The sequence below is a fragment of the Lithobates pipiens genome, unplaced genomic scaffold (genome assembly GCF_037356315.1).
Source record: "Lithobates pipiens isolate NorthernLeopardFrog02 unplaced genomic scaffold, aLitPip1_a1.2 Scaffold_8, whole genome shotgun sequence".
In the NCBI taxonomy this organism is placed as follows: Eukaryota; Metazoa; Chordata; class Amphibia; order Anura; family Ranidae; genus Lithobates; species Lithobates pipiens.
This window is the reverse complement of record NW_027507903.1, coordinates 557,071,629-557,215,807: the sequence shown is the minus strand read 5'-3', so window position 1 is coordinate 557,215,807 and position 144,179 is coordinate 557,071,629. Positions and strand designations below refer to the sequence as shown.

Here is a 144,179-nt window from a genome sequence, read left to right as displayed (position 1 = left end):
GGCTTGGGTCAAAATCATGTCCCGGTCACGATAGTTTAGGAACCGAACTAAGAAGGGCCGAGGATGAGCACCTGGCGGCCTGCTGCCGGTGGGCACTCTATGTGCTCTTTCAACCACATATGTAGGTGGTACATCCTCCATGGCTAGTAACCGGATGAAAAATTGCTCTGCAAAGTTAGCGGGACGGTCCCCCTCAGCCCCCTCCGGGAGCCCCACTACCCGGATGTTGTTCCGTCTTTGACGGTCCTCGGCATCAATGGCTCTATGTTGTAAGTCCTTGACTTGGTCACGGAGTTCAGCTAGTTTGGCACTATTGAAGATTTTTTTGGGGGAAAAAGACCAAAGGAATTCATACATGGAACATCATAACCATGGTTCGCCTTAAAGTCACCCAATAGAATGATGGACTGTCTTGATACCAAGTTTATATAAAAAATACAAATATTTATTATTACTTATAAAAGAGTTTTGTTACAAAAAGAAGGGAAAATTTATACATACAAAAGTAAATACATATTATGACTATAACATAGACAAAACAAAACAAAATTCAAACAAAAAACAAACACAACAAAATTCGTTCTAGACAAAAAAGGTCTCCTGAAGAAGCGACAGAGTAGTCGCGAAACTAGTAGAGAAACCAAAGACCGTATTGGACACAAAATATTGTCGTAACAAATTTTGTCTATGTTATAGTCATAATATGTATTTACTTTTGTATGTATAAATTTTCCCTTCTTTTTGTAACAAAACTCTTTTATAAGTAATAATAAATAGTTGTATTTTTTATATAAACTTGGTATCAAGACAGTCCATCATTCTATTGGGTGACTTTAAGGCGAACCATGGTTATGATGTTCCATGTATGAATTCCTTTGGTCTTTTTCCCCCCAAAAAATCTTCAATATACAAGGATGAGGATACCATATACCTTTCTTTTATAATTAGGCACAATCTCATAATTATTTGCGTAGGGTGGATAACACACCCAGGACAATTTTCTTTGTCCGATTTTTTGTCCGGTTTTTCCGGCATTTTTTTGGTGCCTCATATGTATGGTTATAGTAATCAATTGGCAATCAATGAGATATAAACTCTCACATATGTTTAAAATTCACCAATACGTGATATCACTTAATAGATATTTCCCTTCTGTCCCCTCCTGTTTTTCTTTTTCCTTTTTCCCTTTCCTTTTTTCCCCTCTTCCCCCTTTTTTTTCCTTTTCTTTCTCTTCTTTTCCTCCCCTTTCTATTTGCTTTCCTTGTGGTGGTGTCAGGGCTGACGGTTCGGTCTTGAGCTCACAGAACCAGCAGAGTGATGGACATGTTAGGGTCTGATTGGTCGGATTTTATGCTGTCCATTAAAACAGGTTGTTTAACAAATTACAAAATTGAGGATGAAACTAAAATATTCTTAGGCCGCGTACACACGCGGGGACTGTTCGCCCAACTTTGTCCGTCAAACAGTTTCGGCAAACAGTCCGCTCAAAATTAGCATGGACGGACATGGCCACACACGACGGACGAACAGTTTGCTGAAACCGTGCGCGATGACGTGAACGGCACGTACGACGGGACGAAAAATACGACGTCCTATACACTGCATTATAACTTTCGGCGTGTAAATCCTTTCTGAGCATGCGCGGAACTTAGTTTGACGAACAAGCCTACACACGAGGGGACTGTTCGCTGAAACAAGGTTTCAGCGGACAGTTTTTCGGAATTTCCGAAAAACCTTGTTCAGCGGACTGTTCGCTGAAACTGTCCGCTGAAAGCCCACACACGAGCGGACTGTCCGCTGAAACTTGGTTTCAGCGGACAGTTTCAGCGAACAGTCCCCGCGTGTGTACGCGGCCTTAGAAAGGATGTTTGGTCTGCTTAAGAAAAAGTCACATCTGCATTGGCATACACAGTATTTCGAACAATATATTAGGGAAGAAATTTGCCCACTAGGCCTTCGGATTCAAATTTTTCCAACTATCAAAGATCCCTCTCTTGAATTTAAAAAGGATTGGGAGAATATATTAACCAAATGTAGTTTGGAATTAATGACTAAATTAACAATACAATACCATGCAGATATGGCCTCTTTAGATGGGGAGATCGAACGTCTTAATGATCAATTTTCTAAAACTATGGAATCTCCCATTTTTAGGGAAAAATGGAAAGAGGTCAGGGAGCGCATAGAAATACTAAACAAAGAAATCATTGTCAAAAAACAAGGCAAATTTGTCCAAGACAAACTTGCCTTTTCTGAAGGCTATGCCTACAAATGGGGTAACAAATTGATAAGAAGAAAATTTCCACGTACACGAGCACCTAAAGAAGCACTTGTTACTACAGACTACACTGAATCTGATTCCTCAATCTCATCCCTTTCTTCACAGGTCACCTATGTGAATTCACGCGCACCGGGTCCCCCCCGTAAAAGATCACTTACTGGTGGAGACCACCCAGCGGAGGACTCCAAAAAAGGCAAGAAAACGGGTAAAACCGCTAAAACCACCTCACCAGCACACTCAGACTCACAAGGTCAAAGCACTAGTACACAAATTTCGACCTTGCACAACATTATCCCGAAAATATTACATGCCAATACACAGGCTCCACTTTCAAATCCCAGTGGTTTTTTTCCACCGGCCACCCCCGATCCACACCGACGAGGGAGTCTAGACGCATTTATGCTAAGGATCCCTCTACCCCATTAGATGCAAATTTTGCTAAGATCAATCCTCAGATGGACAACCTAAACATTGTTAACCTTACTCCCTACCCCCTGACGTATGATGAACAATCAGTTCTTCAATTGGGACTTGGGTTCAGTCCTTCTGAGCCCATAAATGTTTATGAAACAATCAAAGACATATACCTCTTTGCCCGCAATTTAACTTACAAATTTATGTATGATAAAGACAGACGAAATCTAAATCTAGAAAAAGAACTAGCAGAGAGAACTAAGGACTATTCCATGCAAGAATTCAGGGCTCTACGCGACCTCATGCTACTATATGATGAGGGACAGGTTGAAGTTGAGGCAACCCCAGAGGTTCTATCGACCCCGGCACCTGAGCCCCAACCTTCAATGAAAAGCACTCAGCCACAAAAAAATACCTTTAAATTAAGCTTGCGAGCATTCCCTGACCTTATGACATGTCCCACTATTTGGGACTTTTTGACTGTAGTAATTAAATCATTGAAAAAACAGGATTGGCCTAATACCTATGTCAATTTAAACTATAAACAAAAACGGGCACTTTTAAAGCTACAAAAAAATCCTGATATTGTTATCAAAAAATCGGACAAAGGGGGCAACCTAGTCATAATGACTCACCAGCAATACCAACTAATGTGCCAAAAAATTTTAAGGAATCGGGCATGGTATACTCCATTAGATCTCTCAAAAGTAGAAACCTTTACAACAGAGTTTAGATCCCTAGTCATGGGGGCTTACGAAAAAGGGCTGATAGATGGTGAAACCCTGAAATATATAAATACAGCAAAACCTCGGATGCCGACATTTTATGCACTCCCAAAAATACATAAGGACGAAAAAAATCCTCCGGGCGTCCAATAGTCTCGGGAATGGGCTCCTTAACAGAGAACGCAAGTAGGTTAGTTGACTCATATTTGATTCCTCGCGTCACAAGTCTACCCTCATACATAAAAGACACTACTGATCTTCTGCGACATCTTGAGGATGTGCAGGTCCCTCCGGACGCCCTCCTCGTGGCTTTAGATGTTGAGGCTCTGTACTCTAGCATCCCCCACGAGCAGGGCGTCCGGACGGCCAGCACTTTCCTCAAAAAACAAGACCATACAACCTGGCCTCTAAATGACTTCATATTGCAACTTTTAGATTTCATCCTAAGTAAAAACTTCTTTACATTTATGGACCAAATTTATTTACAAACTCAGGGCGTGGCGATGGGGACAGCTTGCGCACCCTCCTATGCAAATCTATATTTGGGGGGTTGGGAGCGATTTGTATTCACCAATGAATCTTTACAGATGTATCTTGATTGCATTCTTCTTTGGTATAGATTCATAGATGACCTTCTGATTGTTTGGACAGGTACTGTCCAGGCTTTAGAAGAATTTGTTAAAATATTAAACGTAAATACGTTCAACCTTAAATTCACATATACATATAATTTAACCCAAATTGCCTTTTTGGATCTCAACATCATTAAAGACCATTCGGGAAAATTAATTACTGATCTTTACCGTAAGCCATCATCTGGAAATACCTTACTACATGCCAAAAGCTCGCATCCCCGCCCCCTAATACGCAGCATACCATACGCCCAATACCTACGCACAAGAAGAAACTGCACCACAGACCAGAAATTTCTGATTCAAGCAAAGAATTTACAGGAGCGCCTCCTTAATAGAGGTTACTCACGATCAAATTTGAGAAAAGCATTCAATAAAGCCTATGGGCGCACGCGAGAATCTCTACTCTACGGCCCCTCCAGACCAGCCCACCCCCCCACAGTTAAGATCATCACAAAATACTCTGCACACCAAAATATCCTTAGAAACATTCTATCACAACATTGGCATCTTCTAACAGACCATCATACTTTAAATAAATATATTAGACAAACTCCTGAATTGGTTTTCAAACGAGCAGCTACCCTTGGTGACAAACTTACCAGAAGCCACTATCAAATTTCTGAATTAAATCGGCAAGGTCCTCGTGGCACTCACCCTTGTGGGAGCTGCCCTCGATGTCCGTGGATATCAGAGGGAACCACCTATAATCTCCCAAATGGAGAAGTTTTTCTTCCATCTTTCTATGCCAGTTGTGACACAAAAGGTGTTGTCTATTTAATGATATGTGTTTGCGGAGCGTTTTACGTAGGTAAAACTATTAGGGAATTTCGCCAACGTATAGGAGACCACCTTTACTACTCATCGGGCGGTAAGCTCACTGCAGTGGGTCGCCACATAGGCATTCATCATCGGTATCAGCCCCAAGTGGTTAAATTCTTTGTCCTCGAAGTAGTTCGCGAAGACACCCGTGGGGGGGACTGGGACAGAGAGATTTTAAAACGAGAAACCCTATGGATAGAACGTTTAGACGCTCTGGTCCCGCCAGGCTTGAACGAAACAAAAACATATAAGTATTTTCTCAAATGAAAAATCTATACTTTTATTTATCAGCTGTTTCTTCTTGTTTACCCCAGTCCCTCAGTCTGTATGGTATCTTGACGGCCTGACCCACTGTTTTTTCCTCTGACACCACCACAAATTTCCGGTGTCTGGTCATCAGGGCACTATGTGGACAAAGGTGTCTATTTTGTTTTGTTTTAATACTTTAATTCAGTCATTTATCTAATTATGATTTCGCATTATCTTTCCACAGACTAAGTTAACGTATTGGTGAGAATTGCATATATAACAATATGTAACAAAATGCTGCCATTGTAATAGTTGTAATGCTTTTTTGTTTACCCCCCTTTTTCCTAATGTCTATTCACAGTGTAAAACGAGGCATGTATTGCTCTAATCATGCTGTTGTAGGACCTAGTATGGAGTATGGGAGGAGACTCCCAGGGGCGGGCATGCGCCTCTCCGGCGGTCCTGATAGGCCCCCACATAGTGGGTGGCAACAGGTCCGCCTCAGCAAGTAGTCACCGATGGTTTCCTAGGTGACTATGGCTGATATGCGTCGCCACGTATTGGCGCATGCGCAGTAGGAGCGGCGGACCCGGCGACGTCATAGCCCGGCGCCCGCGCAGTGTTCGTGACGCCGCCGGGTTGGAGGTTAAAGGCGCACAATTATGGCGCTCCTTTACAGCGTGCGAAACGAAGAACGGGGAGCTTTCAGGCCAAAACCGTCGTTCAGACGAAGGAGGTGCAGGAGAGACGCTGTCGATCGGTATGAATTCCCCTATACATTATGTATCCCAGAATTAAATTTATACACTCGGTTGACTGAACAAAATTTTTACTAGGTCAACACCGCACACCGACGACAGTTTGGGCAAAGATTTGGACTCTCCCTTTGACATAGACACAATGTCCACCGTGCATTAGATCCAATAGATATATCCTTCTGGGCTTTCCTGGCACACCGACAAGTGTACCCGGACTTCAATGTCCATCGGAACTGCCGCACTGCTTCACTTTTACCCATGCTGCTTCTTTCAAAGCTCCTGGCTATATTGGTATGTAATCTTTATACCCAAACTGTGACACAAATGTCCACGCTGAAGCTGTGCAAGTCGTTTACATATATATATCTATTATTTAAAAATTTCCTACTATTGTTTTGTAGCTGATTTTGAACCTCCCGTGTCCGCCCCAAAGGGTGGTCAATTGCCTAACTTGGTAAGGACTACCCGAACTCCAGTTGTCCTCCGATATCTGCATGGTGGTGAGCTACATGCTTCGTATTCATATCTCTTTCCTTCTCTTATTAAACTGACTACAAACAATACATCAAATACTTTGAAATAAATATTGTTGTTTGTTAAGTAATATGTGATAAATTTCGTTCTAGACAAAAAAGGTCTCCTGAAGAAGCGACAGAGTAGTCGCGAAACTAGTAGAGAAACCAAAGACCGTATTGGACACAAAATATTGTCGTAACAAATTTTGTCTATGTTATAGTCATAATATGTATTTACTTTTGTATGTATAAATTTTCCCTTCTTTTTGTAACAAAACTCTTTTATAAGTAATAATAAATAGTTGTATTTTTTATATAAACTTGGTATCAAGACAGTCCATCATTCTATTGGGTGACTTTAAGGCGAACCATGGTTATGATGTTCCATGTATGAATTCCTTTGCTCTTTTTCCCCCAAAAAAATCTTCAATATACAAGGATGAGGATACCATATACCTTTCTTTTATAATTAGGCACAATCTCATAATAGTTTGGCACTATGTTCATGAGACAGGTCTTCCACCTCTGACACACGCGATTCCACTGCAGTCAGGCGGCCCCTGAACTTGTCCAAGTCATGCCTTATTAGATTACACTCAGAGGAGAGGTGATTGATGCGACCCACCAACTCAGCCCTGCTAGCACTGATCGCCTCTAGAATCAGGCGAGTGATAGCCTCTGGGTTCACCCCTGTCGTCTGCTCTGCCACAGGATCCAAGCCCTCAGCCCCTCTCACCTGCTCCATCCCAGCAGCAGCAGCCATGGCGCGCTGTGCAGGCAGTGGGGGAAACAAGATGGCGGAGGCAGAGCCTCGTGGTGTATTTCGGATGGATCGTGTGTTCTTTTTCGCCGAGAATGGCATAAGTGTGTGCAGCGCACCTTCCCCTGTACAGCAGTAGTGGCCGCATGAACGAGTAAAGCTCCAGGTGCTCGGATGCGGGTCAGGAGTAGCGGAGCCGTGGAGAGATGAGTGCCGCCGCGATCACATCCGGCCGGAAGTCCTACTGTTTATATACTTAAAGAATTTCTTGGGGGTTTTTTTTTTGCTCTTCCACACTATATCTTTTGTGCTCTATCTTAGCCGCTCTAATTGCATCCTTACATTTCTTGTTGCATTCTTTGTAAAGTCTGAATGCTGATGATGATCCCTCAGGCTTATATTTTTTGAAGGCCTTCTACTTTGCTTTTATATAAATTTTTACATTGGAATTAAGTCATCCGGGACTTCTGTTTGCTCTTTTAAATTTATTTCCCAATGGGATGCACTGGCTAGTGCACTTATTTAATATGCTCTTAAAGCAAACCCATCTCTCCTCCGTGTTCTTTGTTCCTAAGATTTTATCCCAATTTATATTTTCTAGCAAGGTTCATAGTTTAGGGAAGTTGTCTCTTTTGAAATTCAGTGTCTTTGTATTCCCCTTATGTTTCCTATTTGTGTGATTTATACTGAAGCTAATTGACCTGTGATCGCTGTTTCCTCACAGTATTTACTTTATGCCCAAAATGTGCACTTGTCCAAAGTAAGTTAATTGGCTCCTGTATAAATTACCGCTAGCATGTGTATGTATGAATGTGAGTTAGGGCCCCCTAGATTGGAAGCTCCATGAGGGCAGGGACTGATTTGAATGTGCAATATTTATGTAAAGTACTGCGTAAATTGACAGCTCTATATAAGTACCTGTAATTAATAAGTTAAATAAATAAACCTACATACTTAGAATTTACTATGTGTGGTTTGCTATGTGTATGTTAAGCACTGAATGTAAGCACTGGGTAAGGGGTGGTGTGTCTAAAATACAAATATCATTGTTCTTTATGTCTTTGGATCTATCTGACCACTTTAAGGTGAATATATGTGTGGCAGCACGCAGGTAAAATCACCTGGTTGTATTCAGGATGGGAAATATGTGTGTCCTAGATTCAGGCTTTATGCAGACTTTTACAATTAGAGGGGAAGAGTTAATGAGCCCAGCTGTAGTAAGTGGGCTCATTAAGACCTCTACAAAAAACCCCAGCATGCATAGGGAGATGCTCCATCCTGGAACCAGTTTTGTGTGTGTAGACTGGGGAGTCTGAGATCTGTTCTGTGCGGTGAGTTAACGCCTGTGTGGCAAACCCCTACAATAGAGAAAGGGACTGGGGCAGCACAAGGCTGCACCCAGTTGTTAGACAGGGCGTCTACGTGTGTAGTTAGAGGTCAAGCTGACCAGGATTTATTTTCTTGTTTTATTTTGTTTGGCTGTTATATGTATCACTGCATGTAGCCTAAATAAACCAGATCTTTTGTTTTTTGCACCTACACCGCTGTCTGCTGTGCCTGACTTTGTGTTGTGAACCCATCCAGGGGGTCACACACACCCGCTACCGAGCGAACCCCCTCACAATATGATACAAATTTGTCTTCCTACATCCATGCATACAACTCAAATTATAGTGAAATTATAAATTTTGTTGCATACATAGGTAGGCATTCACAATGTATGCACAATACATACAATGCATGCATGTGTTAGTGTCTACTGATTCTCATCACCTACCTGGCTGGTGATTCACAACCTGTTGATTTACATCTGCACAATATAAGATAAAAATCATGATACAGTTAAAATGTGTCATCTTTTATGTTAGTTTTACTTAAGGAGATTTCTAGACTATATGGAAATCAATATATATATATACACACTATACATATATAACCCCCCCCCCCCCCACAGTAACAAATAAATGACCCAGACTTCATCTTCCTTTTATACAATAACAGGCCTGGTATCACACTGCTGTGTATTTACAGTGCTAACCAAGTGAAACCTAACCAGGAAAAACTATAGTATTGGCATAATAATAAACATTACCAGCAGGTGGCGATGCAGGCAAGGACAAGAAAGGGCAACAAATCCACAAACTTTCCAGAGACATGCAGGACCACTTTAGAAACAGCAGTTGATTTTTTTTGTCCTTTTACTATAAAGTTTTAAAATAAAGTTATTTAATATTTTTCTCATAGCTACGCTGGCCAGCGATACATTTTATACCCCTTTCACACTGAGGCAGAAATGGTGCCTGTAAAGTGCCTGAAAACTGCCTCCCATGCCATCTGAGTGTCAAAGCCAGAGTGCTTTCACACTGGGGTGGTTCCCTTGCGGGACGTTAGAAAAAGTCCTGCAGGCAGGATTTTTGGGGGCAGTTTGGGAGCGATGTAAACATCGCTCCCAAAACGCCCCCGCCCATTGCAATGAATGGGCAGCACTTCTTAAGCGCCAGGAAAGCTCTTCGGAAAGCACCGTACCACGTAACGCCAGCATTTTTAACTCATTCTTTGGGGTTAAAAGCGCCCTGCTAGCATTCGAAAAGCTCAGCTGAAACAGCGGTAAAGCACTGCTAAAACAAGTGCTGCTTTACCCCCAGTTTGAAAGGGCAGCCCAAGTTTGAAATTATAAATGATGTTGCATACATATGTAGACATTCACAATGTATGCACAATACATACAATGCATGCATGTGTTATTGTCTACCGATTTTCATCACCTACCTGGCTGGTGATTCACAACCTGTTGATTTACATCTGCACAATATAAGATAAAAATAATGATACAGTTAAAATGTGTCATCTTTTATGTTAGTTTTACTTAAGGAGATTTCTAGACTATATGGAAATATATATATATATATATATATATATATATACACACTATACATATATAAACCCCCTCCCCCCCTACAGTAACAAATAAATGACCCAGACTTCATCTTCCTTTTGTGAAGGGAATCACCCCGAGTGTGAAAGCCAGAGTGCTTTCACATTGGGGTGGTTCCCTTGCGGGACGTTAGAAAAAGTCCTGCAGGCAGCATTTTTGGGGCGGTTTGGGAGCGATGTAAACAGCGCTCCCAAAATGCCCCCACTCATTGCAATGAATGGGCAGCACGTCTTAAGTGGCAGAAAAGCGATTCGGAAAGCACCGTAACGTGTAACTCATTCTTTGGGGTTAAAAGCGCCCTGCTAGCGCTCAAAAAGCTCCGCTAAAACAGAGGTAAAGCACCGCTAAAACAAGTGCCGCTTTACCGTCAATGCACGGGCAGCCCCAGTTTGAAAGGGGTCTTAATGTTTTTATTGGTAACACTATTGACTATTCACAAACTCTGTGCTGTATAAGGTTAATTTTGATTGGCAATATTGGATATGGATAGCAGCCTATACCTTTAAGGCCCCTTTCACACATGCGGACATTATGTCCGTATTTCTGCCATCCGTTTGTGGAAGAAATAAGGACATACTTGCATTCCTATGGGATAGCGGGTGTCTGCGGATGAACATCCGCTGACACTTGATATCGTCCGCCTCTGCTATTGTCCGATTCTGCAGACGGAGGAAAATCCTATTTTTCTATACGTCTGCAGAGCAGGTCGGATGAACACGGACAGATGGTCCGTGTTTATCCGATCCCCCACAGAGGAGAACGGAGAGCTGACAGGGAGGTCCCTGCACAGTGTGCCAGGACCGCCCTGTTATCCGCTGGCTCAGCGGGGACAACGGAGCAATCCCCGCTGAGCAAGCGGATCATTACTAATCCGTCCCGTGTGAAAGGGGCCTAAGGTGTTCTAAACGTTTCTGACTCTATCCAAAGATAATTAAAAAAAAACCCTGTCTACCAAGGTAAAAGTGACCCGAACAGATCTACATCACATTTACGGGGCTCTAAAGGTGCATCCCCCCACCCTACCAATGGAGTGAAGGGCAGGGGAGACATTGGAGGTCTAATATAGCCCTGATGTCTGGATAAAGAGGACCTGTCACCCGCTAATGCTATTGCATGCGAGGATTGTTATCTCCCTTGTAATAGCATTAAAGTTAATGAAGAAAATGTTAAATATAGAGCTCACCCCCGGAGGGGCCGCTGAGTATATGACCCAGGTATCTCTCGGTAGTACAGAGGCTGCCATCCATAACATATTTCCATGCACATAGACAACACATGCTCAGTCTAGGAGATGTCTTTTTAGAATTTACTGCTAATTACGTTACAACAGAAATCGGGTTCGTGGGTTTTAGGATACTCCAAAATGATCAATAGGAGGACAAACTTCTAGCACAAATCTTTATAATAGCAGCCTCACATAAAAGTCCAAACCAGCTCAAACTCACAATATCCTAGGAGCTGGTTACCACCCAGCTTCCAAAGGTAGATCCTCAGTGAGGAATAATAAATACTTCTCCAGATCCAGGACTTCAGAACAGTACCCTCCAGCAAAAAATCCCTTAGTAGTCTTCTATATGCCCTCTGCCCAGCTCCTGCTGAGGCCCAGACTGCAACTCTTGTTTCTTTCTAGCTGCCTCCCAGAGGCAGCAGCCCCAGGAGAACTGGAATGCAACTAGCAGAGGAAAAACACCCCAAACGGGCCTCCAAAACATTGTGTGTTCCTACTAAGTAGGAACAACGATCTGTCCTCCTCTAGTCAGCCCCACAGTTAGAAACACACATAGGGAACACAATTAACCCCTTGATCGCCCCCTAGTAATCAGTGGCTATTTTTAGCTTTAATCGCTGTATAAATGTCACTGGTCCCAAAAAAGTTTCAAAAGTGTCTGATGTGTCCATCGCAATGTTGCAGATCACCGCCATTACTAGTAAAAAAAAATAATAATAAAAATTCCATAAATCTATCCCCTATTTTGTAGACGCTATAACTTTTGCGCAAACCACTCAATATCAATATACGCTTATTGCAATTTTTTTAACAAAAATATGTAGAAGAATACATAGCCTAAACTGATGAAGAAACTATTTTTATTTATTATTTTGGATATTTATTATAGCAAAAAGTACAAAATGTTGAGTTTTTTTCAAAATAGTCGTTTTTTTTGTTTATAGAGCAAAAAATAAAAACCGCAGAGGTGATCACATACCACCAACACAAAGCTATATTTGTGGGGGAAAAAGGACATACATTTTGTTTGGGTACAGCGTCGCACGACCGCGCAATTGTCAGTTAAAGCAACGCAGTGGCATATCCCAAAAAATGGCCTGGTCAGGAAGGGGGCAAAACCTTCCAGAGCTGAAGTGCTTAATAAAAGCATTTAATTTGAGATAATCTTATTGATTTCAAAATAGCACCATTCATGATCTTGTGAATCTTGTGAATGGTGCTGACATAACTCTTTCTTTTGCCCTGTCTATCTATTCTATGGTTACTAGCCTAAAATTATTTTATATTCTTTTCTATTGATTACATATTTGCACAGTGATGCATCTGAGTGTTGCCAACTGTCAGTATTTTTACTAGAAGCCAGTAAAAAATGGGCACTTTTTCCTGCCGGTAAATGCCAGTGACAGGAAAAGCTTGCCAGCAAAAAATATGTCTGTGACGCTCGGCTTGCGTGGTTCTGGTCCAGAGCCTGCCAAAGAAATATGTATTTTGCCCTAATATCTACCTTAAATAACATTGCTAATCACATATTGTACTTGTTTATAACCTAAATACTGAAATTTTCAATTAATACTGCAATGTCTTAACTTTTGGAAATACCAGTAAAAACTTGGCTGTGCCAGTAAATTTTGGGTGCCGTGTCAATAAATTTCTATTTGGTAGGTTGGCAACACTGATACATCTGTTTATGATGCAATATAGGTATAGAATATAGTGGAGAGTAAATAACATGTGTATTTGTATATATAATTGATTTAATTTTACTGTATAAGTTATATAGTGATTGTCATTCATGTCTGCTGCTTATTATGATATATAAGTTGTTTGCTTTGACTCTCAGTATTGTCCGTGCTAACCTGGGATTTCCTTTTTGCAACCTTCACGTTATGCCTTTTTATATATATTTTTGCACCCCCTTTTCTTCTCGTTCAAAAGTTTTTATTTTATGTTAAAATAAATTACATGTACAGAATATAAGACAAATTATTTGATACCAGAAATAAAAAGTAGACATATTGAAGTACGGATGATACAAAGCAAAGAAGAATTTCAAGATATTCTCGTGGGAATGACAATAAATGGCCTTATATATTTTAGAATTTGAAAACATTCTTATAACTGAGTTTTAAACATTTTAATCCCAAGAAAATATAAATATGTCTAAAAGAAAATATATGATTTTAAAGTTTTGACCATAACTTCTAAACTATGTTTATAGTAAGTATTATATAGTAAGGGAAGAACATAAAAGGTATATAGGAGGGGAAGGGGAGGGAATAATTCTCCGGAGGAGGTTTTATATATCAGCTAATGTTGTAATTCTATAAAAAATCTTAATCACCATAACAATAAAACTCGGTTATCAATATTATCTGATGTATAATATTTAATCCAGGGTTTCCATATGATATCAAACTTTGTCATCTGGTTTTTATCTATAGCGTCAATTTTAGCATGGATGAAAGATTGATTCAGTCTACGTTTGGTTTCTGCAATATTCACCACATCTGTTTTCCACACATTGGCTATAGTCTGCTTTGCGGCTATCAAGAGTGTAAGAACTCATTTGAATTGTTTCTGATTCAGAAAGGCTGGTTTTAAATTAAGGAGAGCTTTAATTGGGTCTGGAAAAATTTTGTAATTATCAAAAAGATCTTTTTCCAAAATGATTGTACAATTGGGCAATGCCACCAGGTATGTATATAGGTACCTTTTTCTGGACAGCCACGAAAGCAGAGGCCAGTGTTGTCTGTTGAGAATTTGGGGATTCTCGCAGGAACCAAATACCAGTGTGTGGGAACTTTATATGATGATTCAGACGCCAATATATTTATAGAGGAAGATTTTGTGAAAGACCATATGTTGGACCAAGACCTCGATCGTACAGTCCAAATCTTTTTCCCACTTGGCCACATATTTAGGTATAACAGTATTAGAATTAGATATCAATTGTGTATACAATGATGTAATACAACCTTTGGCATGTGGTTCCTTGAGACAAAATATTTCAAATTGAGAAATATTATGTAAGTTTACATTTAAATTGACAAGAGGAGTATAAAAAATTTTGATTTGGAGATATCTGAATATTTCTGATTGTGGAAACTTATATAACTCACATAGACCTGTAAAAGATTTTATTGATGTAGTTGAAGTAAAATTATATAGACAAGTGATACCAGCCTTAGACCAGGCTTTAAAGGTTTTGGGATGTTTCCAGGCTGGGCAAAAAGTCGTATTCTTGTGAAAAGATAATAGCGGATTTTGAGGAGATTGCAGACCATGTGAATTTCTATACCTATCCCATATAGATAGAGAGTGCTTAGAAATGGGGTTATTTATAGACTTACGATCCGCAGGTTGTAACCATAATATATTGTTTATAGGAAGAGGATCACAGTCTACAGCTTCAATGAGGACCCATAAAGGAATCTCTGTAGAAGAGTGATATTTTGTTAATTGAGATAATTGAGCTGCCTTATAATATATGTTAAAGTCTGGAAATCCCAAACCACCCAAAGCTTTGTGGAGAACAAGTGTTTTTTTGTGAAGTCTGGGTTTTATTTTCCCCCAAGTAAATTTTGTTACTTTTTGTTGAATCAGCCTAAGAAAATATGCAGGAATATGAATTGGGAGAGTTCTGAATAAATATAAAAATTTTAGAAGAACAGACATTTTTATGATATTGATTTTCCCAAACCATGCTATCGGCATTGATGACCAATTAGATAACGATCTTGTAATATTTTTTAATAGAGCTGGGTAATTAGCTGCAAATAAATCAGAGGGGTTAGGAGTAAACTGCACACCCAGATATGGGAGGCTATGATCTACCCACTTAAAGGGTTGTGAATTTTGTAAAGATTGTTTATCTTTCTCGACAAGTGAAATGTTTAATGCTGAAGATTTTTGAATATTGACCTTAAGGCCCAAAATAAATGAGAATTCTTGTAGTACAACCATAAGATTTGGGGCCGAAACATGTGGAGAAGATAGAAAAAGGAGAATATCGTCTGCGAATAAACAGAGCTTATGATGAAAGCCACCCATTTCAATACCTGTTATAGTGGGTTCCATCCTAATTCTTTGTGCTAAAGGTTCAATGAGTAAAGCAAATAATAATGGCGAAAGTGGACATCCTTGACGAGTCCCCCTCAGTATATTAAACTCGTCCGATTTGTACCCTGCATTTCTGATATAAGCTTTGGGATCTTGATACAAATTAGAGATCCATCGTAAAAAATGAGGGCCGAATCCCCATTTGGAAAGGGTATAGTTCATATATGACCATGATACTGTGTCAAAAGCTTTCATAATATCTAAAGAAAGAAAACAAGTGTAAATACGTCTTTTTTTAGCGGCATGTGACAGGAGTGTTGCACGTCTAATATTATCTCCTGCTTGACGTAATGGAATGAAGCCCACTTGATCACGATGTATAAGATTGCCTATAATAGTATTTAATCTGTTAGCTAGAATTTGGGCTAAAATTTTTATGTCCAAATTTAGTAACGAAATAGGGCGATAATTAGACCATATTGAATCGTCTGTGTGAGGTTTAGGGAGCATACAGATAATTGCAGTCAGGGTTTCTCTTCTAAAAGAATGACCTTCCAAAAGGGAATTAAAAGTGTTTGTCAAGACTGGAGATAGGGTGTCTACAAACGTTTTGTAATACAGCGCAGAAAAACCATCAGGACCTGGCTTTTATTTAGTTTCAGATTTTTGATAACTTCAGATACCTCTATAATTGACACTGGTTCCTCCATCATTTCCATTTGTGTTTTAGATGTGTCGGTAGAGATATATGAGAGAAAAAAATCATTCGCTCTAGAAGGGTCCAACTCATTATTAGAGGATTATTCATTTTTTAATTGTGTGTTTGAATTTTTGTAATATTTTTAAAGGATTATTTGTGTATACCCCCTAGAGATTTTCAGACGTATCGGTTTCGTTGGGTTCTGGCAGGATTTTAATGCCCTGGCTAATAGTGTGTGAGGTTTATTCGCATTGATATAGAAATTGTGTTGTGATCTCTTGATGGTTTTATCAGCTGCTTCAGTAAGGAATAGATCAAATTCCAATTTAGCTTTGTCAAGATTTATTTTAGATAAAGAAGAAGGGTTATTTTGGAATGCTGTGTGACATTTATTGAAATTTGTTTCTAAAGTCTGACAAAGGATTTTCCGCTCTCTGTTGAATATGTTTGCTTGCTGTAGACATATGCCACGGAGAACAGGTTTGTGTGCTTCCCATAATGTAGTCGGAGAGACGTCAGGTGTGGAGTTATATTTTATATAATCTTTGAGCGCAATTTCAATATTATTTTTATGAGCTGGATTTTTGAGTAGGAAATCTCTTAATATCCATTTTTTTTTGGAATTATAGAGGCAACAGTAATGTAAAATGAACTATGGTCGGACCATGGGATGGGAATAATTTTTGTAGATATTATTTCTGGAATTAGCCCTATGGACATAAATATATGGTCTAACCTAGAAAATGAGCGATGAGGGAATGAGTAATGTGTGTATTGTCTCTTGGTTGGATTCAATTCTCTCCAAGTATCTACTAGGTTATGTTTTGTAATTAGTTTTGATAAGAGTTGTTTGTCTGCTGTATGTGACTGTGGGATTGGTGATTTATCCAAAAATGGAAATATGGTCTGATTAGAATCTCCACATAGAATTGTAGTACCTATTTTGTGGTGTTCTATAGTTTGAAATAAATGAGAAAGAAAAGAAATAAGATTTTTGTTAGGAGCGTAGTATGATGTAATGGTGATAGCGGTATCAAGTAGGTGTCCTTTAAGAATCAAGTAACGACCTTCTGGATCCTTGATTTCCTTCATTAGTGAAAATGGTATATTGCAATGGAAAGCTATAAGCACGCCTTGTTTTTTAGAAGAGGCTGAAGCTGTGTATACTTGGGGTTAGTCTTTACTGAAAAATTTGGGAGTGGATTGTGATTGTGCAAAATGAGTCTCTTGGAGGCAAACTATATGTGCTTTCTTGGATGAAAATGTGCGGAAGGCTTTAGTGTGTTTGTGTGGAATGTTTAGTCCCTGAGTATTTAATGATATGATGTTTAATGGGGCCATGGCATTGGTAAAAGTGAATATATGTTGGTGTTTATGTTAGAACGTGTGTCATATAAGAAATTATTTGTCTCCAGAGTATAGGGGTGGAGGAAGGGAGGGGAAAGGAGATAATGACTGAAAAAGAAAATACAATTAATATACAATATTGAAATATATCTTAACATATCTATGTTCTTAATGTGTCCGTTGGGAGGAGAAAAACTCTCCCTCCAAGGGTACATGAGCCACTGTCAACTGGTGTACACCGAGCTGCTGAGGGTAGCAAGAGAGGGTGCAAGGAACTTCCCTGCAGAACACCAAGAGCCAATCATATAATTTCATTTTTCAAGCTAAAAATAAAAATGTAAGATTAAGGCAACCTCAGAGACAAAGAAGAGAAAAGAGAGAAAAAACAGTTATAATAGGGTGCCTAAATTATTAGGAACATTTCTTAAATAAGATTATGATAAAAATATTAATTGGAAGTCAGAGAAAAAACTCGGCAGTAGCCATTCTGTTGAAAAGGCAAGATAGTAGCCTCAGTACAGGTGTTTATCAGTCCATAGTGTCAGCCAGATCTGGAGGTGGAGATTGTATGCGACTTCTTTTCTGTGGATTGTAGTCTTCTTCTCTTCTGGAAGCAGAGGAGGGATTATCAGCATATGAGGATGATTTTTGGCGAGTGTCCACAGCATCTCTTGATGTGTTTATCATCCCTAGTTTCTGTAAAGTAGTTTGCAGGTCCTTAGCTGTTCGGCACATATATTTGCGACTTTGGAAAGTAAAACGCACTGAGAAAGGAAAGCCCTATTGGTAGATTATGTCATTTTGCTGTAATATTTGCATTAGTGGTTTCAGGGTTCTTCTTTTACTGATTGTAATTTGTGAGAGGTCTGTGAATAATTGATATTTAAGACCCTGGAAAATTAGGGGATCTTTATTTCTAGCTGTATTTAGCAGTAGTTCCTTAGTGCGGTAGAAATGCAAATGTCACGGGGAGGACCATCTGTTTTCTTTGGTGCTAGGGCTCTATGAACCCGGTCCATTTCAAGACGCTCTAGTGGGATAGCTGGTTGTAATTCTTGAAAAAGTGCAGTAATAGCACCGTTTAAATCAGTCACAGATTCAGGTATTCCTCTAATACGTATATTGGAGCGTCTTGCACGATTTTCGAAATCCTCCAATTTGGATTGTAATATGTCATTTTAAGAAAATCAATTTCTGAGGCAATGTTAGATGTATAATTTTCCAGATCGTCTGCTCTAATTTCCAGTGCTGATGTACGCTGACCAAGTTCTCTAATTTCTTTAGTAAGGTTTGTGGTGATGCTATCTGCAGTGGATTTTAGTGATTTTTGAAGCAGATTTTCTATTTGTTTTAGCGTTACAGGAGGAGATAAGTCTTTTTGTGTGGAAAGTTCTAAATTCTCCATAACTGACATATTTTTCTCAAGTATTTGGTTAGAGAGACTATGTGCCTTTAATGAGAGAACATCTTTATATAAAGCAGCAGAAGGGGCTGTCTGTTTGTTCTCCTCACTGTGCCTCCCCTCAAAGGGGGAGGGTTTCAGTGCCATACTGCTGTATGTGTGAGGCAGCGCTTTCTTGTTAATTTTCTGCCTCATGTATTTATCTACCGTTTGGTATGATATATGTGCGGAGGGTCCGTCGCTATATGGCTCTGTTGTCCTGCTGAGAATGGCGTTCTAAGCCAGCATTACCTCTCGGCTCTGCTCCGCCTTCTGCCTCGCACCCCCTTTTCTTATGCCTTTGTGAGTTTCCACCCGGCGCACGCAGTTTTGGTTACTGAAGCCCCCCCATTCCCTCGTGAAGACTGAGGAGAAGAATAAATTCAACACCTTCGCCATCTCACCATCCTTTGTAACCAGATTCCTTTCCTCATTCTTTATGGGGCCAATATGGCCTGTCCTCCCTCTTTTACTGTTTATATACTAAAATCATTTCTTGGGGTTTTTTTTTTTTGCTCTAATCCACTATATCTTTTGTGCTCTAACTTAGCCTCTCTAATTGCATCCTTACATTTCTTGTTGCATTCTTTGTAAAGTCTGAATGCTGATGATGATCCCTCAGGCTTGTATTTTTTGAAGGCCTTCTTCTTTGCTTTTATATTCATTTTTACATTGGAATTAAGCCATCCAGGACTTCTGTTCGCTCTTTTAAATTTATTTCCCAATGGGATGCACTGGCTAGTGCACTTATTTAATATGCTCTTAAAGCAAACCCATCTCTCCCCCGTGTTCTTTGTACCTAAGATTTTATCCCAATTTATATTTTCTAGCAAGGTTCATAGTTTAGGGAAGTTGTCTCTTTTGAAATTCAGTGTCTTTGTATTCACCTTATGTTTCCTATTTGTGTGATTTATACTGAAGCTAATTGATCTGTGATCGCTGTTTCCTCACAGTATTTACTTTATGCCCAAAATGTGCACTTGTCCAATGTAAGTTAATTGGCTCCTGTATAAATTAGCGCCAACATGTGTATGTATGAATGTGAGTTAGGGCCCTCTAGATTGGAAGCTCCCTGAGGGCAGGGACTGATTTGAATGTGCAATATTTATGTAAAACGCTGCATAAATTGACAGCTATATATAAGTACCTGTAATAAATAAGTTAAATAAATAAACTTACATACTTTGAATTTACTATGTGTGGTTTCTATGTGTATGTTAAGCACTGAATGTAAGCACTGGGTAAGGGGTGGTGTGTCTAAAATACAAATATCATTTTTCTTTAAGTCTTTGGATCTATCTGACCACTTTAAGGTGAATATATGATACAAATTTGTCTTCCTACATCCATGCATACAATTCAAATCATAGTGAAATTATAAATTATGTTGCATACATACAGTGGTGTGAAAAAGTGTTTGCCCCCTTCCGCATTTCCTGTTCCTTTGCATGTTTGTCACACTTAAGTGTTTCGGAACATCAAACCAATTTAAACAATAGTCAAGGACAACACAAGTAAACACAAAATGCAATTTGTAAATGAAGGTGTTTATTATTAAAGGTGAAAAAAAATCCAAACCATCATGGCCCTGTGTGAAAAAGTGATTGCCCCCTAAACCTAATAACTGGTTGGGCCACCCTTAGCAGCAACAACTGCAACCAAGCGTTTGCGATAACGTGCAATGAGGCTTTTACAGCGTCCTGGAGGAATTTTGGCCCACTCATCTTTGCAGAATTGTCCTAATTCAGTTACATTAGAGGGTTTTCGAGCATGAACGGCCTTTTTAAGGTCATACCACAACATCTCAATAGGATTCAGGTCAGGACTTTGGCTAGGCCACTCCAAAGTCTTCATTTTGTTTTTCTTCAGCCATTCGGTGGTGGACTTGCTGGTGTGTTTAGGATCATTGTCCTGCTGCAGAACCCAAGTTCGTTTCAGCTTGAGTACACGAACAGATGGTCGGACATTCTCCTTCAGGATCTCTTGGTAGACAGCAGAATTCATAGTTGCTTTTATCACGGCAAGTCTTCCAGGTCCTGAAGCAGCAAAACAGCCCCAGACCATCACACTACCATCACCATATTTTACTGTTGGTATAATGTTCTTTTTATGAAATGCAGTGTTCCTTCTACGCCAGATATACTTGGACACACACCTTCCAAAGAGTTCCACTTTTGTCTCATCAGTCCACAGAATGTTGTCCCAAAAGTCTTGGGGATCATCAAGATGTGTTGTGGAGAAATTGAGACGAGCTTTGATGTTCTTTTTGCTCAGCAGTGGTTTTCTCCTTGGAACTCTGCCATGCAGGCCATTTTTGCCCAGTCTTTTCCTGATGGTGGAGGCATGAACGCTGACCTTAACTGAGGCAAGTGAGGCCTGCAGTTCCTTGGACGTTGTTGTGGGGTCTTTTGTGACCTCTTGGATGAGTCGTCGCTGCACTCTTGGGGTAATTTTGGGCGGCCGGCCACTCCTGGGAAGGTTCACCACTGTTCCATGTCTTCGCCATTTGTGGATAATGGCTCTCACTGTGGTTCGCTGGATTTCCAAAGCTTTGGAAATGGCTTTATAACCCTTTCCAGACTGATAGATCTCAATTACTTTCTTTCTCAATTGTTCCTGAATTTCTTTGGGTCTCGGCATGATGTGTAGCTTTTAAGGATCTTCTGGTGGACCTTACTGTGTCAAGCAGCTCCTATTTAAGTGATGCCTTGATTGTGAACAGGTGTGGCAATAATCAGGCCTGGGTGTGGCTAGAGAAATTGAACTCAGGTGTGGACAACCACAGTTATAGTAGGTTTTAACAAGGGGGGCAATCACTTTTTCACACAAGGCCATGATGGTTTGGATTTTTTTTCACCTTTAATAATAAACACCTTCATTTACAAATTGCATTTTGTGTTTACTTGTGTTGTCCTTGACTATTGTTTAAATTGGTTTGATGTTCCGAAACACTTAAGTGTGACAAACATGCAAAGGAACAGGAAATGAGGAAGGGGGCAAACACTTTTTCACACCACTGTATGTAGGCATTCACAATGTATGCACAATACATACAATGCATGCATGTGTTATTGTCTACGGATTCTCATCACCTACCTGGCTGGTGATTCACAACCTGTTGATTTACATCTGCACAATATAAGATAAAAATAACGATACAGTTAAAATGTGTAATTTTTTATGTTAGTTTTACTTAAGGAGATTTCAAGACTATATGGAAATCAATATATATATATATATATATATATATATATATATATATATACACACACACATTATACATATATAAACCCCCCCCACAGTAACAAATAAATGACCCAGACTTCATCTTCCCTTTGTGAAGGGAACCACCCCGAGTGTGAAAGCCAGAGTGTTTTCACACTGGGGCGGTTCCCTTGCGGGACGGTAGAAAAAGTCCTGCAGGCAGAATTTTTGGGGCGGTTTGGGAGCGATGTAAACAGCGCTCCTAAAACGCCCCCGCCCATTGCAATGAATGGGCAGCACTTCTTAAGCGCCAGAAAAGTGATTTGAAAAGTGCCAGAACGCGTAACTCCAGCATTTTTAACTCATTCTTTGGGGTAAAAGCTCCCTGCTAGCGCTCGAAAAGCTTGGCTAAAACAGCGGTAAAGCACCACTAAAACAAGCGCCTCTTTACCGCCAATGCACGGGCAGCCCCAGTTTGAAAGGGGTCTTAATGTTTTTATTGGTAACACTATTGACTATTCACAAACTCTGTGCTGTATAAGGTTAATTTGTGATTGGCAATATTGGATATGGATAGCAGCCTATACCTTTAAGGTGTTCTAAAGGTTTCCCACTCTATCCAAAGATAATAAAAAATGTTCTACTTTAACCCCTTGTCTACCAAGGTAAAAGTGATCCGAACAGATCTACATCACATTTACGGGGCTCTAAAGGTGCACCCCCCACCCCACCAATGAAGTGGAGGGCAGGAGAGACATTGGAGGTCTAATATAGCCCTGATGTCTGGATAAAGAGGACCTGTCACCCACTAATGCTATTACATGCGAGGATTGTTATCTCCCTTGTAATAGCATTAAAGTTAATGAAGAAAATGTTAAATATGGAGCTCACCCCCGGAGGGGCCGCTGAGTATATAACCCAGGTATCTCTTGTTAGTACAGAGGCTGCCATCCATAACATATTTCCATGCACACAGACAACACATGCTCAGTCTAGGAGATGTCTTTTTAGAATTTACTGCTAATTACGTTACAACAGAAATGGGGTTCGTGGGTTTTAGGATACTCCAAAATGATCAATAGGAGCACAAACTTCTAGCACAAATCTTTATAATAGCAGCCTCACATAAAAGTCCAAACCAGCTCAAACTCACAATATCCTAGGAGCTGGTTACCACCCAGCTTCCAAAGGTAGATCCTCAGTGAGGAATAATAGATACTTCTCCAGATCCAGGACTTCAGAACAGTGCCCTCCAGCAAAAAATCCCTTAGTAGTCTTCTATATGCCCTCAGCCCAGCTCCTGCTGAGGCCCAGACTGCAACTCTTGTTTCTTTCTAGCTGCCTCCCAGAGGCAGCAGCCCCAGGAGAACTGGAACCCAACTAGCAGAGGAAAAACACCCTAAACGGGCCTCCAAAACATTGTGTGTTCCTACTAAGTAGGAACAACGATCTGTCTCCTCCTCTAGTCAGCCCCACAGTTAGAAACACACATAGGGAACACAATTAACCCCTTGATTGTTCCCTAGTAATCAGTGGCTATTTTTAGCTTTAATCGCTGTATAAATGTCACTGGTCCCAAAAAAGTGTCAAAAGTGTCTGATGTGTCCGTTGCAATGTTGCAGATCATCGCCATTACTAGTAAAAAAGCTAATAATAAAAATTCCATAAATCTATCCCCTATTTTGTAGACGCTATAACTTTTGCGCAAACCACTCAATATCAATATACGCTTATTGCAATTTTTTTGAACAAAAATATGTAGAATATATAGCCTAAACTGATGAAGAAAATATTTTTTTGGGGATATTTATTATTGCAAAAAGTACAAAATATTGTGTTTTTTTCAAAATAGTGTTTTTTTTTTTTTTTTGCTTATAGTGCAAAAAATAAAAACCGCAGTGGTGATCACCTACCACCAAATCAAAGCTATATTTGTGGGGGAAAAAGGACATACATTTTGTTTGGGTACAGCATCACATGACCGCGCAATTGTCAGTTAAAGCGACGCAGTGCCGTATCCCAAAAAATGGCCTGGTCAGGAAGGGGGCAAATCCTTCCAGAGCTGAAGTGCTTAATAAAAGCATTTCATTTGAGATAATTTTCTTGATTTCAAAATAGCACCATTCATGATCTTGTGAATCTTGTGAATGGCGCTGACATAACTCTTTCTTTTGCCATGTCTATTCTATGGTTACTAACCTAACATTATTTTATATACTTTTCTATTGATTACATATTTACACAGTGATGCATCTGAGTGTTGCCAACTGTCAGTATTTTTACTGGCAGCCAGTGAAAAAATGGGCACTTTTTCCTGCCAGTAAATGTCAGTGACAAGAAAAGCTTGCCAGCAAAAAAAAATGTCTGTGACGCTCGGCTTGCGTGGTTGTGGTCCAGAGCGTGCCAAAGAAATATGTATTTTGCCCTAATATCTACCTTAAATAACATTGCTAATTACATATTGTACTTGTTTATAGCCTAAATACTGAAATTTGCAATTAATACTGCAATGTCTTAACTTTTGGAAATACCAGTAAATTTTGGGTGCCGTGTGAATAAATTTCTATCTGGTAGGTTGGCAACACTAATACATCTGTTTATGATCCAATATAGGTATAGAATATAGTGGAGAGTAAATAACATGTGTATTTGTATATGTAATTGATTTAATTTTACTGTATAAGTTATATAGTGATTGTCATTCATGTCTGCTGCTTATTATGATATATAAGTTGTTTGCTTTGACTCTCAGTATTGTCCATGCTAACCTAGGATTTCCTTTTTGCAACCTTCACGTTATGCCTTTTTATATATATTTTTGCACCCCTTTTTCTTATGCCTTTGTGAGTTTCCACCTGGCGTGCGCAGTTTTGGTTACTGAAGCCCCCCCCCCCATTCCCTTGTGAAGACTGAGGAGAAGAATAAATTCAACACCTTTGCCATCTCACCATCTTTTGTAACCAGATTCCCTTCCTCATTCTTTATGACGCCAATATGGCCTGTCCGCCCTCTTTTACTTTTTATATACTTAAAGAATTTCTTGGGTTTTAATTTTTTGCTCTCCTCCACTATATCTTTCGTGCTCTATCTTAGCCGCTCTAATTGCATCCTTACATTTCTTGTTGCATTCCTTTTAAAGTCTGAATGCTGATGATGATCCCTCAGGCTTGTATTTTTTGAAGGCCTTCTCCTTTGCTTTTATATTAATTTTTAAATTGGAATTAAGTCATCCAGGACTTCTGTTCGCTCTTTTAAATTTATTTCCCAATGGGATGCACTGGCTAGTGCACTTATTTAATATGCTCTTAAAGCAAACCCATCTCTCCTCCGTGTTCTTTGTTCCTAAGATTTTATTTTCACTTGTCCAACGTAAGTTAAGTGGCTCCTGTATAAATTAGCGCTAGCATGTGTATGTATGAATGTGAGTTAGGGCCCCCTAGATTGGAAGCTCCCTGAGGGCAGGGACTGATTTGAATGTGCAATATTTATGTAAAGCACTGCGTAAATTGACAGCTCTATATAAGTACCTGTAATAAATAAGTTGAATAAATAAACTTACATACTTTGAATTTACTATGTGTGGTTTGCTATGTGTATGTTAAGCACTGAATGTAAGCACTGGGTAAGAGGTGGCGTGTCTAAAATACAAATATCATTGTTCTTTATGTCTTTGGATCTATCTGACCACTTTAAGGTGAATATATGATACAAATTTGTCTTCCTACATCCATGCATACGACTCAAATCATAGTGAAATTATAAATGATGTTGCATACATATGTAGACATTCACAATGTATGCACAATACATACAATGCATGCATGTGTTATTGTCTACGGATTCTAATCACCTACCTGGCTGGTGATTCACAACCTGTTGATTTACATCTGCACAACATAAGATGAAAATAATGATACGATACAGTTAAAATGTGTCATCTTTTATGTTAGTTTTACTTAAGGAGATTTCTAGACTATATGGAAATCAATATATATATATATATATATATATATATATATATATATATATATACATATATATATATATATATACACATACACACTATACATATATAAACCCCCACCCCCTCTACAGTAACAAATAAATGCCCCAGACTTCATCTTCCTTTTATACAATAACAGGCCTGGTATCACACTGCTGTGTATTTACAGTGCTAACCAAGTAAAACCTAACCAGGAAAAACTATAGTATTGGCATAATATTAAACATTACCAGCAGGTTGCGATGCAGGCAAGGACAAAAAAGGGAAACAAATCCACAAACATTCCAGAGACATGCAGGACCACTTTAGAAACAGCAATTGATTTTTTTTGTCCTTTTACTATAAAGTTTTAAAATAAAGTTATTTAGTATTTTTCTCATAGCTATGCTGGCCAGTGCTACATTTTATACCCATTTCACACTGAGGCAGAAATGGTGCCTGTAAAGTGCCTTAAAAATGCCTCCCATGCCATCCGAGTGTCAAAGCCAGAGTGCTTTCACACTGGGGTGGTTCCCTTGCGGGAGGTTAGAAAAAGTCCTGCAGGCAGCATTTTTGGGGCGGTTTGGGAGCGATGTAAACAGCGCTCCCAAAACACTTCTTAAGCGCCAGGAAAGCGCTTCGGAAAGCACCGTACCACGTAACTCCAGCATTTTTAACTCATTCTTTGGGGTTAAAAGCGCCCTGCAGCCCAAGTTTGAAATTATAAATGATGTTGCATGCATATGTAGACATTCACAATGTATGCACAATACATACAATGCATGCATGTGTTATTGTCTACGGATTCTCATCACCTACCTGGCTGGTGATTCACAACCTGTTGATTTACATCTGCACAATATAAGATAAAAATAACGATACAGTTAGAATGTGTCATTTTTTATGTTAGTTTTACTTAAGGAGATTTCAAGACTATATGGAAATCAATATATATATATATATATATGTATATATATATATACACACACACACACACATTATACATATATAAACCCCCACCCCCCCCTCCACCCCCCACAGTAACAAATAAATGACCCAGACTTCATCTTCCCTTTGTGAAGGGAACCACCCCGAGTGTGAAAGCCAGAGTGTTTTCACACTGGGGTGGTTCCCTTGCGGGACGGTAGAAAAAGTCCTGCAGGCAGAATTTTTGGGGCGGCTTGGGAGCGATGTAAACAGCGCACCCATAAAGCCCCCGCCCATTGCAATGAATGGGCAGCACTTCTTAAGCGCCAGAAAAGTGATTTGAAAGTGCCAGAACGCGTAACTCCAGCATTTTTAACTCATTCTTTGGGGTTAAAAGCGCCCTGCTAGCGCTCGAAAAGCTTGGCTAAAACAGCGGTAAAGCACCACTAAAACAAGCGCCTCTTTACCGCCAATGCACGGGCAGCCCCAGTTTGAAAGGGGTCTTAATGTTTTTATTGGTAACACTATTGACTATTCACAAACTCTGTGCTGTATAAGGTTAATTTGTGATTGGCAATATTGGATATGGATAGCAGCCTATACCTTTAAGGTGTTCTAAAGGTTTCCCACTCTATCCAAAGATAATAAAAAATGTTCTACTTTAACTCCCTGTCTACCAAGGTAAAAGTGATCCAAACAGATCTACATCACATTTACGGCGCTCTAAAGGTGCATCCCCCCACCCCACCAATGAAGTGGAGGGCAGGGGAGATATTGGAGGTCTAATATAGCCCTGATGTCTGGATAAAGAGGACCTGTCACCCGCTAATGCTATTACATGTGAGGATTGTTATCTCCTTTGTAATAGCATTAAAGTTAATGAAGAAAATGTTAAATATTGAGCTCACCCCCCAAGGGGCCGCTGAGTATATGACCCAGGTATCTCTTGTTAGTACAGAGGCTGCCATCCATAACATATTTCTATGCACACAGACAACACATGATCAGTCTAGGAGATGTCTTTTTAGAATTTACTGCTAATTACGTTACAACAGAAATGGGGTTCGTGGGTTTTAGGATACTCCAAAATGATCAATAGGAACACAAACTTCTAGCACAAATCTTTATAATAGCAGCCTCACATAAAAGTCCAAACCAGCTCTAACTCACAATATCCTAGGAGCTGGTTACCACCCAGCTTCCAAAGGTAGATCCTCAGTGAGGAATAATAGATACTTCTCCAGATCCAGGACTTCAGAACAGTGCCCTCCAGCAAAAAATCCCTTAGTAGGCTTCTATATGCCCTCAGCCCAGCTCCTGCTGAGGCCCAGACTGCAACTCTTGTTTCTTTCTAGCTGCCTCCCAGAGGCAGCAGCCCCAGGAGAACTGGAACCCAACTAGCAGAGGAAAAACACCCTAAACAGGCCTCCAAAACATTTATCATTTCCTCAGCCACCATCTGGATGCCTCCTTCCAGGGATTGATAAATATTCAAACTGGACATTTGACCCTCCCTGCCCTATATTCTGGAGGCAGAAGCAGGTGAAATAAATCAAACAACCAGCTTAAGAAAATCCTGACTGGAGGCGCATGTGTGAAGCTGACTGCGTAGGACATGTCTCCGCACCGACCAGGACCCGACGGCCAGATATTAACAAATTCTATCAGTCCCCAAATCCTCCACAGTGCCTGTCCTACATCTGTGACTCCCGGGCACATTCTGACAGGATGCACAGTGTCAGGAAAACTAAACTGAAACCACAGAAGACTCAGGAATCGCTGACTAAAACCACAGCTAAAATGGCAGCATCAGCATCCCCTCATATTGTACGCTTATGATATTGATATACAGAATTTTAAAAATGGCTTTAACTTATTAAATCAATTTCTCCATATAGCCTTACAGAATAGCTCAGACAATATCACAGACAAACTGACAAGAGAGATTCATGAGGTGGACCGCTGCACCACTATCCTTGAACAAAGGATGGAATTTAGAATCCCTCAAAGATGAATATTCTCTACTTCAAAACCGCATTGAAGACTTTGAGAACAGGACCAGGAGGTCCAACCTAGGGATACGCGGTATCCCTGAGGTAATAGAGCATCTTCATTCAGTTACAACACTTTTTCAGGAACTTGCTCCATTTATTCCCATAGAATGCTTAGAAATGGATAGAATACATAGATCCCTGGTCCCCCGCAAGGATTCTGGACCACCCACAGACATAATAATAAAGTTTTATTATTTCCATACTAAGAAGCAATTATTGGAAACTGATCGCAATAAATAGTCCTTTACATTCCAGGGTCATAAATACCAAATTTTCCAAGATCTGTCTCAACAAACACTCATTAAATGTAAAGCAATGAAACCACATCTACAAGTGCTCCAGCATCACTGCATATGTTATAGATGGGGGTTTCCCTTTGTTGTCCGCTTTTCTTATAAAAGAACTTCATATGCCTGCAAAACAACTGATGACCTAATAAACATCATACAATATTTTCGCCTGTCAACACCTGGAGCACCAATAGAATACCCCAGACGCCGAAAGCCCTATGGTCCTCCTCAGACTTTACAAGACTCCCCTGATCATCAAACCCTCTCCAAGAGAAGTCGCATTGCTTCACCGCCCATTAAAGGAGATCAAATGGATCTGAAATATCGATAAACTGATGAATCCTGTATAGGTGATATATTCTATTAAGGGCTTACCCCTTTCACACCTAATACACTATATCCTTTTTGACAACATCCTCAAGATTCATACATTATACTTTCTCTATTAGGATGTTTAACAATAACTAAAATGACTGATTGGGTTCTCTATATAGTCAGTTTACCTCCTAGTTATTTGGTTCTTTCTGTTGTATAGTTTCCCTCAAACCAAATGTAAGAGGTATATCAAAATTAATTTATAAAACCTCTGACTTATTACTTTTGCTATGACAATCTTACTCTGCATTATAACTTCCTTCCTGAAAGTTATTTAAAATTTTCAAATTGTATTAAGATTTGAGATTCTTCAGACTTCTAATATATGTATAATTTATTTTTTGGCTTATTTGTTCGTAGTCCCGGAGACAGCCACTGCGCCTCCACAGTTTCCCTTGAGTGCCCAACTCAGGTGTTTGGACACACCTTGGACTTTTTTGTATCCTCTGGTTAGTGTTTTTACACTACCCTTTGGATACTTGCTCCACTTAGGAGCTTAAATCCCCCCCCCCTTTTTTTTTCTTTTCTTAAATATATATAAATATATAATTTAGTCCTATTGTTTGCTACCCAATTATCAGATTTTCTGTCCTTACCGCTTTTTGAAATTACTTCCCTAAACCTTTTGACGCTTAATGTTCAGGGTCTCAACTCTCCTCTTAAACGTACCACAGCCTTCTGGTCCTTTTCTAGACTCTCAGCTCATGTTGTCTGCTTACAAGAAACACATTTCACGACACAGTCCTCACCTAAATATTTTGGTTGAAAATACCCACAGGTTTTCACTGCATCAGCGAATACTGCAAGCAAAGGGGAGTATAGATTGCTTTCCATCATACTACTCCATTTACCCTATGGAAAGAACTCAAAGATCCTGAAGGTCGATACCTTATACTCTCTGGCCTCTTGTTAGATGATGAAGTCACTATAGTTTCTTACTATGCTCCCAATAAGAACCCTTTATCTTTCCTCTCACATTTGTTATCAGTAGTAGAAACACATAAACGTGGCACACTCATTCTTGGTGGTGATTCAAATCTATTATTATACCCATTTCTGGACAAATCCCCAATCCCAACTACGACCCCTCGACTCGCTTATCAAAGACTCCTTAACCAATACTCTCTCTTAGCCACATGGAGAGGACATAATCCAGTCAGAAGACAATATACATATTATTCCCATCCCCACAAACAGTTTTCCAGAATAGACCACCTTTTGGTGATTATTAGTACTTCAGCGCTTATTCTGAACTCAATTAGTATGCCTTGTACCTGGTCAGATCATAATGCAGTTATAACAACTCTTTCTTCTTTGGTTCCCCCGATCCAACCTCCACACTTGGTATATAAACAATAGTTTATAGACAGAACTCATATATCACAAATACATTACAAATAGAAACAGCCATACAAGATTATCTTATGAATAACAGTACTACTGATACAGACCCTCTAACCCGCTGCAAAGCCCTCAAACCATATATTAGAGGGGTCTGCTTTAGCCAAGTCTCTCACCACCGTAAGCCAAAATGTCAACTCCATAAACAATTAAACAAGGCTTTCTAAAAAGCTTATGAGAATTTCCAAACAACACCCTCTCCATCAAATTAAACTATGACAAAGCATGTTTAGAACTAGATCTTTTATTGACAAAATCAGCAGAAAATATTCTTTGTAAATCCAAACATTCCTTTTATATGAAGGCAAACAAACCAGACACATTTTTAGCCCTAGCACTCAGAAAATTTGATCATACTCCGAAACTTATTCGATTAAAACAAACTAACAAAAGATGACTATACCAGCAATCCACTCAAAATTTTGAGCAAATTTCATAGAAAACTTATCACGCTATACAAAAGTACAAATACATTTGATCAATCTCATTTGACCATGCTGTTATCACATGGTGACTGTGGTTGACTGTGTAGAGGTCAAATGGATTTGCTGTAAAATTAATGCCTGGATAAGAAATATGTGAAGTCGACCAGACAAATAGGAGAGAATCATGAAATTGAGTTTGGAGAGTAGGTGATAAAGAAATGTTTAGGGCTGTGGATTTGTGGAAAGTTATTGTTAGCCCTGATAATTGTCTGAATTTGGAAAGAATGTCCATGAGAGGTGGTGCTGATAACAGGGGCGAAGTAAGAAATATCAGGATATCATCTGCAAACAGGCATAATCTGTAGTAATGGCCCCCGAGTTCCAGTCCTTTGATGTTCGGGTTAGATCGAATGAGTTGTGCTAGGGATTCAAAGGCTAGGGCAAAGAGGAAAGGGGATAATGGGCATCCCTGTCTGGTACCTTTCTCAATATGGGGTCGGAACGCTGTCCTCAGTAAGATATATATATATATATATATATATATATATATATATATATATATATATATAAAGCAAATATGAGACATATTAAAGTATATGTAAACCCTCACCTAGTAAAACAACCCATTCAGTTTAAAATATAAATGAAAGGTAAAACTTTGTGTATAGATATACAAAACATTATAAATACCCCCCCCCCCTTTTTTTGTTTTTATAAATGATCATGTTCCCTCTTTTCTCAGCTATATAAAGAGCTCAGGGAGGAGAGACGGCAGCACACTGATTGGAGGGGCGTGTCAGGACAAGTCTGATCATTGGAGGAGAGCATACAGAGTTCCCATCTCAGCTAGAGAAATGACCACACTGTGCTTTCATACCTAGTATGGTCAGTTTTTAATAGGAAACCAGAGGGACTGGCAGGAACACCAGAGATTTAACACAAAGGAAGCAATACAAAGATAACAGGATACTTTCTCATACAAGTACATGGTACACCAGGCACATATCAGGAATAGAGAAACTTTGGTTTACATATTCTTTAATGTGAGGTTTGCACAGCTATGAAACATTGACACATTGATCAGGGTAGGGTAATGGAGTATTTTACCTGAAGTATCGGGAGAGGTCTCCATCAGCTGTACTTTTTGCTCTATATGTTCTTGTTAAGTTCTTATTAGAATCTGCAAATCTGCTGTGTACTCTGATCACAATTCTCCCAACTTTTCCTGCTTAACCTTAATTTTCTAGTAGATATTGTCAATTAAATGAACAAGATATTCTTCTTTTTTTAAATACATCTAGAAACAGGGTCAGTGGAGATTCTGCCTTTTTAACCTGCAAATGTAAACATAAATACAAAAGTGATAAAACACAAATGAAGTTGAACATTGTACATAGACAAGCCATAAAGAATTAGTATGACTGAGTGTACATTTGCTATATTTGCTATATCTTCTTCCAATTAAGTGTGATGATGATGAATTGCACTTTGCATCTCATATTATCATTCATATTTTAGGCATGTATTATTTTAATAAATTACACTGATCAAACATACCAATATGGCCACTAACAGGTAAAGTGAATAACAATGATTATCTTAAAAGACTGACATCTAAACGTGGATGTGATATATCAGGCAGATGTATTGAAGCAGAAACAAAATGTAAGCATAAAGATTTGCGTGACTTTGACAGTTGTAATGGTTAGATGACTGGGTTAGAGTTAATGCTGGTTCCAATATTAAATTGTCAGAACACACAGTTCCAGGAAAGATGTAGCCGGCAACTCCAGATTCCATAAAAATAAAAATTATTGCTACTTATGAGTCAAGATTAAACACAGCTGACGCATTTTGGCATACAGCCTTGTTTACAGTCCAATCACAAGGTAAAAGACAGAATATATATATATATATGTGTTTGCCGACAAGGGTTTGATCACCAAGAGTCATGGTTTGCTTGGGGAACAAATACTTATTTTACTCACTGAATTGAAATTCAATTTATAACATTTGTATCATGTGTTTTTTCTGGATTTACGGTTGGTATTCTGTCACTATCATTTAAAATACACCTATGATGAAATTATACACCCTACATTTCTTTGTAAGTGGGCACACTTACAAAATCTCAAAATCTGCAGGGGATCAAATCATTATTTTCTTTACTATATGTGTATATGTGTGTGTGTGTATATATATATATATATATATATATATATACATATATACATAGAGTAAAGAAAATAATGATTTGATCCCCTGAAGATATATATATATATATATATATATATATATATATATATATATAAAATCCCTTTTCCATAAATGCCCCCTCCCCCAGCATACTAAAAAGGTGCTGTGTATACTTGTTGGTGGAGTAAGCTCCCTATTTAAACAATCACTTAACAAATGCCCATGAGCTCTAAAAAAAAAAGTGATCCCAAAACAGTAGCCATATACCCTAAAAACAAAAAAGATTATTTATTTTTTTAAATGCCATTCCAGAATATTTATAATAATTAATAATAATATTATTAATAATAATACTCACCAATAGCTCTAATTCTCCTTGTCTTGCCTTTACGTGACAGTCACATTTAAACTGAGATCACAGGAAAATTGTATATTGTATAGCTTGAAATCTGATGCTGCAGAGTGCATAGGAAAGACTGATTCTTGCTAAAGGCTTGTGTTTACATTATTTCTATACTTTTTACTGACGCTATTGTCTGCACTCATTGTCATGTGTTCTTCTTTTCTGTATTGTCTATCCACCTTTATTATCAGGCCTTATACGGACCCTTTTAAAACAGTGTCATAGCTCACTGAGACAGAGGCGGCTCTAGGCTTTGTGAGGCCTTAGGAAAAACTTGGAAATGAGGCCCCACTCACACCCATAATGGGAAAAATAATTCAAGCGATAAAATATAACGGTGTGCCCCCCCACAAGGCTGCTGACTTCCCTCCTCTGCTCTCCCGCTGACTTCTGTGGTATTCAGGATGGAGGCGGGAAAAGGGGCTGGTAAATTACATTTACCAGCCCCTATCTTTACTAAAAGAACACAGTGAGTTATCAGTACTGATCACTTACTATGTTCATTCATAACTGAAGTAAACTGTGCGTTAGTTTATGAATTAACAGAAGCCTCTATCTCCTGTTCATTCATCTGCAGTGCAGCTGAGGTTACATTGAAAGGAACTGGGGAATGTGTTTCCTCAGTCCCTTTCTCTGTCTCAATAGTGAGACTTCAGGGGTCCGTTTAGACCCCTGATATCTCACTAATGAAACCAAAAGGGGTGCGGAGTGTATGGAGGTGGGTGGTATGTACAAGAGAGGGGTGTGGAGTTTATGGAGGTGAGTGGTATGTACATGAGAGGGGTGCGGAGTGTATGGAGGTGGGTGGCATGTACAAGAGAGGGGTGCGGAGCGTATTAGACATGTGCACACTGAAATATTGGAATTTAATTTTCGTCTGAAAAATAAATTGATTTAGTTACTCCTGGAATTCGTTTTTATTTATTTTGTTTCGTTAAAAAATGCATTTGTCCGAAAATCCAAAATAATTAAGGTTAAATCTGTCATTGAAGGCTTATGGTGTCTATCGTAGTTCTAAGAAGATTCGACGGAGCAGCTAAACTGTACGACGCCGCAATCGTACATTTCCGGTCGAATGTTCCGCCTACAAGCTATAGTAGAATTCTAATATTGTATGACACTAGTAATAATTATATTTATTAATTATTAGTACTAGTCAACCAACATTAGAATTCTTCTACAGCCTATGGGCGGAGCACTTGACCATGAATGTCCGCTTGCGGTGACTGCTTTGGCGAATCTTCATGTTGAATCTTTTCTCTCTATGTAGAATAATCTTTAATTAATAGAGCTAAGGTTAGGCATATTTGACCGCAGGTTAGATGGACACAGATCGCTATTGTCAGCGTCATGTTGAATCTCCTATCTATATTGAACTGTTGCAACAAAAATGAAAATAAAACATTTGTTTATGTCAGATCTTTCGGTTTTCGGATTCTGCATGAAAATACCCAAAATTCGGACGAAAATGCATTTGGACAAAACCGAATGCACATGTCTAGAGCGTATGGAGGTGGGTGGTATGTACATGAGAGGGGTGCGGAGCATATGGAGGTGGGTGGTATGTACATGAGAGGGGTGCGGAGTGTATGGAGGTAGGTGGTATGTACATGAGAGGGGTGCAGAGCTTATGGAGGTGGGTGGTATGTACATGAGAGGGGTGCGGAGTGTATGGAGGTGAGTGGTATGTACATGAGAGGGGTGCGGAGTGTATGGGAGGTGAGCAGTATCAAATACAGCACTGGTCACTGATGCATTAGTGACCAGTGGCAGTTAATTAACCCCTTTGTGGTGCATTAGTGACATCAGTATCAGTGTTTATGAACCCTTTCATGCTGCACCAAATAGGGGTTAATTAACACTGACACTGGTGTCACTAATGCAGCACAGAGGGGTTAATTAACTGCCACTAGTCACTAATGCATCAGTGACCGGTGGCAGTACATTAACCCCCCTCCACGATACATATTAAAAATGCCATTGTAAATTAACCCCCCCCCCCCAAAGAGTTACTCACTTCAGGCAGTTAACACAGCAAAGCCACTGTAACAACACTGCCTTACATTAGCCTCTGAAAACGTACTTGCACTTTTGCGCGGCGCTTCATTGGCTCCTCACAGGTCTTTGCAGCAGCACTCTCCCGCCTCCCGGTCTGTGAATTACATCACTCTGGGCGAGATCACTCCGCCTGACAGGGAAGACATTGAATGCATCGGTTCGGTTGGACTCATGTCATATCAGTAAGCATACTTGCACGGTCGCACCACTATGAGTCTACTGCAAATATAACCCAGACAGTGTAGCGGTGGCCAGCGGGTGTCACTGCTGTCTGCTGCGGTATGAAGTAAGCGCATTTTTACAAGGCCTCCCCTGCCCCCCAGGCCAAGTCCGCCCCTACCTCCTGGCGGGTTCAGCAGCGGCCGGTGTTGTGTCAAATACTGTCCCCCATCGGATAGTGTCCACCCTGTAGTGCGCTTGCATCTTCAGAGACTTTTGGAGTTTCCTTGTCCTCTGTAATGCGCAAGCGCTGCACCTGCGCAGTACGGGGTGGACACTATCTGATGAGTGGACAGTTTTTGGCAGAACACCGGCAGCTCTGTTTCCACCTGCTTGGTGATCCTTTACCAGTCCGGCCCGCTCACCCTGCCAGCTTGGGAACACTGACTGGGGACATCCCCTTCCATTCTCCCACGCACAAATCAGGCAATTTAGGTGACCGCGAGACCCTTGGGAGTGAGAGGCCTTAGGCGACCGCCTTCTTTGCCTAATTAGAGAGCCGTCTCTGCACTGAGGTGCTTTCTGGGTTCTTCAGAGGTGCCTTGGCAAAATGCCTAAAAATTGCCCCAAATTGACAAAGAATTGACAACATGCCAGCGGATTGGATCGAGCTCGCCTTTTTTCTGTTACACAAAGTCACACGTTTTTCTTTGTGCAGCATTACAACCTTGAGCACCATACAGGTCAGCTGCTAGCATCCTGACAACTGATGGTGTCAAAAGTTGATAAGGAGGATTTCAGGTACCTGAAAACATCCTCCCCCCCCACATCAGCACTGGGGTCCTCGTTAGCTAAATGAGCAGGGCCGTCTTTAGTATCAATTGGACCCTGGGCAAAAATTTTCTCCCCCCCCCTCAAGGTTACAGTGTATCATTATCGCTCCCTGACTGGCTGCTAGAGGTCACAGCACACATTACAGCTCACTGATTAGTTGTTAGAGGTTATAGCACACATTACGGCGCACCGATTAGTTGTTAGAGATTACAGCACATGATTTCTGCTTGTTGATTGGTTGCTAGAGATTACTGTACATCCATCAATACTGCTCATTGATTGGTTATTTCCTGACACCACAGAAACGTGCTACCCTTTAGCAGATACACAGCAGTGCCATTAATTATTCACGGAGCAGCCCGTTGAAATGAATAGGCTACCCTACATGTGACCTACATCTTTATCCACCCTATCAGTACACCTCTGCACCCCAAACTCCCCCATCCTCTCCACTCCAACTTGCCTGCTCATCTTTGCACCCACCTTCCTTACCGCCATATGTGCAGGCGGTGTCAGCCCAACTTCCTACTTTTTTTATTCCCTTTTTTTTGCCATATTAGTGAATGTTATTCACTTTTTTTCTAGCTCTATTATACTTTTCCAACACTAGATGGCAAGGTCTCTTCCATATGCTTCCTGGCTTCCCCTATTTTTTCTGTTTATATTGATAGCCAGTAGTTAATATGGCGGCACTGCCCTGGCTTTATCATTATACTAGCCTGGCGTCCAGTAGTTAAGATGGCGCCGCCAGGCAATATAGTCCACATCCGTGATGACACACACACCTGGCCAATCCCCAGACAACGTCCGATAGTGACAAAACGATTAGGGTGGAGCCTAAAACGGTGACATCATCACATTTTTTCAAGATTTTGATGTACGAAAGAAATAGGAAGTGAACGGAAGCCTGAGGAGATGCCGCGGACCTCACTAATGAGACACGTGGTTGTTCTGTCTCTGATACATCTTATATCTTGTAAGTGCAACCCACTTATTTTATTAAACTGCATTTTTAAATGTACTGCACTATGGAAGCACTTTCTTTTATATTTTCTGAGTAACATCGTCCTAGCTGTTGGTTCCAGACTTTGTCTTGGGGAGACCGATTTCCCTGTGCTGGTTGAGACTGCTTTTTAGCAGTCACAGATAGCTGGTAAGCAGGCTACTTACTCACTTGGGTGTGGCTTTGGATGCACATTCTTTGTAGGATTTTTCACGATTTCTTGCAATTTGTCACTGATATTTCACATGGATTGATGTTTGCTCTTTTTTTCTTTATTTATGGACTGATTTTTGCACGGGGACTCTGCCTCAGTTTTCCCTTTTACATTTTTTTTCACCTGCAGATGGCTTGTAGTTCTCAATGAACTGCAAGGGTGCTGTTGATGAGCACTCTCGTAGCTCATTGATCTTCCTGGGCTTTAGTAACTGTCTGCCCGTAAAGGAGGTATGGCAGTCTGCAGTCATGTGTGCAATGCTCTGCAATCTCCTAAGGAAAAAATAAATAAAAGTAAATATTTTTACCTGCAAAAAATTTGCAATTATTATTTATTATAAAAGGGAACTTATCTTTAATTTATATTTGGTGATTAGTGTGTGGCTCTGCAGTTATATCCAAATCTATTTTTATTTCATTGAGATTTGCGAAGATGCCTTGTTTTAGCTTTGTTCCCACCAACATTCTGTCACTTCCTCAGAATCTTTTTCAATGCGTACAGGCCATTGACCAAGTTCCCAAATCAGAACTCCTTATGATAAAAAAGAGAGCTAGAGGCCTGTAGTCAATTTGAAAGCTTTGAACAAATTCATATGTTTGTATGAGATATAGCAAATTTTGACTGCCCAGTCAATATAGAAAAAAAACAACTGACACCGTCACAAGGTCTATATCTGAGAACTCACCTAAATACAGTGCAAAGCATGATTTCCCATCTGCACAAGAAGATTCCATTAGTCAAAGCCCACATTCTTTCAGCCGTGGGCACGTCCTCCCTCACAACTTTGCAGTGCAACTTAGCAATGGTTGCCACCATATTATCAGTCTCCCCAATGGTTAAATGGGTGCAACAGAGAAAGTGTCTTTTTCAGAGAGGCTTTTTAGATCAGTGGTTAGCAGAGAATCTCCAACAGAAGATTATCGTCTTTCCCTTGATGAAAAAAAGTTGTCATTTGTTATTTCACATGGCAGGTTGGAGAGCCTACTGCCAAGCAGCCTTTTCTCATCTACTGTTGGGTAGGAGGGTGATGCTAAAGATGGCTACCACCACTGCAGCGGCATATGTAAAAAGACAATGGGTGACACATAGTCACACCTTGTGACAGGAAATCTCTCCTTTGTTAACGTAAGCTCAATGCAACTTGCAGAATATATTGATAGTTTATTTGTTAGATGCGCTCACTTCTCAAGCAGACTATCTTTGAGACATTCTCTGAGGGAAACTAATCTGAGAACTTCACCAAGTTCCCCAGTTTTCTGGGAGGTAAGGTCAAATGCCTTGACATGTCAATGGAACATTCGGAGGGAATATGCTTTCCAGCCAGTCCACTTCCGACACCAGTTTCTGAGAAGGTTGACAGAGTAAAGAAAGATGGTGAAAAAGCTCACTCACTTTAATGTATCTATGGAGAAGCAGCAAACTCCAGAACAGAACCCTTTCTTTTCTTCCACATAAAATGGATGAGAGGGGTTCTGTAGGCCACAGAGATGGCTATGAACAATGTGTACCACCCTCTAGTGTGCTACTGATATTGGAAAAATATAAGTTATGGCTCATGGTAAGTTATGTGAGTCAGAAATTGGGTCAGGTTATTGCAGGTCAGGCTGAATGGTTCTACAGAGGCAGGTCTCTGGTACACCCCAATAGATATAGAAGCTGGTAGAAGCTTCTGGAAGTTAGTGGGCAGAGGACAGAAGGTTCTGATATGCATTGAGGGAACTTGACCAATCCCCAGGCAGAATGTCCTGGCAGGGTGTCTAGTTCAGCCCTTAAATATGGTGGAGCCATGCCAGCAGGGGAGTCGGGTGGATGATGGAGTGCTGAGGAGGCTGTCGGTGGCCTAGGAGGTGACCCTTGGGTGTGCGGGGGGCTGGGCTCTGCTTCCAGGATGAACAGCATATTTGGGGGGCACACCCTAAATAATGCATAGAGATGGTGCTGCCATAAGACCATACAACAGAACAAAAATATTACAGCGCACACATGCAAAATTAACATTTACCTCCAGCAAGGCTTTTTAAAACCACCTAGACATTTTCAAAAAACATTATCAAAAAATATGGGGATTTAGTCACACCATATTGCTATATGGTGCTTAAGCCCACATACTGTGACAAAGCGCCCGGGTTACAAACAAGATAGGGACTGTAGGTTTGTTGTTAAGTTGAATCTGTTTGTAATTTGGAACAGGTACTAATGTAGCTCCAGCCCAAAAATCTATTTTTAAGCTTTTTGGATAATATAGGGCAGGGTTATAACCCATGTAATATTTTTTTTGCTGTCTGTGCTCCTATTCAGAAGATTTCTCCTCACTTTCTGTCCCAATGACAAATGGATTTTGAAAATTTGGGGTTATTAGGGAAACGTGGGTTGGTGATAAAGCATCAGTAGAGACACCTTTTTCCCATATTAACTCTTACAGGAGAGAATTTCCCTTCTTAGGGGTAGATTTTCTCTCACTTTCTGTTGTATCCATCCATTTGTAAGTAGGAGTCGTTTGCAAGTCGGATGTTTGAAAATGGGGGACCACCTGTATATACTATACGGCCTGCCCTATACACTCTGGGGAAAATTGGACCTTAGGTGTTGGTGGTACCCAGAACACTATAAGCCCTCACAGTTACTCTTAGTGGAACGGCTCTGCTGTGAAATATTATATTAAGAATTGTAATTGCATGCTCCTGTTAAACATGGGCAGAAATATTGGGCCTTAGGTGGTAGTGGTGGTGGCACAACACTGTAAAGCCTCACAGATACTCTTGTTGAGCGCAGCAATGGGCCCTGCTGTGAAAAATTAGATCAAAAATTTTAATTACGTGCCCCTGTTAAACAGGGTCAGAAATATTGGGCCTTAGCCGGTGGTGGTGGCACAACACTGTAACCCCTCACAGATACTCTTGTTGGGCGCAGGAACAGGCCCTGCTGTGAAATATTAGATCAAAAATTTTAATTACAATATAGTGTAGCCGTAGTGCAGTTGCTACTACTTTTCTGGTGGTGTACACAGTACACAATACAGTGTAGTGCCGTGTTGCAAAACAAAATATACATCATGTCCAAAAGGCCACCAAGGAGATGCAGACGCTCACAGGCCACTTGTCCACTGGCTCCTTGTCCACAGTCATTCCTTCCATAGCCCAACCATCATGCACGGAGGAGTCCCCCGAACTATTCAACCACAGTGTCGGGTACATGCTGCTGGAGGATGCGCAGTGATTTGAAGGTTTTGATGTTGGTTCCCAAGATGAGGAAGGGAGTAACGTGAGCTTAGAGAGAGAGGGTGCCCAAGAAGGACAAGAAACTGGCAATCATCTTCCCCCAGCTGCAGCATAGTGCCAAGTTAGGGGGGTGATGATGAGGTCACTGACTCTACTTGGGTGGCCTGATAGAATAGAGGAGGAGGCACAGCTCCAATGAGGCAGGATGTCCTCTAGGGGGCAGCTTAAAGGTAGCCACTCTATTGCATTACACAGCAGAGCTCCGCAGGTGCAGGGCGCTGCTGACTCCCCACTGATTTTGAAAAGTTCCTTGGTGTGGGACTCTTTGGAAACGTGTGCAGAAGATCGCACCATTGCTGTTTGCAACCTATGTCTGAAGCGGATCAAGCGTGGCCACAACAGCAGCCGCTTGGGCACCACATGCTTGACCAGACATATGAGGACATCCCATGCAGTCATTTTCCCATATACTATATTTGATATTTAATATCGCTCAGATATGATTTGGGTTAAATGAGAGTTCTTTCTATCTAATACACAACCATCTATCTATAGTCTACACCAAGGAAGAAAATATTAGGTTAAAATACGAGAATTACATGAAGGAATACAGAGTATATTCCTGAAAACATTAATCTGCAAACATATTTAGTTACAAGTAAAATGCAGACCTTTCCCATAATTACCCTTTGCACCAAGGTTCCATTTTGATGGTTGCTCTCCCATAAAAGTATGTGTTTCCCTCCCATCTAGTGTATATCATTACATGCTGGTGAGCTTCCCTATTCCTGGTTAAGGATTAGCTACATCTCCAATCCCTATACTTTGCATAAGTCAGCCCCTTTAATGCAAATCCTTGTGACTATTCTGAGCAGGAGCCTAACTTGAATTTTCCCGGGAAGTTAAGTATTGATTACGGGTTGGCCTCTCTTCATTGCATATGCATTGGATCCTTTGAAGTGAGTATGTGTAAAACAATGAGGTTTGGATCCCATTGTTTGTATACACTAGCCTAGGCACTGACTTGTCTGGTCTAACAGAGATTTCTGTAATATGTTCCGCCCCCTAAATAGATAAAAGCTAAATTAAATATATTCATTAACTATAAATAAATTAAATATATTAATAAATTACAATATCTGTTGGCAACAGCACCTGGGCAGGGAGGTTACCTTTCCTTCACGGCCCACTGGGTAACTCTGCTGGCAGCTGGGAAGGATGGAGGGCAGGGTTCAGTATTGTTGGAACTTGTTCCACCACCACACCTCCAAAATGCTAGCGGTGATCCGGCCACAGCTCTCTCCTCCTCCCCCTCCTCCTATTCTTCTTCCTCTATGGCCTCTTCTGCAGATTTGTTCTCCGAACCAGCCATGCTCCGTTCAAGGGTCTACACAAGCACTCAGGCAAAAAGATGCCATGTGGTTACATAGTTACATAGTAGGTGAGGTTGAAAAAAAACACAAGTCCATCAAGTCCAACCTATTTGTGTGATTATATGTCAGTATTACATTGTCCCATGTTCCGCACACATCCTGAATTTGGTGGTGCAGTGGTTCTTGAGCAGGTACCCAGGCTTAGGATCTCCTGAGGCAGGCCTGAAAAGTCTGCAGTCATTTCCAACGGTCATACAATGCCAGTGCTGGGCTTGCTGACATTGAAAGGGAATGCAATCTACCCACCAACCGCCTCATTTGTGACATGTCCACCAGGTGGAAGTCAATGCTGCAGCGGCTGTACATGCAGCAGAGGGCCATCAATGAGTACCTGTGCGAGTATGGCACCAGGACAGGGTCAGGGCAGCTTGGCTTCTTTTCGCCATGCCAGTGGCTACTGATCAAGGATGCATGCACTGTCCAGTCACCATTTGATGAGGCCACGTGGAACACCAATACGGATCCAACAGGGGCTAGAGCATAAGATTCCCCAGGGAGCGGAGTCTAAGAGCCAGCAGGTGTTCACCAGAGCCTCTAGTGGTGAGGATGGACTGGGCTGCAACTGGTTCCAGGTCATGACCACCAGGGTCTCCCAGTTCACGCCCACAGTAGGCTACAGGAGGACAGAGATAGTAAGGGAATAAGCCAAAAGGTCGGGATGACTAGCAGACAAGGATAAACATAGAACACGCCAAAGGTCAGGGTCACAACCAGGCAGGGATAGTCGAGAACAAGCCAAAATCGGTAACTGGAATCAGACGTAGAAGATACAGCAAGATGCACACGGAAGCTAAACACACAAAGGTTGATCAGCAAGGCAGGCTTGCAGTGCACAGGTTAATATAAAGATCCCTGATAGGGGCTGGGGTGGAGCCATGCTTTGAGGAGAGATTATTTAAGTAGCCAGGTGAGAGTGGCTGGCCTCTAAAGGTGAACACATGGAGGAGAGGTAAGCTGACAAAGATTACTGCATAACCATGACAGCTTTGTTCAGTCAGAGGAAGAGCAGTGGAGAAGAAGTCCTCAGCACCAAGTTCTGATCGGTCCAGCAACCATTGCCAGCATCTACATGATGCAGGAATATCTAGGGGAAAGAGCAGAATTGGAGACCTTTCCAACAGAGCATCCACTGGGTTACTGGGTCTTGAGGATGGACAGCTGGCCAGAACTAGCTCAATATGCACTTGATTTACTGGCCTGTACTGCATCGAACGTTCTTTCTGAACGCACAGTCAGTGCTGCTGGAGGGTTTGTAACGGATCATAGAGTGCGCCTGTCCACGGACTCCCTTGATTGATTTATTTTTTATGAATGTAAACCTGTCTTGGATCAGCAGCTATCAAGCACCAGATGCTGATGTAACTGATTGATTTTTCTATGAATGTGGGATCCCTGGAAGACTGCCTATGCTGAGTGACTATCCTATTCCTCCTCAATCTTAATGATGCTAGCTTCCAACAATAGTTTTGGTTTAGGGCACCACCACCACTGCCTAAGGCCCAATTTTTCTGTCCCTGTTTAACAGGGGCATGTAATTACAATTTCTGATCTAATATTTCACAGCAGGGCCCGTTCCTGCGCCCAACAAGAGTATCTGTGAGGGGTTACAGTGTTGTGGCACCACCACCACCAAAGGCCCAATTTTTATGCCCCTGTCCCAGCAGCAGAAAAAAAGGACAAGCGTGCCCCACGGCCACCTGCAGAAGATGCACCATGTCCATGACTAGCACTGTGGACTGTAGACACAGAGCCTGCTTGCCTCTTTTAGTGGCCTGTGAGTGTCTGCCTCTCCTTGGTGGCCTTGCGAACATGATGGGGACTTTGTTTTGCAGCATCACACTACACTGTATTGTGTACTGTGTGCACCACCAGAAGAGTAGTAGCAACTGCACTATGGGTGCACGGTATTGTGTACACCAGCAGAAGTCTAATAGCAACTATGGGTGCACTGTATGTATTGTGTACTGTGTACATCACCAGAAAAGTAGCAGCATCTGCACTAGGGTTGCACGGTACTGTGTACAGTATATACCGCCTGAAGTATATTAGAAACAGTACACCAGGAACGGCCTGCATGGAGATATAGCTAAACTGTATGTAGTGGATGTATTACATATACACACATACACACATACACACGATGATCTGTGTATATATATTTTAAATACACTGCAGCTAACTGAATCACCTGCCTGCAGTATAGTAGAAACAGTACACCAGGAATGGCCTGCAATGAGATATAGCTAAACTGTATGCAGTGGATATATATGTGTATATATATATATATTTATATTAATATTAAATACACTGCAGCTAACTGAATCACCTGCCTGCCGGAAATATAGTAGAAACACCAGGAATGGAATGCAGTCAGATCTAGCTAAACTGGATACAGTGGATATACCTATATACAAGACTATCTATCTATATATATCAATATATATATCAATATATATATATATATATATATATATATATATATATATATATATATATATATATATATATATATATATATATATGTCTCTCTCTCTCTCTCTTTCTCTCTCTCTCTCTCTCTCTCTCTCTCTCTCTCTATGTATATATATATATATATATATATATATGGAAAAAAGGAAGGAAATCTGCGCTACAGTGAAAAAACAACAAATAAATGTGATGCAGCAATTCTAATATATACCAAAAATGCTATATACGTGTAAATTGGAAAAAGAAAAAAGAAAAAAGAGAACTGCGCAATCCCTAATATTTCCTATTAGGATATAAATAACCCAACAGTGAAGTTCAAAAGTGCTCAATATAACTTAAAAGTCAAAATAAATTACATTGACTACATACAGAATATAAAGGAACATGCAATGTCACCCATTAGTGTAAACATAAACATATTAGCATATAACACTGAAGCTCAGTGATTCTAGATTGTAAGCTCTAACGAGCAGGGCCCTCTGATCCCTCCTGTATCGATTCGTATTGTAAGTGTACTGTCTGCCCTCATATTGTAAAGCGCTGCGCAAACTGTTGGCGCTATATAAATCCTGAATAATAATAATAATAATAATAATACCAGTACTCAAAAAAGGACCAAAATTTATCAAAGGAAAAAAATTACATAAAAAATTTGTGTAATAATAATGTAGAGTCCTTATGAAATAAACTGGAAAAACACCACGTGTCCAAAGTAATTGTCCAAATTCAAAACCTATGTTGACGTGAAGCAAATTGAGGTGCACCACCACCATACGAATAACAATGGCTCCTTACCAGATGCCCCAGTAAGGAGCGCTTTATCTTAAAATCAGGTCAGGAAATGCGTCAATCTTGAATCCTCCGAGACAGAAAAACCCTTTGGAGCAGGACTCAAGTGTATTCCAATGGAAAAGCAAAAGGTCCACCATAGGAAGGAAGAATACTCCAAATAGTGTAAAATCATTTATTAAAAATAAACATAAAAAGAAATGCACTTACAAGAGTAAAAGGACACAGGGCATATCATCAAATGGACAAGCGTCGGCTGATCGCGAACTCCAAGCGATATCCCGTTCTATAGCAATTCTGTTGAGGCATAAAGACGTGTCACGCCACGCCCAGAATTGCTATAGAACGGGATATCGCTTGGAGTTCGCGATCGGCCGACGCTTGTCCATTTGATGATATGCCCTGTGTCCTTTTACTCTTGTAAGTGCATTTCTTTTTATGTTTATTTTTAATAAATGATTTTACACTATTTGGAGTATTCTTCCTTCCTATGGTGGACCTTTTGCTTTTCCATTGGAATACACTTGAGTCCTGCTCCAAAGGGTTTTTCTGTCTCAGAGGATTCAAGATTGACGCATTTCCTGACCTGATTTTAAGATAAAGCGCTCCTTACTGGGGCATCTGGTAAGGAGCCATTGTTATTCGTATGGTGGTGGTGCACCTCAATTTGCTTCACGTCAACATAGGTTTTGAATTTGGACAATTACTTTGGACACGTGGTGTTTTTCCAGTTTATTTCATAAGGACTCTACATTATTATTACACTAATTTTTTATGTAATTTTTTTCCTTTGATAAATTTTGGTCCTTTTTTGAGTACCGGTATCACTGAGCTTCAGTGTTATATGCTAATATGTTTATGTTTACACTAATGGGTGACATTGCATGTTCCTTTATATTCTGTATGTAGTCAATGTAATTTATTTTGACTTTTAAGTTATATTGAGCATATATATATATATATATATATATATATATATATATATATATATATGAATGAATGAATGAAATACTTGTATAGCGCACAATGCGAACTGAATCGCCTCTAGGCGCTGTGGAGAGCTTTGATCATCTGCTAAAAGAGGAAGGTCTTGAGTTTTTTCCTAAAAGCCAGGTGATTTTCTTCCAGGCGGATGTTGATTGGTAGAGCATTCCATACCAGAGGCCCTTGGACAGCGAATCTCCGATCCCCCTTGGATTTATACCGGGCTTTGGGCACGAGGAGGAGGTTTTTGTTGGCTGATCGAAGACTGCGGTTTGGTGTGTAATGATTTATTTTCTCCATTAGGTATTGCGGAGCTTCTCTATGCACGCATTTGTGGGTGAGGCAAAGGGTCTTGAACGTGATCCGATTTTTTACGGTTAGCCAATGTAAGCTCCTCAGCGAAGGAGAGATGGATTCCCAGGGTTTTTTTCCTGTTATCAGCCTTGCCGCCGTGTTTTGGATCAGTTGTAATCGCGCAAGTTGATATTGTGGTAATCCTATGTAAAGCGAGTTTGCGTAGTCCAGTCGTGAATTAATGATTGTTCCAACTACCACTGCTTTGTTATTCTTTGGAATAAAAGGGATGAGTCTGCGAAGCATGCGCAGCAGATGGTGAGATCAACTGACTACAGATCCTATTTGCGCATCCATTGACATTTGTGCGTCTAAAATAACCCCGAGACTCTTCGCTTTGGTCTTTGGGGAGATAGTCTGCCCAAAGACGGTTGGTGGAGACCAGGAGGTTTTGGTTGCGGGCTTATGATTTGGGTGTAAGATAAGAAGCTCTGTCTTTGATTCGTTCAGCTGGAGGGAGTTAGTGGTCATCCAGTCCTCTATTGATTTGAGGCAGTTTTCAAGTTGTTGTTGGTGATCTTTTTTTCCATTGATCCGGAAATAAAGTTGCGTGTCATCAGCGTAAGAGTGGAAGCAGAGATCTGAGCATCTGATAATTTGAAGGAGTTGGCGAATGTAAATGTTGAAGAGAACGGGTGATAAAGGAGAGCCTTGAGGGACTCCGCAGGTGACTGCCCGAGTTTCGGAGAGGAATTTTCCTAGTTTCACTGTCTGTGACCGATTTCCTAGGAAGGACGTGAACCATTAGAGATCTATGTCTTGGACTCCGGCTACTTCTGTGAGTCGGACGAGTAGAGTATTGTGATCTACTGTATCAAACGCTGCACTTAGGTCTAGCAGTACGAGGAGACACGGCTCTCCGTCATCTTCTGCTTCGAGGGCGTCATCCCAAATCTTGAGGAGAGCTGTTTCTGTTCCATGACCCGGGCGGAAGCCTGATTGCAGCGGGTCCAGGAGTTTGTGAGTATCCAGGTGAAGTTGTAGCTGATGTACTACAGCTTTCTCCATGATCTTAGAAATGGTGTTGAGGCTTGTAATCGGCCTACGATATATTATATATATATATATATATATATATATATATATATATATATATATTTTTTTTTTTTATTATTCATTTTTTTTTTTTTTTAAATACACTGCAGCTGAGTAATCTGCCTGCCTGCTCAATCTAAATGAGACTCTCTCTGTCCACGCCAACACATTACACAAGGCCGACGTGCAGGTGGCCTTATATAGTGTGGGGCGTGGACTTAGTCCCCCTGAGCCATGATTGGCGAAAGGCACCCTGCAATTATGGGCAATTATGGCTCTCTTAGCTGAGGGCACTGTTATTGGCCAAAGCATGTAGATCATGGTGCATGCTCTGGCCAATCATCAATGCACCGCGCTCCTGCAGAGCATTATGGGCCGTTACGTGCCGCTTGAACGGCCCATAATGTTCGGTTTTTGACAAACGGGTGAACAGCCAATGTTCGAGTCAAACTCATGTTCGGACCGAAGAGAAAGCTAATCCCTAGTCAATACTAGCAGGATCAACAGGTATTTTTTGCACTTTCTGAAGAAATACAATAAAACCCTTTCAATGGTATTTTTAAAAGACCAAAAGAGCACAAATGAGAGAAATTCATTGTTAGGATGTAAATACCCTTTAATGTTCTCAAGGATCATGAAGTAGTCGTAACTCATTCAAGTTTATATAAAGCAGACATATCACTTAGCAGTGTTGGGAGGTGGTGACGGTGATGACACCATTATTGTCTATCAATATACCAAGAACAAAACATAAACAGATATATACAAGACCATCACCAACACATTATCTTCAGAGGAAAATTGGATGACTTAAATTTAGACATCAGAGAAACAAAGATCAACAATCGGAATACAGGAACTGGGAAAACTTCCACTAAGAAGAACAATACATTAGGCAAGCAATGAACACTACCATCTAGTGGCAGAACTAGTAATCACATTGGAGAATTTATTTTGCACCTATCACCAATATTTCAGCAACTCCCAGATTCCCTTTCTCACGGCAAAGTAAGGGGCCCTATAAGGTCCCAAAATATTTAGGGGTTTTGTTTGCTGTCTGATGAAGACATAATATTTTCACGTAAGGCTGTAGAATTTAAATAAATACAAATAAAATAGACTGTATATTTGGAGAGACATACTATAAAAATGGTAGTGATTTCCGGCAGAGAATCTCATCCTTATTATTTGGATTCCAAATTTGGAGGCAGAGTCAGCTTTTCTCATCCAGAAATTGTAAAAAAAAAAAAAACTATTTTTGTGCACACCGATTATAGAAATTGTTCATATTTTAAAATAATATCATCCATTGTGAATAAAAATTTGGAAGCAGAGAGTCAGCTTTTTCAGACAGAAAAATAGGACTCTGGGGGCTGATGCCAGGCTTCCCCGACTGCCAAACGCAGAAACTTTTGATGCTGAAGGCATATGGGTATGTGCAGGTAAGCGTCCTGGATGTTCAAGGATGCCAGGGAGTCCCCTTGATGGAGTGCAGTGACTACTGAGCGAACTGATTCCATTATGAACCTCTGCACTTTTACAAAGTGATTGAAGGCTTTTAAGTCCAAGATCGGACGTACCCCTTCCTTCTTGGAAACCACAAACAGATTTGAGTAGAGTCCCTGGAAGTGTTCCCATTCCAAAACTGGTATCATCACCCCTCGATTCAGCAAGTCCCTTACTGCCCCCAACAGGGCCTGCCGGCGAACCGGGGACACGGGTATGCTGGAGGGGAAGAATCTGTTTGGCGGCCAAGAGAGTAGCCTGTGGAAATCAGATTGCAGACCCATTGGTCGGATAACCAGGAGGACCACCGGGCTGCAAACTCCTGAAAGGCGACCCCCCCACCCAAGACATGGGTGGGGGCAAACCTTCATGTGGTAGCACTTTTGTTCGCAGGCTTGTTAGGCTTGCGGTTCCAGGGACGATTTTTTCTGTCCGTGGGTGTCCTGTCGGGCTGGGGACGTTTTGTCGAAGCACCGGGTGGACGAAAAAGCCGCTTGTGAGCTGAAAAAGAGGGCCCTTGCCTGCGTCATGGCTCCTTAGCCTTCCTGGCTTGTGGGAGTAGAGTACTCTTACCACCAGTGGCATTTTTAATAATGTCATCTAACGAGGCTCCAAAGAGCCGGTCACCAAGGAAGGGAAGATCCGTCAGGGCTTTCTTGGATGCCTGGTCAGCAGACCAGCATTTTAACCAAATCAGGCGCCTCAGCACCACAGCTGACACTGAAGCCCTGGATAACAGAAGGAGAGTATCCAGGGCCGCGTCACAAACGTACTTAAGGCCTAGCACTAGTTGGTCTGCTAGTTCCACGCAGACAGAGGAGGCCTGTTACTCTCCCAATTCGCAGTGCAAAACTTTTGCCCACTCAGTCAGTGTCTGCTACACCAGTGCGGATGCCAGTACAGGACGCACGGCTGATGCCACAACTGTAAACAAGGAACTAGCCACCATCTCGGCCTTCCTATCCGTGGGATCCCTGAATGCAGGAGTCCCCTCAACCAGGATCGTGGTTACTTTATTTAACCTGGATACTGGGGGGTCCATGACCAGAGGAGCCAACCATTTCTTGAGAAGGCTTTCCTCAAAGGGGTAATGCACCGCCATGTATTTGGGGACTGAAAAGGTCAAAATAAGTCAGATACGGGAACACCTTAGATGAACGTGCTGGCTTGCGGGACCCAAAAGGGAGCGGTACATCAGCAAAGGGATCCGCTGGCTCCTGAATCTTCAGGATATCATGCACAGCTGTGGTAAGTGTTCCAAATAGCGCTTTGTCGCGCACGGACCCAGACGGGGACTCATCCTCACTGTCCGAACGGTCCTGGTCAGCGTCATCTGACAAGACAGAGCAGGGGTCACCAGCCTCAGCAGGACCCGCGTCTGCCTCAGAGCTCTCCCCAGAGGACAGGGGGGCAGGGGCCGCTTTTTAGCACCTTTCTTCCCATGTACCGCCTCTATCTTGGCAACAAACGAATTGAGGGCCGCCGTAAGAGTGTCCATAGGGACCGCGCAGTCCGCAGGTGACCCGGTTGCAATTGCCTGGATTTCGGGGGAAGAAACACCAGTTTCTGAAGCCATGCTGTCCCTACCCTGTCTTCCACCCGAAGGGGACTTAGGACAGTGACAGTCCCACCCTCCTGCTGCCGCTGGCTGAGGGGCTCCAACCCACTGGACTCACCACCCTGGGTCGTATTACCACAATGCCTGATGATCCCCAGCGCTCCCAGGTGCAGAGATAGCAAAAAACTGTGTCGGTGGCTGGACGGTCGCACGAACGGTGAACGATCTGTGGGCGATCAAACACACATGTTCAGAACACAGGATAACCTCCCCAGCGCTCTGGGATCACCAAACAGGAAACAGAGGGCACAGGGGCAGCTGCTAGAGCACAAAAATGTGGTGCGGATACAAGAAAATGGCCGCCGGTGTTCTCAATAGAGATTCACCAGGAAAATGGCCGCCTGAAGCCAATCTGACCCTTGCCCAGACTTAAAATGGCCACCGAACAGCGCTATGGGGGACTAGAGAGAACAGGTGGCAGGCACAGCGCTGCACCCACACAGGGGCATGACTACACAGGCATCCAGCGGGATAAGCGGCAGGACCCAGGCACCCAGCTCAGCTAAAAAAAAACAGGTGAAAGCCCAGGCACACACACCGCTCAGCACATGTACACATGGAGGGAGTCAGGGACAGGGGAGACAGGGACAGGGGAGAGAAGAGAGGGGGTGAGGGGGGCCCCCGAATCGACCTCCCAGGGAATGCCTGCTCCACCCTGAGAGGCAGGGAGAGCTGTACTTACCAGTCCTGAATCTGGGAGACATTCCACAGTAGTCAGCTCCTGATCAGTACAGGGAAGACTACTGGCCTCGGCATACTGTGACACAGACATCAGTAGCCCGGGCATACGTACGCCCCGGAGCATAAAGCTCACCAACCCCCTCTGTAGCCAAGGTATGTCGTGGCCTGCCGAGCCGTAGCTGCGACCTGCACACGCTCGATGGCCGGACTGGGGAGACTACAAGGATAAGTGAACCAGCCTGTCACCCAGCCGGCTGTTGATAGAAGATCACAGATTCATTCATCTTGCGTAAAAAGCCAAGCTTCTGCATCCAAAAAACACGGACATATGGGCCCGCAGGGTTCCTAGGTCTTATCTCCTCACTAGGCAAGAAAAAGCTGCTTCTAGAGCAGGCTGTGGGGTTGTAGCCTAGGGCCCGCCCCCTGGGCGGAAATAAAAGTTCTGAAGTGTTGTATTACAACTTGCCTAGTTATTTCCAGTGATAGGGCTGACAACCCATTTTATTACAGAGAGGAGCTGTGTCGGTCGGTGAATATAAGAGAAATAATACATGTATCAAAGCTGAAAAATTTCACAATTGAGTAGCATAAAATGTTGTCCATTTTTAATGACAACGTGCTGCAATTTAAAACAAACATTAATGGCCAATATAGTATTTCCTCAGCCAAAACAATGACCAATGTTTAACTGTAACCACTTGCTGGCCACAATATGTAAGTATACGTTGCAGCTTGGAAGTCGCTTACCGGTTTTATGGCTGAGGCTAATTTTTTTCAGCAGACGATTCTGTTTCTCAATAAAGCGATACGAGCAGCTGACTAGCTGTTGGATCGCTTTTAGAAGCAATTTACAAGGGATCAAAAATAAGGAAAGTAAATTTTGGGACTTTAATTGAGGCAAGCACCAAAGGGATGCTCGCCTCCATTCCTATCATTGGTTTAAAAAGGAGAAGAGAAATAAGTGGGACTTTAAATGAAGCACACAGCAGTAAAGGAGTAAGTCAACTGACTAAAAAGTAATGTTCCTTTATTTTGTATAATCCATGATGTTATAAGGGATACTCGCCTCCATCCCTATCATTGGTTTAAAAAGGAGAAGAGAAATAAGTGGGACTTTAAATGAAGCACACAGCAGTAAAGGAGTAAGTCAAGTGACTAAAAAGTAATTGTGTAATCCATGATGTTATAAAACATTGTGGGCATCAAGCCTCTTCCCAATTTTTTTTAAATTTGGTGTGGAGTTCCCCTTAAAATCCATACCAGACCTGAAGGGCCTGGTAATTGAATTTGGGGGAACCCCACGCTTTTTTTTTATCAATGACTGTTCTCTGTATTATGGGGAGCGGACAATTCATTATAGCTGCAAGTGATTTTAAATGACTTTTTTTCCTGCAGAAATTACACTTTGTGCAGGGGCAGTTCTAAGCATGGGAAACATGCGCCCCTTCACAAGCATACTATAGACACCCCCCAGGTATGAAATTTAAAGGAATATTACACTTTTATTGTTTCACTTTAAGCATTGTTAAAATCACTGCTCCCGAAAAAACAGCTGTTTTTAAAACTTTTTTTTGCATTGATACATGTCCCCTGGGGCAGGACCCAGGTCCCCAAACACTTTTTAGGACAATAACTTGCATATTAGCCTTTAAAATTAGCACTTTGGATTTCTCCCATACACTTGTACAGGGAGTTCCGTGGCTTTTCGAATTTGCTGCGAACACCCCAAATTGTTCACTGTTCGCCGAACAGGCAATGTTCGAGTCGAACATGAGTTTGACTCGAACTCGAAGCTCATCCCTAGTGACAAACTATCCCTCGCACACAGTGACTTAAGGAAGGATTTTGAACTTTTAGCAACTATTCCCATCTTCAAGCCCAAGTTGAAGATTTGGACAACAGAAATCGCAGGAACAATTTAAGACTCCATGGAATTCCAGAGTCATTCAGAGAATTAATGCCTGCTGCTTCCAAGCTGTTTCAATCTCTCCTTCCTGATACCCCTCCATCTTCTTTCATGTGTGACAGGATACATAGAGCCCTTCGCCCCAAACCCCCTCCTGATAAATCACCAAGAGACATCATATTATGTATGAAAGATTTCATTACAAAGGAAAATATCCTGAGAGCCTCAAAAAACTCACACAATATAAAGTTAAATGGCACAAAGATTTAGATATTTCCCGATATCTCCCAAGCCACACTAGAGAGAAGACGCAAGATGAAAGAAATCACATCTATCCTGCAATCTGCCCATATAAGATACAGATGGGGATTTACGTTTAAACTAACAGTGCCTCATAATCTAATCACATATACAGTCCTAAATATCACCCAAGGCAAAGATCTGCTGGTCAAATTGGGGTTACTTGACCCAGAACTAAATCCAAGACCACCTTCCACACCACACTCATCACCCATCTGGGCCACCCCATCTTCAAGACCAAAGAAGAGTAAGGCCGCGTACACACGCGCGGACTGTTCGCCCAACTTTGTCCGTCCAACAGTTTCGGCAAACAGTCCGCTCAAACTTAGCATGGACGGACATGGCCACACACGACGGACGAACAGTTTGCTGAAACTGTGCGTGATGACGTGAACGGCACGTACGACGGGACGAAAAATACGACGTCCTATACACTGCATTATAGCTTTCGGCGTGAAAATCCTTTCTGAGCATGCGCGCAACTTTGTTTGACGAACAAGCCTACACACGGGCGGACTGTTCGCTCAAACAAGGTTTCAGCGGACAGTTTTTCGGAATTTCCGAAAAACCTTGTCCGTCCAACTGTCCGCTGAAACTGTCCGCTGAAAGCCCACACACGAGCGGACTGTCCGCCCAAACACTGTTCAGCGGACAAAGTTGGGCGAACAGTCCGCCCGTGTGTACGCGGCCTAAGACCATCCTTAAAAAATGCATTCCCATAGAAGGTACTGCAAGCAAAAATTAAGACACTATCTTTTTTTTTCTTACAACTTCAACAATGAAAAATTGAGAATTTGAAGAAAATAAACTTTTTCCATTGTTATTTTCAAGTCACCAACAATGACTATAATTATAAGTTCATGAAAAGAACACCACAGAATTACCTCATTGGAACTTGAACCCCCCCCCCCTCTTTTTTTATTGCCCCCAAATTTTTATTTATTTTTTTAAATCACTTTACGTCTTTCTCGTGCTAATTCTCTCAATCTTTCAACTTGTAGGTTCTCCTATATGCTTTAAAGTTAAGGTTTAAGGGACATTTAACATAATAGCATGCACGCTTTTTCAATCAGATAAAATAAGAAAAGGAGATATGTTGGGACTCTCTGCCTCCGTTTGATGGTCCCCCAGCTCACACATGGAAGTCCCCACATGGTTTGGATGACACCGATTTTAGTGCTTTCGTACTTTTTTGGGTCCACCACGATTGGACTCCCCGTGTGAGTTTTGGATATTTTAGTCCAAGTTTATTTGTTTTTAGGCCAAACTGCTTTTTTCAGTTTGCCCTCCAGTTAATGAGTTATACAATTCTAAATATAAATAGAAAATGTTTTTACAAGTTATCTTATACAAGAAGGTCAACCATAGCAAACCTACAGTTAAGATTGATAGATATAATGATGCTATATACAAGTGCCAAAATATACTATATCATAGAGAAAAACAGATTGATCTTTCACAGGTAATATAAAAATCCTAATGATGACATTGATGATGAAAATAATATTTTTACATCTTTTTGCATGTGTGCTGTGCCCTGGGCCTCGTGAGCTTTTTCTATCACCCTATAACTATCACTGTTACCCATCACATAATCAATGGGACTTAGGGTGATATCTCACTATGGCCAGGGCATTAATTCACCTCATAAAAGCAAAAAACTTTCCGTCACTACAAGAGATTGGGGGCTGACATTATTCTGTTGCAGGAAACTCACTTTGCAACAAACACCCTACATTTTTTGACAAGTGTTGCAGTCAATTCTATTGCACAATGTATAATACCAAATCCAGGGGCGTGGCAATCTTTGTAAGGAACTCAGTGGTATTTGCAACCCAAAGTGCCTTTAAAGACCCGGACAGTCGATATTTAATCCTAAAAGGTTCAATAAAAGGACGCTGGTTCACTATTGCTTCAGTATATGCCCCCAATGATGCTCAAACAAACTTTTTTTTTCGAAATTCTTTGATACTACAGATAAATTCCACTCCACACATATAATAGTAGAAGGTGATTTCAATCTAGCTGCACATTCAGCACTAGATAGAAGCAGAGTAGTCCCATCCTCTAAAGCATTTCCCAAATGATTAAATCGATCACTATACAATCACCAACTAGTAGATACACAGAGAGCTCACAATGTAGGCATCAAAGCTTACACATTCTCACATTCTACTCTCACCCACATGATAGCTTCGCACGGCTGGATTATAATTTTTGTACCCCAATCCTATTAGCCAATTCCTCAAAAGCGGAGATCCACCCATGTCCCTGGTCAGACCAACATATAGTCTCCTTCAATACCTCACATATAGGACCAACAACCACAACACACAAATGGTGAATAAATGATTCCCTGCTAACTGACCCAACAGCCACTCAACAAATTTCATCTCACCTGGAACAATACTTTACACTTAACATAGCCCCAGACATGCCACTTACAACTATATGGATGGCTCACAAGGCAGTTATGAGAAGCCATTTGATAAATACCGCCTCAACCAAAAACAAATCCAAACTTGTTGATATAAGATCTCTTACAAAAGAATTAGAACGCGTGTATCAAAGAAACAACCAAAACCCCATCCAGCAATCTTTTTAAACAAATTCAAGAAAAAGGCACAGCCTTAGCGCTTGTACACACGGTCGGAGATTCCGACAACCAAGTCCGTCGGAGTAATTCCGACGGATTCATTCCGGAAGAGGTCCGGAAGTGATGTTACATACACACAGTCGGACTAAGTTGTCGGAAAATCCGATTGTACATAACGTGATGACGTTATTTCGTTACGACGGGACTACGTTCAGGCTAGTAGCCAATAGCTTTGGTCTAGGAATTTGATCTGGGAATGCCTGGCACTTTGTCAGTCGGAGTAGGCTACACATGATCGGAATATGTCCGATCGGAGCATTTTGTCTGAAAATTTTACCGGGAAGTTGGAAAAGTTGGTCCGTCGGATATTCCGACGGAAACAGTCCGATGCAGACCACACACAGTCGGAATATCCGACAAAACGGTCCGATAGGACACATTCCGTCAGAATCTCCGACCGTGTGTACAAGGGCTTAGACTTACATCAGACGCCGAAAAAGCCCTTAGATGGTCTAAAGATAGATTTTTACTTAAATAGCAATTCATACTCTACTATGTTTGCCAGAAAACTAAATCAAACTGCAAAACCTCCTCACACCTATAAATTAAGGAATACAGCAGGCAATTTGGTATCCCATCCCAAAGGAGCTATGAACATATTTTCAGACTTCTATAAAAAAAACTTCTTTCCACTCCTCACTCATCACCTAAACAGTCCTCCCTTAACCGCTTGAGATCCGCGCTATAGCCGAATGACGGCTACAGCGTGGACCTCCTTTGCCTATGAGACTCGCCTGATCACGGATTCGAGCAAGGGGTAGATCCCGACCCCTTACCACGTGATCAGCTGTCAGCCAATGACAGCTGATCATGTGATCACAACAGCCGGTAATCGCCTATTTTTCCTCCTCGCGCTGTCAGCGCGAGGAGAAAAAAAAAAAGCCAATCACTGGCGGCCGTGAGAGGGACTTCAGTCCCTCTCACGGCCAAGTCATCAGTGCCCACCTGCCCCCTGCCAGTGCCACCTAAATAAAGTAAAAGTGCCACCCATCAGTACCACCCCTTAGTGCCCATAGTGCCACCCATTAGTGCCCATAGTGCCACCCATCAGTGCCCACAATCTGCCTCAACAACAGTGCTGCACCTCATATGCCACATATCCGTGCCCATCAGTGTCATCTACCAGTGCCCATCAGTGCCCAGCAGTGCCACCTATCAGAGCCACCTATCAGTGCCCATCAGTCCCATCTATCAGTGGTACTTATCCGTGCCACCCATCCGTGCCATCTTATCTGTGCCCATCTTTGCCCATCAGTGCTGCCTTATCTGTGCCCATCAGTGCTGCCTTATCTGTGCCTATCGGTGCCACCTTAACCCTGCCTATCATTGCCCACCAGTGCAGCCTGTCAGTGCCCACCAGTGCCGCCTCATCAGCGCATTTCAATGAAGGAGAAAAATGACCTGTTTGCAAAATTTTATAACAAACTATTAAACATGATTTTACTTTTTTTTTTATTTTGCATCTTTTTTTGTTTGTTTAGCAAAAAATAAAACTGCCAGCTGTAATTAAATATCACCAAAAGAAAGCTCTATTTGTGGGAAAAAAATGATAAAAATGTCATTTGGGTACGGTGTTGTATTACCGCGCAATTGTCATTCAAAGTGCATCAGCACTGAAAGCTGAAAATTGGTCTGGGCAGGAGGGGGGTTTAAGTGCCCAGTAAGCAAGTGGTTAATTAGCTTAATGATATTACACTACCTAGCCTTTCTAACCAACAGATAGAAACCCTTAATGCTCCATGCTCAGACATAGAAATTAATAGAATTATAAGCTTGTTAAAAACCTCTACAGCCCCAGGCCCTAATGGTTTCTCCACATCCTATTATAAAAAAAGTTGTGTTCACATTAACCCTACACCTTACAAAATGATATAATCATATCCTACAAGGAAATCAATTCCCATCAGAAATGCTCTTAGCCAACATGTCCCTTCTTCCCAAACCAAATAAAGATCATTCCCGTCCACAAAACTATCGCCCAATTTCAGTCATGGGTAATGATCTTAAAATATTTGGCCGTATACTAGCCGACAGATTAGCTGCAGTTATTTCCCCATTAATAGATCTAGACTAAACAGGATTCATCCCAAATAGATAAATAACATAAGACAAACTACAAACATCATCCAAGACTCTAACCTACACTCCTACTCAGTCTTGATATCCACAAAGCCTCGACAGCATTAGATGGTCATATCTAGATACACTACTCCCTAGATACGGCATAAACAGTGAATTCCTACATGGTTTAAAAGCCCTTTATCATAACCCCCAAACACGCATCAAACTCCCCGGCAATAATTCTGACTTTTTCCCTTTAAGCAAGGGTACCAGGCAATGCCCACTTTCCCCACTCCTCTTTGCCCTGGCAATAGAGCCCCTTGAGCGCCGTCAGATTACATAAACTGAGAATCTCCTGTTTACTTGGCGCCCTCTGTAATAGGAAGTCCCGTCTCCTGGGCCGCCATTGGACCACTGTTCTGTCTATCATAGGAGATTCTCACTGTATGTAATCTATTGGTGCTCATCCTGCCCCCCTCCCTTTCCCCTCTAGGTTGCAGATGGGCATCGATCAGGCTCCACTGATGGCAATGGTAGAGCTGTTGCATTGATGGTAATGGCGAGGCTGCTGCATTGATGGCAATGGCGAGGCTACATTGATGTGGACTGATAAGGCTGCACTGATGGCAATTGGGAGGCTGCAGATGGGCACTGACCCTTATTTTGCTTCAAAGTTCCTTATTTAAAAGTTTATTTTTTTCCTGAATCTTCCCTCTTAAAATGAATGTGCGTGTTATACACCTGCATGTGCTATACGCCGATAAATACGGTAGCAGAATATAACCCATGGTCTAAAAATACAAATAATTTGTCCTGTACTGTATTATTAAGAAAACACTTTACTAATTTGCAATAACTCTCATTTAAATATACTATAGCAAAATGCTGGACGCTTTGAACTGGCATAGTTTTGGCACTTCCCATCCTTTTCACACACATTTCTGCTGGCCAAGGTGGCCACCCACTATAGTAAGCCAATAAAGATATGTAGAGATGGGGGTAAGTGGGTTTTTCCCATTCAGCCTGGCCTTCTGCCATAGTGGTTGCGAATGAGGGGTGCAGCAGATACGTGCAAGCTTGTCTGGGTGCCTTCATTTTCTTGCAGCTAATTCTTTTTTCTTTAAAGGGACTCCTTTAAAAGGATGTGAAAAAATACAGGAAGACAGGAAAACAGAGAAAGCAAAGCATTCTTAGCCCTTGTACACACGGTCGGAGAATCTGTCGCAATGAGTCTTATCGGACCGTGTCGTCAGATAATCCGACTGTGTGTGGTATGCATCGGACTGATTCCGTCCGAATCTCCGTCCGACCCAATTTTCCAACATATTGGAAATATTTCCCGACCAACTGGGCCAGACGGACCTAATCCGATCATGTGTAGAGAATTTTGATCGGACCAAGTGCCACGCATGCTCAGATCAAATTCCTACATCAAAGCTATTGGCTACTGGCCTGAATGTAGTCCCATCGTAACGAAATTACGTCATCACGTTCTGAAAGATCGGATTTTTCGCCAACTTGGCCCGACCGTGTGTATGCAACAGTTTCGGACACAATCCGTCGGACTAAATCCGACGGATTTGGTTGGCAAAATCTCCGACCGTGTGTACAAGGGCTTAGGGTCCATTTTACAGGATTTTAAATGATGAACCAAAATAGAAATTAGCCTTAGGAAAGAGCCGGCAGATGTGAATGTTTCCTTGTTAACACAAATTAAAAAAAAACCAATATGGTGATTTATCATTTTGATCTAAACAGTTTTACTACAGCATCTGTGCAGATTATCTTTGCACAAAAATGCATATTCCTTGACAGCTATTTTCTTAGTGTTTTGCAATCTAATTTAGGTCTCACACCAAAATCTCACCGTTAAGCTTTCACGTACTTGGTTTCTACAGATTGATCCCTTCTACTTTGAGTAGTTCATTCATTAAAGTTGGTCATACAATTGTTCATACAAAAATCTTCCATGACATGTCGAAAATTGTTCAAAAGTATTTCACAAATTGTCCAAGAAAGATGTAGCCAGCAACTCCAGAATCCCATTGAAAATCTTTATTTGCTACACACTGCTTATCCTCATGTGAGGTATATAGTACATATGTTCTGTCATTCATTTTGTGACTATGCTGTGAAGAAGGCTATGTGCCGAAACCCATCAGATGCTTTTAATCTTGACCTTCATGTAGCAAACATTTTCAATAGGATTCTGGAGTTGCTGGATACATCTTTCTTGGAGCGGTTTATTCAATGGCCTGAGGCCATTTGAGCCATAGCACCCAGTGAGGGACTCCACCCTTTATCCACGATGTGTGTTCCATGTTGTGAGCGCTGCCTTTAACATTCAAGTTTGGGGTGAATGGACTTTCCCCAAAGAAAACCACATTCACTGTTAGAAATTAACTTGCCAAGAAAAAAAAATGTCAAAAATCCTACAAGTGTATGGCCAGCTTAAAGTGTTTCTAGAGACTGAAGTTTTTTATACGTTAATGTAATCTCTGCATTAAGGTAAAAACCTACAGAGAGAAGTTCCCCTGCCTGGGGGGCACCTTATACTTACCTGATCCCAATCTTGATCCAGTGCTGTGCACAAGAGCAGCAGCTCTCTCCCTCCGCATAGGCTCAGAGACAGTAGTGGGAGCCATTGGCTCCTGCCGCTGTCAATCACAACCAGTGAGGGAAGGAGCGGGGGTGAGGCCCAAGCCATGCTGTGTCTATGAACCCACAGATCCGGCTTGGGAGTGAGCCTGCATGAGCGCCCCCCCCCCCCCCCCCATACAACCTATTATGGTGGGCACTCGGCAGGGGAGGGGGAGCCAGGAGTTCCAGCAGGGAACTCAAGAAGAGGAGGATTGGGGCTGCTCTGTGCAAAACCACTGCACAGAGCAGATACAGTGCCTCGAAAAAGTATTCACACCCCTTGACATTTTCCACATTTTGTCACGTTACAACCAAAAAGGTAAATGTAATTTATTGGGATTTTATGCGATAGACCAACACAAAGTGGCACATAATTGTGAAGTGGAAGGAAAATGATAAATGTTTTTTTTTCACAAATAAAAATATCTGAAAAGTGTGGCGTGCATTTGTATTCAACCCCCTTTGCTTCAATACCCCTAACTAAAATCTAGTGGAAACAATTGCATTCAGAAGTCACCTAATTAGTAAAAGGAGTCCACCTGTGTATAATTTAATCTGAGTATAAATACAGCGGTTCTATGAAGCCCTCAGAGGTTGATTAGAGAACCTTAGAGAACAAACAGCATCATGAAGGCCAAAGGAACACACCAGACAGGTCAGAGATAATGTTGTGGAGAAGTTTAAAGCAAGTTTAAAAAAAAATCCCAGGCTTTGAACATCTCACACAGCACTGTTCATGCCATCATCCGAAAATGGAAAGAGTATGGCACAACTGCAATATGTGCCACTTTGTGTTGGTCTATCACATAAAATCCCAATAAAAAACGTTTATGTTTTTGGTTAGTAACATGAAAAAATGTGTAAAATTTTAAAAGGGATATAAATACTGTTTCAAGGCACTGTAAGTATGACATGTTTGTTATAATTTAAAAAAAGGGTTTACAATCACTTTAAGGTGAAGGTGTTAAAGCTCACAGCAGAAAGCTAAGACAGACAGCTCTTGAAAATTGAATACAAGAAATACAAGTCATTTCTATATGGCTTTATTTATGAAACAAGTTTTATTTTATACATTAATATTATATATATATATATATATATATATATATATATATATATATATATATATATATATATATATATATATATATATATATATATAGTTACACGGTATTCCTCTCAGTGCAAATACAAAACCTGTTATTCCCAAGACAGCTGCATGTGTTTGAGTTTCAGGTCCTTACTGTTGCTATGGTGATACACAGAACATTCATCCTCTTCATTAAGGGTATTTCAAGAAAATTATCTTCAGTTTTGTAAATAATGTTTTTTTTTTTTTTTTCCTATTCACAAATCCTTTAATTGGACAGTCACTTTTCCTGAGATAAGGTTTTTTAAATTATCATCCTGGTAAGATAATCATACCCCTTCTGTATCAATAATTACGATTGTCTGCAGTTTTCCCCGAGACTATGACAAAGACTGATTTATCCCAAAAATAAAAAAAAACAAGATTTGACATGGGTAGAATTAGGTCTTCCAACAGGTTATTAAAGCGGTAGTAAACATTGCATGGTCATCTGTACCTACAGGTAAGCTTATAATATAAAGCTTACCTGTAGGTACAATGAATATTTCTTACACGTGCACAGCTTAGGAGATATGCTATATTTCTGGTAAGGTCACCGGCGCATGCGCGCAGTGCTCTGAATTGAAGGCATACTGAGTATGCTGTCAAACCAGAGCACTGTGCTGCGACCGACTCCCGCATGTGACATCATCGCGGCTTGGCCATTCAAGAGGCCAGAGTCCACGAACCCAGAAGGCCCGGGTGAAAATGCCCTGTCAGCATGCCACTGGAGGGCTTCATTTTAAGGTAAGTTTTCCATAAGTGCTAAAATGCGATACATACTAGCACTTATTACTGTTATTACCTTGCGGGGGGGGGGGTTTCATTTATTTTTTGGTAGAGTTAACTACCGCTTTAAATAACAATAGGAGCTCTGAACAAATGAAAAAGATTTTGTGTACAAAAATCAGATGTGTTTTTAGGATGTGTTTTTAAGTACAAGTCACCTTTCGCAAAATGCACGCCAAGATTATCTGATAGCAATGATCATGCGACAAAGTCAAATCTTACCAGCAGGTGAAATTTTATGTTGTAGATTCAAGCAGATCTAAATTTGGCAAAGCTGGAAAAAAACTGGGCAATCCCTACTTAAAGCAGGATTTTACTCTCTCGAACAACATTGACTATTTTTAATCAATGTGCTGCTAGCATTAGTAAATAGATAGGAAGGTATATCATAGTTAAAAAAAATAAAAACTTCTAATATTTCTTCTTTTACTTCCCGTTTTCTTGCCTAAGCAAATGATGTAATACATCAGGAGTCTTTGGGGGGCGGAGGAGGGTTTTTTCTCAGCTAAGCCCACCCTCCTGCCTACATGCCTGTGCTAAGGGCAGATGAATTTTAGGAAGTAAATTCTACATGAATCATCTGCCCTTACTCAAGATGGCCACAACGAGAAATGCTAGGGCAGTGATGGCAAAACTTGGCACCCCAGATGTTTTGGAATTACATTTCCCATGATGCTCATGCACTCTGCAGAGTAGTTGAGCATCGAGGGAAATGTAGTTCCAAAACATCTGGGGAGCCATGTTTTGCCATCCTTACGCAAGGGGATGTTTTTCAGCACAATAAAGCATGGAGACTTGGATGGGTGTGTTTGTTTAAATATTAACAAACTAATTAAAAGCAGTTATTGGTTTGTGGTGCTTAGATGCAGTGTAGTTCCGCTTATATACTATAAAACAGCCAAAAGCAAGCACATTTTGCCCTGTGATCCCCCTTTAAAGTTTTTAAATGTAAAACTCAAATCTGATCAGATTGGGATGGCACATTCCATCTATTTAAATGAGAATTTTATGCTACAATCAGGATGCTCACGATGCACAGGTTCTGACAACAAAATGGAGGTTTTCTAAAACTTAAAGGCATTAGAATGTGGTATGTTTTCTGACATTTGAACAGGAAACTCACAAAAGACTTGGATTAATAAAGCAACTTTAGCTATCTTTAAAACAAGAAATGAAGGCCCCCTGCAAAGCAAACTATTAATACCGGTCCTGCTGCCCATGCCACCGAACTCCACAGGGTTGAAGAGATGATCTCACTAAAAGATATTCAGCATTAGTTGGATGTCTGGTCCCCCACTACATATTATGGCTGCTTCTGCCACCCTCTATCCTATAGTGATGTAGAGTCTAGTGGAGGAAACCACAGAGCTCAGCTGGGGACAACAGCATTCAACATCCCATGAAGTGCTAAATGCAGAAGATCTTTGAGCAAGTACTCTCTTAAACCAAGCAGAGGTCAGCAGCATAGGCAGCAGGACAGCGAAGTATTAACTGCTTGCTTTGCAGGGAGACTTTTTCATCTCCATTACGAAGTCCTGGGAGCAGGGTGAAACGCATCAGCGGCATGGCTTAGACAGAGTCTGCCGAAGCTGCTATTACTCTCACGATAGATGGCTTTGCACATTGGGGGGATACTTTTTCTGCCATCTGCCCCGTACACACGGTCGGACTATGACGGAAAATGTGTGATGGTACTGTGTTGTCGGAAATTCTGATCGTGTGTGGGCTCCATCTGACTTTTTCCGTTAGGATTTCCAACACACAAAAGTTTGAGATCTGGATCTAAAATTTTCCGACAACAAAATACGATTGTTTAAATTCCAATGCCCAAAAGTGCCACACACGCTCAGAATAAATTACGAAATGAAAGCTATTGGCTACTGGCCTCTTTATAGTCCCGTCGTACCTGGTTTATATCACCTCATTCTGAATGATCGGATTTTCTGACAACTTTGTGCGGCCGTGTGTATGCAAGACAAGTTTGGGCCAAAATCCATTGGAAAAATCAGACGGATTTTGTCAACGGAATGTCCAACCCTGTGTACAGGGCATTACAGTTTGTACAGTCAGGGCAGATTCTTATCGAGCCTGCACCCACAGAGGGATCCACCGAACAGGGCTGTGCAAGCTTGAGCAGAGACCCTACGCTCTATCCAGGTTTACAGGGACATTTTCATGTTTTAAAAAGCAACAGGAAAATCATGATACAGAGGATATAATAATAAAAAAAATGATTATATATATATATATATATATATATATATATATATATATATATATATATATAGAAAGCTTATTTGACAAAGATTATGATGTAAAGTGGAAAGCATCAAGGGTTCAAATGTGAATTGGAAAATTATAAAGGCAGGAAAATTCATATGAATGTGTGCAACCGGCTTATGAATGGCAACCTTTACAAGGGCTCTGGCATTTGAATAGGACTTTCCTCAGGCTGAAACATAATTTGAACGATCCTGTGTCTGTATTGGGGCACCAGGCGAATCACTGGATCCACCTAATTTCACCCAAATCTAATTTTTTTATTTTTTTGGCGATAGTCCTTAAATGGGAGGTACCCACACTGGCCTTTTTTTTTATTATTTATTTTTCTTTCCTTTTTTTTTTTTATTGTACAGTCCCCCAAATAAAATGAGACATTAAATCATTTACATGTGACTCTCACATCTCCAAACTTTAAAGTATGGATGTATTGCACATCCAAAAATATGCAGAGAACACAAACACTTGTCATGCTAGGTAGCCACAGTCGTAGAACGGTTTTTAATGGCAAATAAAGTCTTGTGGTTTTGGTAATGACTGCAGTCAGTGGCAAAGTTTTATCTTCGAATGGCTTTAAGTAGTTAAAACCTGTGAACTCCAAAATGGCTTTATTCTACCTAGAAAAAAAATAGTTTCCAGAAAAACACAGCGTTTTTCCTAAAATATTTAGTTCTTCATGAAAACATCTAGAACTACAACGAATTTCCATTGCAAATATTCTTCAAGGTGACTCAGTGATGGTCCATGGGTGCTGGAAGTCCAATTATTCCAGCAGGGCATCCAACAGGATGTCTTATTTATTTATTTATTTTTAAATAGGTGGCTTACCCCTTTCATCATATTTTTGGCATGTTAGGAACCCGAAAGACCATGCCATTTTGCACGTCGGCTGGCCAGAAACCTCTTGGAATCCAAATAAACCTTTATAATGAAGAATCCTTTACTTCTGCCGCATGAAATCACAAACCCTTCCGCTCTAGCCTCTCCAGAATCAATTGTAGCTTCCTCACAGCTTCTTTCCGTGCCTGACGAACACCGTCCTGACCACCAGTTTCTACAGAATCTAATTCTAATAACTGCTTTGTTAATAGCTCTTCTAAACATCGATAACTCATGTCAGTCTTTCTCCCAACAAACTCATCCACCTCCTTCTCCAGTTCCACCACCTTTTCCAAGACTTCGCTGATCTTCACAATGCCAGGATGGGCGTTTGAAGAATCAGCTGGAGAAGCATTAGCTTCTTTGGCTCTAGGACTGGTTTCTTGGTTTGAAGGATCTTTCCGGTTGTACATTTGAGGAGAAGCGCTGTAATGAGGGTTGGGTGGGGCTATTGAGGCAGGTGGGTTAGGCTTGGGTTCCGGTGTTGGCCCTGGTTGAGAGATATTTGAGGGGTAGCCAGGGTAGGGCCTTTGATGGTTGTAGTTGGATGGCAGAGATGGATCCTGAAATAAAAATGTAAGATGAAAAAAAAAAAAAAAAAAGAATTATACCAAGAATAACACAAGCTTTCTAATTATTGTTGCACATTCATCATCAGAAATAAAACTAGCCCTGGACAGAAGATAAAACCAAGACATCACAGACCAACAACAAAACGCTTTACCCTTCCATAAGTAAAAAAAATAAAAAATATATATACACCAATGCCTACGTGCATAGGTGACAATTCTGGTAATGACATTTAAGGTTGTGAGAAAAAGGTTGGGAACTCCCTAGTAATTATCTAAATTTCTCTGGGAATGGTTCATAAAATGTTATTTAATGTTATTCTGAGTAATAAGAACAGTCATAAAGACTTTCTTATTTAAACAAAGCCTACTTGCAAGGTGCTCTTAAACCATTTCCCGTGGCAATGGAAAACATACCCTTATTTAAAGTGATACTAAAGTCACTTTTTTTTTTTTTTGCTAAAGAGGAAGTAAACCCGGATGGGTTCTACTTCCGGTGCCGCAGACTCCGGCTTTGTGATTGGCTGGAGCTGCGTGATGTCACTCCTGCACATGCGTGCGGGAGCAGTCAGTCACGGCCCACGCTGGGGAAGAAACGGCACGGTGGTCCGTTTCTAGACAGCACATGCGCTGATGATGACACTGTCGCACTACAAGTGAAATATCTCTTAAACAGCGTACGTTTAGAAGATATTTCCACTACCTATAGGCAAGCCTTATTTTAAGCTTACCCATGGATAAAAGTAAGACAAAAAGGGTTTACAATCACTTTAAAAATAATAAACATGTTATACTTACCTGCCCTGTGCAGTTGTTTTGCACAGAGCAGCCTAGATCCTCCCCTTCTTAGGTTCCTCTCTGGTGCTCCTGGTTCCTCCCCCGTTGAGTGCCCCCAACAAGAAGCTTGCTACTGGGGCACCTGAGCCACTGCTCTGTGTGTCTATTCAGACAGAGAGCCGTGGTCCCACCCCCTCTCTATCCTCATTGACAGCAGCGGGAGCCAATGGCGCTTCCCTGCTGTCTCAGCCAATGAGGAGGAAGAGTCTCGGATAGCCGAGTCTTTCGTGCAACATCCCTGAATCGAGATGGGGCTCAGGTAAGCATTAGGGAGGCTGCTGCACATAGAAGGCTTTTTATCTTAAGGCATAGAATGGCAAGTAGCTTCCCATTCCTCTGTCCAGTAAACTGCATTGTGCATGGAAAGTGTTAATAAGAGCCAGGAACCGGTGTACACATACACGTCTTATCAATAACACTGGGCCTGTTAGAGGCTGAGGCTTCACCCGTCACTGTGGGCATACCCTGAAAGGAGCTTCAGAGTCCTGAACTACATACGTTGCACTGCATGCCTAGGTGACACCTAACACCACATTCAGTGCCTGAAGTAAACATTACAGGCCATGCCAACAGAGTGGGGTCCAAGTACAGTCCCCAAGGAACTTATTTGGAAGCTGCTAGATAGCCCTGGGGCAGTATGGTGTGCTCTGTGGGTGACCATAACAAGTTTAGTTTGACAGTGAACACATGACAGTAGCTACATATAAACCATGGTCTATGAATACAAGTGCTCTGTCATATACTGTTAGATTAATATAAAATCAATAAAAATGTATTTGGGTATAGTGTTCTATGACGACAATTGTCAAACTATCACAGCACGGAAAAGCTAAATACAGTGCCTTGCGAAAGTATTCGGCCCCCTTGAACTTTTCAACCTTTTGCCACATTTCAGGCTTCAAACATAGATATAAAATTTTAATTTTTTGTGAAGAATCAACAACAAGTGGGACACAATTGTGAAGTGGAAAACTTTTTTAGCAAATAAAAAACTGAAAAGTGGTGCGTGCAAAATTATTTGGCCCCTTTACTTTCAGTGCAGCAAACTCACTCCAGAAGTTCAGCGAGGATCTCTGAATGATCCAATGTTGTCCTAAATGACTGATGGTGAAAAACAGAATCCACCTGTGTGTAATCAAGTCTCTGTATAAATGCACCTGCTCTGTGATAGTCTCAGGGTTCTGTTGAAAGCGCAGAGAGCATCATGAAGACCAAGGAACACACCAGGCAGGTCCGTAATACTGTTGTGGAGAAGTTTAAAGCCGGATTTGGATACAAAAAGATTTCCCAAGCTTTAAACATCCCAAGGAGCACTGTGCAAGTGATCATTTTGAAATGGAAGGAGTATCAGACCACTGCAAATCTACCAAGACCTGGCCGTCCCTCTAAACTTTCAGCTCAGACAAGGAGAAGACTGATCAGAGATGCAGCCAAGAGGCCCATGATCACTCTGGATGAACTGCAGAGAACTACAGCTGAGGTAGGAGAGTCTGTCCATAGGACAACAATCAGTCGTACACTGCACAAATCTGGCCTTTATGGAAGAGTGGCAAGAAGAAAGCCATTTCTCAAAGATATCCATAAAAAGTCTTGTCTAAAGTTTGCCACAAGCCACCTGGGAGACACACCAAACATGTGGAAGAAGGTGCTCTGGTCAGATAAAACCAAAATCGAACTTTTTGCCCACAATGCAAAACGATATGTTTGGCGTAAAAGCAACACAGCTCATCACTCTCAACACACCATCCCCACTGTCAAACATGGTGGTGGCAGCATCATGGTTTGGGCCTGCTTTTCTTCAGCAGGGACAGGGAAGATGGTTAAAATTGAGGGGAAGATGGATACAGCCAAATACAGGACCATTCTGAATGAAAACCTGTTGGAGTCTGCAAAAGACCTGAAACTGGGACGGAGATTTATCTTCCAACAAGACAATGATCCCAAACATACAGCAAAATCTACAAAGGAATGGTTCACAAATAAAACGTATCCAGGTGTTAGAATGGCCAAGTCAAAGTCCAGACCTGAATCCAATGGAGAATCTGTGGAAAGAGCTGAAAACTGCTGTTCACAAACGCTCTCCATCCAACCTCACTGAGCTCGAGCTGTTTTGCAAGGAAGAATGGGCAAGAATTTCAGTCTCTCAATGTGCACAACTGATAGAGACATACCCCAAGCGACTTGCAGCTGTAATCGCAGCAAAAGGTGGCTCTACAAAGTATTAATGCAAGGAGGCCGAATAATTTTGCACGCCCCACTTTTCATTTTTTTTATTAGTTAAAAAAAGTTTCAAAAATCCAATAGATTTCGTTCCACTTCACAATTGTGTCCCACTTGTTGGTGATTCTTCACAAAAAATAAAAATGTTATATCTTTATGTTTGAAGCCTAAAATGTGGCAAAAGGTTGAAAAGTTCAAGGGGGCCGAATACTTTCGCAAGGCACTGTATGGCCTGGTAATGAAGGGGTATTACAGGATGTTACTCAATTGGTTGAGCTTTCCTGAGATGTGTGTAATTAGCCAAATTATCTGTAGTTGCAGTATATTGTCATGAATGGTGTCTTAGTCTGTAGGGTTCAATATTGAGTTGGCCCACCCTCTGCAGCTATAACAGCTTCACCTCTTCTGGGAAGACTGTCCACAAGGTTTAGGAGTGTGTCTATGGGGAAGTTTCACCATTCTTCCAGAAGCACATTTGTGCGGTCAGGCACTGATGTAGACGAAAAAGCCTGGCTCGCAGTCCAGTGTTAATTTTAGTCTCAGGGCTAAAATGGCATTTTAGTTTTAGTTCCATTTTAGTCTTCTGCAATTGTTTTAGCCGTATTTAGACGACTAAATCTCCAGTACGTTTTAGTCTACTAAAATCTCGAGTAGATTTCAGTAAAATAGTTATTTACCGATACAGAGTGGGCATCACCCGGTCTGGTTAAAGAATATTCCTAAAGGTCAAGTGACCAGAATCAGAAGGAACTGCTCCAATGATAATGATTTCTTCTCCCAGGCGAATAGGATTAAAGAAAAATTCCTAGAAAAGGGCTATAGTGATAAACAACTGGACAAAGTGATTGAAGGAGTAGCATCCACATCAAGAGATAATCTCTTGAGTAATAATAATAAGGGCAATCACACTTCCAACAGTCACGAATGGAATTTTATATCAGGGTACCACTCACAATATAGGGAGGTGGAGAATATCTTTTTATCACACTGGCACATCCTTTTGATGGACAAAACATTACAACCAGTGCTACCTGCAAAACCCGGGTTTATATATAGAAGAGCCCCTAACTATGCTGATAAGATAGTTAAAAAAGTGATTGACCCACCTACTCATCCTCCCACTTTGTGGGAAAAAGAAGGGTTTTTTGCTTGTAGACGTTGCAGGGCGTGTAAAGAAGTAAACACACCAATAAGAGCAATGGAACGCTTTTTAGCAACAGAGAATAATAAAGAATTTACAATCAAAGGGTTTATTACCTGCAATACATCGTATGTTGTGTATGCTTTACAATGCCCATGTGGGTTGATCTATATAGGCCGGACTAAAAGACTTCTAAGGATAAGAATAGCGGAACATGTGGCTAATATTAAACTGGGTTTTAAGGATCATAATGTATCCCTACACTTTAAGCTTTACCATAATCAGGATCCTTCTGGACTCAGATTTTGGGGTGTAGAACATATGAAACCCCCCTGGAGAGGGGTAAATATGGTACGAGAGTTATCCAAACGTGAAACGGAATGGATATATTTGATTGACACTTTAACACCAAAGGGGTTAAATGTTGACCTAGATATTAATTGTTTCATTAGTGATTATTAAATTGTCTGGTTTACGATCCCTTCCTCTTAATATTTAAACATTTTAATGTTTTAAGTAGTAATCCTTTAAGTAGTATCTAGGTAGATGCTTATGTAGGTGATATAGTGTATGGAGTAATGAAGACATTCACGGTACGGTCTTTGATGTTTGCATCATTGCATATCTGTACCAATTTTATATATAAATACTATAGACATATAGAGGTTTGGTAATTATAATCACTCTATGGTTGATACACTACTAATGATTAAATTTTTGACATGAGTTGACTAATACTATTATAAAGGCTATTATAGAATGATCATGTTTAAATATGTGCTGACTCACAATATTTACGTTATTTTGAATATTTTTAATATTTTTTATATATTTTAAATAATTTTAGGTTTTTGCGTCGGTTCTCGCCTGTGTTTTTATTTTAGTAAGAAGCTCCCTTCAACCGAAATGACACCTCATAGAGATAAAAATCTCGGAGGTGGTGGATATATGACATATATTCACAACTCTTTGCTCATTGCCACTATAACTTCAGCGTTATATGGGGTGCATTTAGTGTATGCATTAGCGATATATACATGTATAAGTATATGTATATTTTGGATGATGCACATGACATACACACTAGCTTTTTCTAAATAGGATGTATCTCTTAGGGAGACAGCTTATGGACCTTGTATGTGTATATAGGTCCTTGCTCACATATTACACAAACATACATGGATCATGTGAGGATCTAATGGGTAGTTCACTATCTTCATGTACTATGTAATTTTGTATTTATATTTTTATTTATGTGTATATTAAGGGTAATTTTAATTAGGAGGTCTATGTTTCTTTCTTTCATGTATTGTTTTTGTTGTAATGTTCATTTTGCCTGTTCTGCTAAGGAGGTCGCCAGTAGTTCGGCGATCGTTTGTGTTCATTCAATTATCTCTCCCCTGTATTGAGAACCGAGCTGGCCGCGTCCGGTTACCATGACGTTGTGCAGCGTCATGTGGGCTGGATAGTGCAGGGCTACGTGATTGGTTGACAGGGTGTGAGACTGTTGAATATATATTGGCCGTCGGCGTCGTGTAGCCACGCCCTCTGGTGAAGTCGGAAGTGACGAAACGCGTCAGGGCGTGGCCTACACGACGCTACCGGAAGTGAGGTGTGCGCTCCACCGCTGACCACAGACCAGGAAGTGATGCACAGTGTACACAGAGGAACACTTGTGGATGGCTCGGGGATCTGAATAATCGGTGAAGTACACAATTTTGAAATGCTGATGATGTTTTAAACAATGTACGCAGATATTTAAATGGGTGATTTTATTATTTTGTGCGAACCTTTTAAAAAATAAAACAGTATTATGCTATGTGCACACTTTGTTTTATTTTTATGACAAACTTGGAGGACTGTTTGGAACTGCAACGCTAAGGTGATATATTACCATACTCAAGGAAGTGACTACTCCTTAAGGCTTGTGTTTTCAGCAGTGTCTGGTGAGTTTAACCCCCTAGGGGGTACGCATCGCATGTGGTGACGCACTCCCGGTTTATGGTGGAAGAAAGGTCGACAGCACTTTGATCACCGTGCAATGCTGATTAGATCACTATAGACACCTTATCTGCACATTAAGAACTTTTTAGTGATTGCTCGTACATTGCTATTTCTGTAAAGGACTTTCTACAGAGCGCTGTTTTAATGCGGATATTCTCAGATTTATCTTGATGAATTGTTTGTATTACTTTTTTATAGATTTCAGTAATTGCTATTTAGTTATAGTCATAGTCTTTTGACTAAAATGCCATTTTAGTTTTATTTTAGTTATCTCAATAGTTTTAGTCGTATTTTAGTCGACTAAAATAGTATTCATTTAGTTGACTCAATTAACACTGTTGCAGTCTCCACTCTAATTCATCCCAAAGGTGTTCTATTGGGTTGAGGTCAGGGCTCTGTGCAGGCCAGTCAAGTTCCTCTACCGCAAACTCGATCATCCCTGTGTTAATGGACCTTGCTTTGTGCACTGGTGCGCAGTCATGTTGGAAGAGGAAGGGACCATCCCCAAACTGTTCCCACAAAGTTGTGAAATTGTCCAAAATGTCTTGGTATGCTGATGCCTTAAGAGTTTCCTTTCACTGGAACTAAGGGGCCAAGCCCAAGCCCTGGAAAACAACCCCACACCAAAATCCCCCCGTCTACCAAATGATTTGGATCATTGCACAAAGCAAGTTCCCTAAAGACACGGATAAGCAAGTTTGGGGTGGAGGAACTTGACTTGCCTGACCTCAACCCAATAGAACACCTTTGGGATAAATTAGAGTGGAGACTGCTCATCCAACATCAGTGCCTGACCTCACAAATGCGCTAGAATGGTCAAACATTCCCATAGACACACTCCTAAACCTTGTGGACAGCCTTCCCAGAAGAGTTGAAGCTGTTATAGCTGCAAAGGTTGGGCCATCTCAATAGTAAACCCTACAGACTAAGACTGGGAAGCCATTAAAGTTCATATGCGTGTCAAGGCATGTGTCCCAATACTTTTGACAATATAGTGTATGTGAAGACCAGGAATGAGATGGGAGGAGGCTGAATTCTCTCATGCAATAGTGCGATCCACCCTTTTTTGTAGAATCCTGATGCTTCAGATCATAAAGAGTGTACTGTATCCATCGCCAGATAAATATCCCAGCAAAACACTGACGTCAGCAATACACATAAACAAAGATGAGTCATTGAGTAATATCATCACGCACTTTGTGAAGTTCTGAAAACAGGAGGGAGCAATTCTAGGAGGGGCGGTTACGTCATTCCCATGAGAAGTCTTTGTTCAGACAGTCAGACAGATACTTAGGACAGCTAAGCAAATAAACATGACATTCTGCACAAGGATTGTCCACTGTTTAAGGGTGGCTACACATCTCCTGCTATATGACACCAACCTAGCTGATAGGAATGTTTACAACAATATGGTTGTGTAGGTGTTAAAAGAGGAGGTCTGTCCACCACTGCAAAAATTAAAAGCCAGCAGCTACACATACTGCAGCTGCTGACTTTTAATAACAGGACACTTACCTTCCCTGGAGGGAAGCAATGTCAGCACCACAGCTGATCCTTCCCCATTTATTATCAGCATGCTGAAACAGGGCTGAGGAAGGAGGAGTCCTTGTTCTCCCAGCATGCATTGGCTTGATTACTTTTTGCTACTCTCAAATCACACATTTCATTCGTTTTGAACACAAATTGAAAAAAAAAAAATATATATATATATAATTTTAAAAAATAGCATGGGGAGTCCCCCCAACCCATACCAGGCTCTGTAATGGATTCTGAGGGGAACCCTATGCCAAAATGAAAATAAAAAGAAATGAAACAAAATCCATACCAGATCCTCATTCGAGCATGCAGCCTGCCAGGCCAGAAAGGAGTGCTTTAGGGTAGGGAGTGCTCCCCCTTTCCCCAAAGAACCTTGTCCCCGTTATCATGGGGACAAGGGTCTCTTCCCCACAACCGTTGGCCAAATCTCAAAGCCTCCTTTAACAGATCCTGCCCCTCCCCTATGTGAACTAGTATGGGATACATGGTAAAATATGTGTCAAAAAAAAATAAAAAACAGACAGTTTGACAATTCCTTTATTAAAAAAAACAAAAAAACAAAAAAAAAACAAACACACACACACACACAACAAAAACGTCCCTCCGAAGTAAATCCAATTTCAATCACAGTGAACGCCACCGCCGACCCGAAAAAAAGCCCCATTAAAAAAAAAAAAAAAAAAAAAAAAAAAAAAAAACAAACACACACACACACACAGGTCTGAACCTGATGTCAGCTCTCGCCATCTGACAGCTGCACTGCCTCCCGCTGCAAAATAAATGAAAGGGTGGTGCCACCCAGTGACATCACAGTGTGGGTCCCCTCCGCCTTGTGACACCATGGACAAGGGGCATGCTGAGTTGATGACATCAGGAGAAGGTGGGGGACATCCAGTGACGCCCCTTGGTTTATTGCTTCCCCCCCTTTCTTGGCCTGCCAGCCTACATACTCAGATAAGGGTCTGGAGTCAAATCGGGGGGGGGGGGGGGGGGGGGTTAAGTTCCCATAAAAAAACCATACCAGACCTGAGCCCCATGCTTTTTTTTTTACATTTTGCATGGGGTTCCCCTTAAAATCCATACTAGACCCGAAGGGCCTGGTATGGATTAGGGGGGGGGGGGGTAAACCTACAGTTTTTTTTCCTCAAATTTTATTGCTGGCGATTCTTTGGTTTACATTCAGCTGTCAGTGGGAAGCCACAGACAGCTGATTAGTCATCGGTTGTTAAGGACGCATCGACCAGCTTGCCAGCCTGCTCCTCAACATCCAGCTATTGTCAAGATTGCAAGCGGTCGCCTGCTCCTAAAATTCTTATCAGAACCGTATCTAAATCGCAGCTGAACAGCTACTTTGGCAATTCAGAGTGAAAACGGACCTAAAATTTGCACCGCAAATGTGTGAACTTGGCCTTAAACTATGGCCGCATCTGTTTAGATGCAGCCACTGTTGAGCTGACAATTTTCTATCTGTCTTTCCTCCATCTAAGGGCTTTTTGTGTTAGAGGTGTACATTCACAGCTAAGATTGTAACAGCTACTTCACAGACATTGAGTATTTTATTATAAATGTACAATAAAAATGCAAATAGCAAAAAATGATACATACAATTACATGAAAAGGTTTGTAACAAATATACTTAGGTAAACATTAGTATGCGACTCAGCTCAGTATATTTGTTACAAACCTTTTCACGATATTGTATATATCTCTTTTTTGCTATTTGCAATTTTATTGTACATTAACAGTGCAAAAGTATTCACCCCCCCACCCCCCCTTGGCATTTTTCATGTTTTGTTGCCTCACAACCTGAAATTAACATGGATTGTTTGAAGATGTGCATCATTTAATTTACAGAACATGCCCACAACCCTGAAGAAGCTTTTTTTTTTTTTTGAAAAAGTAAATGTGCATAACTATTCACCCCCCTAAAGTCAATACTTTGTAGAGCCACCTTTTGCGGCTATCACAGCTCCAAGTCGCTTTGGATAAGTCTCTATGAGCTTGCCACATCTGACCACTGGGATTTTTGCCCATTCCTCCTTGCAAAACTGCTCCAGTTCCTTCAAGTTGGATGGTTTGTGCTTGTGAACAGCGATCTTTAAGTCTGACTGCAGATTTTCTATTGGATTGAGGTCTGGGCTTTGACTAGGCCATTCCAACACATTTACATGTTTCCCCTTGAACCACTCAAGTGTTGCTTTAGCAGTGTGTTTGGGGTCATTGTCTGCTGGAAGGTGAACCTCCTCCGTCCTAGCCTCAAATCACACACAGAGTAGTAGAGGTTTTATTTAAGAATATTCCTGTATTTAGCACCATCCATCTTTCCCTCAACTCTGACCAGTTTCCCAGTCCCGACTGATGAAAACTTCCCCACAGCATGATGCTGGTGTTCTTTGGGTGATGTGATATGTTGGGTTTGCGCCAGAGTTTTCTTTGATGGCCAAAAAGTTCAATTTTAGTCTCATCAGACAAGAGCACCTTCCTCCATACATTTTGGGAGTCTCCCACATGCCTTTTCACAAACTCAAAACATGCCATTTTCTTTTTGCTGAAAGTAATGGCTTTCTTCTGGCCACTGTGCCATTAAGCCCAACTTTATGGAGCGTACGGCTTATTGTTGTTCTATGTATAGTTACTCCAGTCTCTGCTGTGGAACTCTGCAGCTCCTCCAGGGTTAACGTAGGTCCCTGTGCTGACTCTCTGATTAATGCCCTCCTTGCCCGATCCGTGAGTTTTGGTGTGCGCCCATCTCTTGGCAGGTTTGCTGTTGTGCCATGTTCTTTCCATTTGGTTATGACAGATTTGATGGTGCTCCTAGGGATTAAAGATTTGGATATTTTTGTATAACCCAACACCGACTTGTACTTCTCAAGTACATTGTCCCTTACTTGTTTGGAGAGTTCCTTGGTCTTCATGGCAGTGTTTGGTTAGTGGTGCCTCTTATTTAGGTGTTGCATCCTCTGGGGCCTTTCAAAAAGGTGTGTATATGTAATGACAGATCATGTGACTTTTAGATTGCACACATGTGGACATCACTTGATGATAGATTTGATGGTGCTCCTAGGGATCATCAACGATTTGGATATTTTTTTTTATAACCTAAGCCTGACTTGTACTTCTCAACAACATTGTCCCTTACTTGTTTGGAGAGTTTGTGGTCTTCATGGCAGTGTTTGGTTAGTGGTGCCTCTTATTTAGGTGTTGCATCCTCTGGGGCCTTTCAAAAAGGTGTGTATGTGTAATGACAGATCATGTGACACTTAGATTGCACACAGGTGGACATCATTTCACCAATTATGTGACTTCTGAAGGTAATTGGTTGCACCAGAGCTTTTTATGGAATTTTTCTAATTTTACTTCACCTACTTAGACCATTGTGTTCTGATCCATCACATATAATTCAGATAAAAAAAACATTGAACTACAGGCTGTAATGTAACAAAATAGGTAAAAAGCCAAGGGGGGGTGAATACTTTTGAAAGGAAAAGTATAATAAAATACTTTTTTTACTATATTACATGGTCTGCCTATAAAATCCAGAGAGGTATTACCGTGCCTTACCAGCACTAGGTTCTTCATTTTTCTTGTTTTTAAACATCGATATGAGAAGATCCCTGGCTTACTGGTAGGACATAATGAGACGTGTAGTTCTTCTACAATTGCAGATAAACATCTAAAGCTTTCTGAACATGGCTGCTTACCTTCATATCATACACTCCTGGTGGTACGTCTCCTCCTGTCCATGGTGGTCTGCCACCAGCCATATAATGGCCGCTGTTTGGGTTGTGTGGAGGAGGGGGTGCTGGGGGCCACTGGTATGGGTTGTGGGCTCCATACATGTTCCAGTTTTCATTTTGTGGGCTCTGTTGAGGCATTCCCTGGAAAACAAGATATCGTGCTATCTTTTACCAGTGCAATATAAAAAGAGGCATTTTTATTACAGCTTCATGTTGATTACAATCAAGTACAAGATAAGTTCTGCCCAGTCTTAAGCTGGCCATACATTATACAATTTTCTTATTCAATTGACTTTAGATTTACCTTCCACTATGTAGCGCAAGGGCCTGCCTGATTGCATAAAAATTTTTAATTTAGGTTTGACCTCATATTATATGGTTTTGGCAAACTAAAGGAAAATTGTACAAGAAGATTGTATAATGTATGGCCAGCAATACATGCATTTTCACGGGCAAAGTCATTAGGAGTAGTCATTAGCACTTATGTTCATTCAAGGACCTGCCAGAAAGAGAGCTGCTAATTAGGTCAATGCCTGTTCAAATCAGACTGGAACTAGAGGGAAAATAAAAAAATGACATGTGCTGCAGTCTGTCAGCATTAACCATTTGCCGACCGTATAACTTACCTATATGGCTGCAAGGTGGCTTTGCTGCGCCAGACACGTACCTAGTATGTGATCTGACACTTCTGCGTAGGTGGCACACATGCTTATCTGCGGGTAACGCAGACTCTATGTCCGCTGGCACCCACTGATCATTCGGTATAAAGGCAGAACGGCGGTCTACCTATGTAAACAAGGCAGATCGCTGTTCTGTCAGTAGGGAAGGCATGTATCCTGCGTTCCTGCAAAGCAGGGACAAGGATCCATGTCTTCCCCTAGTAAAAGGGCCTCCCACACAGTACAAAAGCACAGGCTAGGCACAGTTAACCCCTTGATTGCGCCCGATGTCAACTCCTCCTCAGCAAGTGTCCTTAGTACAGCGACAGTGCATATATTTAGCACTAATCACTGTATAAGCTTCACTGGTTCCCAGAAAAGTGTTAGTGTACGATTTGTCTACCGCAATATCGCAGTCCCGGTAATCGCTGCCATCACTAGTAAAAATAAATAATCCATAAATATATTCCATAGTTTGAAGACACTATAACGTTTGCGCAAACCAATCAATAAACGCTTATTGGGATATTTGTTTACCACAGATATGTAGCAGAAAAAGATTGGCCTAAATTTATAAAGAAATGCGTTTTTTTTTAATTGGATATGTTTTATAGCAGAATGTAAAAAAGTATGTTTAATCAAAATTTGTGGGAGGGACAAAAAAAAAAAAAAAAAAGAGCGGGGGGGGAGAAGAGAGAGAGAGAGAGAGAGAGAGAGAGAGAGAGAGAGAGAGAGAGAGAGAGAGAGAGAGAGAGAGAGAGAGAGAGAGAGAGAGAGAGAGAGAGAGAGAGAGAGAGAGAGAGAGAGAGAGAGAGAGAGAGAGAGAGAGAGAGAGAGAGAGAGAGAGAGAGAGAGAGAGAGAGAGAGAGAGAGAGAGAGAGAGAGAGAGAGAGAGAGAGAGAGAGAGAGAGAGAGAGAGAGAGAGAGAGAGAGAGAGAGAGAGAGAGAGACCGGTGTCACGGCTCCATGTCTGATGCTGTGGCTCGGGTGCCCCCATAGCAAGCTGCTTGCTGTCGGGGCACTCAACAGGAGGAAGGGGTCAGGATCGCAGAAGAGGCGGATCTGGGCTGCTCTGTGCAAAACCACTGCAAAAGAGCAGGTAGGTATAACATGTTTGTTATTTTTATAGGCGCGGAAAAAAAAAACGGAACTTTACAATCACTTTAATTAGTCTTGGGGGTCCGTTCTTCTTTCACTTGTATAAATTAATGAATATCATGACCATGTGGGACAAGGTATCTTATGGAGTTGGCCTTGTAAAAATGACTTTAATACCCTTGAGTACATAATATTTTTTCCTTATAGATATTCAGGTGTGGTCTGTGTACAAAGGTCATGCCTGTTGCCATTTTCAGTTTTACAATAGGCATGTGTTAAAGGTTTCACTTTATAACTGGCACAGCAGAGCTCAAACTAGAGGGAGGAAAGAGGCAACACAAGAAGCCAGCCAGTTGTGCTGCAATGCTCCAGTACCAACAAGGGTCATAAGGATAGGAAGTGAGAGAGGATTGCTAAGATGAGCCCAGCAGTCTGTGCTTCTACTTTTACTGTCTAACACACAGGCTGGGGGAAAGACAAGACCAGTAATGCCACGTACACACGATCGGACTATCCGCCAGAGTCCGGACAATTCACCTGTGTATGGGCTCCGGCTGACTTTTTCTTCTCAAAAGTCCGGTGGACTTTGAAAGAAGTCTCGACTCAAAATTGTCCGCCGGACTGCCATCTGCCTGTCTGTGTACCATCCGCCAGACTTTTGAAACGAGCGGACTTGCCCACACACGGAGTAAAGCCCGTTCATTTTGGACATGGCTCCAGGTAGACGGAATTAGCGAAGGAAGTCAATGTCGCCACCTCCATCGGCGAGATTGACACCTTGCTAGCTCCGTTACCTGGAATGGATTTAAAGGGGAACCCCTACGCTGAAAAAAATAGCATGAGGTCCCCCCAAAGTCCATACCAGACCCTTATCCGAGCACACAGCCCGGCCAGTCAGGAAAGGGGGTGGGGACGAGCGAGCTCCCCCCCATCCTGAGCCATACCAGGCCGCGTGCCCACAACATGGCCCTGCAGGCCCCCCACCCCAAAGCATCTTGTCCCCATGTTGATGAGGACAAGGGCCTCTTCCCGACAACCCTGGCCATTGGTTCCGCTTCCTCCCCACCTCCGATGCCACATTTGGCACCTTTCAGTGGGGAGAACGGATACCTATTTTTGACAGGTACCCTTCCCTATTTCCGGAAGACAGCACCTCAGCTCCGTCCCCCTCTTTCTTGGTCCACCGTCGGGCCAGCAAGGAAGCGCTGCAAGCTTTGCGGATGCGCAGTAGGGAACCGGCTGTGAAGCTGAAAGGCTTCACTGCTGGTTACCCTTACCACGAATGGCAGCGGCAGAACCTGATAGCCTGGCTGGCGTATAAACAGAAAAGATATTCCCCTGCGCTGGTGCATGGGGCCTTAATAAGGCTGGTAGTATTTCTTAGTGGTGTATATGTAAAGAGATCATGTATGCCCCGTTGCCTATGCTGACTAGGGGAAGGCCAAAATACTATGTAAATAAGGAAAAGGAAGTACGTTGCGTGATGCGTGAATCATTAAAACAAGGAGTTTATTATAAACAAAATTAATGTGTACAAGGAAATACTAAGTTTTCCTACATATGAAGGTGTTGGCGAATCAATCGAGTATCCCTCGTGTGGATAACGCATTTCTAGGGTTTTCCTCTTCATCAGAGCCTTAGAGAGACAAATCTAATCTGCGTTTTAAAAATGTATAACAATAGATAGAGGAGGCAGGATGGGTAGTGTTACTACATAGGTGGTATCATTTTGCGGGTGGTTTCTTGTTCGCTGTAGGGGTTATCCTTCACAACACTCTCAGCACCGTAGGAACGGTGTGTACATATAGGGTTTGTTGTTGGTCTTGGAGACCCGGTGGTTGATTCTGGTATTGCAGCCAAGGATCTGTGAGTGGATAGCCATGTTGCTGTTGGGCTATTCCGGGTGATTCGCCTGTGCTGTGGCTGTACAGTGTCTCCCACTAAACTGCATCTGTATTGTGGTCCGCAGCAAAGAGTACTTTCTGTATCCGGGTCACACAGCTGCAATGCGCAGCCGCTCACTTCTACTCTACCAAGCATCCACACTATGAGCACTATAACCCCTACAGTAAAACAGAATATGACCGCAAAACTATACCACCTATGTAGTAACACTACCCATCCAGCCAGTGGCGTAACTAGAACCTTCAGTGCCCCCGATGCAAGAATCCATGAAGGGCCCCCCTGAACCCCAGCCAGGGCCCTTCCCTCCGAGTCCGGTGGTGGAACTCCAGGGCGTGGTCACAGGTATGACCTTTTTGAGCCCTGTAGTTCCACCACTGGTATCAGTAGTTTTTTTTTAATCATTTATTTTTTTATTTTTAGGTGCCCCATTGGGGGACTGTCCCTAGGCAGGATGAAGTACCTGTCCCCAGAAGAGATGAGGTCCTTTTCTCCAGGGCAGATGAGGTTACTGCCCCCAGGTGAGAAGGGGTCCCTGTCCCCATGTGAGAAGGGGTCCCTGTCCCCACTTGAGAAGGGGTCCCTGTCCCCAGGGGGAGATGAAGGGGGTATGTAATGGTGTGTGGGGGATGGGGTCCTCTCACTCACCATGACCAAGCTGTAGGCCGCTCACTCATCCATGTTGGCCTGGGCCCCATCCAGTGTGCTGGACGGGTGATCAGCATATCTCCCAGAAAGACCCTTCATCATCTAAGTATGACGGTGGAGGAGGGGGGCTGGCAGACAAGCCTGCAGTGTCCTCCGGGGAGCTGGCTCTCATAGGGCTGAACTGCATCTGTGTGCTTAAAGTGGGGTACCCCCTAAAAAAAAAAAAATTAAAAGTCAGCAGCTACAAATACTGCAGCTGCTGGCTTTTAATAATCGGACACTTACCTGCCCCAGGGTCCAGCGATGCGGGGGAACGAAGCCCCCCCCTCGCTCCCCGCTCCGCTCGCGGCGCCGTCATGCATACTGTGGGCACCCGGCTGTGGCTTCACAGCCGGGCACCCACTGCGCATGCGCGAGCGGCGCAGGGCGCCGTGATACGCCGTACAGTCACCTGGGACACGTGACAGGTCCCAGGTGAATGTGCGGCGCGAGGGGAAGTGATGTCACCAGCCCGGGCAATGAAGAAGGCAGACTACGAGGGACCCCCTAGCAACCGGTATTTAGAGGTGAGTAAAATTTTTTTTTTTTGCCAATTATTTTTTTTGCATTTTTTTTAAGAATTTTAAGTAGTTTTATTTTTTGGGGGGCAACACCACTTTAAAGTTTTTTTACCCGGGAGAAGTATGCAGTGCAGTGTGGTCCGGACTGGGGGGGGGGGGGGGCGTGCTACTCTGGCTGGGGAGAACAGACATCGGACTGAGCGGCAATGCATGGAGCAGGAGAGGGGTACTCTGAGGAGCCGGCTGAGGACACAGGTCATGCTGGGAATGCACAACTAAAGAGCAGCCAGTGCGATAGTCGAGCATGGAGCTCTGCTAGTCACCCTCCACCTCCAGCCACCCGTGTGCATGGTGCACTGGTACCCCTAGCTGCCTATGCTGCTGCCGGCCATATGTAAAGGGGGCTGCATGGGCCCCGTTGCGGTCGCGACTGCTGCACCCCCTATAGTTACGCCCCTGCATCCAGCATCCTCTATTTTAAAACACAGATTAGATTTGGCTCTCTAAGGCTCCGATGAAGAGGAAAAGCCTTGAAATGCGTTAGGCAATCATTCGAATATCCCTCGCGTGGATAACACCTCATATCAATCTACCAAGTGTTTAGCATTGCTTTTTATTCACATGTAGGCATACGTAATATTTCCTTGTATAGATTAATTTTGTTTATAATAAACTTGTTTTAATGATTCATACATCAGGCCACGTGCCTTCCTTTTCCTTCTTTACAGCCTGGCTGGGGTGCTGATATTGCGAGATCCCCGGACAGGCAAGTGTCCATATATTAAAAGTTTGTGGCTGCTGACTTAATCCCTCCCATCCCCAGGCAGAACACCGCTTTAACTGTGGCAACCCAATTGACAGCTTGCAGCTTCACATCCGGCTGCCCACTGTGCATGCCACACCTTGTGAATGGTCCTGCAATCTTCTGGGACCTCTGACCTGTCCCAGAAGACTGGGGAGAACTGTCAAACCAGGTACCCCCCCCCATCTTTCAGGCAGGGCTGTGCTGTGTGACAGAGCTGTGTAAACCTTAGGACTGGATGGAAGGAAATACAAATCCTTTAGCAGGTAAAACCATTTCAATATATGAGTGTTATGTGTATTAGTTGACTTTATATCAGCCTCTTGTAATCCATAGTACAGCTGCACTCAGATTGGGAGAATGAGGGGGTGCCACTAGGTGTGCTGCATGCAAATATGATAAGGAACAAGGTGACAGGAGGAGGGGCAAATGGAAAGTGAAGGAGAACCAGTCCATCTCCTGCTGCTCCTTCACTGTCCAATCAGCAGGCCGTATTACCAAATGCACTAGAGACAGTGGTACAACCCACCCGGTTGTGAAGGTGAAAAAGCTCTCTAATAATGTGTACAATTCAGCTGTATGTAGTTGTTTGCCTTGAGTTTATCTTTAATTACTTTTTGGATGGACAAATCTTTAGAATTCAGAAAGCAGCTGGTTCATGCAAAAGATATTTCCAAAAAAACAAAGAGATAAATTAGTTTTTAATGACGATAATAGAAAAAGGAACAAAAACATTTTAGATGCATTAGACAACTTCTTTGCTGGACTGATCCAGTCCACTCATAATGACTTACACATACAAATATTTCATTTACAAAAGAAAGCACCTATGACAAACGTATCAATGTCAGTCTAGAAAAGGCAGTCGTTACTCACCGGAGGAGCGGGGTATTGTTGATATTGGGGAGGCTGTTGAGGATAACCCCAATGTGAAGGGGCTTGCGGTGCACCACCTTGTTGTTTATAAGGATCCACAGTATAATGAGGCTGTGTGGGAGGAGGAGGTGGAGGTGGTTGATAATAGGGATTGGGCGGGTGAATGCCAGGATAAGAAGGGTTCATTGCAGACTGACTATAGGCTGGTCCATAGGAGCCATTGGCATAGTGCTCCATACCCTGTGAAAATAAATATATTAAGTTAATTAAATCTAATTTTTTTTTTTTTATATATATATATATATATATATATATATATATATATATATATATATATATATATATATAGCCACTACATATATTTTGTCTTCTGTAAGCAAACCACGATAAAGGGGATCTTCACCCCATGTTCTGTATAAAGGATCCTCCGTTAACATATACATTTACCCTTCTATCTGGACAAGCTTACTATTTCACAGAAATTAAGACAATAGGACAAGTCTCCAATATGGAGCAGAAGAGGTTGGCCATATTGTGCTACTACAAGTAACAGGCAAGTACATACCTGTCCTCCAACTGTGTAATTGGGGGGATAAGGAGGTCTGGGTTGACCTGCACAAGACCAGCCACTTGGATCGTACCCTGAATATGATGTGTTCTAAAAAAAAAAAAAAAAAAAAAAGGAAGAAGAGGAGACATGTCTTTAGGGCTGAGCTTTATTACTGCATTTGAAAATATAAAATACAATAGAAATACAAGCACAGCAAATATGATGCAACAATTCAGAAAAAGATGGACAAAGCTTAGTGTACTATACACACACACACACACACACACACACACCTCTGTGTGTGTGTAGAAGCACAATAAGGCCTCATGCACTGTACACTGCCTGTCTAAAGACATTTACTGGTTGATCTGCTGCTGCATACAGCTAGCCATTCAGATGCAGTAGAAGAGGCAACTGTATGCAGTTGTGCGCTGCATAAATCACCTGCCAGGTCACTTGCGTATACTCCTAATGCACACCATTTGCATCTGGAGCATACACCACAAAGCTAATTTCATTAGGCTCTGTAAAATGTACTGCATCAAAACCGCATGGAAAGTTCATAGAATGGGTCCCAAAGGCATAGTTCACACCAGTGCAGTGCGTTCCAGTGCTTTTCAATTCCAGAGGAAAAAAAAGTAATACACGCCGCTTTTTTCCTGCACAGAACTGTGCTGGAACGAGTTAAAAAGCATCTGGAAACGCATCAAAAATGTGCATGCAGAAATGCATCCGAAGGACATTTATGTGGTTTGAATGGGCACTAATAACTTTCACTCTACTACATGTACAAAACTTTTTTTTTTTACAAATAAACATTTAACAGGCGACAAAGGATTCCCAAAGCTCTACTGGTTAGCTAAAGAGACAGCACAGCAGGGCTGCCTGCTCATGGGCACAATCTGTCCATAAGGGAAGGAGTCACCATTGACACCAAGGTGCCAGGTAGAATTTATGTAGAACTCCAGGTTCTCCCATGTGCTGAAAAAAAATGGACATCAAAATGCAAAATCTTAATCTGAATAAAGTGATCAATAAATTTCAGCCAGTGCTTATGAATGATTTCTGACTTGTAATAGCCATATTGCCTAGTACACACACACACACACACACACACACACACACACACACACACACACACACACACACACACTTCTCTTATATCCTCATTTGTCAGGAACTTGCAAATACTTGCTTATTGGAGATATTCAAATCTGGCATTAAACTGAACCCATCACATAATCGAACACTATTAGCAAAGTAGAAGCTTGGTGGCTATGACAAAAAGTGATAGCGAAGGCAACAATTTATTCCTTAAGCAGGAGGGAAGGAGAAATCTCTCAATGGGGACACTTGTTTGGGTGACAACAATGGGAATCTCCCCTTTTTGGAGACATTACCACTCCCTGTTGCAATTTCAGGGCAGGAAGGGAAGTCTCCCTTATGGGGGCACAGACAGCAAGGAAACATAAACCTGACCTAAAAGCAAAAACCCTAACCTACCCAAAACCCACCCTAGACATTTTAGAGCAACCCAACGTTAAATGTTATTTTCATCTCAAAAGCAGACCATAAACAATTCAATGAAAATAACAGAAGACGTGACTATCTTATCTTGTTGAATACACAGGGAACGACAGGCTTGTGACCTTACCTTGAGGTGACTTACAGGGAAGTGTCTTATTCAAATTTTTTTGCACAATTTAAAGCGTGAGTCACCGAGTGACGACACCGCGCACGTGGTCAAAGCTGTGTTAACGGGCTACGCCACCGGAGGAGGAGTGCTTGTATCATCATGCAAGTGTATACATAGAGACCTGGACAGAGACCAGGATCAACTAAGGATGACGGCATGCAAGGTTGTGCAATGCCCTGACGCACATCTATAGGAACATTTCTGAAAACAAGCTGCTACTGTATATAGATCATTTCACGAGACACTGTGACCTTGAACATTCAAGGAAAAGCAAGGCAGAATCTTTGTAAAGCCCCCATCGCCCAATACTCGCCCTGGCAGCACTTCTTCGATGCTCCATGGTAGCCAGAACCTAAATCCTCAGTGTCAGGTGCTATGGGGAGCAATGATGTCGCTCCCTTGGTCAACGCATGCCTTGTTATCACTATCGTTATTTTCATTTTTTGGCAACTACACCCGAACCATTGGTTGCTCTCTGCCATTGCCCCAGTGCTTAGAAGGGTGAGGGTCTGTGGACTTCATTTCCCCTTGTCTGGTGAATAAGTGGAATGCCATCGATTTGATTTTAAAAACATTTATTCAGCGGCTGTATTTGTATATTTTCTATGCATTTATAGGTCAGTGCTCAGAGTGATTCACGATAGTATTGTTTATGTTATGCATTGATTTGATTGAGGACTATTGCTATACTAATATTGCACTTTCTATATATATTTTGCTCCATAAACCTGCCTGAGGCACTTCCGAAGAAGAAGGTGGTTTCGAAACATGTCAGATGCCTTTGTGCTACTGTAAAACCAGCTTAGAGTTAACTATTTGTGCCAACTATTATACTGAAGCTCCGCTTGTTTTTACTTTCCGTGTACAATTAAGAAATTATTTTAATGTGAACTGGTATTATGTATTATTTTGTAGCCCTTAAAAGCAGAGTTCCAGTCTTTTTTCAGTTTATTAAAAGTCAGAAGCTACAAAAAAAGTGTAGCTGCTGACTTTTAATAAACAGACACTCCCCTATCCCACGGTCCAGCGATGTGGGTGCCCGAAGCCTCACTCCTCTCCGCCCACCCGGCTGTGACAGATTGTGGCTTCGCAGCCGGGCGCGAGCCGCGTTACACTCTCCTAGTTGCCAGGCAATCTTCTGGGACCTGTGACAAGTCCCAGAAGATTGCAGAGAGAGAGGGACCACCGATGGGGAGAGGAGTCGCTGCCTAGGTGGCCATGCAAAGGAAGGAGGAAGTGGGACAGGAGATACCTGTCAAACCAGGTACCCACTCCCCCCTCCCCAAAAAAAATTACATGCCAAATGTGGCATGTATTGGGGCAAGGAGCGCTTAAAGCGGAAGTTCCACTTTTGGTTGGAACTCCGCTTTAAAGTCCCCTTATATTTAATTAGAGGGTATTCATTGTACAGGCCTAGCAATAGGCTTCTAGATCTGAGCACTGTCACAGGGGAGATCACATTAGGGTTGCCACCTGTTCGGGATTCACACAGACAGTCCGGGTTTTGAATCATGTGTTTGGGTTTCAGACAGTTTAAAACTCAGACACATTATTCAGACCAGGCTGCGGCTCCCCAAGTAACCAAGACAGTCCCACACAAATCTGTTTCCATCCAGGAGCTGCGGGCAGCTGTCTGGGGGCAGGATTGGCATCACTGGAAGGGCAGGACGATGATGTCAGCAAGAGCAATGTGGCCACACCCACTGTTCGCTGCAGGATGGTATGCTCACCGCATTACCACTCTTCTTGGGGCACCCAAAAGTCTGCCAGGCAGCTAAAAAGTGTTCAAGTTTGGCTTGAAGAAAATCTGGCAACCCTAGATCACATGCTCCCTAGTCATGAAAACACTGGGTACTACCACTGGCTGCAATGGGGACACTTGAGCGGTGCCAAAAGGTGAGCATCAGGGTTTTGGGGGGGCTTTTACATACACACTGTCACTTTGCAAAGTGATAGCGTCTCTTTAAAGTGTATCTGAGCACCACAAAACTGAAAACCCTGTTTAATCGTTTTTAATATTCAAGGTAAAATCACAAACCATCCTTGTCTCCATGCTTTACAAATCACTTTGGAAAATACTCCGCAGTCAGTAAGGGCAGATAAGTCATGCAACGTTTACTTCCCGTAATCCATCTGCCCTTAGCTCAGGCATGCAGGTAGGAAGGTGTGCTTAGTTGAGAAATCCCCTCCTCTCCTCCACCAAATAAAGAAAAAAAATGCCCATGGAGACTCCTGGTGTCAGCATCTAAATCACCTGCTGGTGGCACTGTTCTTCTCAAAGCAGGAGATGGCAGCTCCAGTGTCCAGCGGGTGTCTCCCAGCCGCCAGTTTCCAGTAATCAGTCTCCACCCGATTCTGGCTGCTGGGAAAATATTTATAAGTCCTCCCCCTTTGGTGCCCCTTGCTTTAGTGTTTTGCTGCTGCCAGGCCTTGTTTCCAGTAATCCTGATTTTGTTCCTGCCTTGTACCACTGTATCCCACCGCCTTGTACCCAGGGTGGATTTGATTTAAAACAAGTCCATTTAAAATCACTAGTAAAAAGGCTTTTAAAATCAACTTGATCTAAAACATACATTTTTAAAGAGCAACTGCCATCTCTGTCTTGCAGTGGCTCCTCCTCTGACCCGCTGTTGACTCGACAGTCCTATTCACTTTAATGGGACAGCTGGTGATGCGACAGTGACACAACAAGGGGAGGGACGTGGCGGCAGCAGGTGAGTGGATGCCCACTAACAGGCGCTGCCATGATGGATCTATAAATGACAGGTGTTCTTTAAATGCAAGGACTTGTTCTTGCTGGTAGTTAGAATCTTTAATATTTGCAAACAAAAATGAAGGTTTCCCATTTAGAATAATAAGCTGTCATGTTAGTAGAACAGCGATATCAGAACCGATTCAATCATACAGTTTGTAGTGTACATAGATTTGCAAAACAATGGGATAAAGGAATATTCCTGAACTTTGTTTTATCTCATGGTTACTGTGAAATTGTGTGAATGCATCAATGCAGTGCATGTTATCTCAGCTTGCAGAGCTTGGATTCTTTGAATGAGTTTACCAAAAAAAATAAAAAATCCAAATATTGCAGAATATACAGCATCATGCAACATAACGAAGCTCAATTTCATGCTGAATAAAACAAATTATTGATGTATCTTAAATAGAAAACTAGATTTATATTTTTACTCCAAAAGCATTTTATTAAAATAACATTTAAAAAAATAATAATAAAAAATTCATTGATTTTTATCCATCCTGCTTGTACCTGCTCTTCCTTGTTTCTGACCCCAGTTTTGGTTCCCCCTTCCCCTCTGTTCCCAGCATCTCTAGGTTACCTTATTTATTAATTAATGTTTTACATATTGTATATAGTATCCTGCTTGTTAGGGTTATTAGTCAGGCATTCTGTCAGTGGGGTTTTTGTTAACGTTACGTTTATGTTTGCTGTGTGCTGTTGCTTGGATAGTTTTTGTTTCGTTGTAAATAAATTCACTTAAAGCATACACAGTCTGGTTCCAGTTTCTAAGTGTAGCCACACAGATCTGGCCATCTCAGCTGTTGAATCCTGACACCTGGGATGTTTGATGTCATTTTGGCCTAGGCCAGAAACCAGGAAGTAACTGAAGAAATGTAGGAAAAAAATAATAATAAAAAGTTGAAAACAAGTAAATATAATTATACTTCAATTTATGAATATTAGCAGCAAAAGGATTAAAAATACTGTATTTATTGGTGTATAACACTCACCTTTGTGTTATACGGCAATACAAAAATTTTAGTTTTTTCCTGAAACTTCCCTCTTAAAATGAATGGGCGTGTTATACGCCGATAAATGCGGTAGTTCATGCTGATTGAGCGTTTAAGAAGAAACCCCCCCCCCTCCCAAAAAAAATTGAAAAATATGTAAAAATAAAAACCTGCATCGAAAACTGCTGTTTTACATCATATCAATGCGACCATAATACCATAAATATACAAGCATTTTCCCAGACAGCCGTACTTTTGCGCAGATATTTTGAATTTCATCTACCATGGGGCAAAGCTTTCCTCAGTATATAACAGGAAAGGAAATCTCAAAGCCATATTGCTATACCCCCCCCTCCCAAGAGCAAGCGTCCTCTCTATAAACACTCACCGATGCCATCAATACGAGATTACGTTACAACACAGAAGGTTGCAGGGAGCGATGAGGAGAGAAACTTCTCACAAGGAGTGGGGGAGTCAAGGTGTCAGGAAGATGACATACAAGGTCCCACCAATACCTCAAGGTTACTAAGGGCAAAGGCAAACAGAAGAAAATGAAGAAGGATGAGGAAGAGGAATGAGCCCTGGTTCACCCCAGTGCGGCTTTGAAGTTATGCTACTATTTTACATGCAGCTTGCTGACATCTGAGTGACTTCATTTAACAGATGTCAATGCAAGTTGTGCTGAAATTGCAAAGAAATAGTGCAGGAACCTTTTGTAAAGTCACTGCAACTTGGATCGCGATTTAAATGCTTACATTGCCGCAAATGGGGTGCGACTTGTCATGTGACTTTGAACTGTCAAACCACATGACAGGTCACACTGGTGTAAACCAGTGCTAACTTCTAATTGGACGTTCCCTATCATCACGCAAGGTGAGAACTATCTAACATGATAGATTGCAGATCTGCATGCCCCAAAGAAAGAGAGCAACCTAAAGGTTGCAATGTTCCCACCTCTTGGATCTTTGTCATTTAGAGATGCTGGGAGAGCTTTGGGAAAGTCTGTAGAGCCCTCACCTAACTAAAGAATGTTTGGGTGAGAGGGACAGGCAAATCCCGAGACACATTAAGAAGAAGGAAAAAAAAAAAAGCAATGAAAAAACGGTGGGTAAAGAAACCTTTGCCAGCAAATGTAAGGCGTCTTGATATAAAATGGCAAGTTTTTGAGAAGGTGTGAGTAGAAATGGCTTCACAAAAAACAAAAACAAAAAAAAACAAAAAAAAAAACAGGCATCTTGTTAATCCACAACCCCAATATAAGGAAAGAAAGATTTATCAGAGCTTGGAGCAATGCCTGAGGGTGGTATGCCAGGAAGATACGTATATGTTATGGCAATGAGGTTTAAAGCTCTAGGTAGAGAAGCTAATCCCAACATGTAATGAGGGGAAGAATCCTAGTGTTCCTGAGTGGAGAAAAAAAAAAAAATCCAAGGGCTCTCGAAAAGGTCCACCAGCAGAACCTGACAGACATTCTCATGAAAGTAGCAACTGAGGGGTGCTAATAAGAGTAAGTTCCTGAACACAGGATCAGACAGACAACATGTTGTGATGAAGGGAGAATGTGAATAAGAATGATATCAGGATATAGACTCCAGCTGATACAAAGTCTGAGAAGGATGTGGAATTAATCGAGGGGGAGAACGTCAGCATTTTGGCAAATGGTTGAAGTAATAGGCCTCAGGAGCCTTGTAGTAAAAGGTCTCATGGACACCTTGGGATGTGAATGATCAGGGTACAAATGAGAGTAATAACATAGCACCATATAGTGTACAATGCAAGGACTACAGCAGTGCTCCCCAACTCCTGTCCTCAGGGCCCACTAACAGGCCAGGTTTGCAAGATACCTGAAATACATCACAGGTGATATCATTTGCTGCTCAGTGATTGTAACATTCTAGTCTGCATCTCCCCAAGGCAATACTTAAAGTGGTTGTAAACTCTCCCCCACAACTTTGTCCCATGTAAATCAGCATAAAAAACCCTAATGAACACTGCTTGTAGATATCTCCTTACTTGCTTAGTATTGTTGTAATCCTTGTTGTTCTGTAGAATGAAGTCACTGAGCATGCCCAGATCTCCCCTGATTTACGGCACACTCTATGTCTTATCTATCTGTTATCAGGACTTCCTACTGCACAACACTGAACTCTGCTAATCACTCAGAGCTTCCTCCTACACACCACGTGACCATGTGACATGACAGACAGTCTAAACTTAGCCAATACCTCAGTCTTATCAGCTGAAGCTGATAAGTCTGACAAAGGGAAACATTAGACATTGACACAAGTAAATACTATAAAATAAACAAGTAAGCTATGAACAGAGAAGCAGGGTTGCCATAGAAACGTTGGATTGAGAAGGAGGCTTGGTTAACAGTACAGGAAGTGCTCAATGTAAGGACGGAATACACTCCAATGAGGACTCCGAAAACAATACTTAAAGTGGTTGTATACCCTTTTTTGTAACTTTTACCTACAGGAAAGCCTATAATAAGGCTTACCTGTAGGTAAAAAAAATATCTCCTAAACCTGTACGGTTTAGGAGATATTTCCCTCGGTATGCGCCGCTGACTGCAGCAGCGCATGCGCACGAGGGGATTCTCGGCCTGAAAATCCGGCAGTGGCCGGCGGGCGGAAAAAAATCTCCCACGCGAATGCGCGGGAGTGACGATATCGCGGCTCCGGCCACTCACAGCGCCGGAGCCGCGATACCCAGAAGAAGCGCCGAGGGAGCATGTCAGCTAACTCGGCGTGGATCGTGCCAGATGTTGGGGCCTCGTTCTAAGGAAAGTATTTCATAATGAGCTAGTATGCGGTGCATACTAGCTCATTATGCCTTTTGCTTTGCAGGTGTTAAAAAAATAAATAAAAAATAAAATAAAAAATAGCGGGTTTACTACCGCTTTAAGATGATGCTGCCTAACCCCTGGAAACAAGTTTTTTTAAAGTTTCTTTAAACAGTAAGTAATATGCGATTTGGGCTGGATTACAGTGGCTATAGTCTGATAATTACTTATTATAATGGACTAAATGAAAAGAAGCATCAGAGTGGGAGAGTTTACTTCCTCTTTAAAATCTGGCCTATTAGTGGGTCCTGAGAACAAGAGTTGAGAACCACTTGACTACACTGAGGTATGAACTAATAGAGAGTATAAGGCCTCACGCACACTGTAAATTATAAGAACGTTATAACGGCAGTAGCTTTGCAGTGAGTTTTTAATCAATTTTGCAATAGTGTTTTTTTTGCGTTTTTTGTGTAAATTAAAAAGGGTCAAAAACAATAAAAAAATGCTGGTGAGCTGCGTTTTTGAGCGCCTATCTGCGTTTGACACTAGACCGTTTTTACAGCTGAAAAACTCTTCTCAGAATGCACTAGTTTTGGGTTTTTTAACAGCCCAAAAACGCCCCTGCCAAAAACAGTTGATAATATGATGGGGAGTTTATGGACTGTAGAAAAAAAAAACATCTGATGCCAAAAACTTCAGTTGTAAAAATGTCCAGTGTGCATGAGGCCTAACATGTCACAATGGATTTACTATAAATATTAGAAGAAAACCTGCATATGACAGACATTGGGGTTGATTTATTAAGCCTGGATTCACAAGGTAGCGCAGCGGGAACCAGCGTGATTTCAGCATCGTATCTCCCTCACAGGCAGCTCACACTGCCCTCTGCGAACTGCTGCGGGTGTCAATACATTGTTGGCGAGTGTTGTAGCACTAATACATGTACACATATATATTTTAATTAAACCGTGCAAAACGTCAGATGTTCAAGTGACAAGTATAAAAAGGACAAATATGAAGAGTCCAATAAATGAACTAAATCTGTTGTAGATGGCCTATATATCATCATCTGCAAAGAGATGGTGGAACAGGGACGTGTTGTGCTGACACTGTCCAGCCAGAGACATCAAAATGGTACTTCATCAATAGAAGGAAGACGTATATATACTCTTAGCGGAACTGGTGGACTCAAGTGTCAGCGACAAAGAGTCATATAGGCATGGGTGCCGGAATGGGCACTCATACGGAAATCCAAGGGATCCAAAGCCTCCACGACGTTAGGGATGGCCACCAGACTGGATCCGAAAGGTCAGAGAGTCAACTAGACAGCAGGGCAATCTCTTATCCAGGCGGTATGAAAAATAAATAAATAAGGGAATGCTTCCAATAGTGTAGATCAAAAAAATATGGTTTGTTTTTTTTATTTATAAAAACCGGCATACAGAAATAAAAAATTGTGCTCACAAGTTAAAAGTTTTGGGCAATGTGAGGAGAGATAAGCCTGGCCTGGATGAGAGATTTCCTTGCTGTCCAGTTGGGTCTCTGACCCGTCAATCCAGTCTTGGTGTCCTTCCCCATCGGAGGTTCATTTGGTGGCCATCCCCAACGTCGGTGGAGGCTTTGGATCCCTTGGAGTTCCGTATGAGCGCTAACTTCAAGTGGAATAAAAAGAAGTCGCTACAAAAAATGTGACAAACATATAAAGCATAAATGGTGAGTGTTACATAGTTACATAGTTAGTAAGGTTGAATAAAGACACCAGTCCATCCAGTTCAACCTGAGTGTCTACAATTGTCCCCATCACTTTACATTGCACACTCACATCAGTCCCTACCCTACCCCACAATCCAAGGTCCCCATTTATATACTAGGGCCAATTTTGGACAGAAGCCAATTAACATACCTGCATGTCTTTGGAGGGTGGGAGGAAACTGGAGTACCCAGAGGAAACCCACGCAGGCACAGGGAGAACATGCAAACTCCAGGCAGGTAGTGTTGTGGTTGGGCGGCTTCTTTTTATTCCACTTGAAGTTAGCGCAGTCACTCTTACAGTCAATACATTGTTAATGACACCCCAGAACGGCTCACAGATCGCAGTGCGATCAATGATTTAACGTCGGTGGAGGCTTTGGATCCCTTGGAGTTCTGTATGAGCGCCGATTCCGGCACCCATGCCCATATGGCTCTTTGCCGCTGACACTTGAGTTCACCAGTTCCGGTAAGAGTACAGATACACCTCTTCCTTCTATTACTGAAGTACCATCTTGATGTCTCTCTGGTTGGACAGTCAGCACAACACGTCCCTGTTCCACCATCTCTTTGCAGATGATATATAGGCCATCTACAACAGATTTCGGTTATTTATTGGACTCTTTTCATATTTGTCCTTTTATACTTGTCATGTGAACATTTGACCTACATGGTTTGATTTGAATATAAAGCATAAATGGTGAGTGTTGTAGCGCTAATAAATGTACAGGTAGATATTCAAATCAAACCATGCAGGTCAAATGTTCACGTGACAAGTATAAAAGGACAAATATGAAGAGTCCAATAAATAAACGAAATCTGTTGTAGATGGCCTATATATCATCTGCAAAGAGATGGTGGAACGGGGACGTGTTGTGCTGACTGTCCAACCAGAGAGACATCAAGATGGTACTTCAGTAATAGAAGGAAGAGGTGTATCTAGAGGTCGACCGATATGGGTTTTTCTCTGGCCGATGCCGATATTTAGAAATCATGGCGGCCGATAGCCGATATATGATGCCGATTTTTTTGGGCCGATATGTTAGGCCGATTTTATTTTATTTATTTATTTTTAATCCCCCTTGATCTAACACACCTTTCCCACTGGGGCATTTTTCAGGCGCTTTTGGGCTAAAAATAGCGCCTGTAAAGTGCCTGCAAAATGGCTCCCCTGCAGTCTGTGTGAAAGACAGAGCGCTTTCACACTGAGGCGATGCGCTGGCAGGATCTTAAAAAAAAAAGTCCTGCAAGCAGCACGTTTGGAGTGGTGTATACCGCTCCTCCACCACTCCTGCCCATTGATATGAATGGGCACCACTGCCGAAGCGCATGCAATGCGATTTGGCAGCGGTGCTTCATGGGCGCATTTAACCTCTTCCTTGGCCGCTAGCTGGGTTATATGTGCCCCACTAGCAGCCAAATAGCACCGCTAAAATGATGGTAAAGAGCCGCTAAAACTTGCGTTTTACCATCAACGTCTGCCCGCTCCAGTGTGAAAGCAGTCTTCATAAGTGATACAGAAAATTTCTTACACTTAAAGCGGAGGTCCACCCTAAAATGGACCTTCCGCTCATCGGAACCCTCCCCCCCTCCGGCGCCACAATTGGCACCTTTCAGGGGGGAGCAGTTACCTGGATAATCCAGGTAACTGCACCCACTTCCGGGCTAGCTCTCTGCGGAAAGGGGCGTACATTACGCCCCTTTCCGCAAGTGCCCCGCTGCCTGCTGGGAAACACACAGATCCCAGAGGCAGCGGGGACCGTCCTCATTGCGCAGCGCGGCTCGCGCATGCGCAGTAGGGAACCGGGAAATTAAGCCGAAAGGCTCCATTTCCTGATTCCCATACCCAAGATGGCGGCGGCGGCAGCACTCGAGTGTCGATCTAGAGATCGGCTTCGGGTGCCGACATCGCGGGCGCGCTGGACAGGTAAGTGTCACTATTTTAAAAGTCAGCAGCTGCAGTATTTGTAGCTGCTGGCTTTTTAAAAAAAAAAAAAAAAAAAAAAAAAAACGCGGAGTCCCGGCGGACTCCCGCTTTAAACATTTATTAAACAAAACAAACCTCCAATCAGTTTACTTGTATGTGTGATCTAGATTAAAAAAAAAATAAAAAAAAAAAAACCTATATATTAAATAAAAACAGGTAGTCAAAACTTTTGGACAAAAAAAAAAAAAAAAAAAATGGGCTAACTTTACTGTTTTTATTTTATTTTTATTTTTTAAATGGTGTATTTTTTTCCCAAAAAAATGCATTTGAAAGACCTCTGTGCAAATGCTGTCTGACATAAAATATTGCAACAACCGATATTTTATTCCCTAGGATCTCTGCTAAAAAAATATATATAATTTTTGGGGGGTCTAAGTGATTTTCTGGCAGAAAATACAGGATTTTTACTTGTAAGCAACAAGTGTCAGAAAAGATTTAGTCTTTAAATGGTTAAACTGAGATCTTCTACACAGAGATGACTTCATTCATTCAGAAGTGTAAACATTATATCATTTAGTTCTTTTCTTGGCAGTCTGCCCAGAGTGGAGGAAAGTGTTGCTATGACGACTCAGGCAACTCACACTGACTTCTTACAGAAGTCATTTCAAAGTCCCGCTGTCGGCTTTTTATCAACACAATCGGCCGATGCCGATTATTTAAAAAACGGCAAATATCGGCCGATATATCGGTCGACCTCTAGGTGTATCTGTACTCTTACCGGAACTGGTGAACTCAAGTGTCAGCGACAAAGAGCCATATGGGCATGGGTGCCGGAATCGGCGCTCATACAGAACTCCAAGGGATCCAAAGCCTCCACCGACGTTAAATCATTGATCGCACTGCGATCTGTGAGCCGTTCTGGGGTGTCATTAACAATGTATTGACTGTAAGAGTGACTGCGCTAACTTCAAGTGGAATAAAAAGAAGCCGCCCAACCACAACACTACCTGCCTGGAGTTTGCATGTTCTCCCTGTGCCTGCGTGGGTTTCCTCTGGGTACTCCAGTTTCCTCCCACCCTCCAAAGACATGCAGGTATGTTAATTGGCTTCTGTCCAAAATTGGCCCTAGTATATAAATGGGGACCTTGGATTGTGGGGTAGGGTAGGGACTGATGTGAGTGTGCAATGTAAAGTGATGGGGACAATTGTAGACACTCAGGTTGAACTGGATGGACTGGTGTCTTTATTCAACCTTACTAACTATGTAACTATGTAACACTCACCATTTATGCTTTATATGTTTGTCACATTTTTTGTAGCGACTTCTTTTTATTCCACTTGAAGTTAGCGCAGTCACTCCTACAGTCAATACATTGTTAATGACACCCCAGAACAGCTCACAGATCGCAGTGCGATCAATGATTTAAAAAAATAAATAAATAAAAACCACCACCAAATAAAATGCTTTTGGAGTAAAACTCCATTTAAAGATAGTTTTCTAATTAAGATGCATTAGTAATTTCGTTTATTCAGCATGAAATGGAGCTTAGTTATGTAGCATGAGGCTGTATATTCGCCAATATTTACATACTGAGAACATGCACTGCATTGATGCATTCACACAATTTCACAGTAACCATGAGATGAAACAAAGTTCAGGAATATTCCTTTATCCCATTGTTTTGTAAATCTATGTACACTACAAACTGTATGATTGAATCAGTTCTGATAGCGCTATTGGACTAACCTGACAGCTTATTATTCTAAATAGGAAACCTTTGTTTTGTTTGCAAATATTAAAGATTCTAACTACCAGCAAGAATGAGTCCTTACATTTAAAGAGCACCTGTCATTTCAGGTCCATCATGGCAGCACCTGTTAGCGGGCATCCACTCACCTGCTGCGGCCACGTCCCTCACCTTGTTGGGTCACTGCCGCATCACCAGCCGTCCTATTAAAGTGAATGGGACTGTCTGTGAGCCAACAGCGGGTCAGAGGAAGAGCCACTGCGGGACAGAGATGACAGTTGGGCTTTAAAAATTAGAGCTTTAAACAAAGTCTTTTTACTAGTGATTTAAAATAGACTTGATTTAAATCAAATCCACCCTGCTATAAATGTTCTAGAACACATGTACAGCCATATCTGTTACCCACTACAGGTTCAAGCAGGTAGCAGCAGCTACAGGAGTCGCTCATCCCACACACAGACTGATTGCCAGCTTACTATTTTTAAAATATGGCCTTATATGCACCAATAATTGCCTTATATATTGACACAATCATTCAGAAGAATTATGCCATTGCACTGCCAAAAACATTACTCACACAGAATTTAAATATTAGGATAAGGAGTGGCTTTAAGCAAAAATACAAGACAACAATTCATAAGAATGACATTTGATCCAGTTCCATTTGCCATATCCAGTGCATCCGGAAAATTTTCAGATCTCTCCAGAGATGTTCAATCGGGATCAAGTCTGGGCTCTGGCTGGGCCACTCAAGGACATTCACAGAATTGTCTTGTAGCCACTCCTTTGTTATCTTGGTTGTGTGCTTAGGGTTGTTGTCCTGTTGGAAGATGAATCTTCACCCCAAGTCCAGAGAGCTCTGAAACAGGGTTTTATCAAAGATGTCTCTGTATATTGCTACATTCATCTTTCCCTCGATCTTGACTATTCTCCGAGTTTTGGTTCCTGAAAAACATCCCCACAGCACAATGCTACCACCACCATGCTTCACTGTAGGGATGGTATTGGCCAGGTGATGAGCGGTGCCTGGTGTCCTCCAGACGTGAAACTTGCCATTCAGGTCAAAGAGTTCAATCTTTGTTTCATCAGACCAGAGAATTTTGTTTCTCATGGTCTCAGAGTCCTTCAGGTGTCTTTTGGCAAATTCCAGGTGGGCTGTCATGTGTCTTTTACGGAGGATTGGCTTCCATCTGGACACCATACAAGCCTGATTGGTGGAGTGCTGCAGAGATGGTTGTTCTTCTGGAAGGTTCTCCTCTCTTCACAGAGAAATGCTGGAGCTCTGTCAGAGTGACCGTCGGGTTCTTGCTCACCTCCCTAAGGCCCTTCTCCCCTGATCCCTCAGTTTGGCCGGGCGGCCCGCTCTAGGAAGAGTCCTGGTGGTTCCAAACTTCTTCCATTTACGGATGATGGAGGCCACTGTACTGATTAGGACCTTAAATGCTGCAGACATTTTTCTGCCCCCTTCCAGCTATGTCTTCATACAATCCTGTCTCGGAGGTCTACAGACAAGATCTTGGACTTCATGGCTTGGTTTGTGCTCTGACATGCACTGTTAACTGTGGGACCTTCTATACAGTTGTGCTCATAAGTTTACATACCCTGGCAGAATTTATGATTTCTCTGCCATTTTTCAGAGAATATGAATGTTAACACAAACATTTCTTTCACTCATGGTTAGTGTTTGGCTGAAGCCATTTATTATCAATCAACTGTGTTTACTATGTTTAAATCATAATGGCAGCAGAAACTACCCAAATGACCCCGATCAAAAGTTTATATTTATATTATGATGTAAAAAAGAATAAACAGTTGATTGATAATAAATGGCTTCAGTCAAACACTAACCATGAGTGAGGCTCGGTTCACACAGTAGGCGGCACGACTTGCAGTGCCGCGACCTCAGCGGCGACTTGCAAAACGACTTTTGTATAGAAGTCAATGCAAGTCGCCCGAAGTCGCCGCAAAAGTAGTACAGGAACCTTTTTTCTAAGTCGGAGCGACTTGAGTCGCTCCTATTAGAACGGTTCCGTAGTACAGAACGGAGCGCGACTTGTCAGGCGGCGAAGTCGCCTGGACAAGTCGCCCCTGTGTGAACCGAGCCTGAAAGGAAATGTTTTTGTGTTATCATTCAAGTTCTCTCAAGTTCCTAAATTCTGCCAGGGTATGTAAACTTATGAGCACAAGTGTAGACAGGTGTGTGCCTTTCCAAATCATGTCCAATCAACTGAATTTACCACAAGTGGACTCCAATCAAGTCGTAGAAGCATGTCAAGGATGATCAGTGGAAACAGGATGTACCTGAGCTCAATTTTGCGTGCCATGGCAAAGGCTGTGAATACTTCTGCACATGTGATTTTTATTTTTAAAGCCTCATGCACACGAGACGCAGTTAAACGCGCGTTCAGATGCAGTTGGACAGTTTTTTCAACTGCACCTGAACTCATTCAATGTTATCCTATGTGTCCATGCACACAGTCTCGTTTTTTTCTGTTTATATGCAGTTGCGTTTAATCTCGTTTTTCCAGAAGCAAAAAAATGCGTTCAGAAACAAAAATTTCTGCGTTTCAGACGCAAAACGCGGCAAAACGCGGTAAAACGCGGCAAAACGCCGCTACCGCGTTTAGCCGCGTTTGCGTTTATATGCGTTTTTAAAGGTGACCTTTTTTTTTACATTAAAAATCTCAAAAATGATTGCAAATGATGAAAAACCATTAGAAAAATATTTTAAACAATTGCAATTGCAAGTGGACAATCCACAACTTGTGGCAAGTGACGTGGCAAGTGGACAATCCACAACTTGTGGCAAGTGACATGGCAGGTGGCAAGTGATGTGGCAAGTGGACAATCCACAACTTGTGGCAAGTGACGTGGCAGGTGAAGTGGCAAGTGACGTGGAAAGTGGACAATAGACAACTTGTGGCAGGTGACGTGGCAAGTGACCTGGCAGGTGACGCGGCAAGTGACTTGGCAGGTGACGTGGCAAGTGGAAAATCAACAACTTGTGGCAGGTGACTGGCATGTGACGTGGCAAGTGGACAATAGACAACTTGTGGCAGGTGACGTGGCAAGTGACCTGGCAGGTGACGCGGCAAGTGACTTGGCAGGTGACGTGGCAAGTGGAAAATCAACAACTTGTGGCAGGTGACTGGCATGTGACGTGGCAAGTGGACAATCCATAACTTGTGGCAGGTGACGTGGCAAGTGACGTGGCAAGTGGACAATCCACTTGTGGCAGGGGACGTGGCAAGTGACGTGGCGAGTGGACAATCCACAACTTGTGTCAGGTGACGTGGCAAGTGGACAATCCACAACTTGTGGCAGGTGATGGGGCAAGTGATGTGGCAAGTGGACAATCCACTTGTGGCAGGGGATGTGGCAAGTGACGTGGCGAGTGGACAATCCACAACTTGTGGCAGGTGATGTGGCAAGTGATGTGGCAAGTGGACAATCCACTTGTGGCAGGTGACGTGGCAGGGGACGTGGCAAGGGACGTGGCAAGTGGACAATCCACAACTTGTGGCAGGTGATGTGGCTGGTGACGTGGCAAGTGGACAATCCACATCTTGTGGCAGGTGACGTGGCAGGTGACGTGGAAAGTGGTGTGGCAAGTGGACAATCCACAACTTGTGGCAGGTGATGTGGCTGGTGACGTGGTAAGTGGACAATCCACAACTTGTGGCAGATGGCATGGCAGGTGACGTGGAAAGTGGACAATCCACATCTTGTGGCAAGTGACGTGGCAGGTGATGTGGCAAGTGACGTGGCAAGTGGACAATCCACAACTTGTGGCAGGTGATGTGGCAAGTGATGTGGCAGGTGATGTGACAAGTGGACAATCCACATCTTGTGGCAAGTGACGTGGCAGCTGACGTGGCAAGTGACGTGGCAGGTGACGTGGCAAGTGACATGGCAAGTGACATGGCAAGTGGACAATCCACATCTCGTGGCAAGTGACGTGGCAGGTGATGTGGCAAGTGACGTGGCAAGTGGACAATCCACAACTTGTGGCAGGTGACGTGGCAGGTGATGTGGCAAGTGACGTGGCAGCTGACGTGGCAAGTGGACAATCCAAAACTTGTGGCAGGTGACGTGGCAAGTGACGTGGCAGGTGACGTGGCAAGTGATGTGGCAAGTGGACAATCCACAGCTTGTGGCAAGTGGACAATCCACAACTTGTGGCAGGTGACGTGGCAGGTGACGTGGCAGGTGAAGTGGCAAGTGACGCGGCAAGTAGACAATCCACAACTTGTGGCAGGTGATGTGGCAAGTGACGTGGCAGGTGATGTGGCAAGTCACGTGGCAAGTGGACAATCCACAACTTGTGGCAGGTGATGTGGCTGGTGACGTGTCAAGTGGACAATCCACAGCTTGTGGCAGGTGGCATGGCAGATGGCGTGGAAAGTGGACAATCCACATCTCGTGGCAAGTGACGTGGCAAGTGGACAATCCAAAACTTGTGGCAGGTGACGTGGCAGGTGACGTGGCAAGTGACGTGGCAGGTGACGTGGCAAGTGATGTGGCAAGTGGACAATCCACAGCTTGTGGCAAGTGACGTGGCAAGTGGACAATCCACAACTTGTGGCAGGTGACGTGGCAGGTGACGTGGCAAGTGAACAATCCACAACTTGTGGCAGGTGACGTGGCAAGTGACATGGCAGGTGATGTGGCAAGTGACGCGGCAAGTAGACAATCCACAACTTGTGGCAGGTGACGTGGCAGGTGACGTGGCAAGTGAACAATCCACAACTTGTGGCAGGTGACGTGGCAAGTGACGTGGCAGGTGATGTGGCAAGTGACGCGGCAAGTAGACAATCCACAACTTGTGGCAGGTGATGTGGCTGGTGACGTGGCAAGTGGACAATCCACAGCTTGTGGCAGGTGGCATGGCAGATGACGTGGAAAGTGGACAATCCACATCTCGTGGCAGGTGATGTGGCAAGTGACGTGGCAAGTGGACAATCCACAATTTGTGGCAGGTGACGTGGCAGGTGATGTGGCAAGTGGACAATCCACAACTTGTGGCAGGTGATGTGGCAAGTGATGTGGCAGGTGATGTGACAAGTGGACAATCCACATCTTGTGGCAAGTGACGTGGCAGCTGACGTGGCAAGTGACGTGGCAGGTGACGTGGCAAGTGACGTGGCAAGTGACGTGGCAAGTGACATGGCAAGTGGACAATCCACATCTCGTGGCAAGTGACGTGGCAGGTGATGTGGCAAGTGACGTGGCAAGTGGACAATCCACAACTTGTGGCAGGTGACGTGGCAGGTGATGTGGCAAGTGACGTGGCAGCTGACGTGGCAAGTGGACAATCCAAAACTTGTGGCAGGTGACGTGGCAAGTGACGTGGCAGGTGACGTGGCAAGTGATGTGGCAAGTGGACAATCCACAGCATGTGGCAAGTGACGTGGCAAGTGGACAATCCACAACTTGTGGCAGGTGGCGTGGCAGGTGACGTGGCAAGTGAACAATCCACAACTTGTGGCAGGTGACGTGGCAAGTGACGTGGCAGGTGAAGTTGCAAGTGACGCGGCAAGTAGACAATCCACAACTTGTGGCAGGTGATGTGGCAAGTGACGTGGCAGGTGATGTGGCAAGTCACGTGGCAAGTGGACAATCCACAACTTGTGGCAGGTGATGTGGCTGGTGACGTGTCAAGTGGACAATCCACAGCTTGTGGCAGGTGGCATGGCAGATGACGTGGAAAGTGGACAATCCACATCTCGTGGCAAGTGACGTGGCAACTGACGTGGCAAGTGACGTGGCAAGTGGACAATCCAAAACTTGTGGCAGGTGACGTGGCAAGTGATGTGGCAGGTGACGTGGCAAGTGATGTGGCAAGTGGACAATCCACAGCTTGTGGCAAGTGACGTGGCAAGTGGACAATCCACAACTTGTGGCAGGTGACGTGGCAAGTGAACAATCCACAACTTGTGGCAGGTGACGTGGCAAGTGACGTGGCAGGTGATGTGGCAAGTGACGCGGCAAGTAGACAATCCACAACTTGTGGCAGGTGATGTGGCTGGTGACGTGGCAAGTGGACAATCCACAGCTTGTGGCAGGTGGCATGGCAGATGACGTGGAAAGTGGACAATCCACATCTCGTGGCAAGTGACGTGGCAGGTGATGTGGCAAGTGACGTGGCAAGTGGACAATCCACAATTTGTGGCAGGTGACGTGGCAGGTGATGTGGCAAGTGGACAATCCCCAACTTGTGGCAAGTGACGTGGCAAGTGGACAATCCACAACTTGTGGCAGGTGGCATGGCAGATGACGTGGAAAGTGGACAATCCACATCTCGTGGCAAGTGACGTGGCAGGTGATGTGGCAAGTGACGTGGCAAGTGGACAATCCACAATTTGTGGCAGGTGACGTGGCAGGTGATGTGGCAAGTGGACAATCCCCAACTTGTGGCAAGTGACGTGGCAAGTGGACAATCCACAACTTGTGGCAGGTGGCATGGCAGATGACGTGGAAAGTGGACAATCCACATCTCGTGGCAAGTGACGTGGCAGGTGATGTGGCAAGTGACGTGGCAAGTGGACAATCCACAATTTGTGGCAGGTGACGTGGCAGGTGATGTGGCAAGTGGACAATCCCCAACTTGTGGCAAGTGACGTGGCAAGTGGACAATCCACAACTTGTGGCAGGTGCCGTGGCAAGTGACACGGCAAATGCAAGTGTACAACTGCTCTCTATGCTGCTGCTGCTCACTCTGATCAAAATAGCAGAAATAGTTAAAAAAAATGCTTTGAGAGCTTGGGGAGGGTCTACATGATGTTATCTTTATAAACGCGTCTAAACGCAAACACGTCTAAACGCGTCTAAACGCGACATGCAAACGCGGCAAAACGCGCGTTTCTAAACGCGCGTTTCAGCTTTTTTTTAACAGAGGTTTCATCTGCGTCTCGTGTGCATGAGGCCTAATATGTTTGTAAAGATTTCAAGCAAACTTCTTTCAAGTTGTCATTATGGGATATTGTTTGTAGAGTTTTGAGGAAAATAATGAATTTAATACATTTTGGAATAAGACTGTAACCAGGGTGGATTTGATTTAAATCACTAGTAAAAAGCCTTGATTTAAAGCAACTCAATTTAAATCATAATTTTTAAAGAGCAATTGTCATCTCTGTCCCACAGCAGCTCCTCCTCTGTCCTGTTGGCTCACAGACAGTCCCATTCACTTTAATGGGACAGCTGGTGATGCAGCAGTGACACAACAAGGTGAAGGACGTGGCGGCAGCAGGTAAGTGGATGCCCGCTAACAGGCGCTGCTATAATGGATCTGAAATGACAGGTGCTCTTTGAATGTAAAGACTCATTCTTGCTGGTAGTTAGAATCTTTAATATTTGCAAACAGAATGACGTTTTCCTATTTAGAATAATAAGCGGTCAGATTAGTAAAACTGCGATATTAGAACCAATTCAAATCATACAGTTTGTAGTGTACATAGATTTGTAAAACAATGGGATAAAATTAATATTCCTGAACTTTGTTTTATCTCATGGCTACTGTGAAATTGTGTGAATGCATGAATGCAGTGCAGTGCATGTTATCTCAGCTTGCAGAGCTTGGATTCATTGAACGAGTTTACCAAAAATGTAAATATTGCCAAATATACAGCCTCTTGCTACATAACTAAGCTCCATTTCATGCTGAATAAACTAAATTGCTAATGCATCTTAAAGCGGAGGTCCACCCTAAAATGGACCTCCGCTCATCGGAATCCCCCCCCCCCCCTCCGGCGCCACAATCGGCACCTTTCAGGGGGGAGGGGGGTGCAGTTACCTGGATAATCCAGGTAACTGCACCCACTTCCGGGCTAGCTCTCTGGGGAAAGGGACGTAACGTTACGCCCCTTTCCGCAAGCGCCCGCCCCCTTCAGCAAGTGCCCCGCTGCCTGCTGGGAAACACAAAGCTCGAAGAGGCAGCGGGGACCGTCCGGATTGCGCCGCGCGGCTCGCGCATGCACAGTAGGGAACCGGGAAATTAAGCCGAAAGGCTCCTTTTCCTGATTCCCATACCCAAGATGGCGGCGGCACGAGCGAGCGATCGGCTTCGGGTGCCGACATCGCGGGCGCGCTGGACAGGTAAGTGTCACTATTTAAAAGTCAGCAGCTGCAGTATTTGTAGCTGCTGGCTTTAAAAAAAAAAAAAAAAACGCGGAGTCCCGGTGGACTCCCGCTTTAATTAGAAAACTATCTTTAAATAGAGTTTTACTCCAAAAGCATTTTAGTAAAATAAATTTAATAAAAATAAAAGCAGAAGTTTTTGTGTGGAACTCCACTTCAATTATCACAACTGTATCTAAACAAAAACTGATAAATCTAATATAGTGCAGCATAACCAGTGCTAAGATGTGGTGGCTGCATTTGTTTTCATTGTTTCTGAACTTTTCCCTTTATTTTGACCTGGTGATCCTGCCAGAGACACACTTCCTGTCCTAGGCTGATAAAACTTAATGTTATAAACCCTCATATATATATACCCAGTGAAGTAACAGACCTCAGGTAATACACAGAGATTAAAAGGGGTTGTAAACTCTTGTTTCTCTTTTTAAATATCAAAATGTCATACTTACCTCCGCTGTGCAGTTCGTTTTGCACAGAGTGGCCCTGAATCTGCTCTTCTGGGGTCCCCCAACAGCACTTGCGGCTCCTCCCCACATCGGTAAACACCCTAGGAGAAGCACTTGCCCTGGGGGGGTCCATAGACACAGAATCTCGGACTCGGCCCCGCCCCCAGCGCCCACATCATTGGATATGCTTGACAGCAGCGGGAGCCAATGGCTGCGCTGTTAGCAATCTATCCAATCAAGAGCTGAGAACCCGGCCAGAGAGGTAGAGCGTGGCTCCGCCATGGGAACGAACGGCTCAGGTGAGTAAAAAGGGGAAAAATACAACGGTGTACAACCCCTTTAAACAAATCCTCCTACATAAGTTGTACCGTTTATCTAGACTAAGGGCTCATTTACATTAGCAGTTTGGGGGGGTGGGGGTGGTAAAACCCCATAGTTAAAACGTTTTTTTATCACCCCTGCCCCAACCACACCCCCTTTAGCTGCAGTGGCCAGAGGAGTACACATGTCACAGCCGCAGTAGGAGTTATACGCCCAGTCATGGTTGGTGGGTGTAGCACCTGCCAAGTATGATCCATTCAATGAATGAGGCCACTCTGCACATGTAAAGAAAATAAGGGGTTAAAGCAGGCATTGTTGTGTTGCTTCCTCACCACCTGCTTTAACTCCTTGGACCCCACAGAAGTATACAGTTGTGGGAGCGCCTGCAGAGTGGCCCCATTTAAATGAATGGGTCCCGATTGGCAAGTGGCAGCACCCACCAAAAGCAACAGGAGGTTTAATTCTTGCCACGGCATGTGTACACCTCTGGCTGCTGCCTAGGTTGCTCCCATGATTTGGACTACAAACACCTCCCCCTCTCCATTATTATATGTATGCAGAATTTATATAGCGCTGAGCTTTACAATACAAAAAGGGAGACAATACAGTTACATTACAAGAGGAGGGCCCTGCTCACAATCTAATAGGAAGGGGCTGGTGGAACAAAAGATAATCAATGTGAGGGATGAGCTGATAGGAGAAATAAAAGATCCAGTTATTAGCTGAAGGCAGTATAGATTTTTTATGAAGAGATGAGTTTTCAGGAATCACCTAAGAGAAGAGGGGAAAGCCAGGCAGATTGGGGTAGAGAGATCCAGAGGATGGGGGAGGCTCAGGAAAAGTCCTGGAGATGAGCAAGATTTATATTGTCTTTCGAATAAAATGCCGTTTTAGTTGTAGTCATATTTTAGTCATTTGAATTTTTTTAGTTGTATTTTAGTCTACTAAAATCCCCAGTGCATTTTAGTTGACTAAAATGTTAGTAATGAGAGAGCATTTTTGCTACAATTGAACTAAACCCGTTAGATTTTAGTCAACCTAAAATATTAGTGGTTAAAGCGGAGCACCGCCAATTCGTTTTTTTTTTTTTTTTAAGTTAGCAGCTACAAATACTGTAGCTGCTGACTTTTAAAATATAGACCCTTACCTGTTCAGGGCGCCCGCGATGTCGGCACCCGAAGCCGAACTGTCCCTTGGCTCTCGGGTGGAGGCACCGCCATCTTCAGTAAGGGAATCAGGAAGTGAAGCCTTGCGGCTTCACAGCCTGGTTCCCTACTGAGCATGCGCGAGCCGCGGGGCTTGTTCTCACTGGTCCCTACTGTCTTCTGGGACCTGTGTCTCCCAGAAGACAACGGGGGGAACGGAGGAGGCGCCAGACATGGCGTAGATATCCGCTGATACTGCAATGGTCTATGCCCAGAAGTAGGAGCAAATACCTGGATTAGACAGGTATATGCTTCCCCCTTGAAAGGTGCCAAATGTGACACCGGAGGGGGGAGGGGGATTCCGAAAAGCGAAAATTCAATTTTTGGGTGGAACTCCGCTTTAAGTTAATCAGGCTGCTGGGTTCCATTACATAAAAGATCACTGGAGAATGAGAACATTGCTTGAGATTTCAGCTCAGTGTACATGAAGTTCCAAGGATACGGGATTTCCATCAGGATCACAGGGACCTTTTCTGTACTTCTACCTAACAAATAACAAAAAAAAACAAAAAAGGGGAGAACTAATGTACCCACCACATCCGTGGGCTGGTGTTGTCCTTGAATTTAGATATCCTTTAACCACTTTCCTGCTGGGCACTTTTAACCCCTTCCTGCCCAGGCCAATTTTCAGCTTTCAGTGTTATCGCACTTTGAATGACAAGTACACGGTCATGCAACACTGTACCCACATGAAATTAAAAAAAAACACCTTTCAATAACCTCAAAAATCAGAGCCGCCTAGCAATGCCTCCTCATCTGTGCCCATCGGTGCAACCTATCAGTGCCACCTATTACTGCCACTTCATCTGTGCCCACCAGTGCCACCTATCAATAACTTCTCATCTGTGCCCATCAGTGCAGCCTATCAGTGTCGCCTATCAATGCCCCCCTCATCTGTGCCCATCAGGGCAGCCTGAAAGTGCAAATAAGAGCTGCCAATCAGTTCCGCCTCATCTGTGCCCGAGTGCGCAAATCAGTGCCACCTATCAATGCTACTTAATCTGTGCCCAGTGCTGCCTATCAACTTCTCATCTGTGCCCATCAGTGCAGCCTATCAGTGAAAAATCAGGGCTGCCAATCAGTGCAGCCTATCAATGCCTCCTCACCTGTGCACAACAGTGCATCCTATCAATGCAAATCAGTGCTGTCTATCAATGCCGCCTCATTAGCAATCATCAGTGAAGGAGAATATGTTGATTTGCCCAATCAGGGAGCAGAATGCACTGTGCAGGGTGTTCGTCGGGGAGGAGGGGGGCGACGACACTGCACCCGGATGTTTGGGGACCGGCTGAACAGGAAAACGTTCAGCCCGAACTCATGCTTGGGCCAAATCATTCACCCATCTCTAATTACTCGTATATAAAATAAATATAAATTCCAGTATATATCCCATAGTTTGTAGACAATATAACTTTCACACAAACCAATCAGTATAGACTTATTGGGATTTGGTTTATCAAAGACATGTAGTATTATACATATTGGCCTAAATTTATGAAGAAATGTTATTTTTTATTGGATGTGTGTTATAGCAGAAAGTAGAAAATTTTGTTTCGGGTTTTTTTTCCCCCCTTTTTGGTCTTTTTTCATTTATAATCACAAAAAAAAAATCTTATGGTGAAATCGGATGAGGGACCAGCATGACACATTCGAGACAACACAACCCTACACATGGTACAGAGGAGACATTACACCCTCCTACCTCACAGGAGTACTGAGCAGAGGACAGACATGACACATATCAGAGGTGATGAGAAGAACATTAGGGACATGACAGATATGAGGGATGGACATGACATATGAGAAGATAAATGGCATAACAGATATGAGAAGGAGTGATGAGGAGGATAGAAGAGATAATGACCGATATAAGAAGAAATCTACATGAGGAGATGACAGATATACATAACAAGGGTACAGAGAGGATAGACAACAAATATAAGCAGTGAAGATGAGGATGGGGTTGACATATTTCAGACCTGAAAATGAGAATGGAGATTACAGGTAGTTAAGAAAAGGATGGAGATGACAAAGAGCAATGAAGAGGAGGACGGAGATGACAACCACTGAAGATAAAATGGAATGGACATATTTTACACCTGAAAATTAGAATGAAAATGACAAATATAAGCAGTGAAGCAGAGGATGAAGATGATAGATATTAGCAACGAGAATGAGAACGGAGATGACAGATCTCAGAAGTGACAATGAATAGCATGGACGTAACAAATATAAGCAGTAAAGGTGAGGATGAAGACAACAGTACTAAAGGTGAGGATGGCGTTGGCATATCAGTAGTGAACATGAGGATGAAGATAACAAATATCAGCAGAGTGGAAGAGGATGAAGATAACAAATATCAGCAGAGTGGAAGAGGATGGAGATGACAGATATCTGCAGTGAAGTTGAGGATGGAGACGACAGATATCATTAAAGATGACAGATAGTGAAGAGGAGGATAGAGATTATAGATCAGCAGTGAAGATAAAGATGGAGATGACAGACGGTGAAGGGGGGACGGAGATGAGCGGTGAAGAGGGGGGGGGACGGAGATGAGCGGTGAAGAGGGGGGGGGACGGAGATGAGCGGTGAAGAGGGGGGGGGACGGAGATGAGCGGTGAAGAGGGGGGGGGACGGAGATGAGCGGTGAAGAGGGGGGGGGGACGGAGATGAGCGGTGAAGAGGGGGGGGGACGGAGATGAGCGGTGAAGAGGGGGGGGACGGAGATGAGCGGTGAAGAGGGGGGGGGACGGAGATGAGCGGTGAAGAGGGGGGGGGACGGAGATGAGCGGTGAAGAGGGGGGGGGGACGGAGATGAGCGGTGAAGAGGGGGGGGGGCGGAGATGAGCGGTGAAGAGGGGGGGGGCGGAGATGAGCGGTGAAGAGGGGGGGGGGGGACGGAGATGAGCGGTGAAGAGGGGGGGACGGAGATGAGCGGTGAAGAGGGGGGGGACGGAGATGAGCGGTGAAGAGGGGGGGGGACGGAGATGAGCGGTGAAGAGGGGGGGGGGGAGATGAGCGGTGAAGAGGGGGGGGGAGATGAGCGGTAAAGAGGAGGGGGGGACGGAGATGAGCGGTGAAGAGGGGGGGGACGGAGATGAGTGGTGAAGAGGGGGGGGGGACGGAGATGAGCGGTGAAGAGGGGGGGACGGAGATGAGCGGTGAAGAGGGGGGGGGACGGAGATGAGCGGTGAAGAGGGGGGGGACGGAGATGAGCGGTGAAGAGGGGGGGGACGGAGATGAGCGGTGAAGAGGGGGGGGACGGAGATGAGCGGTGAAGAGGGGGGGACGGAGATGAGCGGTGAAGAGGGGGGGGACGGAGATGAGCGGTGAAGAGGGGGGGGACGGAGATGAGCGGTGAAGAGGGGGGGGACGGAGATGAGCGGTGAAGAGGGGGGGTGGAGATGATCGGTGAAGAGGGGGACAGAGATGAGGACGGTGGGGTGAAGTAGGATGCGGTGTTGCACACAGCGCCCCCCTCAGTCAGTGGCCGAGTTGGGTGATCACACCCCCTCCTGCCCGCAGCCCTCTCCTCCCCTTACCTGAGCTCCGCCGGCTCCTCCCATCTCCCCGCCTCCCGGCCAGCTTCTTCCAGTCTCCGGAGAATAATAGCCGGTTCCCCAGCCCGCCGGAGCCTCCTCCTGCCTCTGCCGGCCCAGCACCTCCCCTCCCGGGTAATATCCGCCACCATCCCCGGCTCTGTGCGCGGCAGACATGGAACTAACTGTAGACACAGCCGCGCAAACACGCTCCTACTGCGCAGTCGCGGAGCCCAAGACGGCAACCGGGTGACAGCCAATCACGGGGCCGGAGCTGCTAAAACAGCTAATAGGACAAAAGCGCGTGAAAATTACCACGCCCACTAGAGGTTTGTACAGCCAATGAGAAGTGAGGAGAATTAGCTGTCATTTTTCCGAAGTTCCCGCCCTCATTTGTCCTTATAATGATCCTGTCCAATCATGAGTAAAACTTTACCGTTGCGTCAACAATCATTTTTTCCAATGTCCAAAGACCACGGTCTGCGCATGCCTGCTTATCCCTGCTGTAGCACCTGGCCAGCCCCAGCATCTCCCCTCCGCCAATCAGGAAACACGAACGCACTGGTAACGCCCACTTCAAAAGTCACTCACCAACGCCAAGCTACTATGGGGTGTTCCGTCCAATCAGTGTGTGACATACTCTGGCCGCGCCTCCCACTGCTGCGCGAGGTCACTCCTGCGAAACCCACGCCTCTAAAAGACTGCCGTGCCGCCGGAAGTGGAAAGTGAAGGATGGTGGAACTTCCGGTGGCCGGTGTTGAGAGGCGTCCCGTGTGAAGAGAAGCCCCGTTCGGGGGGGCGGGAGGCAGAATGAATTATATGCCGGGCACAGCCAGCCTCATAGAGGACATAGACAGTCAGTATTCCTCCCCTCGTGTGTGTTCTGTGTGTGTCTGGGACTTGTAGTTCTCAGGAGATGGAGACATGTCTGTAAGGTGAGGGCAGGCTAGGGACCCCTGACTGCTCCTGGACACAGGAAGGCCGCTTCTGGTGTGCCCAGAGAGCACAAATACAGTACAACTACAGGCAGAACTTTTTTTTTTTGGATACAGTAAGGGAGGTTTATAACCCCTGTCAGATTCCTCCCATCTATGTCCCATTGCAGAGCTTTCACTTCCTGTCCCATGACCTCACAGGAAGTGAGAGGAAATCCCTGAAAATTAAGAGAATTCATTGAGGACCCCCCAGGTCACCAGAGCTAGTGTCTCCACTGGAAGGTTTGCCCTTTTATTACCTTTCTGAGGACAATTGTGTTTTTATATGATAAACGGAGAGGGGGAGGGGATCACCTAACAGAGGCGGAGACAGTGATAAAAACTGACAGGTGTCCTAATTCCTTCTGCCTCTCAACTCTATCCAAAACGAAAAATAAAGTTTTGCGCCCCACCCCAAAGAAGCCTTTAGTTATACTTTAACTACTTCAATACTGGGCACTTACTCGCCTTCTTGCCCAGGCCAATTTTTAGCTTTCATCGCTGTCACAATTTAAATGACAATTGCGCGGTCGTAATACACTCTAACCAAACTAATTTGTTTATCATTTTGTTCCCACAAATAGAGGTTTCTTTCGGTAGTATTTGGGGGGGAATTTTTCTTTATCTTAAAATTATTCTTTTTTTTTTTTTTTTGTAAATAAGTACATTTCTTCTTCAATGATTGACACTGATAGGTGGCATGGATGGGCACTGATAGGAGTACACAGGTGGGTGGCATTTCTGGGCATCACTTATTTTTTTATTTTATTTCTGTAATGGTGCAAGTCAGTGCCCATTTGTGGGAATTGATTGGCAGGGCTTTTTTTTTTTTTTTTTTGTGTGTGTATGGCCACGGAGTGCATACCTGGCCGTTCACCTCCCCCCCTCCCCGTCAGGAGAGCCACTGATCAGCTCTCCTCTACTTGCGTCTGTCGAGTGAGGAAAAGCAAATCAACAATTCTTCCTGTTTACATCACAATCAGCCCTGATTGGACATGGCTGATCATGTATTGCAAAGCCTCCTTCGGCTCTTACCAAGATTGGTGTAGCCTAGAGCTGGGCGATATTTTTTTTTGGGGGGAAAAAAAATAAAATAACTCAAAACACAATTCGAATCGGGTGGTGTGTTTTTATTTTTTGGACACCGTGTGCTGGTCCCGAGGAGCTGCGGGCAGGAGTTTAGGTGAGGCTTCAGCCTAGTCCGCGGCATGCAGCCTCATGGACTAGGCCACGGCCTCGCCTAAAAACTCTTGCTCTCAGGACCGGCACAGTGTCAGCGCCAGTCCTGGTGGAATAAAAAAAAAAATCAATTTGCTGAAATTTGGAATCTCAACTCGATTTAAATCACCTGAACCGATTCTTCACAGATGGTTTCCTACTGCGAATGCATGAATCGCATTGCGCTTTTGTGAATGGGCTTCAGGGGAGGGGGTGAACTTTCAGCTCACTTCATGAACTGAGGTGGGAGTGGGTACCTGACAAAACCAGGTAACTGCAATCTATGTGTCCATGGACTCATAGGCTTTTTAGGAGCTGTAAGTGGTATAGGTGTTTTCAAGCTACAAAAAAATAAAAATAAAAGCAAGCCATGGCGTTATGGAGAAGCAGCATTAACCACTTAAGCCCCGCACCATTTTGCTTGCCAAAGACCAGAACACTTTTTGCAATTCGGCACTGCATCACTTTAACTGACAATTGCACTGTCGTGCGATGTGGCTCCCAAACAAATTGCTCCCCCCACAAATAGAGCTTTCTTTTGTTGGTATTTGATCACCTCTGAATTTTTTTGCGCTATAAACAAAAAAAACATAAATTTTGAAGAAAAAACGAGGTGGCACGGCCACAAATTCAAAAGGATGTACAGATGCGCCCATTTGCGCAGCTGTGCCATTCTGCCAACGTTAATCGGTGTGCGCCAGTCGGGAAACTGTTACGGTAAGCTGTAAAAACACCTAACGTGGCTAAATGCTGTATACAGCATTAAAGCACATCACTCATTTTTTAAGCTGTAGTAATTGGATTTGGGAGTGGTAAATGGAAGCGGGCAGAGAAATGCTGCTAAATGTCCTTTAACACCAATGCAAAATACTTCTAAAAGCGTGTTTTACAGTTGCTTTTTCCTGATGTTGGTACTGGCTTTTCACCCCCACTCCCCCCCCTTTTTTTTTTTTTTCCTGTGTGCATGAGGCCTTAGGCTGCATTCACACCTGAGTGTATCGGTTTCAGGAGCAAAGTCGCATAATTTTGTACAGGTCACCAATATAAAAAGCAGGAAAAAACGCATGTAATCTGCCCAAAAAGAAGCTCATGTACTTTTTGAGCTTCAGGCTACAGAATGCTTGGACGTGAATAGGAGCCATTTAAATGAATGGGATTTTGCTTGTTGGAGCGTTTTTGAACTTTTAAGATGATCGCTTTCAGCTCATAAAATGCTCAGGTGTGAATGCAGCCTTTAAAACTCAAAACAAACGCTCCTGGATAGAAATCTGACAGGAATATGGAGGGGTGATTGCACCTGCCTTGGCACCCAGATTATATAGATGATTTGGCTCCTAATGCAGGTGCAGTCACTAATCGTCTTCATCCAGAAGCTTTTGTTTTGAGTCTGATGGATACTTTTGTTACATTGATTAAAGTTTTTCTCCATGTTTCCTGTCCCTTTAAGCCAATTTTCACACTACTGCGATGAGATGTACTGTGAATTTCATAATTCTTTTTATTTTTTGGTGAATTTTGCCTTGTGTATTTGAGGTGGGCAGGTGTGAATTTATCATGAATTTCAGGAGGCAGGCCGTGAACAATTCGCAGAGATATGGTCAGTGTGCTGCGAATTTACTGCAAGTTCAGTTGAAGCCTATGAAGATAAAATTAGCACTGCACCATAGGAATTTGCGTCACACTTAACACGCACAGGACTTCTCTTTTTTTTTTAACAAAAAGGTTGGTCTTTATTAGAGATAGAACAAATAATTGACAAGAAGTACACAGTAACAGTACATATCACAGATGCAGAGCACATCACATATTAGAATGAAAAGCCAGAGATTCAACCATCTTACTAATACCGGAGTCACCTACCCCAGATGGAGGACATGAGAAAAGGGGGGGGGGGGAGACATAGGGGATGTAGGAGAAGGAAAAAGAGGGGGGCAGCAGTAGGGGAGAAGAAAAGGTGGGGGAAGAAAAGAGGGAGGGGAGAGGTGGGCTAGGAAGACAGGTACCCAGCGCACCCCACCCATCCAGGAGTTAGGAGAATGAGGAACAAAATCTGTTACTCCATTGAGCCCACCCACGGTTGCCACACCCGTGTAAATTTCTGGGGGCAGCCCCTGCTAGCATAAGTCAATTTTATACATTGGCAGCACATCAACAGCCTTTTCCCAGGCTCTCCTAGTAGGCGGGAGAGGCGAGATCCATTTAATAAGAATTTTCTTTTTGGCATAAAAGAGCAATAGCGAAATCAATGTTTTGGTGTGTCTGGGCCTCTGCACGTCATCATGTATAGCCAAGAGTGCCAGCTCAGCTGTCAATGGGACACTCAACTGAAGCCGTTCATTAATACAGTCCATCACCGCAGACCAGTACTGCGATATGCGCGGGCATGTCCAGAACATATACAAGAAGGAGCCCACAGAGGAGCGACATCTGGGGCAGAGTGGGATCTGTCTGGAAAGACTCTGTGTAGCCTCTGAGGCGTGAAGTGTATCCTGTGTAAAATCTTTGTTTGTATCAACCTATCTTTAGAAGATATTAGCAGTCTGATACTCCCCTCTAAGCAGCCCTCCCAGTCTTCTCTATCTAAAGTTGGAATGTCTCCTCTTCTTTTTTTTTTTTTTTTTTTTTTTTTTTTTTTTTTTTCTACTCGCACCACATTTGGAACACATAGATGTGAACCAAAGCCATGGAATACTATACTTTTTACATTACCTGCAAATCTGTGTTCCTAAACGCATAAAACCCGCTGTAAATTCACATCAGTGTGAACCCAGACTCAAGGATAATACTTGTATATGTATATAATGTGTGTGTATATATAATAATTTTTTTTTGGGGTAAAAAAAAAGTTTTTTATTAACCACTTGCTCACCAGGCCATAGTCGAAAGACTGCTGCAGCGTGGTTGGCTTTTTCTGGGAGGGCGTCCATGGGGGGGAAAATAAACCCCCGATACAAATGTCATAAATTGAGGTTCAGTTAGTAAAATAAGTATTTGATCCCCAAGCAAAACATTACTTGGAGAAACCTTTGTTGGCAAACGCAGAGGTAAGATAATTCTTGTAGCTGGTGACCAGGTTTGCACACATCTCAGGAGGGATTTTGGACCACTCTTTACAGATCTTCTCTAAATCCTTAAGATTTCTTGGCTGCCGCTTGGCAACTCAGTTTCAGCTCCTCCATAAATGTTTTATGGGATTAAAGTCTGAAGACTGGTTAGGCCACTCCATGACTGTAATGTGCTTCTTGAGCCACTCTTTTGTTGCCTTGGTGGTATGTTTTCTTCGTTGTCATGCTAGAAGACCCATCCTCAGTGTTCTAGCTGAAGTTAGAAGGTTCTTACTCAAGATTTTAGAATACATGGCCCAGTCCATTGGCCCCTCAATGCAGCAAAGTGGGTCTGTACCTTTTTAGCAGAGAAACTGCCCCAAAGCATAATGTTCCCACCTCTGTGGCTGACTGCAGGGATTGTGTTCTTAGGGTCATAGTCAACATTTTTCTTCCTCCAAACATGCCGAGTCCTCCTCCTCAGGAAGGCAAATGCACAGTCATGGCAATGAACGTCTAAATGATTCAGAGACGGAGAGGGTGCTGTGGTCAGATGAGACCAAAATTGAGCTCTTTGGCATTAACTCGACTCGCAGTGTTTGAAGAAAAATGCTGACTGTGACCCTAAGAACACAATTTCTACAGTCAAGCATGGAGGTTGAAAAATTATGCTTTGAGGCTGTTTCTCCACTAAAGGTTCAGACCCAGTTTGCTGCATTGAGGGGCCAATGTACTGGGCCATGTATTGTAAAATCTTGGATGACAACCACCTTCCTTCAGCCAGAACACTGAAGATGGGTCATACTGCCAAGGCAACAAAGGAGCCGCTCAAGAGGCGGCACATTAAGGTCAGAGTGGCTTAGCCAGTGTCCAGACCTTAATCCTATAGAAAATGTATGGAGTGAGTTCAAGTTGCCAAGCAACCTTAAGGATTTAGAGAAGATCTGTAAAGTGGTCCCAAATCTCTCCTGAGATGTTTGCAAACCTGGTAACCAACTACAAGAAATGTCTTACCACTGTGTTTGCCAACAAAGTACCACCCCCCTGTTTTGCAGATCAAATGCTTCTCTTACTCACTGAACTGCAACTTGATGTAGTGTGTGTGGGTGTTTTTTTTTTTTTTTTTCCCCCCCACCCTCTCCTGGATTTTTGGTTGATAAACTGTCTATCATTTTATAGTGCATGTATGATAAAAAAATGATTGTCCCATAATTTCTTTGTAAGTGGGCAAACTTGCAAAATCTGCAGGGGATCAAATTTCCTCCAGTTATTGTAGGCATCAGTGTTAAATGGTTTGTTTCAACCCGATATCTGCTAAATGGAAGCCTAGACCAGCAGCTGGCTTGGCCCCTCGGCGACCTGCTGAGAGCCCGAGCCGGCCACTCCCATTCCCTCCATCCATAGCCCAGCGTGCCAGTGAGCGCTGGAGGGGTGGATAAAAACAAGTGACCAATAGTCCCCAGCTCTTAGATCTAATCAATGTTTCATCCACCTGGGTGACTATAAAAAAAAAAAACGCAGGCATATATTTTGGCTGCCCAGGGGCTAAGCAATAATTGGACATTTTAAAAGGAAAGAAAAATCGGCAAAGTAGCTCATCTGAATGGACATTGAATCGTAGGCATACTTCTCTTTTAAACTTGCTGCCTACCAACTACCCTGTAATGAAAAGACGTGTATACTTTCCTATTCTGAGGGTGCTCAGTTCTACTCGCATGATCAGCTCCTAGTGCAGCTTTAGTGTAGTAGGGGAAGAGCTGACGATCCATGCCCTATAAGCCTATGGGTGATGTCACTGCAAAGACATTGCCGCTATCTCCTCTTCTATGAAGCTAGCTGCTGGTGAGATCATGTGACTGGACCAAGAGCGCCTTCAGTATAGGCAGTATCGGTAAGTATAGACCTCCACCTTTCTTTTACAGGGTAGTTAGTATAGGACTTAAAATGGGGATGGGAGCAGGTTTAAGCCCTGGTTCACATAAGTGTGATTTGATATGTCAAATCGGCGGAAATTGCTGGCATTGGCACCATCCTAATCGGTGCGTATTTGTTAGGGCTCCTGCGCTATAAGAAGAGGTTGATTCTAATTACTGGGTGCAGCAAGCACTTGCACAAGACACGCTGTCATGTAAAAGGTATAAATAGTAAAAAATTTGTGCTGCGCTACCAGAGTGAAAAACAGGGGAAAAAAAATCGGAGAAAAGCTGATATAAAACCTTTACCCCTTATGGTACATATAGATATACTCTGGGTTAGCCAAAAAGACTCATCTCTCTATCTCATCTCTCTATCTCTAAGCCCCACTAAAGTGCTCAAGTGTATATAAGAAAACACACATAGCCGATGTGTATATATGCAAACAGTTAACGAACTATCATCCGTGATAAAATATAAAAGTGATCAAACACATTAAGTGCATATAATAAACAAAATGGAAAAAAATAGACACACACGCGCACACGCACACACGTCCGTCCAACTGAGTGAATATTGTAGTGAAGGTTCAAATGCAGAGATAAAGTGACTTAGTGCTTGCAACGTGCAAAAAAAAGGATGCTTTCTCCACTTCAGTGATTCACTGTTTGTTTAGGCACACCAGGTAATTACCTCACTGCTGTAAGGTATACAGCATATCTATAGCCTTTTCACACACAGGAAATCAGGAGGGGAACTTCAGATACTCGTATTGTTATCACCATCCATAAAATTGCTCCATAGGTGGATTCAGATGTTGCTCAAGGAATAGATCTAAGGACGACCATAGTGTAGTAAAGTTAAACTTTAACATTTTAATTGATCAATTAAAATCTACTCACAAAACAGCAAGGTGAGTCACACATTAACAGCGGACTACGAGCGGACCGCTCAAGTGTAGGCGTCACTTCCGGTCTCCGTATCCTACGCGTTACGTCACTTCCTGTGACTTCAACTGGGATGGGAGAATGAAAATCAGAAGTGGCATTAATAGTACTGGGTGGGAGCGGCTCCGCCTAATATTTAAATATAGACCCTCCCCTTGTAAACTAACACAGCGGCGCATCTCGGACAGAAACAAACAGTCGGGAGGATCAGGGTGCCGTATCGGAACACCCAATCCCACATATTAGGCGTGTGATCTTAATAGTATACATCATTAGAAAATTAGCAACAACGCCTTATTATGAATGAACTATTATGCAGTTATTTACAAATCACGTACTGCGGCCATTTTCTTGGAGACCATATATCTGTCTCCTACATATATACTGCGGCCATTTTCCTGGAAGTAAACATGAAAGGTTAGCTCAAAATAGACCTGCCATATTGGTGTCAGCAATGTATGCTGAACTAGAAAAAAAAAGGAAGAAGCAAACAAACCTAAGGCACCTAAAATAATAAAAAAAAAATTAATAATAAAAAAGGGATAAGATCATTATCCTCTTGAACCATATATAAATCTAGAAATAATATTAAAACCTAATATTTAAAAAATATTAAAATAAATTTAAAATTACCCAGTTTGAGAAAAAAACGTCATTTACTGCATAGGATCTCATAAATAGGATCTCGGAGGTGATGCGTACATTACAGAGTTTAACCACTTTCAGACCGGACCATTTTGCTGGTCAAAGACCAGACCACTTTTTGTGATTCGGCACTGCGTCGCTTTAACTGACAATTGCGCGGTCGTGCGACATGGCTCCCAAACAAAATTGACGTCCTTTTTTTCCCACAAATAGAGCTTTCTTTTGGTGGCATTTTATCACCCCTGCGGTTTTTATTTTTTGCGCTATAAACAAAAATAGAGTGACAATTTTGAAAAAAACGCATTATTTTTTACTTTTTGTTATAATATCCCCCAAAAATATATAAAACACTTTTTTTCCTCAGTTTAGGCCGATACGTATTCTTCTACATATTTTTGGTAAAAAATCGCAATAAGCGATTATTGATTGGTTTGCGCAAAAGTTATAGCGTTTACAAAATAGGGATAGTTTTATTGCATTTTTATTAATAGTTTTTTTTTTTTTTTATTTTTATTTTTTTTTTTTTTTGTGACTGCGACATTGTGGAGGACCCATCGGACATTTTTGACACATTTTTGGGACCATTGTCATTTATACAGTAATCACTGCTATATAAATGCACTGATTCCAGTGTAAATGCCCACGGCGATCGAGTCCGCGGGTCCCGTGACCGGACTCACGGGGGTCCCGATGGCAGGGTGGCAAACTTAAAGGGACGTACATGTACGCCCATTTGCCTGCCCGTGCCATTCTGTCGACGTACATCGTCGTGCGCTGGTCGGCAAGTGGTTAAAGACCGAGACTAAATTAAACTAAATTACATTAAACTACGGGAGGGGGTGGGAAAGGCAGAAAAAAAGGCCAAAGGGAGAAAGAGCTTTTTTTTTTTTTTTTTTTTTTTTTTTTTTTTTTTCTGCCTTTCCCTCCCCCTCCCGTAGTTTTAAAGTAATTTAGTCTGTCTTTAAACTCTGTAATGTACGTGTCACCTCCATGATCCTATTTACTACTTTATCTCTGCATTTGAACCTTCACTACAATATTCACTCAGTTGGCCTAGTGTGTGTGGGTTTTTTTTTTTTGTTCATTATATGCACTTAGCACTTTATGTGATCACTTTTATATTTTATCACGGATGATAGTTCGTTAACTGTATATGTGTGTGTGTGTGTGTGTGTGTGTGTGTGTATATCTATATGTACCATAAGGGTCCGTTCACACATGGGCAACTCAGGTCGGACAACATTTAAAAATCAATGTAAGTGAATGAGAGTCATCTTAATTCACGCTACTGAAGTGGCTCCGACTTCAGAAAAGGTTCCTGTACTACTTGAATCCGACTTGTAGGCGACCGGTACCCATTGATTTCAATGGAGGTCGCCTCCAAGTCAGATCTCCGTCTATACGGAGGTGACTCTGACAGAATTCTCAGCTCTCAAGAGGGAACAAAAAATTTGGTGTGGGTTCCCCCTCCGAGAGCATACCAGGCCCTTTGGTTTGGTATAAATTCTAAGGGGAAGCCCCTACGCCGAAAAAAAACGGCGTGGGGGATCCCCCCCCCCCCCCCCCCCGATCCATACCAGACCCTTATCCGAGCACGCACCCATGTTGATGAGGACAAGGGCCTCTTCCCGACAACCCTGGCCGTTGGTTGTCGGGGTCTGCGGGGAGCTTATTGGAATCCGGGAGCCCCCTTCAATAAGGGGGCCCCCCCGATACCGGCCCCCACCCTATGTGAATGAGTATGGGGTACAATGTACCCCTACCCATTCACCTGTGAAAAAAAAAATGTACAAAAAAAACACAACACACAAGGGTTAATATAGTTTATTGCACAGCTCCGGGGGTCTTCCGTCTTCGGGGGTCTTCTCACTGGACCGAAGAGGTGGACAAGACCCCCGAAGTCGGAAGAAGAGGGCGGCGACGAAGAAAGCCGGGCTCCTCCGCTAGCAAAAGATAGCGGAGGAGTCCGGCCGGAAGACCCCCGGAGCTGTGCAATAAACTATTTTAACCCTTGTGTGTGTGTGTGTGTGTGTGTGTGTGGGTTTTTTTTTCCCCCCCACAGGTGAATGGGTAGCGGTACACTGTACCCCATACTTATTCACATAGGGTTGGGGGGGGCGGTATCCGGGGGCCCCCTTATTAAAGGGGGCTCCCGGATTCCAATAAGCCCCCCCCGCCCACAGACCCCGACAACCAACAGCCTGCGGGCGGGGGGGCTTATCGGCAGACCCCGACAACAAACGGGCAGGGTTGTGGGGACAAGGTACACCCCCCCCCCCCATGTTGAGGGCACGCGGTCTGGTACAGCTCAGGAGGGGGGGGGGGCGCTCGCTCATCCCCACCCCCCTTTCCTGGCCGGGTAGGTGCTCGGATAAGGGTCTGATATGGATCTAGGAGGGACCCCCCACGCCGTTTTTTTTTTTTTATTTATTTATTTATTTATTTTTTTCCCGCGTAGGGGCTTCCCCTTAGAATTCATACCAGACCTAAGGGCCTGGTATGCTCTCGGAGGGGGAACCCACGCCAAATTCTTTTTCATAAATTTGGCGTGGAGTTCCCCCTTCAGAGCTCATTCTCTGGCCATGGCAAAAGTCGCCTGGCCTGGGGCGACTTAAAGTCCTGTTGTAAGTCGCCCCAGGTCGTGTTCAAGTTGTCTAAGTTGCCTCACAAAGTCGTCTTGGAAGTCGTGTCTCCCCTGTGTGAATGGACCCTGAGGGGTAAAGGTTTTATATCCACTTTTCTCTTTGATTTTTTTTTTTTTTTTTTTTTTTTTTCCCCTGTTTTCCACTCTGGTAGCGCAGCACAAATTTTTCTCCTTCTCCTTCTTCTCCTTCTTCTTCTCCTTCTCCTCCTTCTCCTCCTTCTCCTTCTCCTTCTCCTTCTCCTTCTCCTTCTCCTTCTCCTTCTCCTTCTCCTTCTCCTTCTTCTCCTTCTTCTCCTTCTCCTTCTCCTTCTCCTTCTCCTTCTCCTTCTCCTTCTCCTTCTCCTTCTCCTTCTCCTTCTCCTTCTCCTTCTCCTTCTCCTTCTCCTTCTCCTTCTCCTTCTCCTTCTCCTTCTCCTTCTCCTTCTCCTTCTCCTTCTCCTTCTCCTTCTCCTTCTCCTTCTCCTTCTCCTTCTCCTTCTCCTTCTCCTTCTCCTTCTCCTTCTCCTTCTCCTTCTCCTTCTCCTTCTCCTTCTCCTTCTCCTTCTCCTTCTCCTTCTCCTTCTCCTTCTCCTTCTCCTTCTCCTTCTCCTTCTCCTTCTCCTTCTCCTTCTTCTTCTTCTTCTTCTTCTTCTTCTTCTTCTTCTTCTTCTTCTTCTTCTCCTTCTCCTTCTCCTGTGAACCAGGGCTAAAGTGGATGGGGTTTTTTTTTTTTTTTTTTTTTTTTTTAATTTTTTTTATTGTTTTTACAAGCTCCCAGAGACAGGAGATTTAAACTTGTGTCGGAGGTTTGCCATCTAAGAGCAGAGCTCTGCACATTCCTTTCTTCCTTTTTGCTTATGCAGGGGGGGGGGGGGTGTGCCCTTTCCTCCAATCAGCTGTCTTGGCTGTGTGCCCCGGCTTCACTGCAGTGTTAACCAGGAAGAGAAAATCTTTAACAGGAATAGCACTTTCTAAAGGCTATATAAAGCTGAAGACAGCAGATATACGTGTAAAACTTATGTAGGAGAGTTGTTTTATCTCTGTATCATCTGGGGCTGTTCACTTCACTGGGTATATGTGAGGGTTTTTGACTGAACTACTTTAAAGTCCTAAAGTGTTGTGTTTTTTTTTTTTTTTTTTACTTTTCTTTACAGAAAAACACTTGGTCCTTCTCAGAGATGGAAGAACTCTCATCGGATACTTGAGAAGCATTGACCAATTTGGTGAGAACTGTTCTTAAATGTTCAGTATGTGTTGGGCTGTTTTGGAATGGGCTTTTATAACCAGGTTCTTGAGAGGCTGTTGGCACAAAAAATACATAGCAAACCTGTCATCTTTTCTATTCAAGACAACATGAGGCTGTCTGTTTTTTAAAGATGTTCATTTTAACCACTTCATTACCACGCACTTGTACCCCCTTCCTGCCCAGACCAATTTTCATTAGTTATTTCTCGCACACACAGAATATGCATACTTGCAATTGCATCCCAAAATACATTCAGCTACTCCTCCCGAGTATGGCGATACCACATGTGGGACTTTTGCACAGCCTGGCTACATAAAAAGGTCCATTTTTGAAGTGGAACCTTCAGGTGTTCTAGGAGCATAAATTCTACATATAATTTCATTCCTACCTATCACAAAAGCACCTTGTCCCCATGTTGAGGACCCCTACCCATTCACCTGGTGAAAAAAGTGTAAATAAAAAAACACATCACCATGTTTTGAAAATTAATTTATTGCACAGCTCCGGTGGTCTTCCGTCTTGGGGGGGGGGGGGAGGGGGGGGGGTGTCTTCTCGCCGGACTCCTCCGCTATCTTCTGCTAGCTCTTTTACTAGCGGAGGAGCCTGCCTTTCTTCTTCGTCGCCATCTGGGGGTCGTCTTCTGACTTTGGGGGTCTTGTCCCCCTCTTCGGGTCTTCTTACCAGGCCTCCACTTTCTTCCAGCTCTTTTACTAACGTTTTTTGGCATAGGGCTTCCCCTTTAAGTCCATACCAGGTGACTGGACCAGCGAGGTGTCAATCTCGCCGGTGGAGCGACATTGACCTCCTTCGCTAGTCCCGGCTACCTGGCGCTGCATTTGAAAATTAATGGACTTTCCTCCGTGTGTGGGCAAGTCCATTCATTTCAAAAGTCCGGCGGACTAGCGCACAGACGGCCGGATTGTCAATTTTGAGTCAAAGCTTCTTTCTAAGTCCACCGGACTTTTGGAAAGAGAGTCCACTGGAGCCCACACACGGGCGGATTGTCCGGCGAACTCTGGTCCACCGGATAGTCTGATCGTGTGTACGCGGCATAAGAGTTATTATGGAGAAAAGGTGTCTCCACTGGAGCTTTATCACCAATCCTTGTTTCCACAGTGTCTGTAAAATTTTCAGAATCCAATGGGCACAGGGACAAAGTGAGGTGACATCTGAACTAGGGCACAGACAGAAAAACCCTTCCCTATGCTATCCAAAAAAACTTAAATTATTTTGGCTGGATTTACACTTAAGAAATGTTACCTGTTCCAACTTGCATACAAATTCAACTTGGGCACACACCTACGGACCAAATCTTGTTTGTAACCCAAAGACCTCCGTTATTAATGAAACCAACTCCATTCTCTCATATGTTCTCATTCAACTTGTGCAATAATTTAAAAATTCCAAATCACTATGTTTAGAAGATTTGCTTATATTTCCAAAGTCTTTCCATACATCACAGCCTGCAGGGCTGGCAATTGCTACTGGATGTATTGCTCTGTCTGGGGAACTCTCCCTCTCTCCCTCGAAAAGGCAGAATGGATAATACAAGAAGATGGTAATGGTGTAAGAAGAAGGTTCATTTGATTTAGCCAATTTCTTGTTTTATACTTGCTATTCAATTGCCTGAAGTAATACATGTTTGCCACAAGGTGGCAGCAATACATAAAGTATCTGTGTACTATATAGAGATTACTCTCCAGTATTTGCTATATTTTAGTGTTTGTTTTTTTTTGTTTTTTATACATTTGAGAGAAATCTATCTCTCTCTAAATTATTATTTAAATTTTTTTTGAGATCTTGAAGATGAGGTTTGTCGCGTGTTTCTGAGCTGGCCACATGCTTTTCTCACCTGTACTCTCCATTCATTCCTATAGAAAGTTCATACTCCAATAAAAGTACCTGCCCTCATTGATTAAATGTAATTTTAACAGACCCGTATTATACTTTGCATTACCTTGGAGGCTCATCATTTGGGATAATCCTATTTTTTGCCAATGCAGATACCACCAGTTTTGGAATTGGATGGAAAGGCCTTTCCTCTCCCATGTCTTCTACTTCCTTTTTTTGGTGGTGGATTGGATTTGGTGATCCAAGATGAAGTGGATTGTTGCACATTATTTGAATGCTCACTAGAAATAGGGGGATTTCTGAAAGATGGTGCAGCTGTGCTTGATGACCAATTGGCTTCTAGCTTTCATTTTCAACACTTGCAGTGGAAGAAAACAAACTATTCTTAATGATCCTTCCTCCTAACTGTATTTAAAAAAAAAAAAAAAAAAAATCTGTGTACTTCAACTATTTTTCTCTTGTCCGTTCATGTGATCTTTCAGCCCTCTGTAAGACCCCATTCACACCTGAGCGTTTTGTAGCCCTACGCCTGAAGCTACAAAACGCTGGAGGGGAAAAAATACATTATTCTCAATGGAGATGGTTCACATCTCCACTCCAAGTCGCCTGAAGCCCTACGCCTGAAGCTCAAACAAGTTCCGGACCCTTTTTTGTCGCGCGAATCGGGCTGATTTGGGCGTTTTCATTCCCATAGAAACTAATGGAAACGCTCGATTCGAGCGTTTAGCGCGACAACGAGCGTTTCTATGGGCGTTTTGACGCTGTATCTGCAATGCTTAACATTGGTGACCTTTTGCCCTGCACAAATTCGCGACAAAACGCGGTAAAAACGCCGCAAATCGCGGTAAAAAAACACTTGAAAAAGCTACGCTCAGGTGTGAATGCAGCCTAAGGGAGCACTTGCCAATGGCTGTGAATTTTGGGACACTGCCCATAGGGCTCTCAAGGTCTAGCTGCTGTTGGCTCTCAATTTTGACCCTTGCAGGAGTCTATTATTAACACAGGAGCCAGAGATGTAGGATCATGTGGTCATATTTTAAAAGTAGAGGTACAGGTGTGTGGGTTTTTTTTTTTTTGTTTTTTTTTTTTTACAGTTAGGAGGAAGGATCATTAAGAATAGTTAGTTTTCTTCCACTGCAAGCATTGAAAATGAAAGCCAGAAGCCAATTGGTCATCAAGCATATTTGTTTGGGGTGCAGCTTTGTGACAATCGTGCAAGTTTACTTACCCTGTGAGCTCAAAGTTGTCCTTTACGTGCAACTTGCTCAACAGAAATCGGTGGCATTCAAATGTGTATAGGGAAATGCTTGTTATAGCTGAAAGTTAAACATTTGTCATGCAAATAACCTTTTGATTTATATAGGCAAAGTGGTCAGGTTTTTTTTGTGTGTGTGTGTGTGTGTGTGTGTGGTATAATGGCACTTTTTTTTTTTTTTTTTTTTTTTTTTTTTGTTCCTTCCAGTAGTTTGTTTCAACTACTGTTAAGGGAGAAGAATCTACAGTGCCTTGAAAGTATTTATACCCCTTGAAATTTTCCACATTCGTCATATTGCAACCTAAAACATAACTTTTCTTTCGGGAGGTTTTATGTGATAGGCCAACACAAAGTGGCACATCATTGTGAAGTGGAAGGAAAATTTATGAATGGGTTTTCAATGTTGTTAAAAAAAAAAAAAGTGAAGAGTGTGGCGTACGTTTGTATTCAGCCCTCCTGAGGCCATACTTTGTAGAACCACCTTTCACTGCAATTACAGCTGCAGATTCTGCGGATATCTATGCCGGGTGTGGGTCCAAATACCTGTACTGTACAGGTATCTGTACCCTCCCCCCTGAAAGGTGCCGGAGGGGGGGGGGGGGGAGGGTTCCAATGAGCGGAAGTTCCACTTTTAGGGTGGAGCTCCGCTTTAATTTTTAGGGTGGGCCAAGAGGATGGCTATCACTACATTTCTGAAGCTCCAATGCTGGACCTTCTAGTCTTGGCTACTTCAGCTGCAGATTTGCATGTAGCAAGAAGAATCAAAGAATGACAAGCACATGGATTATTGTGTAACCTGTGTAAAAATTATCAGGGAGCTGGTAACTCAAATGCAAGCCAAGCAGGATCCATTTTAACCACTTGCTTACTGGGCACTTAAACCCCTCCCCCCCCCCTCCTATCCAGACCAATTTTCAGCGCTGTCGCACTTTGAATGACAATTGCGCGGTCATACAACACTGTACGCAAATTCAATTTTTATCACTTTTTTTTTTCCCCCAAATAGAGCTTTCTTTTGGTGGTATTTGATCACCTGTGCGGTTGTGTGGGGTTTTTTTCTTATTTTTTTTTTATTTATTTTTTATTATTATTATAACTGAAATTATATCAAATTTTTGTCTGTCATTGCTGTATGCTGATGAGGCAGCACTGATGGGCAGCACTTCTAGGTGGCACTTGTGTGCATAATTCTATAAAAGAGGCATAAATGCCTCTTTCTTTTCGGGAACGATGTCCCTTTAAGACAAGCTGGTGATTGGATGTGGGTTTTTTTTTTTTTTTTCTCTCCTCTGCTGTCGGCGTGAGGAGGAAAAAAAAACGATCACCGAGCATTTGTTTACATCATGTGATCAGCTGTCATTGGCTGACAGCTGATCACATGCTAAGGGGCCAGGACCGGCCCCTTAGTCGGATCGGTGATCACAAAGTCTTAGTGACCACAGTGCCCCCTGTAGGGAGCAGGCACAGGGGAGGCCGTCATGAAGGCCTCCCGGAAATTCACATCCGTGCTGTGGCCATCATTCGGCCATAGCACTGATGCCAGGAGGTTAGAGCACAGACACAAGGTTCAGATGGTTGTGTTCCTGGCCAGAGTCAAGTAGGGACTCCTGTAACAGTGCTTTGTATTGTGTGAACTCTGTCACAAAATACAAAGACTTGTGTGAATGGGCAGCAAATTATTATTCTGTTGCATGGACCCTTTCAGGACCTCGTTCTGTTTGCAGTTGCTATGGAGAAATGTTCCTACTGCCACTAGACAAGATGGGGCCAAGGCCACTTCAAGGAACCAGTTATTGGAGAGCTAAGTAGGCTGCATTGATGACCACATTTGAACAAGCATGTTGCTGATGGCTCCATAGAGATCGGCTGTAGGGAGACCACAGGGAATACTGATGACTAGTTCTTTGCCCTCTTTCTGCCTTTTGGCACAGCTTCCAGACTTTAGTTCCTCTTTTTAAAGGTACGAACTAAAAAACCGTAGGTATAAATCCTCACCTGCAATGCTTAAGACAGAATACTTGTGTTGCAGATTTACAATTGCGGTATAATTATAAATTCTGCATATTTTGCAGCAATCTACACATTTCTATATTGAAGCCTCTTTACAAGTGGTGGTTCCCACCCATAGTATGAGCATTGTTTACTCGTTGCTCAGGAAAGTTGTGTGCACGGATAATTATTTTGGATATAATTACAAGTAATTCTTCTAGGAATAATTACAGGAGCTCGTGTCTGTTTTTTCCCTCCTTAGCTAATCTTGTGCTGCACCAGACCGTAGAGCGGATACACGTTGGGAAGAAGTATGGTGATATCCCCAGGGGAATATTTGTTGTGAGAGGCGAGAATGTGGTTCTCCTCGGGGAAATTGTAAGTAGGCTAATGAAATAATTTTACGGTCTAGTTTAAATGGAAATTGTTTTTGTTTTTAAGATTCCTGTCTAATGCAGGGTTGACAATCTTCTGGCTTTTAAAGATTTTGAGAAACTGTACATCCCTGCCTCTCTTGCCAGTGAGTAAGATGGTGTATACACGCACCGGCCACTTTATTAGGTACACCTGTTTCAATTGGTAACACAAATTGCTAATTGGCTAATCGCATGGCAGCAACTCGATGCTTTTATGCATCTAGACATGGTGAAGACAACTGAGCATTAGAAGGGGAAGAAAGGGTATTAAAGAGACTTTGAATGTGGAATGATTGTTGGGGCCAGACAGGCTGGTCTGAGTATTTCAAAAACTGCTGATCTGCTGGGATTTTCATGTACAACCATCTCTGGAGTTTACACAGAATGGTTTAAAAAAAGAGAACATTTTCAGTGAGAGGCAGTTGTGTGGATGAAAATGCCTTGTTCAAGTCCGAGAAGAATGGTGTGAGGTGATAGACAACCACTCGTTACACCTAAGGTATATAGAATACCATGTCTGAATACACATCAAACCTTGAAGCAGATGGGCTACAGCACCAGCAGACCACACCCGGTGCCACTCCTGTCGGATAAGAACAGGAAACTGAGGCTACAATCCGCACAGACTCGCCAAAATGTAACAATAGATTGGAAAAATGTCTGGTCTCAGAAGTCTTGCTTTCAGCTGCAACATTCAGATGGTAGGGTCAAAATTTGGTGTAATGGTGTGGTTCAGACTGGTGGTGTAATGGAGGGGTGGTGTGTTTTCTTGGCACGCTTTTGGACCCCTTGGTACCAATTGAGCATAATTTTAACCACATAAGGACCAGAAGGATTTACCCCCTTACAGCGAAGTTCCACCCAGAAATGGAACTTCTGCTGATCGGCCCCTGGGTATGGTAGCCGGTCTGACAGAAGACAGCCATTCGGCCAGCTACTTTCGCAGGCTCCTGACTGAAAAGTTTGCTAGCAAATTCCCGGTCAGTGCTGTCAGCCAATAGCTGTCTGGTGTGTTCTGGTGGGCTTCTGATAGAACAGCAGGTGAGATTACTGTACTAAACATTGGATTGTTGGTACAGTGGCTCTGACCTGAACTAGTGCTGTATAACAGACGTAAAGTAGCAGTATAGAGAAGTTGCAAATGCACCTAACTTCAAGCTATCCTTTGTTTTACATCCTGCTTTGGGTGTCATCTTTTGTGCCTGGAAAAATTTTAAAAAGTTTTATTAACTAGGTACTGAACTCTTCTCATAAATTTGAGAAGTCAATTCAGTTATGAAATGGTGTGTTGGGTGGGTTGTATATTTTAAGTGTAAATGCCTAAAATTAACATTATCCACTTCTTGTAATCCCCTGTATAAGAGCTCAGACCCATAGAGGGAAAGGCAGTAGTTGGACCCTTTGGGTGTCCTGCATTCACAAGTGGGGACAGGACTAGATTGTAGAGACATTACCTAAATGGCCTGCGGCTGCCCCCTCGATGCCCAATTACAGGCTCCTGGACTCTGAGAAAAGTCAACAAACTGTGGTGTGTAAATCTCAGTACTGGATAGACAGACGGACAAATACAAAAACATTTGGCAGATATTCCCGCTGCCTGGAGTTGGACTTTAAATCAAGCTTGTCAAACATTTAACCAGTTTCCGACCGGTGCACGACAATGTACATCGGCAGAATGGCACGGACAGGCGTACAGGTACGTCCAGATGAAATTGCCGCCCTGCCATCACGTGCGCCAGTCGGGACCCCCGTGAGTCCGGTCGTGGGTCCCACGGACTCGATCGCCGCGGGGATACCCGCGATTGTCTCACAGGGCGGCTGAACTGGGAGATGCCGATTGTAAACGGCATCTCCCCTTTCTGCCTAGCAACAAGTGACACTGATCTCTGCTCCCTGGGATTGGAGCAGAGATCAGTGTTCACTAACACACAGCCCAGCCCACCACAGTTGGTAATACGCCTCTAGGACGCACTTAACCCCCTACACTGCCACCCCCTGGTTAACCCCTTCACTGCCAGTGTCGTTTACACAGGAATCGGTGCGTTTGTATAGCACCGATTGCTGTATAAATGACAATGGTCCCAAACGTGTCCCATGTGTCTGCCATAATGTCGCAGTCACAAAAATCGCTGATCGTCGTCCATTACTAGTAAAAATAAATGATAAAACAATGCCATAAAACTATCCCCTATTTTGTAAACTCTATAAATTTTGCGCAAATCAATCGCTTATTGTGGTGGGGGTCTTTTCTTATTTTTTTGGAAAAAAAAATGTAGAATACTTATCTGCCTAAGCTTTTTTTTTTTGTATTTTTGTGTTTTTTTTTTTTTTTTATAGCGCATAAAATAAAAACCACAGGAGTGATCAAATACCACCAAAAAGCTTTTTTTGGGGGGGAGGAAGGATGTAAATTTTGTTTGGGAGTCACATCGCACAACCGCGCAATTGTCAGCTAACGCGACGCAATGCCGAATCGCAAAAGTGGTGTGGTCATTGGCCTGCAAAATGGCCTGGTCTGAAAGTGGTTAAACTTCTGCTATTAACTTTGTTAGCCAGAAAAACTTTTTGTTTCTGTGCTGTCCCATGAACCTTTTTCTTACAAGATGACTTCACTTTTTTGGGGATCTGAGACTTGGCCTTTCCCACTGTATGTATATTTCTCCCCCCCCCCCCATTTTGAGAGCACCTTAGTGGGTTGCAGAAGAGAAGCAACAGCAGGCAAGTCCTTGTGGAGAAGTGGTGGGTGGTCCAGAATACCCATATGGGCAGTTTTGGCTAGCTAAAAAAAAAGCTTGATTATGCTTGTACAACTGGACATCACTGGTGCATGTGCTATGCTCCCATGGTGTGCATGTATAGGTTACAGAATCTATACAAAAAATTTACTAATGATGGTTTAATTTGGCATACATGCTCTCGCATTTGAATTTACACCAGCTAAGCTGTGGTGTACCTTATTTTTTTTTTTTTTTTTTGGTTACTTTTAATGGTGTAAAAATATAAAGGTTCCAATGGGCAGGCTCAACCAACCAGTAATAACAATTCTGCTGTGTTGCTATTGACAGACTGCATCATATGTCAGTTTTGATTTTGCATTTTTAAGGTGTATTGCAGTTTCCCAGTGGCTAAACCAATCCTGTTTTCTTACACAGGACCTAGAGAAAGAGAGCGACACTCCATTACTTCAAGTTTCCATTGAGGAGATCTTGGAGGAGCAGCGAGTAGAGCAGCAAAGCAAGCAAGAAGCAGAGAAGGTGAAGGTCCAGGCCTTGAAGGAACGGGGTCTGTCTATTCCCAGAGTGGACACCTTGGACGAATACTAAGCTGCTTTATCGGACACTGAATGTTTTATTTCTTGCAATAGCAATGTCGTCAAGTGTATTTTTGTTTTTGCTGCTTTGGTTTGGACTTGTCTATTGCAGCAGTGCTATACAGCAATCATCTAAGTTTGTTAAATGAGTTAAGTTGCGCACAATGGTGGTGCCAAGTCAAAATCACGTGTATTAAGGAATTTCCATAATGGGGAGGACACCCTGTCAATAAGTATACACTTCTTTTTTTTTTTATTTCTTTTTTTTTTATTTTTTTTATATCGACTTCTGTTTAATATGTAATAGAATTATACTAAAATTATTGCTTTTTAGTTGTGCTTATTTTATGCGAGTAAATCTGAAAGCATTTGCTGTCTACTGAATAGCATTGTGGCCTGAATTTAAAAAAAAGCATCGTGTGTGTGTGTGGTGTCTGAACCAGTAAAGCCAGGGTTACAAGAGCAAAAATGGCATTTGGCAAATAAGCTATATTCACTAAGTTTTGAATGCAAACTTCACAAGCCTCAATAGAATTAAAGGATAGCTTGGGGTTTGCTAAAGGACAAAAAATGTCTCTTAAACAAGCCATTGTATATTCTAAAGCTGGACATACACACTATATATACTTTTTATTTTTTATTTTTTTTTCTCTAGTATGTAAGTTCCCCCCCCTTTCAGCTTTACCAAAACTCTAATATGAGGTCAAACCCTAAGTTTCCATTTGTATGCAATCAGGCAGGCACTTGCACCACGTGGTTTTGGTAAATCTAAAAAAAAGAAATCTGACCAAGTTGTAGTGTGTATGGGGCCTTGGGATGTGCTTTTTTCCTTCCACAGCCTTTCTGTATGCTTAAAGTCTGCCGATACTATAACCACTTCCTGTCCAAGGTATGGCATATGAGGCATCAATCCAAATATATTTTTCGGCTGGCGATTCTGTGCACCGTAAGAAAAATCATAGCAGTTCAGCCACTTGAACATTCTTACAGGTGGCACCCTCCGATGGCACGGGCAAAACTGGAGAATGAATCGGTCGCCACGGGAAAATATATATAGAGATATAGTGTTTAGGTGAGTAGTAGTGGGGTGTTTTGTTTTTTTTTTTTTTTTTTTTGTTTTTTTTTACATGTAGGAGCAAAGTTGCACAATTGGCCCAGATGGGTAGTGGTTAACGTTCTTTTTCTTTAACCACTTCAATACAAGGCAAGTATACACATTCCTGCCCAGACCAATTTTCAGCTTTCAGCGCTGTTGCACTTTGACAATTGCGCGATCATACAACCCTGTACCCAAACTAAATTATTTTTTTTTTTTTTTTTTTTTTTTTTCACTTTATTTCCACAAATGGAGCTTTCTTTTGGTGGTATTCGATCACCTCCTGGGATTTTTATTTTTTATTTTTTTGTTTCAAAACTTTGTAAATGACTGTGGGTTTTTATTTTTATTTTTTTTTTTTTTTCCTTCCTCCTTTTACTGATGGGTGCCTATGAGGTGGCACAGATGTACACTGGATCAGCTCTTACTTTTTACACTGATCAGCTGTGATTGGACACGGCAGATCACGTGGTAAAGAGTATCTGTCAGACTCTACCTAGATTGTTTTGTTGTGGTGTGTCAGACTATGGGGGGGCGCAGCAGCTTGATATCCTGGCGATGTCATATGATGTCCGGTCAGGATATTGAAACCACTTTGCTGCCTTCATTTTGCTAACTGGCAGGCAGTTAACCACACTTGCCAACCTGCTACATTCCTATAATAGGGTGGCATGTGCAGGCACAATCTCTTACATGATTGTGGATCCCGATACTCTGTCCCATGTTTATGATCACAATGTCAACTAAGCTGTTATGAATAAATTAGTTCATAGCAGCTGTTTCCAATGCTGGGATTGGCCCACAGCTATTTAATACCTGGGCCAATAACTGCAACCTGTACCAAGAGCTTAGCTGGAGCTGATCACAGCTCACTAGTGATTACAGCTGTCATGTAACTCCATTTGTGACAGTTAAATTTTGTTAAATGTCATTGTAATGGCACTTTGTGGTTACAATGAATAATAAAAATCCCTGGTCACCCATTGGAGCAGTACAGTGTTATTGTGGTGAGAGAAAAAACTAATTTTATTAAATTTCTTAATTTTCAAAAAAAAGTTGACAAATTACAACTTCAAAAAACTTTCCATGCTTTAGTCTACTTTTCAATAAAGTAATGTGGGGGGTATGTGTATCGTCCTGCCATTTTAAGGGCCTCTAGAAATTAGGACCTCTGTACATCAGCACTGATCTCTCTTCAAATCTACTGTATATCCCATAGTTTTTAGAGACTAAAACTTTCACACAAACCAAATAAACACTTATTGGTATTTAGAGGTGTGTGTATGTATACATCTCTATCTCTCCACACACATATTCTTGACCCCTTTTCAGAAAATATGATTAACACAAACATTTCTTTCACTCATGGTTAGTGTTTAGGTGAAGTGATTTATTATTAATCAACTGTGTTTACTATTTTTAAATCATAAAATCAGGCACTACCCAAATAACCCTGATCAAAAGTTTACATATCCCAGTTCTTGATACTGTGTATTGCCCCCTTTTATCATTAATGACAGCTTGAAGTCTTTTGGGGATGTGGCTCTTTTATCTTCTCAGATGGTAAAGCTGCCCATTCCTCTTGGCAAAAAGCCTCCAGTTCCTGTAAATTCTTGGGCTGTCTTGCATGAACTGCACGTTTTGAGATCTCCCCGGAGTGGCTCAATGATATTGAGGTCAGGAGACTGCGATTGCCACTCCAGGACCTTCACTTTATTCTGCTGTATGACAGGTTGACTTGGCCTTGTGTTTTGGATCATTGTCGTGTTGGAAGTAAGTCCCATGTGCAGCTTCCTGGCTGATGAATGCAAATGTTCCTCCAGTAATTTTTGATAACCTACTGCATTCACCTTGCCAACAGTTTTGACTGAATTTTTGTGCCTTTGTAGCTCACATCCCCCCCCAAAAAAAAAAAAAAATTGGCGATCCACCTCTGTTTCTCAGTAGGAATGGTGTACCTTTCACCGTAGGCTTTGTTGACTCCTCTCCAAATTTAGTGTTTATGGTTGTTGCCAAAAAGCTAACTTTGGGTCTTATCACTCCAAATGACTTTGTGGCAGAAGGTTTGAGGCTCGTTTCTGTGCTGTTTGACATATTGTAAGCGGGATACTTTATGGCATTTGCGTAGTAATGGCTTTCTTCTGCCGATTTGACCATGCAGCCCATCTTTCTTCAAGTGCCTCCTTATTGTGCATCCTGAAACAGCCACACCACATGTTTTTCAGAGTCCTGTATTTCTCCTGAAGTTATTTGTGGGTTATTTTTTGTAGAGGTCGACCGATATATCTGCCGTTTTTTAAATAATCGGCATCGGCCGATTTTTGTTCTGATAAAAAGCCGATTTAGAACTACAGCGGGACTTTGAAATGACTTCTGTATAGAAGTCAGTCTAAGTTGACTGAGTTGTCATAGCAACACTTTCCTCCTCTCTGGGCAGGCTGCCAAGAAAAGAACTAAATGATACAATGTTTACACTTGAATGAATGAAATCATCTCTGTGTGTAGAAGTTCTCAGTTTAACCATTTAAAGACTAAATCTTTTCTGACACTTGTTGCTTACAAGTAAAAATCCTGTATTTTCTGCCAGAAAATCACTTAGACCCCCCAAAAATTATATATATTTTTTTAGCAGAGATCCTAGGGAATAAAATAGCAGTTGTTGCAATATTTTATGTCACACGGCATTTGCACAGAGGTCTTTCAAATGCATTTTTTTGGGAAAAAAATACACTATTTAAAAATAAAATAAAAACAGTAAAGTTAGCCCATTTTTTTTTTTTTTTGTCCAAAAGTTTTGACTACCCGTTTTTATTTAATACATAGTTTTTTTTTTTTTGTTTTTTTATCTAAATCATACATACAAGTAAACTGATTGGAGGTTTGTTTTGTTTAATAAATGTTTAAATGTAAGAAATTTTCTGTATCAATTATGAAGGCGGCTTTCACACTGGAGCTTTGATGGTAAAACGCAAGTTTTAGCGGCTCTTTACCATCATTTTAGCGGTGCTATTGGCTGCTAGTGGGGCACATATAACCCAGCTAGCGGCCAAAGAAGAGGTTAAATGCGCCCATGAAGCACTGCTGCCAAATCGCATTGCATGCGCTTCGGCAGTGGTGCCCATTCATATCAATGGGCAGGAGTAGTGGAGGAGCGGTATACACCACTCCAAACGTGCTGCTTGCAGGACTTTTTTTAAGATCCTGCCAGCGCATCGCCTCAGTGTGAAAGCACTCTGTCTTTCACACAGACTGCAGGGGAGCCATTTTGCAGGCACTTTACAGGCGCTATTTTTAGCCCAAAAGCCCCTGAAAACGCCCCAATGGGAAAGATGTGTTAGATCAAGGGGGATTAAAAAAAATAATAATAATAATAAATAAAAAAGGAAAAAAATAAATAAATAAAATAAAATCGGCCTAACATATCGGCCCAAAAAAATCGGCATCATATATCGGCTATCGGCCGCCATGATTTCTAAATATCGGCATCGGCCAGAGAAAAACCCATATCGGTCGACCTCTAATTTTTTGCATCCCAAACAATTTTCCTGTCATTTTGTGGCTGACATTTTACTTGGTCTACCTGACCATGGTTTGGTTTCAACAGAACCCCCTCATTTTCCACTTCTTGATTAGAGTTTGAACACTGATTGGCATTCTAATTTCCTTGGATATATTTTTATATCCCTTTCCTGTTCTATACAGTTCAACTACCTTTTCATGCAGATCATTTGACAATTCTTTTGCTTTCCCTATGACTCAGAATCCAGAAACATCAGTGCAGCACTGGATGAACGATGCAAGGGTCTGTAAGAAGTCCAGAAACTCGTTGATATAGATAGATATCTATCTCCTATTTAGGCAACACACACACACCCCAAGCAAACAGATCACAAGTGAGGATGTTTACCTATTTTAATATCCACTCAAACCCCCCTTTTGTCAACTTGTATGCAAGTTATCAGGCCAAAATCACCAGGGCATATAAAACTTTTGATCAGGATCATTTGGGTAGTTTCTGTTGTGGTTATGATTTAAAGAGTAAACACAGTTGACAATAAATGGCTTCAGCCAAAAACTAACCATGAGTGAATGAAGTTCTTGTGTTATCCTTCATATTCTCTGAAAAATGGGCAAGAAATCATAAATTCTGCCAGGGTATGTAAACTTATGAGCATACGTGTGTGTGTGTGTATGTGTATATAGAGAGAGAGAGATATATATAATCTCTATCCGAATACATTTTGGCCTAATTTTCTGGCAAAATAGGATTTTATTGATTATGTTGTATAACTTAATGTAGATATAAATTTAATTTGGGTACAGTGTTGCATGACCGCACAATTGCCAGTTAAAGTAGCACAGTGCTTAATAGCAAAAAAATGCCCTGATAATGAGGGGGTAAAACCCTCTGGTGTTGAGATGGTTAACTATTGTTTGGCAGATCAACTTGTTTAGAGTTGTAGTTTTGGCAAATGACTCAATTTCTCATGCGCTTCCATTAGTGTATGGATACCCTGACATTTTCCTGCAGAATTTGCTAGGTCCAATTGGTATTCATAATGCCATTAATGAAAGGAAGCAATCCTGGTCTAGAGTAATATATATATATATAATATATAATATATTTTCACCACAATGTTTCACAGCTGGGATAATGCTCTTGCCCTTGAATGCAGTACTTTGCATTGCACTAAATATAACTCTTCAAGACAAAAAAAATAAAGTTCTATTTTACACCATAGAGCATTTTTTCCCAATAGCCCAAGACTAATCCATCTTGCCTTTAGCAAACTGTAAATGGGGAGCAGTGTCCATTTTTGATGGCAGTAGTTGTCTCCTTGCAACCATTGTTCAGAACTCTGATGGTAGACTGATGAACATTGACATTTTGTCCGTTTTTTTTTATTTCTTATACGTTTTTATTTTTACCCCTTTTTTTTTTTTTTTTTTTTTTTTTATTGTCACTTTTATTCCTATTACAAGGAATGTAAACATCCCCTTGTAATAGAAAAAAAACATGACGGGACCTCTTAAAAGGGACTTTTTAAAATATATATATATATATATATATATATATATATATATATATATATATATATATATATATATATATAATGTGTATGTATGTATATAATTTATTTATTTATTTTTAAGAGCTGTGGGCAGAAGTGACGGTTTGACATTGCTTTGGCCGTGCAATGGTTATGGAGCTGAGTGAGGGGGCCATCTTTCCCTCACTCAGTTCTATGTTAAGAAGGATCCGATCGCTTCCGCCACTGCCTGGGGCTCCAGTAAGCGGCGGAGGACACCGGAGCACAACGGGAGGGGGGTCCTCTCCCCCCCCCCGCCACAGATTTAAAAGTGATCTTGCAGCAAATCTGCCACAGAGACTACTTTTATCTGAAACCGGACCGCTCACTGCGGAAGAGGATAATCATTTTTCTAAGCACTTTGTCTTTTTGGAGATGTCTCTACCAGCTTTGCACATCTAGAGAATTAGATTTTTGCTCATTCTTCTTTGTAAAATAGCTCAAGCTCTGTCAGATTGGATGGAGAGCGTCTGTGACAGCAATTTTTAAGTCTTGCCACAGATTCTCAATTGGATTTAGTTCTGGACTTTGGGCCATTCTAATGCATGAATATGCGTTATAAACCATTCCATTGTAGCTCCTCCGATCAACTCTGACCAGCTTCTGTGTCTCTGCTGAACAAATGCATCCCTACAACATGATGCTGCCACCACCCACCATGTTTCATTCATGTGGGGATGGTGTGTTCAGAGTGATGTGCAGTGTTAGTTTTCCGCCACACATATCGTTTTTCCTTTTGTGCCAAAAAGTTCAATTTTGGTCTCATCTGATCAGAGCACCTTCTTCCACGTTTGCTGTGTTTCCCACATGGCTTCTTGCAAACTGCAAACAGGACTTCTTAATCACTTCAGCCCAGGAGGATTTTACCCCCTTCCTGTCCAGAGCCCTTTTTGCAAATCGGCACCGTCGCTTTAACTGACAATTGTGCAGTGGTGCGACATTGTACCCAAACAAAATTGATGTCCTTCCTTTTTTTTTTTTTTTCCCCCTCACAAATAGAGCTTTCTTTTGGTGGTATTCGATCGCCTCGGCGGTTTTTATATTTTGCGCTATAAATAAAAAAAGAGCGACAATTTAAAAAAAAAAAAATTTTTGCTATAATAAGTATCCCCCCAAATATATATATATATATATATATATATATATATATATATATATATATATATATATATATATATATAGATAAAAAAATGTTTTTCCTTAGTTTAGGACGATATGTATTCTTAATAAAAAAAAAAAATTATATATATATAATTAATAAGCGTATATTGATTGGTTTGTGCAAAATTTACAAAATAGGGGTTCGTTTTATTGCATTTTTATTTACATTATTTTTGTTATTGGGTTTTTTTTTATCGGGACTGCGACATTAAGGCGGACACTTCAGACATTTTTGACACTATTTTAGGACCATTGTCATTTATACAGCGATCTATGCTATTAAAATGCATTGATTACTGTGTAAATGACACTGGCAGTGAAGGGGTTAAGTGTGTCCAAGGCAGTGGTTCTAACTGTGAGGGCGATGGGCTTTAACACATAGGACAGTGATCAGTGCTCTCGATGACAGAGAGTTGTGATCTCTGTCCTGTCACTAGGCAGAACGGGGAAATGCTTTGTTTACAAAAGCTTCTCCCCGTTTTTCCTCTCCGTGACACGATCACAGTCATCCAGTCTGCGGGACCCTAAAGGGGACGTACCTGTATGCTCTTTTCCCTACCATCGCCATTCTGCCGACGTACATCGGTGTGCTGGTTGGCAATGGCTTTCTTTCAACATTGGTTTTCTTCTTGCCACTCTTCCATAAAGACCAGATTTGTGGAGGTCACAACTAATAGTTGTCCTGTGGACAGATTCTCCCACCTGAGTTGTGGATCTCTGCAGCTCCTCCAGAGTTACCATGGACCTCTTCGCTGCTTCTCTGAATAATGCTGTCCTTGGCCATCCTGTCAGTTTAGGTGGACGGCCATGTCTTGGTAGGTTTGCAGTTGTGTCATACTCTTTCCCTTGATTGATCAGTGCTATGTGAGATGTTTAAAGCTTGGGATTTTTTTTTTGTTTAAATACCCTAACCCTGCTTTAAACTTCTCCACAACCTTTTACCTGACCTGTCTGGTGTGTTCCTTGGCCTTCATGATGCTGTTTGTGTACTAAGGTTCTCTAACACATTGCTGAGGGCTTCACAGAAGAGCTGTATTTATACTGAGATTAAATTATAGGCATGTGGACTCTATTTACTAATTAGGTGACTTCTGAAGGTAATTGGTTCCACTAAATTTTAGTTAGGGGGGGGGGGGGTCAGAGTAAAGGGGGCTGAATTTAAGGTTGCAATAGTGGAAACCTAGCCTACGGAGAATTTTCCAGATTGTTTACAGAATTGACTGAGATGGGTGCAAAAATTACTGTTTGGGTGTTCAGAAAGCCATGGAAGCTCCAGCTGCCTGAATATAGTAACCTGCAGCAATGATTTCTTCCATCCATGCTATTTATGAAGGAATCTGTTGACTTCCCTTTGTTCAGCCTGCAAAATCTACAGTATGGGACTACCTTTAAATAGGACTGAGGACTCTCTACATGTGTCACAGTGCTTGGGTCCTAAGCACCTCTTGCCAAGTGTCATCGTTGTCATGGGGGAAGGAGAATAAATCACAAATCCAACCCCCAATGAGCTGAGTGACCGGATTGAATGGAAATTGCATACTGGTAGCTGCAGGCTGATACTTTAAGTGAACTTGTCAGTAAACAAAGGCTGTTTGTGAAGTTAGACAGGTCTTACCTAGAGCTCTAAACACAAACGTTTCTATAGTTTCAAATGTTTAGATCTCTAAATATAACTCATGAGCTAAGAAAATACCTTTCTGACACTTTACTAATGAACACTCACAATATTTTCTCTCTGCTGAGTTATGCATGTGTTTTCAGGCTCATTCATGAGGTTGGGGGGCACTCTTGACCCCCCCCAAACTCTTTACCTTTAGGCCCCTTTCACACATGTGGACCGTATG

At 42.5% G+C, this 144,179-nt stretch overlaps 2 protein-coding genes across 3 annotated transcripts; one reads left to right on the top strand and one right to left on the bottom strand.

The window, feature by feature from the left end:
* Positions 1-66,721: 66,721 nt before the first annotated feature.
* On the bottom strand, positions 66,722-114,025 carry BAG4 (BAG cochaperone 4). 2 transcript variants are annotated; one of them, XM_077469976.1, is made up of 5 exons: positions 113,993-114,025; positions 86,273-86,365; positions 85,708-85,947; positions 79,127-79,303; positions 66,722-67,681 (listed from the first exon to the last, which is right to left on the bottom strand). In XM_077469976.1, exons 1-5 carry the CDS (start codon positions 114,008-114,010, stop codon positions 67,199-67,201), a joined length of 1,011 nt encoding a protein of 336 aa, XP_077326102.1. In that variant the 5' UTR covers positions 114,011-114,025; the 3' UTR covers positions 66,722-67,198. The 2 variants fall into 2 exon arrangements, with proteins under 2 accessions (XP_077326102.1, XP_077326101.1); XM_077469975.1 differs by lacking the exon at positions 113,993-114,025 and adding an exon at positions 113,560-113,809.
* Positions 114,026-114,230: 205 nt separating this feature from the next.
* LSM1 (LSM1 homolog, mRNA degradation associated) lies at positions 114,231-135,372 on the top strand. Its single transcript, XM_077469977.1, has 4 exons — positions 114,231-114,412; positions 126,076-126,144; positions 131,525-131,640; positions 134,831-135,372. Exons 1-4 carry the CDS (start codon positions 114,367-114,369, stop codon positions 134,999-135,001), a joined length of 402 nt encoding a protein of 133 aa, XP_077326103.1. The 5' UTR covers positions 114,231-114,366; the 3' UTR covers positions 135,002-135,372.
* The last annotated feature ends 8,807 nt before the right edge of the window (positions 135,373-144,179 follow it).

Coding starts and splice junctions, on each gene's coding strand:
- BAG4 (XM_077469975.1), bottom strand. CDS start 113,733: ATGTCTGCCGCGCACAGAGCCGGGGATGGTGGCGGATATTACCCGGGA. Junction 85,948..86,272: donor ATTACACAGTTGGAGGACAG/GTATGTACTTGC, acceptor TTATTTTCACAG/GGTATGGAGCACTATGCCAA. Junction 79,304..85,707: donor AACAATACCCCGCTCCTCCG/GTGAGTAACGAC, acceptor CTTGTTTTCCAG/GGAATGCCTCAACAGAGCCC.
- LSM1 (XM_077469977.1), top strand. CDS start 114,367: ATGAATTATATGCCGGGCACAGCCAGCCTCATAGAGGACATAGACA. Junction 126,145..131,524: donor GAGAAGCATTGACCAATTTG/GTGAGAACTGTT, acceptor TTCCCTCCTTAG/CTAATCTTGTGCTGCACCAG. Junction 131,641..134,830: donor TGGTTCTCCTCGGGGAAATT/GTAAGTAGGCTA, acceptor TTTCTTACACAG/GACCTAGAGAAAGAGAGCGA.